Genomic DNA, 121,896 nt, shown 5'->3' with positions numbered 1-121,896 from the left:
GCTGACCTGCCCATCAGGGCTCCAAAACGGGGCGGCCTAGTCAGCTACTGAAGGCTGTCAGCCTCGGTGAACACACTTGCTCTAACAGGCACGGATTACAAAATACACCATTATGTAGGCGGGTTGGAGACACTTCTGTGTGCCTGGTGTTTGTGTGTACTAGACTTGTTTCCTTCCGGGACTCTGTTGGAGCTGTAGCTCTCTCTGATTGTTTTATAGAATTCCTTTTCCCTTCTGAGGATAGGATGGGGGTTACAGCCTCTTTAGTGGTTCATGGAATCAATATCTTCCATAAATGTAGATTTTCCTTGGTGAAGACACATGAAAAAGCCAGTCTCTTAACAAGTTCACAATTCCAGGTTGATACTGGAGTTGTTTTCATGCAAGTAGCCCATCATTATTTCAACCTGGGCTGAGCTGAATTTTGCCTTTGAACTATTTATGGAAAGCAGGCTTGTGAAATATAAATCAAGATTTTTCTTTCCACGTAAGCATGTACAATGCAGTACAGTTTGTAAGAACTGTCACATTGTTTTGTGAACGAAGTGCATAGCAGGTTCAAACCTCTGGGAAAAAACCCAAAACCAACCATATTTAAGAACTTTACCAAGTAAAGCATGTATTATGGATGCCAGCAATCATTAATACATATGACATTAAAAGAGCTGTGTCCATCCGTTTGTGACTTACGTGTTTGAAAATGATAAAAACTGCATTACTTTAAAAAACATTCCATAATTTAAGTATCTTACTCATGGAGACTGGCCTTCCCTGCAATTAATCCAAATTAAGAGGTCTATAGGAAGGGTAATAGGCTGGGGTGGGGTGGGGGGTACCTTGTTACAAGAGAGAAACCGTTGGTAAACTCACCGCCTCCCCTGAGGGGGCCCCTAAGAAAGAAGGATTTGTATATTGTGGCTAATAAATCTCCAAACTCTAGCCAATGACCCATTTATGTTTGGTAATATCAATATAAGTTCCGTAATAATTTAATTTATTTTCATTAAAATAGTTTCCAACATGGGGCGCCTGGGTGGTGCAGTCGGTTAAGCGTCCGACTTCAGCCAGGTCACGATCTCGCGGCCCGTGAGTTCGAGCCCCGCGTCATGCTCTGGGCTGATGGCTCAGAGCCTGGAGCCTGTTTCCGATTCTGTGTCTCCCTGTCTCTCTGCCCCTCCCCCGTTCATGCTCTGTCTCTCTCTGTCCCAAAAATAAATGTTGAAAAAAAAAATTTTTTTTTTAATAGTTTCAAACATAAGCAGAAAAGCCAGGCAGTCCTCTGGCGTGTGTATTAGCCACCTGCTTGTATATCATTCTCAGCATTCGGTGAGCGGGCAATTGAGTGGCCCGATAATGGTTAATATTCATCAAAGAACTAAGTGCATCCGAGGGAGGAGAAAAATCCGTGGTTGTCAATACCTGTGCATGGCTCATTCTTGACAGTTGATGCATTTTGGTAGTGAGGAAACGCTTAGATAATGGAACCTGTAGCAAAACCTCAGGCAAAAGCTGCATTGTTACTGTTGCATCCAAACTTCAGACGTAAGAGCAGTTGGTGGTCTGGTGCCCATCTAATTTCTGATCACCTACTGTCCTACTGTCAGGGAATCCTGAAGATCAGTACCAGACCTGAAAGCCGTGTGACAGAAAGGAGGAGAACAAAGAAAAAACGAAATCCAACTTGGTGTTCTCAAGTAACCGAGATCTGTTTCTTTGTGCCAGGGAGGATGGGTTGGAAGGAAATCCTATCGCCTGAATGTTGACGTACAGTAAAACCTTGGTTCACGAGCATAATTTGTTCCAGAAACATGCTTCTAATCCAAAGCACTTGTATATTGAAGCGAATTTCCCCATAAGAAATAATGAAAACTCAGAGGATTTGTTGCACAACCCAAAAACATTCATATAAAAATGATTATAATAATGCAAAATAGTAAAGAAAATACAGAGAAAAATAACCTGTACTTACCTAGTTCTACCTTTGAAAACCTTCGTGGCTGGTATTGAGGGAGACAGAAGACAGGGGGGTTACTGTGTAGGACAACTTTCACTATCACCAACGGAATCACTGCTCTCTGTCGACTCAAAGGAATCTTTTTCTGCACGGGGCCATTGTATACGCTCACGTGGATGCTGACCACAGTGCAGAATTAATAAACTCTTGTCAAAGACTGTATTTCATGTAACTGGCATAAGGCAGCAGAGGAAAGGGCCTCTATCTGCAGGCAGCCTGACCGAGAATGAAGCAAAGCCTTCCTAACCTTACTCGTCTGGAAAAGCAAAGGACCGTCCACAGGTGCTTTGAAGGGACAGAAAATACACCAGTGCCAGTTGTGGGCACTTTCCAACATCCTGAAAAATCACTGATTTCTGCCAAACACCACAGCCTGAGACCGAGCATCTGAACATGGGAGATGATCACCTACAATCCCAGAGAGAGAGAGAGAGAGAGAGAGAACTGGCTCAGTTGTGATCACGTGATGTTTGGTGTCACAAATGCCTCATACCACAAGACATCGCTCATTTGTAAAGGTAAAATTTATTAGAAATGTTTGCTCGTTGGGGCACCTGCGTGGCTCAGTTGGTTAAGCATAGGACTTCGGCTCAGGTCGTGATCTCCCAGTTCTTGGGTTTGAGCCTCCCATCGGGCTCTGTGCTGACAGCTCAGAGCCCGGAGCCTGCTTCAGATTCTGTGTCTCCCTTTCTCTCTGCCCCTCCACCACTCATGTTCTGCCTCTCTCTCTCTCCCTCTCTCAAAAATAAGTAAACAGAAAAGGAAGGGAAAGAAAAGGAAGGAAAGAGAGAAAGAAAAAAAGACGAAAAAAAGGAAGAAAGAAAAATGTTTGCTCGTCTTGCGGAACACTCAGAACAAGTTACTCGCAATCCAAGGTTTTACTGTATTTGGAAGTTCTGCCATTATCTGACCGAATGACTTACATACGCCTTTCCAGGATTTTTTCCCCCTGCCCTGTACATTCTGGCGTCCTCCCTGGGCACCTCTTGTATCTCCGTGTCCTTAACACATTTCCTGCCCTACTATGTGCTAATTGCCACTAGGAATGAGTGAGCAGGCTCTGGACGGGAAGAGGGAGGGACAAAGAGTGGCAGCCTCCAGCGGCTCTTCCACCAGTGTTTACACCAGCGTTCTACAAAGTGAGGATCCGCAGCCAAATTTGCCCCCAGCCTTTGGGACAGAAAGGAGGCAGACAGGGAGGGGAAAGCCCAAAGTACCAGGTGCTTGGAGCCCCCTGAAAGCAGGGGTGGAAACAGGTGCCCTTTCTCGAGTGGCTCCCGTTGGAAAAGGTGCTGGAGTGGGTGATGTGAATACGAAACAGCAAAGAGACCGCTCCCCACCCTGCTGGTGGGACTGCCTGCGGGCACTTGGAGAAAAGGAAGCAAGTTAGGAAGAAAAGGGTCAGATCCTCCTGCAGTGACATCCTGAGGGGAGTCCCTAAGCTACCAAGTCACCCCTGAACACAGGAGGAGCCATTCACACGTACAGCACGGTTTATTAAGCGACTCGAACAAGGGCAGACAGCCTCCTAATTGCGGTGTGAGGGTTGCTGCTGTCCGTCTCCAATTATGCAAAGTCACACAGCTCTCAGCACTCATGGGGCCAACCCCCACTCAGCGTCACAGGCAGAAAAGACTCCGCTTCCATTCTGAGAAATTTATTAAAAACAAGCATTGCTTGTCCGTGGAAACAGTCATTTGCACTATGGTGGTACTAAGAGCAGAAAAGCAATTTTAAATACATTTTTTGAAATCACAAAATGTATCAGTTAAGGCACTACATCCCTCCCGTCTCATGTTTTCAATAAATACGCTGTTGTTTTAAAAAGGCAGCAATGAGTACCTCTGATTATTAAACCAATACAGGCACTATTCTCGTAAAGGCAGTTACGTTTTGCTGTGGCCACTGTATGTGGTTTATTCTCAAAAGAGCTTTCATTAGCGAAGATTAGCATTTAAAAAAACAACTGAGAATATGAAAAAAAAATCACAGTTTTCTCTTTCCAGTTTTAAGTCTCTCCCAGAGAGACCCAAGTACACAAGGTACCGTTTCTTCATATATTCTTTGGCAACAAGGAATCATGCGTAAAGTACAAAAGATCACCTCCCAAGAAGTAAAGCCATTGGAGGTTAGGTGTCGGCACAGCATAAGTCTTTGGAAAAGTATGTGGGGTTTTTGGGCTTTCTGGCGTTTTGATTTTTTTTTTGCAGCCGTAAACTACAAAACTGGTGAGAAAACTCTGGACCTTCTGGCATTCAAGAAGTCTGCTTCGCGGGTGCCCTGGTGCAAGGAGCTTGGCCAAACCGACGGGCATATGTGCAGTGCGCACAGAGCACCAGACAGGGAGTCAAGTGGCAGCGTGCCCATTCGGGCCCCCCGTCCTCCCAGTCCTTCCTAAATAATACCAGTGGTGATTTTTCTGGCAGCCTCAGCAGCTCACGGAGCATGTGCTATGCATCGCCTAGTGTGGTCCTCTGTGAGACCACAGGGTTGGAGGCCACGTTTTCTGTGGTCTCTTCCCATCCCAGCAGCTCGCTAGTCTAATGGCGTGAACTGGTTTCCGTTGCAGCTGCAGCCGACAAGTGCCGCCTCACCCAGGACACGGTGACCACAGCAAAGAGGAGGGAAATTAACCTGCCACAACAATGCCAGATGGTTGGAGCCCCGGGTGCAAATCTTTCGGTCAAAGCACGCTCCACTCTCCAACTGAAAATCACCCTTTAACTGGACTTCGATTACTCACACAAGGGCGCTAAGACTTCTTTATGAGACAACGTAACTTCCTCGGCAGAACGAGGTTGCATGGATCCGAGATTAAATTCGCATTTTCACACATTTGGTGTCTCCAGGCAGGTGAGCACCTAAAAGATTGGGCAGCGAGGTTGTACGAGGTGTGACACAGGGGCAAGGATCTTATGCGAGCCACACCTCACTTAGGGTGAGCATTGTTTCCCCCGCCTTAGGTCAGTCGCACAGAAGAGGTTGCTCACCTGGTTTATTTTACTACCGTGACATTGGGCGAGTGCAGGTTGGCAAGACTTACGCCGGAAGACACGCTTTTACCTTCTGGTGAGGAAACTAGGCACACGGTCAAAGCATCAAGAAATCCGGGACCTGCCTAATCAGATGCAGAAGAGAATACAACTAATTTCATTCTGAAATCATAACAGCATTGCTGTCCCTGCTAAGATGTGGTCTTCAGTGTGACTTTCTTTTATATATTATTGAAGTTGACTTTAAATTATAGACACAATTTTTAACCTTGTCATAAAACACGAAAAATCAGTCACTGAGAAGCAATCATATGCCAAGCATCTAATCACAAAAATAGAAAAGGGAATCCAAGAGCACTTCAAGAAGAAACTTCTGGAACCGGAGGGCAATTTAGTTGTTCTTCTCCAGGGACCGGTAATAATCCGTCAGGACTTTCCATGCTTTGGGGGCCATGAAGCCATCCGGGGGATTCTCTCCTTCCCGGGCCAGCTTCCTCATCCGGGTCCCTGAGATGAAGTCGAATTCGTTGTGCCTGTCACAGGACAGCAACACAGAACTCAGCGTGGGTGAGGCACATCGACCCTAAAGGTGCCCGCGGTAGGTGACGGGGTGTTTAGACCCTGTTTTTTTCTGTAAAATGCTGCACTTTCTGGAATGGGTGATTCACTAGGTCTTCGGTAAAGGAGTGTGCACAAGAAAGGGCAACTGATAGGGGCGCCTGGGTGGCGCAGTCGGTTAAGCGTCCGACTTCAGCCAGGTCACGATCTCGCGGTCCGTGGGTTCGAGCCCTACGTCAGGCTCTGGGCTGATGGCTCGGAGCCTGGAGCCTGTTTCCGATTCTGTGTCTCCCTCTCTCTCTGCCCCTCCCCCGTTCATGCTCTGTCTCTCTCTGTCCCAAAAATAAAATAAACGTTGAAAAAAAAAAATTAAAAAAAAATAAAAAAAAGGGCGACTGATAGCAGGTATGCATTCGACATTTCCCGTGTACCTGCTCTGTCTTCTGCCCCGCCTGCGTCCGTGAGCTCTGAGCTCAGGAGAGACGTGCTGAAAGCGAGCTATGGACGGACCCTCTACTGACATACCAGGTGGCCATGCTACAACTTTACGGGGACACACCATGTGTAAGACCGGTCTTGGCCTTCAAGGGACTCTCATTCCTGCTAGGAGAAGGTGGAGAAGCACTGGAGAGCTTGCACGGGGCCCAAGCTTTGCCGCCTCTTTCTGGTTGAGCAGATGTTGATGAACGCCTCCTCCTCTGGAAACCTACCTTGCTGGATCGTAGAAGTCCATGGCTTTTTTGGCTTTGTTGTAGGCCGCCACTCGGAATGGAATGATTTCCACAGAGGTCAGGCCGGGGGCCATGCTCAAGACCTTGCCCCCATGAGTGGGTTCATACAGGTCTTTCTTGGTCTCGGGGTGAGGCATTCCGGCGGGGTCCCGGCCCACGATGTAGAAGTTGGCCCCTGCGATCATCCGGGACCTACAGTGCCACTGGACCTAGGAGACATCACGGGAGGGAGATGCTGGTCACCCCTGGCCAACTCTTGGGTCCCTGTTTACAGAGATGCCTTTATTCTGCTGTAAAAATAATTCAGTGACAGGATCACCTAATAGGTGCAGAAGTCTGTGGGGTATCTAAGACCCCAAGCTCTTCTTCATGCTTGTTTACATGAGGTAGGAGCTTTAGACCCGAATCCCACCCCCCCACCTGACCCCCCAGCTTCCTGGAACCTGAGGTTGTATTTCCTAATCGCTCTCTCCAAACAGGCAGGTGAGCCAGGAGCATGGGGACCTTACTGTCCTACAGAACCATGTGAATCTTACTTTCCAGGCCCTCCCTATTCAGAATAAGTCACAGTTTAAAGGAAATTACAAATTCCAACATCTTTGATTATCTGATTGCCAATAATGAGCTGATTATACACAGACATCAATTCTAGTTTGACACAAATATTGGGATTTCAAAATGAACTGCCCTCTCTAAAGCTGAGACAGAAATATGGAGGGTGGAGAAGAGAGCCAGACACCAGGTACTTTGATCTGGTTGAAGAGAATTAACTTACTAAACTCGCTTTGGGGCATTCCAAACAGTTGAGACCCTCGAAGTTCATCATACTTCCTGCAAACGTGTTCAAACCCGCTACAGTGGTGGTCCAGGAGGACAAAGAAAGTCTGTTTCACAGGCTCTCTGTGTTATGATCAAAGGGGACACTGAGCTTTTAGTGGGGCTTTCTAATGGAGCTCACCGGGCCTGTGTGGTGACTCAGTGACTAGACTTTGGAAATTGAATATTAGGTTCAATACAGTTTGCCCAATACCACCTCAGTTAAGCTGCATTATTCTCCTTATCTGCACACCAACCTCCGTGTTCTCAGAGGCAGTGCGTAACAGACTCGACTTGGTGTTTCTAGCATTTTTACAGAAATGAAATGGAAACCTAATGAAGTTGGATAAAGAAGAGAGACCAGGGGGCACCTGAGTGGCTCAGTTGGTTAAGCATCCAACTTCGGCTCAGGTCATGATCTCACGGTTTGGTGAGTTCGGGCCCCGTGTGGGGCTCTGTACTGACAGCTCAGAGCCTGGAGCCTGCTTCGGATTCTGTCTCCCTCTCTCTCTGCCCCTCCCCCGCTTATTCTCTCTCTCTCTCTCTCTCTCTCTCTCTCAAAAATAAAACATTTAAAAAAAATTTTAAAAAGAGACAGCAGGAGACTCCAGAATCTGCTCATGAGGGAAAAGGATCCCAGAGACTCATTCACTCCTCTTAAGTCAAGTCTGAGCCCACATTTCTGAGGCCCACAGCCCAGCCTGGGCACAGCTCACCTCTGTGGGGCCGGCATACAACATCGGAGACGGGAAGATGGCCACGATGGTTGACTTGGGGTCCAGGACGCCTTCCTCGAGCACAGCTGCATGCTGCTTCATCCGCCAGTCCAAGGGCACATCGTCGTCCTTGGTCCAGCCACCCAGAGGGTGCAGCAGGAGCACGGGGTGCTTGTAACCCCTCTCCAGGAGTCGGCGGCGGGTGTCCTGCATCAGCAGAGCGTGGCCGTTGTGGACGGGGTTGCGCAGCTGGAAAGCAAACACCGCATCTGGGAAGGGAGAGGAGGAAGGCGAGGTGAAGGAAGTGCACGCTGTCGCTCGTCCGCAAGAACAAGAGGAAATGCAGGGGAGCTCCCCTCTGCTTGCAAGAATCGTTTAGTAAGGCCAGTTAGAACTTTGATTTTAAAAGAAAGGAAACACAGCTACGTCTAAGGCACAGAGCATTTGCTATGCCCATCAGCTTTCGAAAATCAACAGGAGGGGCGCCTGGGTGGCTCAGTCGGTTGAGTGTCACACTTTGGCTCAAGTCATGATCTCACAGTCCATGAGTCTGAGCTCCACGTCGGGCTCTGCACTGACAGCTCAGAGCCTGGAGCCTGCTTCAGATTCTGTGTCTCCCTCTCTCTCTGCCCCTCCCCAACTCATGCTCTGTCTCTCTCTCAAAACTAAATACAACATTTAAAAAAAACAACAGCATCCAGAGACTCCACCTGGGGCTTCAGGACTCTTACTCCAAAGGTGCCCACAGTGCCAGACCGCATCCACAGGGCGGGGACACACAGGCAGGAAGCCCTAGAGGGAGAGCCTGAGTCGGAAATGAAGACATCTGTGGCCAGGGCCTTTCCAGCCAAGCACGGCTCAGGCCAGAGCTGGTGCTGGTCAGTCCTCAGTTTACCCTTTGCTCCTGTCTCTCACGTCCCCAGCACAAGAACCATGACCAGCAACTTCTGGGGCCTGGGAAAAGTTTCAACAATCTAAAGACGTAAAAAAATATTTCACCTTCAACTGTCAAAAAAAAAAAAAAAATCTCCAAAACTCCTCCACTTAATAATGGGCTCCTGGGGCATCTGGGTGGCTCAGTTGGTTGAACATCTGACTCTTGATTCCAGCTCAGGTCACCATCTCACGGTTTGTGGGTTCGAGCCCTGTGTCAGAGCTCTGTGCTGACAGCTTGGAGCCTCCTTGGGACTCTCTCTCTCTGTCCCTCCCTGGCTCACTCTTTGTCTCAAAATAAATAAATGAAACTTAAAAAAAATAATGGACTCCCGAGAGGCTTAATTTTTCCTTCTAGTTATGAAAGAAATATCCATTATGGAAAATTTGGGAAATACAGAAAAGCCCAAAATAGGATATAGAAACTACCTGAAATCCCATCATGATTTTTTTCTCTCTCTTTTTCAAAATACATAAAATGAAAATCTTCCTGCCCATTGGTCCCTGTCCCCAAGAAGCAGCCGCTGTCACCTGCCATTTGGCACATACTCTACACAGACCTTGGGTTATATACAGTTATTTAACTCAAGAACAGTTATTTTATTTTGTTTTCCAGAACTCTGCTCTGCATGTTATTCTGCAGTTTGCGGTTTTGCTTAGTAAATACAGCCGGGGTGTTTTTCTGTGTCCGTGCATATCGTTAACGGGCTGCAACTATTCCAATATATGGATATACGTCAACCTTATACATTCATTCCAGTCTGTGTCAGTACAAATGCTGATAGAGGCTTCCAGCTTTTTAAAACTATAAAACATGCCGGGGCATCTGGGTGACTCAGTCGGTTAATTAAGCGTCAGACTCTTGGTGTTGGCTCCGCTCCTGATCTCACGGTTTGTGAGTTCGAGCCCTGCATCAGGCTCTGCACCGAGCTTGGAGCCTGCTTGGGATTTTGTCCCGCCCTCCCTCTCTCTGCCCCTCCCCTGTTCGCTCGCTCTCTCTCTCTCTCTCTCTCAAAATAAACTTAAGACCATTAAAAAATTTTTTTTTAGCTATAAACCTGCCGCTTCCTGGTATCTTTAATTCTGTAGCGGGAGGGTGGCGACGAGTGTTGACAGACTCACCCACTCGAGCCAGCCTACTCACCAGCATTCATTTCTTTACATTTCTGCTTGAGCTCCAGAGGTGTCAGGCGGAACTGGTCCAGCCCATCGTTCCACCTGATTCTCTCCAGCACCTGCAGGTCTCCACCAACCAGCCAATCCCCGCTCTCCATCACCATCTAGAACAGACCGTTAGCAAAGTTGTTGGAGATTAGATCAGCTTCTGTTTTACCTGGAAAAAAAAAAATGTTCTCCTTCCGAACCGATCTCGGGTTCCTGTTGAAGAACCACCTTCAGTTCTTAAGCATTTCTAGCGCAGCCTTGCTCAAACTATGTGGTCTCTCAACCCCTTTATGCTTTTCAGAATTACTGAGGACCCCCCAAAGAGCTTTGTTTTTGTGGCTCTTACCTATCGTATTTTCCGTATTAGAAAGTAAAAGTGGGAAATTTCAAAAATATTTATTAATTTGCTTAAGATTAATATAAACCTACTGTATAGTAATATACATAACTTTATTTTTAGTTAAAAATAAATGTTTTCCAAGAAAGAAGAGAGAGAAATGCATTGCTTTACATGTTTGCAAATCTCTTTAATGTCTGAGTTAATAGAAGGCGGTGAAGGGGGCCTGAGGGGCTCAGTTAAGCGTCTGGGTCTTGATTTTGGCTCAGTTCATGATCTCAACAGTTGTGAGTTCAAGCCTCTCATTGAGCTCCAAGCTGACAGTGTGGAGCCTGCTTGAGATTGTCTCTGCCTCTCTCTCTGCCTTTCCCTCCCTCCCTCACTCTCAAAATAAAGTTTATTTTTTTTTTCAACATTTATTTATTTTTGGGACAGAGAGAGACACAGCATGAACAGGGGAGGGGCAGAGAGAGAGGGAGACACAGATACAGAAACAGGCTCCAGGCTCTGAGCCATCAGCCCAGAGCCTGACGCGGGGCTCGAACTCCCGGACCGCGAGATCGTGACCTGGCTGAAGTCGGACGCTTAACCGACTGCGCCACCCAGGCGCCCCTCAAAATAAAGTTTAAAAAAAAAATAAACTCTTGGTTCACTGAGTTTGTCAGTTTCTCAAATGTCGACATATTTCAGTTTAGGATGTAAAAAAATTAATATTTGATATCAATATCAATATTAATATCTATATACTTGATATTAATATCAATATTTGATATTTATTAACATCATCAGACAATTTTGTAAGGGGAAGATGCCAGACCCACTGTGGCAAATAAAAGCTTTCCAGCATTTTTTCGTTTGAAAGCTCAGTTTGAGATCATTGGCAACCAACACCCTCCATTGTTTTCCTTGAAGTGACAGGTTCACTGTTTTGTTTTTGTTTTTAAATATCTGCCAAATAACCAAGTCTGAGTAGCCATAGTTTGTCAGTCATCTAAGCAAAAACCGCATTTCCTGAAAAAGTGGCTGGTTTTGCTCATGGCTCAGGTGCCCGACTGAGTCTCCGACTGAGACAGCCGTTGTGTATCCTTGCGTGTGGCAAAAGCGCTTTTGTGTGCACTGCCCGTCTCGTGACACAAACTTTTTTTTTTTAACGTTTTTTATTTTTGAGAGAGACAGAACGCAAGCAGGGGAGGGAGAGAGAGAGGGAGACACAGAATCCAAAGCAGGCTCCAGGCTCCGAGCTGTCAGCACAAAGCCCAACCCGGGGCTTGAACCATGAACCGTGAGATCATGACCTGAGCCTAAGTTGGATGCCTAGTGATAGACTATTAAAAGGAGATGATCAAGTGTCCACATTCAGTAATTGTTTTTACAGCTTCATCAAGAACATTCTTGGGATGCATGGGTGGCTCAGTCGGTTAAGCGTCGACTTCGGCTCAGGTCATGATGTCCGCATCGGGCTCTGTGCTGACAGCTCGGAGCCTAAGCCTCCTTCGGATTCTGTGTCTCCCTCTCTCTCTGCCCTGCCCCGTCTTGTGCTCTCTCTCTCTCTCTCAAAAATAAACATTAAAAAAAGATAAAAGAACTTTCTCAACTGAGGCTGGCACTGCCTTTCCTGCAAGTGTGTGTGGTGAGGGGCACAACCACCCGAGTGTGGCTGGCTGTCCCTGTCCCGAGTCTGAGGAGCAGGCGGTTTTATTCGCCACTGCTGTTGTACCCTCAGTGCTGACGTCAGCACGGTGAAGATAGCAAATAATGTCTCAGGAGTATGAACAGTTTTGAGACTGGGGTTCTGGGGAAAGGTCTTGGGGACCCCCAGTGTTCTGTGAGCCACTCTCCGAGGACCACTGCCAGTGCATTCCTAATACAACCTCACGTATCTTTAGACTGTTTTCAATAAGGACCCAGAATAGAGAAGCTGGAAAAAAAAAAAAAAATCAGGCAAGTTGTTTTCTACCAATTAATTAATCATTGCTAAGCACACTTTCTAAGTGTCCTTCTTTCCAAAGGAGCATCTTTCTTAGTTATCTCTAATTTGAAAACAAAAGACAATGTCCAAAGAGCAGCAGTATGTAGCCAAATTCACACCCAAGGCTAAGCACAGACTAATTAGCTAAAATCTTGTTTTTCTCAAATAATCTTTGAGAAGGGTGCCAAGGCCACTGGATGGTAAGAGAGCAGTCTCTGGCAAATGGTGTTGAGAAAACTGGATATCCACAGATAAAAGAATAGAGTTAGAGCCTTATTTTATACCCTGCAAAAACAATTCAAAATGGATTAAAGGCCTAAATGTAAGATCTGAAACTCTAAAACTCCTAGAACAGAGGAGAAGCTTCATGACCTTGGACATGGCAACGGTTTCTTGGATAGAACACCAAAAAGCACAGGCAACAAAACAAAAATAGACATGGGACTACTTGAAGCTTTAAAACTTGTGTGCCTCGAAGAACACAATCAACCGAGTGAAAAGGCAACCTAAGAATGGGAGAGAATATTTGCAAGTCATCTAATGGGGGCTAATGTTCCAAATATATTTTTTAAAAGTCCTACAACTCAACAACAAAAGATTAAATAACCTGCTTTTTTAAATGGGTGAAAGACTTGAATGGACATTTCTCCAGAGATGATCTACAGATGGCCAACGGGATAGGAAAAGGCGCTCAGCATCACTCCTCATCAGAAAAACGCAAGCCTGACCCCTGTTAGGATGACTACTGTCAAGAGCAGAAAATGTCAAGTGTTGGCAAGGATGTGGAGAAATCAGAATGTTTGTGCCCTGTGGGTGCGATTGTAAAATGGTGCAGCTGCTGTGGAAAACACTGTGGAATTTCTTCAAAAAATTAGAACATATAACTACCATACGATCCACCGATCCGACTTCTGGGCATATAGCCAAAAGAATGGAAAGCAAGATCTTGAAGAGATTTGCACGCCCGTGTTCATAAAAACACTATTCACAAAAGCCAAGAGGTAGAACCTGTCCAAGGACCCAACAACAGATGAATGGGTAAACTCTGACTGTTGCACATACAGACAACAGTATTATTTAGCCTTAAAAACGAAGAACAGCCTGTCCCAGGCTACAGTGTGGCTGAAGATATTACGCTAAATGAAATAAAAGCACTCACAGAAAAGATTAATACTGTATCATCCCTCCCAGGAGAGGCATCTAAAACGAGTCAAATTCATAGAAACAGCAAATAGGAGGGCTTCTACCTGGGAGGGGGAGGGGAGTCGTTGTTTGATGGGTATAGATTTTCAGATTTGCCAAACAAACGTTCTGGCCCTTCCTTTCACAACAAAGTAAATAGACTTAACACTCCTGAATGGTACGCTCAAAAATGCTACAGATGGTAAATGTTAGGTTATATGCTTTGGGCGTAGATAAATGGATAGATTATGGCCTGTTTTTTTACTCACTGAGGATTTCACTGCGCTTACTAGTAATACCCTCACTTGGCAGTCTCAGTTGAAAAGGTGACTTTGGGAAAGGGTGAGTGAGGGACAGGAAATGGAGACCTTTAGGAAACACCCTGTGCACCGTGTCTCACACTATCAATGACCCCACTCTTCCCCTCTGTGGTTGTGCCCCTTTCTGTCAGGGCAAAGAAGCCTTGGGGGGCAGGCACACTTGGTCTACATCTCCAAGGTCTAGGTCATGAGCTGTGCACCTGGGACTCCAGAATTCCCTGCGCAAGGAGCCTCGAGCTGGCTCCCAGGAGTCCGAGCGCTTCACCCCTCTGCCCCCGCCTGTCTTTCCAGGGTGGACCCTGCCAGGGCAGCACTGGTTCTGGAGACTGGCCAAGTGAAGGGAGTTTTCCAGGGGTGTGGGTGCAGCTTGGACACCCAGCCCAGGGCGCCCTCATGGTGTGGGACAAGGCCAAGCATAGAAGAGGAAGAAGGGTTCCTTGCAGGCCAGGAGTCAACTCTTCACACGGCACCATGTTCTGGTGCAGAACCAAGAAGCATACCTTGGAATCTGACCTTCCGGTTATTCTCAAGGCATAGCTGTCAGAGAAGAAGGATGGGACACATTGTTTCTGACGGTTCGTGAGTTAGATATGTGACCTTCAGATGCAGTATGTTGGCCTTGCCCCGGGCCCCACAAATGTTAGGGGTGAGCCTGGCGTGAGGAGCGGCCATAGGAACAAAAAGGAAGAACAAGCCACTGTGGGATGGAGGGAGGAAAGGCCAGCGCTCCCCTCATGGGAGGGAAGACACCCTCGGGCCTGACAGGACACATGGGTGTCACCCATGTCACCCACTTGGTGACATCCAACTGGGTCATAAGGTGCACCTTAGACTCACACAGTGCTATGTGTCAGTTATATCTCAATAAGGCTGGGGAGAGAAGAAAAACACGACCTTTGTTTTGTCATAAACCTAAATACGCCCCATAGAATGCTGTGATGTGATCAGTTACAACCTACAACCTTGTTAAAGCAAGGGTCTCAGTTGCTGAGATGGACGTTACAGAAAGTCCAACTTCTCCATCAGTTAATGATCTCATAACCCTTCCACTGATCAAATTCCATAACTGCTCTCGTGCTGTCCAAGGACAATATGGCCACCTGTGATGACAGCCGAGGAGAGGGCGCAGGAGTAGCGAGATAAAGCTGATGGAAGATAAAGCGCTGAGCTGGAAGACGCCAAGGCACCAAGGGTGTGCATACCCCTGGTTCACATCCCCTGTTTTGGTGGACGTTGGAGCTTATAATGATTTGCATTCCATCGGGGCTCAGCATCTGGGGAACTGGGATACAGCCGTGGCTCTCAAAAGAGGGCGATTTTGCCCCTCCTGGTGACATCTGACAATATCTGAAGACAATTTTGATTGTCATGATGGGGGCAGGGAAGGGTGCGCTATTGGCATCTAATGCGCTGAGGCCAGAAATGCTACTACATACCCAGCACGGCACGAGACAGTCCCCACAGCAAGGAATTATCCAGTCCCAACGTCAACAGTGCTGGCATTGAGAAACTCTGGGTACAGAGGGTGATTTTCAAGGGTTTGGGCCCGTGGCCCCCTTTGTAAACTCGGTGCCAAGAAAATTCACTTAATAAGATATTGTCAAATACCCTTACCTATTCATTTACTTTCTCTTCATTGCCCCAGTCAGGCTACAGATAAAATTTTGAAAGACGTGAACACCCCAAATCCCTAGGAGTGCAGTAACTCATTCTGGACGCTAGGGGTCCACCCTATATCATTCTGCTGGTGAAGGCAGCATGGAACCAACCTGGTTTACAAACCAGGCCTGTGTCATTCTGAAAAGCCGTGTTGACACTACGCTTTGGGCGTTTTTGAGACGGGGAGGGCGCAAAGGGCATCTCTCTCCCCAGGATGGCCCAACGCGCCCCAGAACTGAGACTCCGCTACCAGGCTGGGAGGTTCAGTGGCTCTGCCCAATCGCCCAGCCCCCACCTGCTTCAAGCCTCCTGCCAAAGGCGGGCAAAGGAACGCAGCTGGAGTTTGCAGACCTGCGCACACGGAGAGCAGGGAGGAACGGGCTCGGGGGGAATCGAACAGGGTAGCGAAAGGGGAGCTGGGCCAGGCAACAGAAATGCAGAGAAGGAGAACAGGGTCCAGAGATCTGCGGCAAGAGGCAGAGACAACCCAGGCGGTGCACGTGGAGAGCATCTATCCATTTCTGTGCTCTTCCGTCCGCATCAGGGAGGCCTGGGGCCGCAAGGAAGTCGGAGGGGATGGAGGGAACGGGGCCTTCATGCCTCATTTGCAGACGGGAGAAGAGGCAGAGCTCAAGTGCACACAGCCGTCTCCCAGATGGCAGGACAGGGCACCCAGGACCCCCAGGACCCCTCCAAACCCGCTGTTCCTGCCACTGCACCTGCTGTCCCGCATAGGCACTGCCTTCGGAGGGACCGACGCTCAGGCTCCGCGCAGTCAGCCCCTTCCAGCGGCCCAGCCCCGGCACTGCTGGGGGCTGACCAAGAGGTGGCAGGAGACTAAGAAGTGGCAAAACAGTGGGGCCGGTGGGGCAGGACAAGGGCAGGGTGAACGGCCCCGCACGCGGTAGAACAGCAGAGAAGTGAGCAAGTTCAAGCGATACATGGAAGGAGCATCGCCAGGACCCGACGGCGGAACGAAGCGGGGAGGAGAAAGAAGCAAGGCGGACATCCAGGATTTGGATGTGGACCGCCGTTGGGGAGCAGGGCTGGGGAGGCGTTGGGCGTGTGGGTGTCGAGTGCTTGCGGGAAACCGCTCCGAAGAATTCTCTTAACGCCATGGTTCCCGACCTTCCCAGACTCACCCTGGCTCCCAGAAGTGACCCGGCCAAGTACACCAGGGTCTGTGAGGGTGGGAGCTTGTGAGGCTCCCCAGGGGATGCCGTGGACCTAACGGACCACACGCTGTATGTTGCAGACCTCGGGATGCAGACCCTCTCTCACTGCTACGCCTCATCGGGAAGCCGCGCCCCAAGCGGTTGGTTTCTACGTCCGTAAATGGGATTAATGATTCCCCGGGGCTTCACGTGAATAATCACTGCGCAAAATAATCAGGGCATGGAAGCATGCTGGGAGCAGGCTGGGAGGCAGCAACACGGCTCCTCTGGGGTTTAGTTCGCAACTTTCACCTGCTCTCGTGACCTCACCTGATGGCGTGTCCCACGGTTCAGTGAGCAACTCGATGAGGGGGGACTAGGGTGGAGGGTCAGGGCGGTGTCCGTGGGGAACTGAGGAAGCAGACCGTTTCTGTGGTGGCCGACCATTCACACAAATATCACTCCCAGGGCCAAGTGCAAATACAAGGCCCACGGTTACTTTTGGAAGGGGTGACTTTTGCAAGTTTGGGGTTAAAAAGAAAAATAACACCTTTTAGCGTTACTGTAAATTTTGAGGTGCTAAAAACAAAGGTGCAACGAGAACAGCCCCTTCCCCCCTAAATCCCACGTGTTGTGTGTCTGGTGAACACCGAGTGTAGAATCCACTGTGAGTGGCTTCCTCTGTCTCGTTCTCCATGGCCCATTTCTCGCCATTAGCTCACTGGGAATGTTTACAGAGTCCCCCCTGAGGCTCTAACAGAAGGGCCACCGACTGTATTACCAAGACCACAGGTCAGGCCTGCTTCTAAGAAATTCTGAGCTCCGGGGTACTTGGGTGGCTCAGTTGATGAAGCATCTGGCTTCGGCTCAGGTCATAATCTCACAGTTCATGAGTTGAGGCCTGCACATCGATTCTCCCCCCCTCTCCCCGTGCCCCTCCCCTGTGCTCACTTGCTCTCTGTCTCTCTCAAAATAAATAAATAAACTTAAAAAAAAGAAAAGAAAGAAATTCTGAACTCCAAGTGCCAACACATGTTGTGAGACAAAATGAAAAGAAATAATTGCTTAAGGGCTTCCTTAGGTTTTGGGGGTGGGGGGGGGTTGTTTGTTTTCTTTTAGCGCTTATCATGTAGCTGTGGATGATAGGCCCAGAGATTTCTGAATCTGGAAATTTCTGAAGTAGGTGGATAAAAGGTCACTATTCTTCATCCTTTAGGTCACTGACCGAAGATAACATCCCAACCCTGTGCAATTACGATCAGGAAATAAATGCACCACAGGCATGATCAAGGCCCAGGACACAATTCCTGAAATCACGCTCAGTCAGCGCCCAGCCATTTCAAGGACTGTCTGCCAGCCTCTTGGACCCTGTTCAGATGACTTTGAATTGGATGTGCGTTAAAATTAAAGATGCTTAATTTGCAGGACGGATCGTGTCCAATAAATGAAAAGCCGCCCATTAACCTCTTGTGTTCAGAGGCCGTCACGTCACCGGGGGCCTTGAAAGAGCCCTTCCCCTACCTTGCAACCTTTCACAACTAAAGGAAACAAAACAAAACAAACATTTGCCCGACCAGTACCGATAGGTTTGTTCAAACAGCCATTTTCTAGGGTCATGGGGTTGAGAGAGATTCTGGAGTTATTTTGAGTCTGGCCCCTCTTTTTATCAATGAAGAAACTGAGGCCCAGACCTTGTCTGATCACAAGGCTTCTTAGTGTCTCCTGGGCTTCAAACTGTTCTCTGTCCCCATGAATTTTCTGGAAGTCTATTACTCCAGCCCCCTGGGGAAGCTGGTAAGTCGAATTACTAGTTTAAGGCTTTTTAAAATTTCAACCCTAATGCTCTGATCTTGGGTGAGGGTTGGCTTTTGCATTCAGTTTCACATACTTGTCTTTATGGGAAATGAACCACACCCAGTGATTCCATGGTATTTTCCATTCCTGCCCCTCCCCGACCCCCACCAAGTAGAGGTTGTGAAGGAATCTGAGGAAGATTAGCCTATTTCGCCTGTAGGCAGGATGGACTCAAGATGATCATAATCAGATGACCACATTTTTCAATCTTAAAATAGCCACCGACAAAAAGGCGCCATTTCCCTCTGGAAACTCTGCCGCTATATGCGCTGAGCTCTGTTTACTGAAAGAATGTCACTGACCCCCCTTCAGCTGGCCACAGAGCATGAACTTGGAGTCTCTTGCCAGGGTTTGCTTGGACCCATTCTGCATGAAGGAACGCGCTTCCCCGGTGAATGTTCAAGATGGAGAGCACCACAAGCCCTAGTTTGGGGCACCGCTGCGGCTCTGACTTTTGCCCTGTGTTCGAGGTGCCAGGCTAAATGATACCCGGCCCGGTCGTTTCCCATTTAGCTGAGGGAGTCACCATCATGCGGGGATTCAGGGGATCGTCCAGAGCAGCCCTCAAACAGGAAGACGTTTTCCGCCCCTTTCTAACAAGATCTCCCAAGGCAAAGCCTGCAAGTCCCACCTCAGGAATGCCTTCCTCCGTCTTCCCCGGTGTCGCTAAGTCCTTCGTGAAGGAATAAAAAGGAACGCTTTTCGTCCAAAATCGAACGAGAACAAGAGAGCCCTTCCAATGGTCTTGCAACTTACTTTGATGTGGGGGTGCTTTGCACACGCCGTCCCCCACACACGGGAACAACGCTCCTCCTTTCTGTGTTCGTAGAATTCGGGGTCTCGTAAGATGGCCACTCTCCGTCCATCGTAGGTCAGGACAAACTCGCTGCGTCCCTCCAGCCGCGTCTTGTCATCCGCAGAGACAGGCAGCACGATGGGGATGCTCATGCTGATCACTCCGTCTGTAGAAAGAGCCACAGGACGCGTGAATACGGGATCCGAGGTGTACCATCCTTGAAGGGGGCTTCGAATATGCACAACGTGGGTTCAAACACTGCCTGAAGTGCACGGGGCACGAAGACCTAAGTCCCCCGTGGCTGTGTTGGCCGCAGCAGTTTCTCCAGGGGGTCTGACAAGAAGGCCTTGAGAGGCTTCTCAAAGCAAGAGACAGACGCATCCGTGAAAAGTGGGCTGCGTTTCAAATCACGGAGGTGGCTTCAGGAAGTGACCTAATTTGGGGACTGAGGAGGGGACGTCTCTCTTCTGAGTTCCCTTTTGCAAGAGTGGTGCTGACCTCAACATACCAGAGAGTTTTAAGGTCTTTAGAAATCCAATTACACAAAATAAAGGTTGGCCAAGCAAACCCAAACGCAAACCTCTGGTCTCTCTTGGAAATGAGTCCTGTAACAACATTGGCCAATCTCTTGTTCTCTGTTTAGGCTCTCATTGTGCTACCAACACACTGTTTTGAAAAGAGAGAGAAAAAAAAGAGTCAGACCATTAACACTAGCGGGTAGGAAGGACCAAGCCATCCACCTGCTCTGTTTACTATGGTCCAGGCTCAGCATCACCTTTAAATGCTATCGAAAAGATTGACCTGAGGACCAACATCCTCACCAGCCCAACTGCTACAAAGAACTACCAGTCGAAAAACAGAAAGAAGGGAAAACCATGCAAAGCTGGTTTCCTAAAACTCATGCATTTCCCATGGACAGCGAGCACCTCTCCCCCTGAGGCTAAGTATCCTACTTTACAAAGAATTTAAGTCAACTGGCATTCTGGTCTCTCCGTATACAACACAACAAACCGGAAGGTGTGGGAGGTGGTGTTCAGAGAATTTACGGCAGGAAAATGACTTAAAAACTGACGTAGAAACTCTATGTGTCCATTCGACTAGCCTGCAGTTCCCAGGTAGTCAGTCGAACATTATTCTAGATGTCTCTCTGAAGGTATTTTTAAGATAGGATGAACATGTAAGTCAGGGGACTTTGGGTAGAGCAGATTACCCTCCGTAAGGTGGTGGGCCTCAGAGAATCACTTGAAGGACCCAACAGAAATAGACGGACTTTCTAGGAAGAATAGGGAATTCTGCCCATAGACTGTGGGGCTGAATTACGTCTCCCCCGGGGTCTCTCGCCTGCCAGTCTACCCTGCAGATCTCGGACTTGCCAGGCTCTGCAACTTCAAGAGCCAGTTCCTTAAAATCAATCTCTCCCTCTCTCTCTGTGACCCCCACCCCCCACCCGTCTCCTGTTTCTCTGGAGAACCCTGACTAATAAAGAAACCAAAAGGAGAGTCACAGGGGTTCCTTCTGTGTGGGGCCAGTAACCCCTCAGGGCACCATTATGTTACCACTCAGGTCAATAGTGGCAGTGAAGTCACTTTTTTTTTTATTTAAAAAAAAATTTTTGGGGGGGCGCCTGGGTGGCGCAGTCGGTTAAGCGTCCGACTTCAGCCAGGTCACGATCTCGCGGCCCGTGAGTTCGAGCCCCGCATCAGGCTCTGGGCTGATGGCTCAGAGCCTGGAGCCTGTTTCCGATTCTGTGTCTCCCTCTCTCTCTGCCCCTCCCCTGTTCATGCTCTGTCTCTCTCTGTCCCAAAAATAAATAAACGTTGAAAAAAAAAATTTCTTTTTAAAAAAAATTTTTTTTAACATTTATTCATTTTTTGAGAGACAGACAGAGTGTGAGCAGGGTTGGGGCAGAGAGAGAGGGAGACACAGAATCCGAAGCGGGCTCCAGGCTCCCAGCTGTCGGCACAGAGCCAGATGTGGGGCTTGAACTCACAAATCGTGAGATCATGACCTGAGCCACCCAGGAGCCCCTGATGAAGTCACTTTTAAAGTTGCCTTACATTTAACACATATTTTAAAGTGAATATGAAATCATTTAGGGTTTTTTAGCAGTACATTTTTAAATATTTCTAGACAAAATGGTTAAAAGATGTAGTCGTTTTTTAGTTTGGGGCTTCAAAGATTATAATCCGGCTTCCCGGAAACATCTCATTTCTTAATGAGGCCAGATAATATAAAAGAAACGACCCAGGGGAACCTGGGTGGCTCAGCCGGTTAAGCATCTGACTTCGGCTCAGGTCATGATCTCACAGTTTGTGGGTTCGAGCCCCACGTCGGGCTCTGTGCTGACAGCTTGGAGCCTGGAACCTGCCTTAGATTCTGTGTCTCCCCCTCTCTCTGTCCCTACCCCGCTTGTGCTCTCTGTCTCTCTCTCCCTCTGTCTCTCAAAAACTAATAAACATTAAAAAAAAAAAAAAGAAACAACCAGCTGTCTCCCCACTTCTATGGTGACGCCAAACATCCACCAACTACGTCTGCTGTACTTACAGGCAAGAAAATGGGGGCACGCCGTTGAGGGTACAACAGTGAAGAATTTTAGGAAGCTTTAGGAGGGCTTCCCAAGTTCAAGACTCAGAAGGGAACAAGAGCACGTGAATAAGGAAAACATTCAACTCCATAGGAAACAAATGCAGTTATTTATGGGCCTGAGGCAATACCCCCTCGATTCATGAAGTCTTTTAAACCTAACCTTCAAAACCCTGTGACCCGCCCTGGGAGCCCTGGTAAACCACAAATTGGACGCCTGCACAGGAAGTCAGGGGTTTTGTCGTTCAAATAACTCCTTTGTTTCAAAGTTCAGGCGTTCTCCCACTGACTGCCTGTGCCCCTCATCTTCCCTGTGCTGTTTCCCCACTTGAGAGATGGGCTAACAAATACTACGTACATCGCTGGGTTGCCGAGAGTGGCCCTGTCGTGTAGCACTTCGCCAGTGGAGGGTGATGATGCAAGATGATTAATCCTACCGCTCAGTCGAGCTGAGAAAAGGGGAGAGAGGCTAACAGGAACCCCCTTCAAGGCTGTCGATGATCTAACTAGATAGCATGTGTTCTGTGGATCACTGACCACACTGCTTACGGCGACTTGACCAAAATGAAGGAAAACCAAATGCAAAGCAAAAGGCGGGCGGGAAGCCCGAGAGAGCCTAGGTCTGCCCACCACACCCTTGCAGTGCTGGCTTCGGGCAGTTATTCTGGGTTGAAATCCAAGGGCTCCAGCACTTTCCTGTGGCAATCACCTCCTTCGGTCCACTAGGTTCCTGCCCAGGGTAGTCTCTCAGCCACGTTCACCTTGGCCTTGACCTGGGGAAACAGCCCTTCCTGGCAGGTGGTCAAGATAAGAGAGCTAATCTTCGGGGAGTTAGGGAAAGAGGCCTGCTGAGAACTGAGGCCGCCCAAACTCATCCGCCTGCAGCAACAATCAGTATAAGCAGATTTACTGTGCTTTCTCTACGGGCGTTACCAACTGTTCTACGGCAGGAAGTTGTCCCACAAGGGCACTCTGCTGAAGCACCCTCCATGGTTTCACACGTTGACTCGGGCTGTCAGCCTTTTCCATCGTGTGCCGCTCGTCTGCCGAGACTGATCTTACAGTGATCTGATTTTAGTGTCTGTGCTGCCGAAGCGAGCACTGATCTTACGGGGATCCATCTCGCTTTGGAAACGACTGCTGGGTTCGGAGTCCATGGCTAGTCCAACACGTAACTCCGTGCTTCGTGAAACAAGGGCTGTTTCTACGCTTTTTATTGCTTAGCTGGGCTTTTTAAATAACAATGAGGAAAACAACGGTGATGAAAACAATGCCCAAGATAAATGGTATCTTCAGAATTTTACCTTTTCATTCTGGTAGAGTGCAGAACTTTACAGCCGTAACAAAGCTGTGTATTCATTCCCAGTTCTACAACTATCAATCATCATAGCTTGAAATTAAATTCATGCATAATCACACATCACAAACAAATGAAGTACAATTATCCACAATCCAACCAGGTGCGTCCATTTAAATTGCATCTAAAATTGATTTATCTTTCATCGATTAAAAATGTTTTACAAATCAGTAGAGAAAGCATTCTGGATTTGCAAAACTAACTGAGGAACAGCACTCAGAAGTAATTAGCAGGAAGGATTATAAATTCTTTAAGTCCCAGGGACAAAATGTGCGACAATAATTTAGCAACAAGTTTACTTTTGTCAGCCAAATACGACATTGTAGACAACAGCTGCATCTGATCCAGAAATTTCCTGTTATTTGGACTCCAATCAACAGAAGAATGCAGCATTACTCTCTTATAACTGGCTGGATCATGAACTGTTAGCAATTCCAACTGGTTCATTTGGATTTTTTTTTTAATTATGTTCTTAACCATTTATAATTAATATAAACATCTAATTATAATAATTGAACTACTTGGAAAGTTAAAGTACATACCAGGAAGGACCATGCCTAGAGAAATACAAACACAATTAAGAAACATGTTTTCAGCTCTCCACCAAGATAATCTTAAAGCAACAATGTCAAAGAACACATTCCTAATACACAACGTCACACATACAACAGATAAACTCACACATACAACAGATAAACGTACTGAGCCTTTTGCTTCTGCTCTAAAGAGTATATGACCGCAAAAAGCTGGCGACAGCAGAATTTGTACTGAAATGTCGTTCAGTGCATAATCCACTTAGATGATTATCTGTTTTAAAATAATTACAGCATATGTCAGAGGCACCTCCTACTTCAGCAAAAAGTTGTCTCTTACAAATATGTGATGTTGTATAACTACTACCAAATGGCTCCAAACCAGGTATTGGTAGGCGTAGTAGCAAACTGTTCTAGAATGTCCTGGAATCCCAGATATTTAAAGCACACACAAGTATGCCTAGTAGAACAAGTACAAAAACTAGAACCAAGAGAACTTGGATTTGAAGCCGGGCTTCGCGTTATTTAATCTTTCCAATACTTATTTCCTCATAGGAGCAAAATACCTTCACAGTGGTGTTACCCGGATTGAATGTGATATCCTGTGTTAAACACCAGGGTCGGAACACATTAGGTGCTAAATAAATGCTGGGGGGATATATGGAAAGCCCTCAAGCCCTGTCTTGGCAAGTCAGGGCTACATAAGACGTCATCAAACGGTCAAGACTCACAAGGCCGCCATGTTGTGACCCTCCTCAAATGCCACCAGTCAAGAACTTGACAAGCTTGAGGTGCCATTTTAAAAAATTCAGATGAGACATTTATGGCCTGAGGATCTGTAACAACCTCAAAACTCTGTATCTAGTGAAAAACAAAGTGGTGTCATCAATGGACATGAAAGTATATCCTTGAGTCATATAAGGAGTAACTCATGTTATGCAATCATCACAAACACTTAAAAAAATTTTTTTTTTTTTGCTTTTGGACTGAGTAGGCTGAGGTTTCTGTTTGTTTTGTTTTGCTTTCTAATTTAAGGAGAAATGTGAACCTTCGAGAAAATTAAAATGAACAAAATAGGGGCACCCGGATGGCTGAGTCAGTTGAACGTTCGACTTCAGCTCAGGTCACGATCTCATGGTTCATGAGTTCAAGCCCCATGTCGGGCTCTGTGCTATCAGCACAGAGCCTGGAGCCTAATTCAGAGTCTGTGTTTCCCTCTCTCTGCCCCTCCCCTGCTCACACTCTGTCTCTCTCTCAAAAATAAAATAAACATTAAAAAAATTTTTTTAAAATACTTTTGGGAGGGGCGCCTGGGTGGCGCAGTCGGTTAAGCATCCGACTTCAGCCAGTCACGATCTCACGGTCCGTGAGTTCGAGCCCCGCGTCGCGCTCTGGGCTGATGGCTCGGAGCCTGGAGCCTGTTTCCGATTCTGTGTCTCCCTCTCTCTCTGCCCCTCCCCCGTTCATGCTCTGTCTCTCTCTGTTCCAAAATAAATTAAAAAAAAAAAAAATACTTTTGGGAGACATGGTCCGAATAAAAAGAAAATACTGCCTGCAGATTGTAAGTGATCAAGAAATGTACAGTTGTTTGATGGCCGAAGTTGGACTACGTGTCTGTGGCCACAGAAATTTCAAATGGTCAGTGGTGGTCACTCAGACTTTCGTGGATTAAAACGATGTCCCTATGAATGATATCGTGTTTGACCTTCTGATACACACATCCATCACTGTTTGGAATTTAACTGTGTCTACACAGTCCAAAAGCCGTCAGAGGCCAACCCCTCCCATGAGACCATCACGGATGTGGCACAGAACAGGGTTGCAAGCCGTTTCCTCCCGATCCCCTCCGGGCTGCCGTCCAACGGGGAGGGAGGCCAAGCCCACCCATTCTGTTGCATAGACTGCCTCAGATTTCACTGAAATTAACACATTATTTGGCTTAAAGAAGAACAGGCTTGGCAACCACTGATATGGGGTGGGGGGGGTGGGGGGAAGAACCCACTGTTCTAGGGTTCGGAAACTGGGCTGTATATCTGTCCTCGCAAGCTCACGTCTGTCTTCACTACCACTCTACCTCCAGCAGCTAGAACAAACCTAAACTTGGCACAGGAGGACACTCCGTAAATATTTACTGGCTAACCGATGAACTCCTTATCTGTGCTGCTTCCAAACTGATGTAACTATGGCCGCAGAGTCTCTTCAAGATTTCGGGGTCTTTTCATTGTATGCAGTGGGGGTCTGTTCATATATGGAACATTTACTCGTGGACCGGTCGTTCCTTAAACTTTCAGCATCCCAACGTGGTAGGTACGGTTATTAGCATCCACACTTGAGGGAGCTGGGGCCAAAGAGGTAACTAATTTGCCCCAGGTTCCTAGCAAATCACTAGCCTATGAACGCAGTGTGGATCCAAAGCTCGCACTCCTCCCACTGTGATGTCCCGCCTCTATTTCCCTGGCGTCTGTTTTTATTAATCAGTTTACATAGGAGTCGAGGAGGCTTCTCGGGTGGGGGGCACTTTTGAATCGTAACTACAATTGGGGTTGCAGACCTGTGTCCAGTGGGACTGTGGTTGACTCTGGGGTAGAGCCAGCAGAAAATCCCCACGGGGGGGCGGGGGGCAGAAGGAGTCTTGCAAAGAGTCCCAGAAACAGGCCCTACAGGTGGGAAGGGGTAAGGGTCAAGAAGCAGCATGGCATGTGATCCGGACTCCTGCTGACTGGCGACCAGAGGACCATAAAGGCATGTGTACTCATCCCAAGAGGTTTCACCCAACTTTTTAACACCCTGGGAGTCAAGCAGTGCACTGGAGAGTCCTGGACTGAGGTCAGCCCGGAGGAAGGGAACATTTTCCTTCCCACTTGAGAGAGTCTGTGCCCTGTGGGCACAGAGGCTTTAGTGGCTGGAGTGAGCTGGTGGGACCCGTACCTCTGTGGGTGCGACAACCACACGGATCCACGTGGCTGTGGCCTGACTCGGGAGCATACGAAACACACCCTGGAGAACTCCCGCAGATGCTTGCTTGTGGGTTTGGGGGAAGAACTGGGGCTTCTGTGGCAGCAGGTAGGAATCGGGAGCTCGTGGGACCCCAGTATCGATGGCAAAGTGACCTCACTCATGTCTCCACACTGGTGGGCTTTGGGGGGAGACACGTGACGGCATGAGTAGGGAGGGCCACGATAAGGGCTTCATCTACCTCATGGTGGTTAGGACCAAATAAGGAGAAAATCAGGGTGTTTCACCAATTGAAGAACACCATAAACTGACATTGAAATGGTGTGTGAAGGAGGGAGCGAGATTTGCCTAAATTCTCCAGATGGATTATTACAGCATTAGCTGTTCATCTTGTTGGACCACGGACTCCTTTAAGAATCTACCAAAAGCTAGGAACTCTCAACCCAGGAAAATGCCCCTTCTGCCCCCCTTAAACCACAAATGATTGGCGCCTATCCTAGGATGGTTTCTGTGCCCCCCACGACGAAGTCCTAGACCCCAGGGTGAAGGACCCTGCATTTCCACCAACGCTGACTTCTGCACCTGCGCCCACTGCCCTTGTATTTTTCTTTCCGGAACAAGTACCTGTCAAAAGGTGACAGCACTGTGTCTGGAATTAAGCCCTCACTTAGACTGCGGTTTGCCAGTCTCCGAGCCACAACTGTGGTCGGGGTGCTTGTGGTCAAACTCTTCTTGTCCGCTGGGCCCCATGACGTTTACTTGACAACGCCTGTGTTCGGCATGTGTCGCAATTAAGACATCGAGGTAAACGTCAGACGTCCTGGCCTTCTAACTTCTATCGGAAAGGATGCCAGGAGAACAGCCTGGTATGAAATCGCTCTGGGCCAGAAGTCGGGAGGTTCTGGTCTCTGGTCCTGGACGAGGGGCATGAACTCGAGCAAAGCACTTTGCCCGAGATCCGCTTCCTCGTCTGCCAAGGGGGTGAGCATCGTTGCCCGTCTTCTAAGACTTTGATGAAGATCAAGTTAAATAAGGCCCGAGAGTATGCCCTGGAGATGGGGAAAGCCTACAGACGCACGTTACTATTGTTGTTGTAAAGGCAGGCTACAAGGAGAGCAATCGTATTTGGGAATGTTATCGTATCTGAGGAATGAAGGTCTCGGGCGATGGGACTTTCTCAGGCCCAACAGGGGAATAAGAGGGAAGGGTCTACTTTGACCAGAGCCTTGTCAGAGTTCTGATTCTGCCTTTCTGCCCCATTCCCTAGGCAGAGCCACACGCTCAGAACGTCAGCATCGTTTGTCAAGAAAGAACATCTGATTTGATGTTTCTTCCCAAAAGGTCTGGGAGCCCTGCTTAGTGTTACAAATCCCGGGGGCTTTCCCAGCCCCTCCCACTTAGCAGCCATTCCTGGTAGGTGGCGGGGGGGGGGGGGGGGGGGCGGAGAGTCTTGAAACAGACAAGTTCCATTTGACAAGTACAGGCAGTTCTGGGAAGGAAATGATCATGGAAGGGGCCGGAAGTTTTCTGAATAACACGTGCTTCCGACCTGGACCAGTCAGTTCTCTAAAGTCATTCAGCCTGTGCCCAGAAGGCAGACTTAATGCTCCCTGTGAGGGTTAGGAGGAAGCCACTGCGTTGATCTCGTGGAAGGGCATGAGCAGTGACACTTTCATCCACTGAGGAATGCAGCTGCTGCGATAACATGTGACCCAGCAGTCTGGGGGCTGAGGGGCACCCTGCACAACAGGACCCTGTGCTAGCTTCTCCCTGGCTGCCCCAGGGGGGTCCCAGCGGCGGGCAACGGTGCTCCCGACTCGATTCTAAACACCAGCACAAGTGCGGTGAAACACTTCACCTTCTCTCGGCTTTGCGTGCAAGTAAAACCTTCCTTTTTCAGTCCCTTAGATTCAAATAATCACTAATCCCTCAAGGATCATGAAAAAAGTCCTAAAAATGGAATTTACGCATGATAGAATTAGACCCACCATACATGATTTAAATATTTCTCCCCGGTTAAGATGTGCGACCCAAGAATTAACACTAAGAATGAACTTTCCTTGATCCTGTGAAGACTTCCGAGAAAGATTTTTTTTCTATAATAACGAAGAGTGAGAAACAAACAGGGAGAGCCCGTACCATCCAGCAGGGTGTCAAAGTGAACAGCCTGTAGGTATTCCTTCTCTCGCATGAACCCTTTGAGGGGAGTGGCCCAGCCTTCGCTCAGAACTTGGACCCACTGCAGATCCAGCTGCAAAACACAAGAAACAGGTGAACATTTCCAGAAGCTCGTTTCTCAGCCATCTGGCCCCGGGGCAAGCCCTTTCTTACTCAGCTGTCAGGAGAAAAAGGCAGAAGTTTTTCTGTTTTCAGTCTTCCCGCTTTTATGCTGACCCATGATCCAGGGGTCAGATTAAGTTTGAGTCTAAAACTTTCCTACCGGAGTGTAGGGAAAAGATTTGAAATGGAGGCGACCTCTTTGACCGCCTCAGGCTGCAGATTTCCCGAGGGTGTGCAACTGTGGGAACATTCACTGATCATTCCCTTTTCCTTTTTTCCTACAGAAAATTCTGGTATGGCCACACGCTTTCACCACATGTCCTAGTTAGTCGACTGAAATTGCCGAATCATTGACTCTAAAAGTCCAAAATTCTTAGCATGATACCGAGAGCCCTGCAAGCCCTGGCCCCTCGGGCTCATGGAGAAATCTTACTCATCCTTTAAAACCCTAATCATGCGTCATTGCTCTGATGCCCTTTCCTGCCGACCCTAGGGCCAAAAAAATTAATTATTAGGTTATTTGAAGCTCTGCTGTACCCTGCGGCCCATGTTGTTACTGAAACTATCATTCCACACCGCAATTATAATTACGTACAGCAATGCATAACAACATTTTTCTGGAGCGCTGGAGGACTCAGAATTTATTTTGTGGGGTCAGGGGGTTCTGCTTATAAATTTTTCACGACTTCATAGAGAACAAGTGAGCTGAAACAGGTTCCCAACTTATGTGCCTCTTTCAAAACTGTCCGGGGTTTTCAAGGATAACAAAAAGGTACCAGTGAAGATGTGATCACCTGCTATGGACCGACTGGTACTGACCCATAGGAAGGCAGATGGGTGTAGTGCAGTTTGCCGAGGTTGTATTTCCCTGTGCCGGGCAGTAAATTCATTGTGACCGAAGCAGTCTACACCCTCCACTGAGGCTGGACTCTGCCTCGTTAGGAAAAAGTAGGATTTGCAGAGTAGAAAAAGCTTCCCGTCACTTTAGATCACGGGGTGACTGGTTTTCTCCAAATTCCTTCTCGACTGCCCCAAAAAACACTGGCATTCTGAAAAAACTATTTTCTCAGCAGTTGCCAACCAATCAATACTGCCCGATGCCTGCACTTTTGCAGAACTGAAGATACAACAACAATCATGTCACGCTGCCCTGTGCATAACAGAAGCTACGTTCCCTGTCTGTGGCATTGACCAGGGCCCTGGGGCAGCTCTTCATGGGAATTTTTTTTTTTTTAATCTCTTGAAGAAGAGGTTTAAAAAAAAAATGAAATGTTTTTCTTTATGGACATTGTACCTCCCTCACCCATACCTTCCTTATTATTTAAAAAAATTTTTAATGTTTATTTTTGAGAGAGAGAGAGAAGAGAGAGAAACAGAGCATGAGTGGGGGAGGGGGAGAAAGCGAGGGAGACACAGAAGCCGAAGCAGGCTCCAGGCTCCCAGCTGTCAGCACTGAGCCCGATGTGGGGCTTGAACCCACAAACCATGAGATCATGACCTGAGTCAAAGTTGGACGCTTAACCAACTGAGCCACCTGGGTGCCCCTATTTTTTTTAAATATTTACTTTCTGAGAGAGAGATAGACAGAGACAGAGCATCAACCAGGGAAGGGCAGAGCGAGAGAGGGAGACACAGAATCCGAAGCGGGCTCCAGGCTCCCAGCTGTCAGCACAGAGACGGACGCGGCACTCGAACTCACGAACCACGAGATCATGACCTGGGCCGAAGTCGGGTGCTTAACCGACTGAGCCACCCGGCGCCCCCATTCCGTCCTCATTATTAAGAGTGATTGTAAATGGACTCTAACGACCGCCATTACGCCTGGTTCTGCTGCGGTCAGTCTGCACTGTCTGTCTTACCTTGGTAATTGCTAACGAAGGGAGAGCTTCAGCCTCAGCTCGGACTTGGTCGAGTTTGTTCTCTGGCACAAAGAGTTCGTGGATGCCTTTCATTATAGTGTGGGGTACGATGTTCTGCAATGAAGCGGAATTGGTAACAATTTGAAATGAAAACGGTAAGAAGGATGCCTTGGTAAATAAGTGATCTTCTGTGATTTGGTTCAACTTCAGAAAAAAAGAGAAAAGAAGAAAAGACGGCCGGGCCACCCACCTGCTCCTGCAGGAGCTCCACCACCTGCTGGACACAGTCACTCACTGGAGACAAGTTGGTTTTGAGCACAAGCTCGGGAGTTTCGGGTTTCTCGTAATCAGAATCGATACCTGTGAACCCTGCCGGGCACAAGGGTGAAGATCACATCAGCACCAACAGTGTTTTTAAACAAGACAGAACACGGGTCGGAATCATGTGTTAAGCTGAGGATTTAGATTATAACAGAAAAGGTCATCAGCCACCCTTGACCTCTAGCCAGAGATAAAATATGTATACACACACACACACACACACACACACACACACAGAGCTGTATTTTCCACATAGAAAGCCCCAAATTATCAACAAAATTTGGGGAGGTCCAAGCCCTCTGGAGCTGAGTAGAATCTAAAAGGAAGACGAGCAGAAGAGAAAAGTCTAAAACCATCCCCTCTAGACACACACTCATGTGCACAAACCCATTTCAGTTCCGTGAACTTTACTACTCACGACCGAGGTGATAGTTCTTGGAAAATACAAGCCCACCTTTTAATTAGCCCGGGGACATCGTGAATATATTGTGCTTTGGGGGCGCCTGGGTGGCTGAGTCGGTTAAGTGTCCGACTTCGGCTCAGGTCACGATCTCATGGGTCATGGGTTCAAGCCCCGCATCGGGCTCTGTGCCGACAGCTCGGGGCCTGGAGCCCGCTTCGGATTCTGTGTCTCCCTCGCTTTCTGCCCCTCCCCCGCTCACGCTCTGTCTCTCCCTCTCTCTCAAAAATAACATTAAAAAAACAATTTTTTAACATACTGTGGTTTGACAAAAAGTTGGGTGCGCTACATGCGATTTTGGAAAACGGGTTTTGAAACCTCAGACGGGTTTGTGGGGACAGACTGCCAAGGCTCAGCGGCAGAAGTAACTTACGCACGGGCCACAGCGCTGGCTCCCCTACCTTTGATCTCCCCGGCTCGGGCCCGCTTGTAGAGACCTTTGACATCTCTACTTTCGCAGATGTTTAGAGGCGCGTCAACAAATATTTCAAAGAACGGCAGTCCTGCCGATTCATGGATCTTGCGGGCGTTCTCACGGTCCTGGGGAAAACACATTGGAGAGGGTAAGCAGAGCTTTGGCCACGGAAAGCTCCCTCCCAAAACGGTGTGGGCTCTGGGACTTGATAGTTGTTGGGGTTTTTTTTAGTTTTGTTTTTTTTTTTTAAGTTTGTTTACTTATTTTGAGAGAGACAGAGGTAGCACGAGGGGAGGAGGGGCAGAGAGAGAGAGGGAGACAGAGGATCCCAAGCAGGCTCCGAGCTGTCAACACAGAGCCCGATGCGGGGCCCCGACCCACAGACCGCAGGATCGTGACCTGAACTGAAGTCGGGTGCTTAACGGACTGAGCCACCCAGGCCCCCACTGAACTGCCCATTTTCTTCAGCAAACCATAAGCATTCGGACTTTTTGGAGAAATGAGATTAGAGAGGCTTTGACTTTTTTTGTTTAACTTTTTCTTCCTTTCAACTGCGGCCAGATGTCCCTCACGGTGCTGAGTGCGGAAGGGTTTTAGGTCAGCCGGTGGCCCGGCATCTGGAAATGAAGGAACTCTCTTTACATAACCAACAGGAAACAGGAAATGGGGGAGCAAAAGAAAGAGTGGGGGAAATTGAAAAGACAACATTCGCTGGCGCCCTCCCCTCCACCTGACTCCTCTCTCTGGAGGTTCAGAAGCACTGGCATGGGGGGGGGGGGGAGTGGGGGAGCTGGGGGGATGGGACGGGGTGGGGGGGGGGGAAGGGCCACATCATCTTACCTTTGTGAACGGAGAAATGAAGCTGGTAATACAGACCAGACCAGCGTCAGCGAACAGCTTGGCCACCTCGGCGATTCGGCGGATGTTCTCCTCTCTGTCCCCGGGAGAGAATCCGAGGTTTTTGTTCAGGCCGTGACGGACATTGTCCCCATCGAGGGAGTAGCACGGGATGCCGTGGGACACAAGGTACTCTTCCAGAGCAAAACTTATTGTCGTTTTTCCAGCACCGGAGAGACCTGTTCATTTCAACCAGTCGATCTCAAATCAATACCACAAAAATCGAGGAAAAAAGCACAATTGACTAGGAGTCAAGTATTTGCACTTGTTGAAATAGCCGGCTGTTCCGTGTTAGAATTACAGCATTTCACAGCAAGTGGGGTTCCTAAGTTGGGGGGCCCGGGGTGGGGGGGATTACACATGGTTCTTGGTGTTTCCTATTTTGCCTGAAGGGTATTTGCAAGATCAGAACACTGTGCGTGCAAATCCAGATCCTGGCTTCTCTTGAGAAAAAAAAAAAAAAAAGAATCAGAATATCTCGCGGCCCCTCCTGACAGGAATCACCTGGGGTGGAGGGGACAGCCAGTCACGGAGAGCGGGAGGCCCACCTCTCCCGCGGAGGCTGATAACCATTTTGGACAACAGACCCCTCTGGCTTCAAGATGTTTTCCAAAACGACTCTCGACACAGGAAGACAGTCCTGAGCCAGGAGACCGATGCACGGTCAGGTGCCTGGAGTCTTCCCGCGAGAACTGAGTTGCCATGTGCCTCTTCCCCCGGTTTCGAGGCACAATGACGCAGACGCCACACTTTATAGTTTCTCTGTGAGGGAAGTCGTGAGGAGAAAGACAAAGTTGACTGCCCCAAATTACTTAAGAGCTCACAACCTCAACTGCCCTGGAAATGTAGCACTCCAAAAATCGACTCTTGATCTCAGGGTCGTGAGTTCAAGCCCCACGTTGGGTATAGAGATTACTAAAAAAAATAAGCTTAAAAAAAAAAAAGACTGGGAAAGAAAGGGGATATACAAAAGTAAACAATCAGTTTCCGAGGTTTAGTTATGTTTTCCAATCGGGCCCTTGGCCTTCACAGAGAATCATGAGTAGAAATGGCATCTTTGTAAGTCACTGTTGAAGGCACTATTATATTAGTGTGTGACTCAGTTTCATTCGAATAGGGACACAGGTGAGAAATTCCTCTTAGAATTGTGTCTGGTGTGGGGTAGAAGCAAGACTCCCGAATCTCTGGAATGTTCTCTCACGTCGGAAAAGGAGAGAAATAATAGAAATGCCCTTCGATTTTGCTTCAGGTCTCAAAGCTAAGAGCTAAATCACAGTGCCTGTAGTAAACCGGGTCGTTGGCATATTTATTTTAATGCACTGAGCTAACGTGAATCACACTTCCCAAGAGCTTTACTACGGGCCAGGCACCGGGCCCAGTGCCTACGTGCCTTATTTCTTTTATTCCTACCCCCGTCCCCGGGAGGCCGGTCCTGTGCTGATTCGCATTTCACAAATAAGAAACCAAGGTTTGGCCGGCGTAGCTGCCTTGTCCCAAGTCACACGGTTCATGTAAGCGGAGCTGGGGCTCCAAACCAAGTCTCTGGCTTCGAAATACTTGGTTTCTCTTGGTCTGCCCGGTCAGTAGCCTATCGTGGCAGCCTAAGAACATGGAATAAATCGGGGAAAGCTGTCTTTTTTTAAGAGCGAGAAAAAGACAGGGGAAGTACATCCTTTAGGGGTGTGGGTTTTTCTTCCCTTTTCTACCTGTTCTCTTTTTGGTTTCAAGGCCGTTCCACGTTCGGTAACGCGGACCCCGCGTGTATGTCCCGGGACAAAAACTGAACACGTGAAGGCAAACACGTAAGAAGAGGGAAGCGTCTGGAACACACAGCCGTGTTTTGTCTACCGCTGCCCAGCGTGGCTCTGAGATGCAGTTGGGGGGCGAGTCCAGGAATCGTGACAGGTGAACAGCGCCGTTCGGATTATAGCGAGCTCCTGCTCCGCGGTCGGTCCCCACCCTGCCAGCTGGCAAAACGTGCTGTGCCACGGAGGGATGAAACCAGGAAGCCAAAGGCAAGTGCCTCCGGCCCCGGGGAAAAAACTTGGGAAAGAATGAGGCTGATAGAGACAGGAACAGGAAAGACTCAACGGCAAGGGAAGGGGTAAGGCGGGTCCTGCCCGCCATATTCTTGAGAGTTCCCTTCGGGTCGGAATGAATCCGCATCTGTGAGCAGAGAGGAACACATTCGTTGATCTCAGAACCTGGGCAAACATCTTTGCGTCTATTTGAAATACCGGGTGCGTGGTACTTCCTTTTGAGTCCGGGCTACGCTGGCCTTCTCCCAGGGATCCACGTCCTGTGCCTTGTACTCAGAGTATGAGGTGACAGCCCAGGACTAATTCCTGTTCTGTCACTAACCCGCAGCTTGGACATTCTGAGACTATAAAAACACAGGAAAAGGGGGCTGCCTGGGTGGCTCAGTCGGTGAAGCGGCCGACTTCGGCTCAGGTCACGATCTCGCGGTCCGTGAGTTCGAGCCCCGCGTCGGGCTCTGTGCCGACAGCTCAGAGCCTGCAGCCTGCTTCGGATTCTGTGTCTCTGCCTCTCCCCAATTCATGCTCTGTGTCTCTCTGTCTCTCAATAATAAATAAAAGTTAAAAAAATGTTTTTCAAAAAACACAGGAAAAGGGAGATTCGTTTGGTCACCTCCGTGGGACGGAGTTATTTCTATTTGCAAGGGGCAATCGTCAGCCTAATGAAGGTTCACTGGTTTTCCTTCTTATGCAGAACCTTACTTGTTTTTTTGAAGCGAAACATTCCCCACAATGTTAAAACATCAGAAAACAATAAAGAACATCTGTAAACATCCAAAACTTCATAGACAGCCAAATGCTTGTTGCCAAATAAGGAATCTGCCAGTAAATGTGTTTGGGCACAAGGATCCTTTAGAGCTAGCTGAAAGCAACGCCATCACCAACCTGTCCCTTTCTTTCCTGCCAGAGAGGACGTGAACCAAGAAGAAGCTCAGTGCCTTAATGGAGGCCTTCTTCCCCCTGATGGCAGAGGGAGGGCTAAGGCCCAGGCTTTTCACACTGTTCCTGGCCGCATTCCCGTGTTAAAACAGACACGTGAGGGGTGCCTGGGTGGCGCAGTCGGTTAAGCGTCCGACTTCAGCCAGGTCACGATCTCGCGGTCCGTGAGTTCGAGCCCCGCGTCGGGCTCTGGGCTGATGGCTCGGAGCCTGGAGCCTGTTTCCGATTCTGTGTCTCCCTCTCTCTCTCTGCCCCTCCCCCGTTCATGCTCTGTCTCTCTCTGTCCCAAAAATAAATTAAAAACGTTGAAAAAAAAAATTAAAAAAAAAAAACAGACACGTGATACGTGTAATATATTACACTAAGTTCCTTAAAATTGTGTGTCACGCACCAGTGTTCAACGAACAAAATGCATACGTATCTACCAACACAACATACCCGTCAGCCACACGGTGCATCCTCGGAATCCGCCCCGTGTCCCAACCACCTGGCCTCTCTTGTTCCGGCTCACGTGGTGGGCCTGATAGACGACGTTGGTGGACTTCTGCTGGCTCTCCTGCAACGTAAGACCAAGCCCAGTAGTGTGTTAGTAAAATAATACGCTACGTATACATAAACTAAAAAATAAAACAACCGATGACGTGAACAGTCATCCCTAACCGAAACTTAGACACTTACTAATTCCACTAATTTAGAGAAAGATGCTGCCTTTAGGATACACCCCATGACCCGCTGAAAGCGTCATTTGAATAAAACAGTTACTGACACACTGTAAAAGTTCTGGTTCCGTGACATTTAAAAGTGCGCACCTTGGGGCGCCCGGGTGGCTCAGTCGGTTGAGCGGCCGACTTCGGCTCAGGTCATGATCTCGAGGTCCGTGAATTCGAGCCCCGCGTCAGGCTCTGGGCTGACAGCTCAGAGCCTGGAGCCTGTTTCCGATTCTGTGTCTCCCTCTCTCTGACCCTCCCCCGTTCATGCTCTGTCTCTCTCTGTCTCAAAAATAAATAAACGTTAAAAAAAAGTTTTTAAAAATAAATAAAAAAAATAAATAAAAATAAAAGTGTGCACCTTTAGGGGCGCCTGGGTGGCTCAGTCAGTTAAGCGCCCGACTGATTTCGGCTCAGATCGTGATCTCACAGTTCGTGAGTTCCAGCCCCTCACTGGGCTCAGTGCTGACACGGCGGAGCCTGCTTGGGATTCTCTCTCTCTCTCTGTCTCTCTCTCTCTCTCTCTGCCCCCCCCCCCCTCAAATGCTCTCTTTCTCTCTCTCTCTCTCTCAAATAAATGTCAAAACATTTTTTTCATGTGCACCTTTAGATGATGGTTAGGGGAACGCTTTTGTCTCTGTAAGTGCGTATTCTCACCAAATGCTATGGATGTCAGTGGAAAACAACCCAGATAACCCAGCCCCCGGGGAAGTGCTGGGAAGGGGCTCACTGAGCCCCTCTCTCTACGGAGCCAGGAAGAAGCCGGTTCACGAGATCACGATCACAGAGTCAAGCGCTGAGACAGCAACACCCAGCTCGCTCCCTGCAGACTCAGACTATAGTCCCAGCGCCCGAGGCTGCTTTTCACAAGCACTACCCCCTGCTTCTGCTTCCCCAAGGGTCAGCGTGTGAACTTTCTAATCTTTCAAAAAGCCCCGCAGAAGCAGAAGTGTGCCAGTCATGAGTCTTGGAGGCAAATTCATATCTCGAGTGTCTTTATTTGGGCCGCAATAAAATCAGCCAGTACAGGGGCGCCTGGGTGGTGCAGTCGGTTAAGCGTCCGACTTCAGCCAGGTCACGATCTTGCGGTCCGTGAGTTCGAGCCCCGCGTCGGGCTCTGGGCTGATGGCTCGGAGCCTGGAGCCCGTTTCCGATTCTGTGTCTCCCTCTCTCTCTGCCCCTCCCCCGTTCATGCTCTGTCTCTCTCTGTCCCAAAAATAAATAAACGTTGTAAAAAAAAAAAAAAAATCAGCCAGTACGGGCACGGATTATCTGATCCTGATCCTACACTCTGATGAATAAAAATGGTAACATGAGCCAGTAAGTACAGTCTGGGGTGGACATTTCCTAAGTAACAAGTGATCCTAGGGCAGTAGGTAGGGGGGATCCCATATGGTGGTTACTGATATTCTTTGAGCAAGTCCCAGAGAAAACTCGGGGCCACATGTGGGCAATTGTATACTCTGGAGCAAATTAAATTACTTTTTTTTTTTTTGTCAACGTTTATTTATTTTTGGGACAGAGAGAGACAGAGCATGAACGGGGGAGGGGCAGAGAGAGAGGGAGACACAGAATCGGAAACAGGCTCCAGGCTCCGAGCCATCAGCCCAGAGCCCGACACGGGGCTCGAACTCACGGACCGCGAGATCGTGACCTGGCTGAAGCCGGACGCTTAACCGACTGCGCCACCCAGGCGCCCCAAATTACTTCTTTATAGCACCTCATTTGGGGGAGAAAAAAAAACCAAAGAGGAATACAGCTAGACCGTTCGGGACCTTGTATGAGATCACGGGTGTGAACATACTGTATACATGGTCAAGTTCTCCGCGACAACGGACGCTGCTGATGATTACCGGGTGTCTACCCCCAGCAGGAGAGGCTGGAGCCAGCTGGGTTAGGACCAGGGAAACGGCTTGGAGACCAAGGGGAAAGAGCCAGCCCCCTGCTGGCCCTTGGGGGCTCAGAAACGCTGCATACATCGGTGGGCGGGGCCCCGCCAGGGAGGCATGGAACCCAGCAAAGGGGCAGTCGGGTAGGAGACAGGCATTTTCAGTGCCAGAGGGAGCCAACAGCTAGGCGCCGAAGGCACAGTGGAATCTGGTTTAAGTCACATAAACCCTCTGAGGCTAGAGGCTCTGATCATCTTTCAAGCAACCCCAGTCAGAACCCAAGAAGCACGAGACGGTTCATAAATGAGGTCAAATGAGATTCATTCGTGAGATATTCCAGCATCTGTTCCCCTCGGGTGAGCAAATCCCCTGAAGGTATCCTGAGACCTTCGTGCCAAGAGTACTTTATAGCTCAAGGAGAACATTAAAATTTCCTTTTCTCTCTGTTTCCTGGTTAATCACTGCCATTCAGTCAAGGAAACTGTGTCTGGATATCAGATCCAAAGTCAGTTCATCTGTTCACTCATTGATTCTTTCAGCAAATGTTTATTTAAATGAGCTCCTATTCTGTGCCAGGGGCCATCCTAGGCACCGGGAATAGGATACTCAACAAAGCAGGATGGCATCATTTTGGGGAGAAATATAGACGGAAGAGATGAAGTAAGTGGGGTCCCACACCCCGGAGAGCTGGAGGGTCTCATACATACATGTGTATGCTCTTTGAAGATCTGAACACTCCGTTCACAAAGACACACAAACGGCCAGAGAGTACTGAAGTGCTCGATGTCACGGGTCACGAGAGAATGCCAACTGCGACCCAAATGAGACGCCATTGCTAACATCGAATGGCACCAAGGACATCGCTCTCATGTTAATAGTGGAGGGTGTCAGGTGGGACGGCCATCCCGGAAACACGCCCGGCAGGTGCCTTGTAAAACTAAACATTAACCTCCAGTACCACTCAGCAACTGCGTTCGTACACTATGACTCCAGAGAAAACGTTTCACAGGCACGGACTCGAGAGAAAACGTATCCACAAAAAGACACGTACAACTTCATTTGGACAAAAACCGCAAAGAGCCGAGTATCCATCAACGGGAAAACAGGACACACACACACACACACACACACACACACACACACACACACCCCAAGTCAGACAGGCAGCTTTCCCCAGGGAAGAGCAGTGTCGGAAGTCTTGGCAAGGGTTTGAAGTACACAGGTGCATCGGCTGGCCCTCCCGGAATATTTACTTAAGATGGACATTTCATTACGTGCAAATTTTACCACACACACAAAAAGAGCCATAAAAAAAAAAAAAAAGGAAGCAAAGAAGAAAATATGTAACCAGACTCCGATGTCAAGACTCAGATGACGAAATTCTATTGTTCCACACTGTTGCCTTTATTAAAAAAGGGCTCTGATCCTAATCACAACACCCTTGACTTAAGGGATGGCCACCCACCTGTACGCACGAACACCCACCAGAGCTGAATTTGTCCACAAAGATGTTCTTTTGCTCTCTTTGGGCTGTTTTTTTTTTTTTTTTCTCGCCACAGGTGGAGATCCAGAATAAACTCTAAACTTTCTTCATCTGTGGAAACTTTGTTACCATCTTGTAAATTGTGTTCCCACCAAGTGCTTGGTTTTCAAAAACAGTTCAGAATCCACTGGGGGAAAAAAGCTCCCACTGTAGTGTTTAATAGTTCACCTCTGACTTTTTGGGGTTTTTTATTAGCTGAATCTTAATCATTGATGTTTGTACAAGTGTTCTATCATTCCAGCAATGTCTCAACAAACAAAATCTTTTCAGATGGCCAGGTACTGGGCTTTTTGGTTCAGGAAAGCATTTTTGCTTCTTATTTATGTCTTCCCTTGATTTTCTCCAAAAGGCAAACAGAATAGAAACAGATGTTTCGAATGATATTTGAACTGCAAAGGGGCGGGGCAGCCAAAAACTTTGCTTTGCTGAAACCTTTACTCTCTTCTAGCGAGCATATGCTGCTGTTCTAAACTTTGGAAAGAAAGGGGCTGTCAGAAAAAGAATGCTCTCTATGGAAAACAAAACACACGGTAAAGAAAAAAAAAAAATGTTTGCTTCCCTGCGTGTATCAACAGAGAGCCTCAGCACCTCACCGAGCACCGCTTCCTAGCAGAAACCATAACGTTGGTGGCATATTTCCGTTCTGGGTCCCTAAGAAAAATTTGGCAAAAAGCCCTCCCTTTTTCCAGTCACTGGCCCAGAAAGGCTCCCTGAAGCATTAACAGGGGTAGGGTGAGTATGGGGTTTGGAGTCCAGCAAACCTGGGTTTGAAACCTGCTTCGTGGCCTTCCTGGCTCTGGGACTCTGGGTACATTAATAACATCACGGAACCTCCTGAAAGGATCGCATAAAGTGATTCTCTATATAAAGTATCAGAGAAAACACAGGACACACAGGAAGACAGTGAATCTTACGTGGCCCGGGTGGCATTTAATCTAGTCTGGAGAAATCATGGTTGTTTGTCTAAATCAGCCAGACTCAGAAGGGACCTAGGGACTTGGGTCCACGCTAAGGCTGCTCTGGGGAGGTGAGGCAGGACAGGACTTCGAATGGGGCAAAGAGTTAAACACATACACCCGTTGTTGTTGTTGTTGCTGTTGTGATTATTATTACCTTTGACCCAAGGTCCAGCCAGTAACACTCCACACCTCGGTGCACGACCCTATGTTGTTGTTGCTGTTGTGATTATTATTACCTTTGACCCAAGGTCCAGCCAGTAACACTCCACACCTCGGTGCACGACCCTATGTTGTTGTTGTTGTTGCTGTTGTGATTATTATTACCTTTGACCCAAGGTCCAGCCATTAAACACTCCACACCTCGGTGCACGACCCTATGTTGTTGTTGTTGTTGTTGCTGTTGTGATTATTATTACCTTTGACCCAAGGTCCAGCCATTAAACACTCCACACCTCGGTGCACGACCCTATGTTGTTGTTGTTGTTGCTGTTGTGATTATTATTACCTTTGACCCAAGGTCCAGCCATTAAACACTCCACACCTCGGTGCACGACCCTATGTTGTTGTTGTTGTTGCTGTTGTGATTATTATTACCTTTGACCCAAGGTCCAGCCAGTAAACACTCCACACCTCGGTGCACGACCCTATGTTGTTGTTGTTGTTGCTGTTGTGATTATTATTACCTTTGACCCAAGGTCCAGCCAGTAAACACTCCACACCTCGGTGCACGACCCTATGTTGTTGTTGTTGTTGCTGTTGTGATTATTATTACCTTTGACCCAAGGTCCAGCCAGTAAACACTCCACACCCCGGTCCACTCATCAGTGACCAGGGTGTCGGCTCCCCACTCAGTCCTCAGTTACCCGCACAGGATGGCCTTTGCCCCAGGGCAGCCTCACCCCTGCTAGTGCAAGGACCTTGTCCCACAGCCCAGGGTCGCAGCCCCAGGTCAGTCGCTCTGACTCTGGCGCCGGGCGGTGCAGAGAGGGGGGGGCCCAGCCTCAGCCTTGACTTTGCGTGACTAGAAGAAAGGGGAAAGGGCCGGGCAGGGCATCCGAATCCAAGCCGGGTGTCGTGAAAGGTTCAGAGCCAGAGGAACCAGGACGCGGGAGCCGGTGGGTCAGACAGGGGTTTCCCTGCGCTCCCAGGCCGTTTGGACTTCTGCGAAACGTCTTCACTAGAAGATGGTCAAGTGGATTTGAATTTCTCCTGCACCCTCCCGCCTCCCACACCGCGCACACACAGCCATCTCCCGTCCTAAGGACAACGCCACGCCGGTCCTGCCTGCCTCTGGGCGTCCCCGTGGTGGAAAGTGCTCCAGGCGCGCCCGCCCTTCCCCACCACGGCCAGGTCCCCCTTCTGCCTATACAGCACCCCACGTTCCCTGTTCCAGCCGGGTGACTTCTGTGTCACAGCTTCATCACTGGGGACTACATGAGATAACTCACATTCGGACTTTTGACGCCACACAAAAGTGTAAATAATCAAAAAGTCTTTCCCTGGGCGCCTGCGTGGCTCGGCCAGTTGAGCATCCGACTCTTGATTTCAGCTCAGGTCATGATCCCGGGGTCGTGGGACTCAGCCGGTCAGCACGGAGCCTGCTTAGGATTCTCTCCCTCTTCCTCTGCCCCTCCCCTGCTTGCTCTCGCTCTCTCTCTCTCTCTCTCAAAGTAAGTAACAAAATAAATAAACATCTCGCTTTGTTGGCATTCTCAATGTGAAGACCTTCAAATGTTTTATAATTATCAATGTGTATTTATATTTCTTCCCTTTCAGGTTATTTCCTTGGGACGTCTAACTCAGAATGAAATGGTTAAGTATTAAAGGTCATGAACTATTTCCTAGGTCTCACTATGGACTGCCAATTCATTCCAGAAAGACAAAACCACCAGACTGCCATATGCTTGTTTCTACATAACCCAACTCATGTGCTGTGTTTGTGGTTTTATTTTATTTTTTCCCTCCTAGATTAGTTACTAGTAAGAATATGCATTTCTACGTAAGTTACAAATGACATTTGCATAGTCATCTCTCTCCGTCGTAATTTACTATACTCTGGACAATGACCTCACTCATTGTTAACATATGTATCTTGTTCTTTTTTCTGTACTTTGTAGAGTAAAATCTTTTAAAATATTTTTTTTTTTTTACATTTATTTATTTTTGAGAGACAGGGAGAGACAGAGCATGAGCAGGGGAGGGAGGGGCAGAGAAAGAGGGAGACACAGAATCTGACGACTCAGGCTCCAGGTTCTGAGCTGTCAGCACAGAGCCCGACACGGGGCTCGAACTCACGAACTGCAAGATCATGACCTGAGCCGAAGTCGGACACTTAACTGACTGAGCCACCCAGGCGCGCTTGGATGTTCTGCACGCAGACCTAATGCTTTACACGCTTAGAGACTTAAGTCTTCTGTTTTAGACTTCACTGTCAACCCTAAGTGTGGGAAGCTATGGCTTATGTGTCTTCTATTCCTGACAAGGACCAGCTAGGAGGAAATGATACGGATTTTAAGGCTGGCCAGTTCAGACTCGGGTCAAATTCTGGCTCCCCTCGCACCTTGAACAAGCTAAGCCTGACCTCTCTAAATCTTGCAAAATTGTGGGGTTACAATTCTTGCTAACTGCTGCAAGGATAAAAAGGAGATAGAAAATGTGCAGTACCTAGGCTTCACCAAGTGCTCAGTAAATATTTGTTGGATGAATAATAGAAGTTTGACAAATATTCCGTTGGCTGATGGACTGAAGCAGATATCCTTAAACAATCTCTCGTGCATTCTTTGAAATCTGCATCAAATCTGCCCCAAATGTGAAACAGTTTGCACTTGGGGTTTCTAGTGAGTCTCCCATATCTCCGGAGTCTCACCGCAGCTGATGGGACTCAGTGCATTCCAGTTAGTGCTGAAATCCACACCATCACCTGAATCCGGTAAAATATTAAACTGGACGTCAACTGAAGGCATTTCTTGAATAAGTTAAACGGGCCACATACTTCCTAAGCACTACCTCTCACGGATTATGCCACTGTTTTTCCACAACTGCAAAACAAGTAACGCAACGATTGCCAAACTAAAACGAGTATCATCGTCAACTAAAAGAGTTCCTCAGCCTGAAATGGCCTGAAATCACCATTCTGAAGAGTTCGTATCAAGATGCTCGCGCGTGCGAAACTCACTCACTCTGTGCTCGAACACAAGTAAATTACAACTTCCCCTGCCACACTGACTGTCCTACGTGCAGGGTGAGGCCGATACCTAAGGGTAAGAAAGGTCACTAAACTCATCATGCTCTGAGATAAACACAATCATCCTGCCCAGCTCAAGTCTTTCTTTTAAATGTATAGTACTGTGATCATTTTTTGATGATTCAATGACGAGAACTCGGGGACCGAAACTGAGATCGGAAGGCCCAGTGTCTCCATCAACCATCACGAGTGCACCCAGAGAGGCACCTACTTCAGTGAGGAGGAGCAAAGCCAAGGGCGTTTGTGAAAGAGCCAGATGAACGCCTTTCTTGTAGCTCACTGGCATTATTATTATTATTAGGATACTAGGACTCTAACCCATTGCCATATGACTTTGATGCCCACCGGGAGATTCAGACAGATTAAAGAAACTGCTGCGTGGGGGCGCCTGGGTGGCTCAGTCGGTCGAGCGTCCGACTTTGGCTCAGCTCATGATCTCACGGTCCGTAAGTTCGAGCCCCGCATGGGGCTCTGTGCTGACAGCTCGGGGCCTGGAGCCTGCTTCGGATTCTGTGGCTCCCTCTCTCTCTGTCCGCCCCCACTTGTGCTCTCTCTCTTTCAGAAATAAACATCAAAAAATTTTTAAATAAATAAACAGCTGCATGCAAAGTGTTTGTAACAGCGGCTTCCAGTGCCAAAGCTGTCCTCATCCCCCCTAGCCAGCCTTCTGCCTTCCCCAGTGCACCCTGAGTGGCTCTCCGCAAGGTAGGGCATTGTCTACCGTCGTTCCGCTGTGGGCTCCAAATCTCCATCTTCAGACACACAAATGCCCAGGACATGCGGTCCCCCAGGGCCTCTGAAACGCAGCAGGATCAAGGCAGAATTCATCTCCTGTCATCACCACCCCCCCCCCCCCCCGGCTCCTTTGCCACATGCAATGACCTCACTTCTCCCCGTTAGTTAAGCTCGGCCACCCTACTGTGCCTTCCCTCTTAAAACAAAACAAACCACAATTTATCAGTAAGTGCTGTCCATCTTAGCTAAGAAATACCCCTCAAGCCACCCCGCTATTGGCAGTTAGCTAATTGCTCATGAGAACATCCCAGACGGCCTTCAGACGGAACCCCCGCCTCTCCCCCCACATCGGGTCACTCCCCTCCTTTACCAAGAGTAAAATTCTCTTGCTTAAAATCATTTGGCTTTGGGGTGTCCGGGTGGCTCTGTTAGTTAAGCGTCTGATCCTGATTTCGGCTTGGGTCATGCTCCCGCAGTTGGAGAGTTCAAGCCCCTCATCAGGCTCTGTGCGGACAGTGTGGAGCCTGCTTGGGATTTTCTCTCTCCCTCTCTCTCCGCCTCTCCCCTGCTCACACTTTCTCTCTCTCTCTCAAAAATAAATAAACATTAAAATAAAGTCTATTGGCTTCTTTGAAGCCCACAGACCTCACACGGGGGTCATGACCACCTTTTTCAGCATTACCTACTGCCTTTCTTGGCCTTTACCCCCGGCACCCATCCAAAACAAACCTTCCTTTTTTTTTTTTTGCTTTGCGCTTTCACCCACATTCTCCCTCCTTGTAACGTCCTGTTCTCTACATACCCGATGCTCCCTCACTCCTGCCGGTGTGGCTTCAACGTTGCTGTGAGCCTCTGGCTCATCTTCCCACCCACAGACGGGTTTAGCTTCTCCCTCGGATCCCACAGTATCCTGCTTCTGCCCGTATCTCGCTTCCCAAACTTAACTGCAGAACTCTGAGGGGTATCTGTTAAAAATACAGATTCCCAAGACCAACCCCAAGAGACTGTGGGGTAAGGCCCGAGAAACTGGCTTGTTTGTTTGTTTGTTTGGGAAGTACAAACGTGATGATTTTAACGCACAGGCAAATGTCAGAACGCTAGCTGATGTAAGAGACTTGATGTTAATTATGGTTATTAACCGACAGCTCTGTCTGCTTCCCCAGATTAGGAGTTCGGTCGAGTCTGCACCCACATTTGTCCTGGAATCCATGTGTCTGGCCTATTGAAGGAGTTTAAGATTTACTGAATGAGGGGCGCCTGGGTGGCTCAGTCGGTTAAACGTCTGACTTCGGCTCAGGTCATGATCTCCTGGTCCTAGTCCCGCGTCGGGCTCTGTGCTGACAGCTCAGAGCCTGGACCTGCTTTGGATTCTGTGTCTCCCTCTCTCTCTGCCCCTCCCCCACACGTGCTCTGTCTCTGTCTTTCAAAAATAAATAAATGTTAAAAGAAATTAAAATTTACTGAAATGAATATTAAGTATTTTCAGTGAAACTAATTCGTCATGCCCGTGACAGTCCATAAGATAAGGTTTGTTATTCTATTTTTTTTAAAGATGATCCATTTTTTTAACTGTTTTTATTATTTTTATTTTTGAGAGAGAGAGAGAGAGAGAGACAGAGTGTGAGTGGGGGAGGGGTAGAGGAAGACACAGAATTCCAAGCAGGCTCCAGGCTCCGAGCTGTCAGCACAGAGCCCGATGTGGGGCTCCAACTCCCAAACCTCGAGATCATGACCTGAGCCGAAGTCGAACACATAACCGACTGAGCCGCCCAAGTGCCCCTAATTCTAATGTGTATTATGGGCACAGGTAGAGGGCCTGATGCTGAACTACTCTTGGAAGAATATGGCAGCCAATGCAGGGGCACTGGTGACAGGAGGGGTAAAAATCTTTTCAAAATCTTGGCAGAGTTACAGATCTGGGGCTAAGCCATACTTATCAGCCCTGGCAGAGGAACTCAACAATATCAATTAAAACCCGACCTACATATGAACAGAAGCGCCGGCCCCCACCTCTCCTCCCCAGACTGGACGCATGTTCCCTTCAAACAGCAGAATGGTCTAAAGCTTAAAACATGGGTGGCACGGGCAGCGACTGGGGTCCCCCCCCACCGGCTCTCCGACCTGCCAGCCGCACGCCTCTTGCAAATTCCTTAACCTCTCCATTCCTATCCCTGGAAAATCGCCTGTGTAACAGTCTGCCTAACTGAGCTGTCACAAGGATTAGATGAGAGAATGGACATAAAACAGTAGGGCCTGACCAATAGCTAAGCCCTCCCTGAATGCTAGCTATGCTTGTTGTTAATGATAATTAAAATAGTTATTATTACTAATAATTACAATACAACAATTAAGTGACCGATCATAGCTAAAATTATCCAGACAGCCCAAGGGATTCTCTCTGCTCAGTCCTCCTCTGCCATGAAACATGTAGTACAGAAAGAAACGTAACCTTATCCCTCAAAATTCAGGGGCATTCTCCCTGATTCTCCAGCTGTAAAAGCTCTTCGTGCCCTGCATTTCTAACTCCGCGCAGAGCACACAGCACAGGGCCCTCCTGACTCAAGCATATACAAAAATATCTCAGGGGGCGCCTGGGTGGCTCAGTCGGTTAAGCGTCCGACTTCCGCGCAGGTCATGATCTCCACCGCTTGGGAGTTCGAGCCCCACATGGGGCTCTGTGCTGACGGCTCAGAGCCTGGAGCCCGCTTCGGATTCTGTGTCTCCCTCTCGCTCTCTGCCCCTCCCCTACTCGCACTCTGTGTGTGTCTCTCTCTCAAATATAAATATTTTAAAAATTTTTAATAAAAATTAAAAAAATATCTCAGTGGTCAGTCCCTTACCGAAACTTAGAGTTTCTAAAGCCTCACAAAACAGCATGCCCCATCAGGTCCATTTCACAGACAGCAAAGCTAAGGTGCCAAGAGGTCAAGTGTTTGACCCACGGTCACACAGAATCTCAAGTCCAAGTCTTCTTATTCCAAACTGAACAATCTTTGAGGGTCTTACACACTCAGTTTAGTCATTAGACACGGGGTGCAAACGAGTCGTTACCACGGCTTCCTTACAAAGACGTGCCTGGGGCTGGTTGACAAAACCCAAGAGTGGAGACAGGCTGCCTACAAGAAGCCATTTTTTCCCCTCCAGAGGATAAGTCCAGGATCTAGAAAACCCGTGTTTTGCGTATTTCATACCTTTATTCCCGACCTCCACTCCCATTGACTTGGATCTGGTTCCTAGAAATGACTGGGGCATTTCTACCCCAGATCCACTCCTGGGCACATGGCCCATTCTCCTGGAGCCTCTGGCCCCAGCTGTTGATTCTAAGACTTCTTAGAAACCACCTTTGCTCACCTGGGTTGACTCTTACCCAGCAGCTCTGACACGGCTCGGTGGGTGGCCCTCTGCTGTGACAGTTCCATCTTTTGACACCTCACCTCACACACCCTCTACCTCCAGCTTCTACGCACCCGTCAGTCTGAACCCTTAGAATTTCCCCCCTAAAGCCCAAGCTGTCTCTTGCTTCCGGGTCCATGCACCACGCCATTCTTCATCTTTAACACTGAACTGTGAATAAGTAATATCCACATGACTCACAAACTTTCTGTTACACGAGAAGGTCTACCCGCCTCCCTTCCCACCTCCGAAGATACGTAACCCCTTCTATTAGTTCCTCGTATGTCCTGTCAGTTCCGTTTTGTTAAAATTTTTTAAAAATATGTATTTATTTTTGAGAGAGAGACAGAGTGTGAGCGGGGGAGGGGCAGAGAGACAGGGAGACCCAGAATCGGAAGCAGGCTCCAGGCTCCGAGCTGTCAGCACAGAGCCTGATGCGGGGCTGGAACTCACAGACCGTGAGATCATGACCTGAGCCGAAGCCGGATGCTTAACCAACGGAGCCATCCAGGTGCCCCATATCCTGTCAGTTTCTTGATGCGAACAGAAACAAAACTTAAAATCTGTATTTAATGTTTAATTGCTTCATCCTCCTTTCCACACTATTACACATCTTTATCAGCTCTATCTTGGTGAATCTTTCCACCTCCATGCAGAGAGTTTTCTTATTCGTTTTACCCACATAGTGTTCCACGGTACGGATATACCATAATGTGGCTAGCTTTTGATAGACATTTACAATGTTTTACTACTGTAAACAATGCAGCAATGGATTACCATGTGCTTAATTTCTCCCATGTGAAACTATGCCGATGGGATGAATTCTCAGAAGTAGGATCACTAGGTGGTCAATCAATACGGGCATATTGATACATATAACTAAGTTGCCTTCCAGAGAAGATTCCGGAAAGTACACCAAGCTACACATTCACCATCGATACACAAGTTCCAGGTTCCCGACAGCACTGACACCAGGGTATGTTATCAAGACTTTCGGGTTTCTTCTAATCTACTGGGTAAAAAATGGTATTTCAATATGATTTTACTTTGAATTTCTATTTTAGAATAGAATGATGCTGCACACCTTGTATTACGTTAGGCTTGTTTGTATTTCCTTTACTCATTTACTTTTTAAGCTTTCCTTCGTACCCCTCCCCCATCTTCTTACTGCATTCTTGGTCTTGTGCTAGTTGATTTATAGGAGCTCTTTCTATTGGCAGTAATCTTCCCATCGGTTCTTTGCTCCCTGACTTTGGGATTGGTATGACTTATGACCTGCTTACAATGTTGCTCGCCACAGAGTTAGTTTTTTCAGTGTAGTGGAATCGATCAATCTTTTCTTTCAGTCGGGACTCCAATTTTTCTGGTTATACTACAGCTTGGACACAACTGGTGTGACGGAACGTGAGTACCACGTCAAGCGAGAAAAGAAAAGTAAGGAAAGAACGTAAATACAGAGTTGTTTTGGTCAGTCTTTAAAACAAAATGAAAGTCTGAATAAAAAAGAGTGGTTGGGCTTTTGTTTCTTAGAAATGTCTATCATTCTTGAGGATTTTCCTCTGAAGAAGAGAGAATATATAAAAGAGAGAATATATAACCTCAATGGTCAATAGTATAAAGTCTTTGCAATCCTGAGGCTTGATGAATTTATGAGAAGTCCCACATGCCTAATTCTTGTACTGGGAAAATATATGTGAATTAGCTTTTTATTTAGTGTCATTGTAAATGAAAGTGCTTATAATGAGTTATAAATTCCTTAGAACAATGTAGATTCAACCATAATAATTTTTTACTTTATACGAAGGCTCCAGGTTATACCTGACTACATAGTACACATTCATCTTCCCCTTGATCAAATTCAACCCTGCTAGAAATAAGGGCTTTAAGGATACACAATTCATTTGATTGGAACTTTAGAACAAACCAGTATATGAAGGAAAGTAGGTGACATTATGCCTACTAGGGCAGTTTTGAATCCGGTCATTTAAAAGATTACATCAAATTCAGAAAAGACTATGTGCAATTTCCTATTCAATCATCACTTCCTTTTGAAGTGGGTGTAAACTTTCGCATATTTACATTCTAGTTCCTTTACCTGAGTGCACTAGTCTAGTAAGTAAATTAAGCAGCGAAAATCTAAAATAAGACGGTCTCAGGGGCACCTGGGTAGCTCAGTAGGTTAAGTGTCTGAGTCCTGATCTCAGTTCAGGTCATGATCTCACAGTTCGTGGGACTGAGCCCTGAATCCGGCTCTGCACTGACGGTATGAAGCCTGCTTGGGATTCTCTCTCCCTCTCTCTCTCTCTGCCCCTCCCCTGCTCACACGCTGTCTCAAAATTTAAAAAAAAAAAAAAAAGTCCTGCTTCCAAACTGTTAGCTGCTAGAAACAACTGGGTTGCAGGAACACAGTATGTGTCATCGCAAGAGACTGAAGTTTTACTGGTTCTGAAATTTCAGACATCACTGGTTTTCAAAGTCTAGATCATTTTTTCCAGCAAGACTTATAGCCTATATTAAGAACATGCAGCTTTCACACATTACCTGGAAACTGGTGGTGAGCAGAGTCGTGGGCTAGGGGAGGGGGTTGGAACAGGACGGGGAGGGGGGAGGCTGTGTAGCAGGGCATGGGGAGACTATATGGAGACATTGTGGGGAAGAGAATTCAACCTCAGGATCCATGACTGAGCAACTCAGACATTCCTAGGTGGCCACACTCTCCCCCTCTGTCAACCAGTGAGTAAAATGGCCTTTTTTCTTCTCTTTCTTTCTTTTTTCTTTCTTTTTCTTTTTTTTTTTTTTTTTTTCTTGGAGAACTGCCACTCTCCTGGCTGACAAGGCTCACAGATTTCCGCAGCGGAAAGAAGTGTCTGGAAGAAAAGGATGAAGTTCTACGGAAAACAGCCTGCATATTTCATTCGAATGAAAGGCCTTTAGAACAAACTTGGTTTTAACCTGTCCCTATACACATACACAACCAACTAACAAACAGAAACTTCCGTCCAGACTTGAAGGCGGCCAAATGTTCCTTCTTATTCTCCAGAGCAGGAAACAAAGTGAGTGATGAGCCTTCCTGGGTGCGGAGTCTCTGGCCATCATGTCACCAAAGATCCAGCAACCTCCTTCCCTGTTCTAAAACGGTCAGGGATGAAGGAGTGGAATATGTCATGTCCTACGGATGAGGGAACTTGGGAACGGGTGGCCCTGTGTGTGCTCCGCGATTTCGCCCCAGGGAGATGCCAAGAACGGACTTGCCATCAGCTTCCTGGTTCTGGACCCAAGGCTGGGAAATTGATCTTTCTTTTCAATGTTAAACCACCTCTGCCTGAACGTCCTGTCACTTGAGAGGCAGGAGGAAGGAAAATACATCCGTGGAAATTCTCTAAAAAACATAAATGTGAGTTGCTATTTCTTTTCCTACAAAGAGCCAGAGGAGGCTACACACAGGAAAAAGAATTCCTCAATACAGGAAAAACGAGAGGGGGGAAAAAAAACCCAAAAAATCCAACCCAAACAGGTCTCTTCACATTCCACCTGTGAAAAGTGGAGCCTTAACAGTTATAAAGCCAAAGGTGTGCTAACAAAACAGACCCGCTCCCCCCTCCTCGGAAGAGTCAATCCTGCTTTTCAATAGGTCTTTGCAAAGAGGAGCCCAGCGCCAGCCTACACGGGATCTCCCGGGGACTCAGAAATGTCAGGTGAACCAGTGGGAGAGCTTTTCATCTAAGTGCAGCAAACTTCTCCTCGGAACAAAGCTTGGTCCCGGAGGCAGAGACGGGTCCACATGGCCGGTGACAGAGATTTTGTCTCCGGGCCCGCTGCCACAGCGTCACAGCTGAACCCTTTCAAGGGGACAGGAGACGATCAGACCCAGGAACTGCTTCCCCACAGGGCTCAGTCGGGCACTGAGGCAGAAAAGTGACCGGGACGGTGAACAGCACGGGCTCTTGGGCTCAAGCGACCTGCACAACTTGTTTTAATAATAATGATGATAAATATAATAATAATAACATCATCATCATCATCATAAATATGAAAGCCGCTCCAAGCCTCAGTTTCCCGGCAGCTGCCAAATGGACCCAGCAACGGCACCTACCTCCCAGGACTGTTATCAATATTCAAAGACACCCAGCTGCCACTCAGCAGTCACCTGGCGAGTAAGCCAATGTCTTCACACTTGGACGAACACCCCACAGCAAGGAGGACGGACACACGCGCGACGACACGCGATAGGGTGGGTCTGGCGAACGCGACGCCGAGACAGGCCAGACACGAAAGGAGTGCGCATGCTGTATGATGGCGTTTACCCAAAGCTCAAACACAGGCAAAGCAACAGGATCGGTAGTGTTCAAACACAGGGCGGCCACCCTGAGCTGGCGGACCACGCATCCGCCCGGTCCCAGGCGGGCCGCTCCCCGAGGACGCCTACAGGGAGCGGCAGGCAGGGAGCCCGAGAGACGTGGCCCTGCTTCTGGAACTGAGACTCCATCCGTGGAGGATCCACACTGAGCACACGCCCCGTGGCCGCGTTCACACAGCAGGTGGAAGGAGCCTTGGGCAGCAATCACCTAGCTTAGGCATGTCAAAACCTGAGGTCCGGTGGGGGTGGGGGAGGGTACACTAGGTTTTTTTTTAACGTTTATTTATGTATTTTGAGAGAGAGATAGGGAGCGAGCAGGGGAGAGGCAGAGAGAGAAAGAGGGTGAGAGAGAATCCCCAGGAAGCTCCACGCCGTCAGCACAGAGCCCAACTCCAGTCTTGAACCCACAAACCGGAAGATCACGACCTGAGCCAAAATCAAGAGGCAGACACTTAATCATGGAGCCACCCAGGCGTTCCAGGATTTTTGTTGGTTCGTTTGTTTGTTTCTTTAAAACAGGGTTAACCTCTGCAATCAGACAACACAAAGAAATAAAAGGCATCCAAATCGGCCAGGAGGAGGACAAACTTTACCTCTTCACAGATGACATGATACTCTATATGGAAGACCCAAAAGATTCCACCCAAAAACTGCTAGAATTGACTCATGAATTCAGCAAAGTCGCAGGATATAAAATCAACGCACAGAAATCGGTTGCAATCCTATACACCAACAATGAAGTGACAGAAAGAGAAATCAAGGAATCAATCCCATTTACAGTTGCACAAAAAAACTATAAAATACCTAGGAATAAATCTAACCATAGAGGTGAAAAATCTATACACTGAAAACTAGAGAAAGCTTATGAAAGAAACTGAAGAAGACACACAAAAAATGGAAAAAGATTCCATGCTCCTGGATAGGAAGAATAAACATTGTTAAAACGTTGATACTACCCAAAGCAATCTACATATTCAATGCAATCCCTATCAAAATAACACCAGCATTCTTCACAGAGCTAGAACAAATAATCCTAAAATTTGTATGGAACCAGAAAAGACCCCGAGTAGCCAAAGCGATCTTGAAAAAGAAAACCAAAGTAGGAGGCATCACAATCCCAGACTTCAAACTATATTACAAAGCTGTCATCATCAAGACAGTATGGTACTGGCACAAGAACAGACACTCAGATCAATGGAACAGAATAGAGAACCCAGAAATGGACCCACAAACGTTTGGCCAACTAATCTTTGACAAAGCAGGAAAGAATATTCAGTGCAATACAGTTTCTTCAGCAAATGGTGCTGGGAAAACTGGACAGCGACATGCAGAAAAATGAACCTGGACCACTTTCTTACACCAGACACAAAAATAAACTCAAAATGGATGAAAGACCTCAATGTAAGACAGGAAGGCATCAAAATCCTCGAGGAGAAAGCAGGCAAAAACCTCTCTGATCTTGGCCGCAGCAACTTCTTACCCAACACGTCTCCAGAGGCAAGGGAAACAAAAGCAAAAATGAACTATGGGGACCTCATCAAAATAAAAGCTTCTTCACAGCAAAGGGCACAATCAGCAAAACTAAAAGGCAACTGACAGAATGGGAGAAGATATTTGCAAATGACAGATCAGATAAAGGGTTAGTATCCAAAATCTATAAAGAACGTATCAAACTCAACACCCAAAAAACAAATAATCCAGTGAAGACATGGGCAAAAGACATGACTAGACACTTCTCCAAAGAAGATATCCAGATGGCCAACCGACACATGAAAAAATGCTCCACGTCCCTCATCATCAGGGAAATGCAAATCAAAACCACAATGAGATTCCACCTCACACTTGTCAGAATGGCTCACATTAACAACTCAGGCAACAAGAGATGTTGGCGAGGATGCGGAGAGAGAGGATCTCTTTTGCATTGTTCGTGGGAACGCGAGCTGGTGCAGCCCCTCTGGAAACCAGTATGGAGGGTCCTCAGAAAACTAAAAATATAACTACCCTATGACCCAGAAATTGTGCTACTAGGCATTTCTCCAAGGGACACAGGTGTGCTGTTTCAAAGGGACACATGCACCCCCATGTTTAAAGAAGCACTATCAACAATAGCCAAAGTATGGAAAGAGCCCAAATATCCATCGATGGATGAATGGATAAAGAAGATGTGGTATATATATACAGTGGAGTATTACTCGGCAATCAAAAAGATTGCAACTACGGGCATGGAACTGGAGGGTATTAGGCCAAGTGAAATTAGTCAGAGAAAGACAAAAATCATATGACTTCACTCCTATGAGGACTTTAAGAGACAAAACAGATGAACATAAGGGGAGGGAAACAAAAATAATATAAAAACAGGGAGGGGGACAAAACAGAAGAGACTCATAAACATGGAGAACAGGGTTACTGGAGGGGGTGTGGGAGGGGGGATGGGCTAAATGGGTCAGGGGCACTAAGGAATCTCCTCCTGAAATCATTGTTGCAGTAGATGCTAACTAATTTGAATGTAAATTTTAAAAAAATAAAAAATAAAATTAAAAAAAGAAGAAAAAGTAAAACAAAACAAAACAAAACAAAACAGGATTAACCTGACGGGCTGGCTTCGTCTCCATGGATCATGCATTCAAATCACCGTGCACCTCTGTTTTGCTGCAGTTCATGGACAACGTGCGTTGAGTGGGACGACGTGACTATCAACGGATCAAATGGCTGTGCAGGCTGCGTGTCCCTTCCCTCCTTGCCTGCTTCTATGGGTTACATGAAGAAGATACTTCAGCTGAGTACGCGGAAGAAGCCTAAAAGAGCTGCTAGTGAGCCTGACCCCCGGCCACGTGTTCAAACCCTCATGGATGGACGCGAGGACACAACGGTGCCACCACAGTCCTGCAGGGTCACCGCGGAGCCACTCCGCGCTCTCGTGTTCTGCGATGGGAACACGGCGAGTGTGAGGCGCGTCCCCTCAGACACACACAAGGCCCCCGTTGTCGCACCGTCGTGCTTCTGGGCAGGCGAGAAGCTACACGATTTGGGATACTCGGCCGTAGCCTCAGAATTACGGGGAAGGCCAACGGCATCTCCGGGCTTTGCAGCCTCCCCGCTCCCTGGGCGAAGAAGAGAGACTTCCAGATGCCTCCCCTCCCTGTCACCACAGCATCAATCTGCCCATGCTTGTCCTCCGTGTTCCTCCTCCTTGTGAGGACAGGCACACCCCCTCCTGTTCCCGGCGCCGAGGAGGTGAGAAGGGGCACGAGGGCCACCCCCACCTTCTGAGCTCGGCACGACCTCTGCCATCAACCCCGTCAGCGCTGCCTCACTTGATAAGATGGCCTGACACGGGGGCGCCTGGGTGGCTCAGTCAGTTAGCATCGGACTCTTGATCTTGGCTCAGGTCACGATCTCAGGGTCGTGAGATCGAGCCCCACGCTGGACTCCACGCGGAGCATGGAGACTGCTTCCGATTCTCTCTCTTCCTCTCCCTGCTTCCCCCTTCTCAAAGTATATATATAAACATTAAAAAAAACAAAACAAAAAAGATGGCCTGATATGGATGATGGAATGAGTCACTCTGCACCATTTCATGCCCACTTCCAGTGACTGCCGTCTTTCTTTTGCAAACGTCTCTTCAGCTGCGTGCTTCCTAACCTTTCTCGAACACAAACATTCTGCACGGTTATCAAACACACGCTTTCCATCTCAAGGACCTAATCTTAAAGCTCCAACTCAAGTACGGACAGCTCCCATTGAGGTAGGTGGTTTCACAGCCCTGGGAAATCCCCTCACGGTACATTATAAAGACGCCTTGTTTGAATGTTGGTTATTAACTCTGCTCCCCCCCCCCCCCGCCCCCAACAAGGGTCTTCTTGGTTCAACTGGAAAAATTAGCCCCAAGGCTGAGCTGACTGGATTCTGTGTGCCTACCTCACAAGCCGTCCCTCTGTTGATTTGTGCGGGCGAGGCTGGGGCACAGGGCAGAACGTTCCGCTTTGCTCTCCTGCAGACGCACAAACGAGCTAACTTAGCAAACCTTAAGCAAACAGATCTTTTATGGAAGATCTTTTACCAAAATGGAAACCTGGATCAGTTGAGCAAAAGTTTTAGTTGTTGTTTCTTTTTCCCTCCCCTCTCCACATCTATCTGCCTTCCTTCCTCTCTCTCTCTCTCTCTCTCTCTCTCATGTTAGGCATTTGTTGAACCTGGATAAAGATGTAAACTTGGATTTCTTTCAATTGACATGACAAAAATGGGATTTAAAAAGCGTGGCATGTTTAATGACTTCTCTTAGTGGAACCAGGCATACGTTTTCCTTCCCTTTAAGGCAGAGTTTTGCTGCCTTGCAATTTGGTTACAAAATGCCTTCAAAGATGCCAGGGCCTATACAGGTAAATGTCAGAGGCCCCTTTTCCCTGTTAGCCTAATGCTCCTTGTATCATTCTCCGGTCTTTTCCCTCCCCTATTCTATTTTTTTTTTTTTTAATTGTGCAAATTACCTTTAAAAAGGATATATAGCATCTGGCCCAGAATCATGTCCCTATTTCAAAGGCCTCCTCGTGTCGGCCGTTTGCCCAGCTCTGCTTCACGTCTGCTTTCCACAATAGCCCACAACTGGAAACTACCCACGTGTCCCTCATTTGGCGATCATCAACCCCTGATATATCCCTGCAGTGGAATACTACTCAGCCATAAAAAGAACGAACGATACGTGCTACAACGTGGATGGACCTTGAGAACATTTCACCAAGCGAGAGAAGCCAGACGGAAAAGACCGCGCATTGTATGATCCCATTTACAGGAAACATCCAGAGCCGGAAAATCTTTGGAGACAGAAAATAGACAGTTGGCTTCTTGGGACTCAGGGTGGGAACAGGAGTGATGCAAATGGGCACATGGAATGTTTTGGGTGTGGTGGACATGTTCTAAAATCAGGCTGTGGGGCGCCTGGGGGCCTCAGATGGTTAGGCGTCCGACTCTCGGTTTTGGCTCGGGTCACGATCTCACAGTTTCTGAGTTCCGGCCCCGTGTCAGACTCTGTGCTGACAGCACGGAGCCTGCTTGGGATTTGGGATTCTCTGTCCCACTGCAACCCCCCTCCGGCCCCTCCCCTGCTTACATGCTCCCTCCCTCTCAAAATAAATAAAATTTTAAAAATAATGGGGTGCCTGGGTGGCGCAGTCGGTTAAGCGTCCGACTTCAGCCAGGTCACGATCTCGCGGTCCGTGAGTTCGAGCCTCGCGTCAGGCTCTGGGTTGATGGCTCAGAGCCTGGAGACTGTTTCCGATTCTGTGTCTCCCTCTCTCTCTGCCCCTCCCCCGTTCATGCTCTGTCTCTCTCTGTCCCAAAAATAAATAAACGTTGAAAAAAAAAATTAAAAAAAAATAAAAATAAAAATAAAATAAGATTGAAATAATGATTGCACAGCTGTAAGCATCCTCAGGTTCTTCACGTATTACGTGACTGCATCATTAAGTTGGGCCAGTTTACAGTATGTAAATTCATAATAGTTTATAGTGTGTAGATTAGACTTCCAGAGAGCCGTGTTTAAGAACATTCTTACACATATTCATTGTTTGATGGAAACCCTGAGTTAGCCCGTTTCATTCCCTCACTCAGAACCTCTTTGGATTCTTGTACCGGTTCCAAAACATGCAACTTTGGTCTACGACTAAGACTGCACATGATAATTCACTTTGACGCTAACCTTCACCTGAAATGACGAGCGTCTCCTGTTTGGAAGTTTCTTTATTTCGAGGAGACTGTGGTAAGCGTGACTTCAAGAATTGCCAAGCTAGGGCTGAGCTGTATGATGCTCCTGGACGCCGAAGCCGAGGCCCTAAGACATGCGTGGCTGAATACATTGTGGTGGGGGGCGGTCCTGTGCATTTCAGGACGGTTAGCACCAACCTTCTCCCTGCTCCCAGTTGTGACAACCAGAAACTGTCTCTGGACATCGCCAATGTCCCCGGAGGGACCCGGTCGGCCCTGGTTGGAGAATCAGGGCCACACGGCAGTGAGAATGAACAAATTCCGGCCACACACACACACACACACACACACAACACGGATGACCTCCTCAATACAACTTGGGCACGAGGAGCCAGACACAGGAGAGTCTGTAACACACAATTCCTTTTACGTAAAGTTCAAAATCTGGCAGGACTAATCAGATGGTGACCTTGGGGGAGGGAGGGAGGGAGGGAGAGAGAGAGAGGGAGACTGGAAGGAGCTTCTGAGACTCCGCTGGCAGCTGTTTCTCAGTCTAGGTGTTGGGTACACAGGTGTGCTTATGAAAATTCACTGGGCACTACAGGTAAGATTTATAGATTTTTCTGTATGTATATTGTATTTAAAGAAAGTTTAAAAATAAGGGCCATTGCTGCTCCAGCAGCAAAGGGGGCGTTCAAGGTAACTCGGGAGGGCGCGGTGCTTCGTAACAGGGGTGCTAACTCATTCCTCCACCGTGACTCCTTCTGGCCCACCCTTACTGCAGGACAGAAATCCAGTGTGCTCCGCTGATGAATGACAGCTTGTTCCCCAGGCCCTTTGTCATCCAGGTGCCAAAACCAAGAAAGCCACAACCACCCACCCGACCCTGCCCATTTTCAACTCATGCTTGCAGAGCACAGGCCTGTTTCAGTGTGAAACAGAGTTAAAGGAGACAAATCAAGGAAGGCTCGCTCCAGTGCTAAAGAAAATAGTCGGGGCGCTCCGGGTGGCTCAGTCAGTTGAGCATCCGACTCCTGATTTTAGCTCAGGTCATGAGCTTACGGTTTGTGAGTTCGAGCCCCACGTCAGGCTCTGTGCTGGCCCGTGTGGAGCCTGCTTGGGATTCTCTCTCTCCGCCCTTCCCAACTTGCTCTTTCTCTCACAATAAAGAAAGAAACTTAAATAAAATAAAATCTTTAAAAAAAAAAAAGAAAGAAAAGCAAAGAAGAAAATAGTGGGTCTAATTCCCAGATCTGAGAGTACCACACGTGCCCAAGATGGCTGCTCGCCACGGTCGTGGAGAATGACTTTTGCAGACTCCATGCTCTCACTGTCCGCTGGGACCCCTCCAGACCAATGACCTGCCTTGCAGAGTGTGGACCAGGGCCAAGGGTGGAGTGGCCATAATGACCTTTGATCTAAGCAGACTTGGGTGACATCAGACCCAGGCTTACTAATACGACCAGCGAGTTCACTATACCATTTCGCTGAAAGCCTCAAAGTATCGGGAGTTCCTCACAGCCTTCCAGTCTCCTACTTGCAAACGCACGTCCAGATTAGCAAATAAACTCTCCATGGGTCTCCCGTGTCTCTGCACATCGTGTGGGTGGGGTGCCAACTGCTTCGGAGACACCAAGCCATTTGGTCTTGGTCATTTTTTTAAGTAGGCTCTATGTCCAACGTGGGGCTCGAACTCATGACCCCAAGATCAAGAGTCCCATACTCTATCGACTAAGCCAGCCAGGTGCCCCTGTTCATTTCTGATCCCAAGGTATATTGACCCGCTACAGGTGAAATTTGTTTTTCCTCCTGATGGTTATATAGGAGATTTATAGTAAAAGGATCATTTTGAATTTCTTCTGAGTTTCGTATAAATGGGCACATGGTGTTCAAAACAGTTGTAACCAAATGCACCTCAAAATAAAACAGAAGGAAAAGTTGCCATCCTAAAGAAACCAAGCGTAAATCAGAAAGCCTGCCATTAACTTAAGAACTGCCATGAGCTTGATTCATCTAATCTTTTTAAGTCTATGTATCTGTATTAAATGAAAGTCTACTTTTTCTTTTATTTGCTGCATTAAGAATGAATAATCTCAGGTTGCCTGGGTGGCTCAGGTGGTTAAGAGTCCGACTCTCGATTTCCGCTCAGGTCACTATCTCACCGTCTTGAGGTCGAGCCCCACGTCGGGCTCAGCGCTGAGCGTGGCTCCTGCTTGGATTCTGTCGCCCTCTTTCTCTGCCCCTCTTGTGCCCCACTTGTGCTCCCTCTCCCTCAAAAAATCAAAATTAAAAAGCAAACAAGAATGAATAATCTCTATGAAGGCTACTGCTATATATAGCAACTTATTAATTTTTAAACCTAATGAGATCAATAAAGTTGATTAAAACCCATATATCAAAACCCTCAGATAAACCGAGACAAGGAGTCTATTAACTTGGGTGGAAAAGGTACAATGGTTATAAATTAATCTGATTCATTCTAAGCAATTTTAGAAGATAGGAACGAAATACATAAATGGACAGCGTATCTGCCCCTGAGGCCCATGAGGTCCTTACGTATTTTTCCCAGAAACGCTCAATTTACACTCACGACTCACGAAGCAAAGGCATTTTTGGAGAGTTCTCCCCCCGTGGCTTCTTACGACGCAACTCCATCAAACGTGACAAAGGGGTTCTTTTAGATTTACTCCCATCAGAACCCACTAGGTTCAACAGGGAGGTCTGGAAACTCCCACGCTCAACAATCACAAGCTGCCCACGAGAATGGGCCAGTCTCTTGAATGCGATGTGAGAATAGGCAACAGGGCAACTTTCCAAGGAATAGACAGTCACCACAAGCCAACAACAGCTGACTAAGACAACGCTCTCCAGGTTTTTCCAGAAAGCCGTCTGCTCATTAGGTAATGGTGAAACAAGACAGGCCTGGCAAGCTTTTAAACATTCCAGCTGCAGTAGTTAATTTTAAATATTCCACGAGCAATGCAGCGATCACAGAAGCCTGCCTTTGCGGGGAAATGGCCTAACATATCTGGAAAAAAAATAAAATCTGAAAAGTAAGTATCATCCTGAAGTGGAGAAACCCGTCTGTTACTAGCTAGTTGGGGGGCCTCAGGCCTGTCACAATGCTCCCCATCTGTACGGCGAAGGAAATAGGCCAGGCCACGTTTCTCCAGCTGGCGGGGGGGGGGGGGGGGGACCACAGAATCTTCTAGCTGGCTTTTAAAGAAACCAACACAGACCCCAATCCAGTCGGATTTTCTGGGAGTGGGGTCCAGGCATCAATATTCTGGGAAGCTTAGCAGGGTTGAAAAACACTGGACAAGACAGATGGTCTCTAATGTTGCAGCCAGGTCTCGTGAATTAAGGGACCACACAAGACACAGGCAAGCGTAAAGAGAATTCTAACCAGGGACTCACAGCACATAGGTATCAGCAGAGAACGATCTTCTCAAGTGAAACTTGGCTTCCCTGTACGTGAACAATAAATATTCTTGATCAATAAAAACAGTAACAGAACCATTTGCAGCCCAGAACCACATGAAAGGTATTATGTCAGTAGCCTCTGGTGGTGTTCGAACTTGTTATCCAATTCCAAACTTATGGCATACATACATATCGAGCTCTGAAAAGTCAGAGACTCAAATCTCTTTAAAAACATTTTTTTAGGGGTGCCTGGGTGGCTCAGTCGGTTGAGCGTCCGACTTCGGCTCAGGTCATGATCTCATGGCCCGTGGTTTGAGCCCCGCGTCGGGCTCTGTGCTGACAGCTCAGAGTCTGGAACCTGCTTCGGATTCTGTGTCTCCCTCTCTCTGTGCTCCTCCCCTGCTCACACTCTCTGTCTCTCAAAAAAAATAAATAAATAAATAAACATTAAAAAAATTTTGTTTAATTTTTTAAATGTTTATTTCTGTGACAGAGAGAGACAGAGTGAGAGCTGGGGGAGGGCAGAGAGACAGAGAGGAAGACACAGAACCCGAAGCAGGCTCCAGGCTCTGAGCGGTCAGCACAGAGCCCGACGCGGGGTTCAAACTCACAAACTGAGAAATCATGACCTGAGCCCAAGTCGGACGCTCAACCGACTGAGCCACCCAGGCGCCCCTCAACTCTCTTTTTAATAGAAACTATAAATCAACGAGCATGAAAGTAGGTTGTTAATCTCTCACTGGAAAATTCCAAGAGTTGATAGGGCAAAAGCCAAGAGGACTGTTTTATAGGGACAGATGCCCTCGTAGTTTTATGGAGGAAGGAGAGGACGTGTAACCATTACAGCCAGAACCAATAACATGACTGGGATGGCATTTGTAGGTCCGTGCCTTTGAGTGATCCACTTGAATGGAGCCTTAAAAAATAAAACAAGATAAAAACCCTCCTTCACCTGGCCTGCCACTGCCTTGAATTCTAGTCAGTAGGGCATGCATTCTCAAACTGCGGACGTTAGACATAGGCCCTGTAGGAGGTCCGTGGACGCTATGAAACAGTGCGAGGCGGTGTGCGTGCATGAATGCACCCGTGCACAGAGGTTTCTTACTCTTTTCTGAGCCAAGAAACCCCTCGGTGGCCAGCTGCGACGGAAGCCAGATCCCTTCTCAGAAAAAAAGAAAAGTTTTCAAGTGCACTCAATAAATTACAAAGGGTTGCAAAGACAAACAATGAACCGTAGCTATGAGAAGTGGGTTTTTTTAATTACAATACAGGGGCGCCTGGGTGGCTCAGTCGGTTGGGCGTCCGACTTCAGCTCAGGTCACGATCTCGTGGTCCGTGGGTTCGGGCCCCGCATCGGGCTCTGGGCTGATGGCTCAGAGCCTGGAACCTGCTTCCGATTCTGTGTCTCCCTCTCTCTCTGCCCCTCCCCCGTTCATGCTCTGTCTCTCTCTGTCTCAAAAATAAATAAACGTTAAAAAAAAATTTAATTACAATACAGTAATAACTATCCTTCCTTATCAACTTATTACGTAACAAGCTCTGGTTCTTCAGACCGCCACAACAGGTGTCTTAATTTTGTAGTAGTAAAAGACACAGATATCTTGGGTGACATCAGCAACGACCTAACGTGACATGAAAACGTCTGTGGTTTCTCTCAGTGACATAATCAGAACTATTGCTAATGCTACCGTGGTTCGTTGGGTGGGTTCCTCATGCAAAGAAGCGATACTTTCTGTTGGAGGTCATAGAAAATATCGTCCTCATCTCTGTTCACAATTGTCCTGAGTTCTCTGGATTCTAGAGGAAGGACCTTTGGTCTATGCCTTTATCCATCCTGAAGTGATTTGTTTATAGGCGTCCAGGAAAGGTGGAACATTAGACCCCAGAGCACCCAGTGAACATTTCAGGGACTGGTGTCGAAGGCCCTGCAGACACAGAGCCCTGAACAGTCACAAAATAATGGGGAGAGAGAGAAGGTGCGGTGCTCTCTGAGATGGGACCGTAAGGACAGCTCCATGATTTTCTGGAACCAGAATTCAAATGCATCTGATTGTTAATTTAATGCGTTCTGCAGAGTTCCTTAAAAAACGTACAGTGACTTGTAAGATACAAGGAGCAGAGCAAAAGCTCACGAATCGGAAACGTAGGAGACAGAGAGATGGGAAAACAACACAGGACATACCGCGAAAGGGCAGCAAACATAAATCTACTACAAAAAAAAAGGAAAGTGAGCCTCGAATTCACTTCTGAGCTTGCTGGCAGGCATCTTGAGGCTGAAAACCCAGACAGTTGCACAAGTTACAGTTTCCAGAGGATGATGCCAAAAACAAAGCAAAGCAAACAAACACGTCAGAAAAATAGAACCTTTCTGGTACTTTGACCAGATAGAAATTTCTCCCATGGGTCTCTGTAAAGAGAATACCATGTGTCACAATAAATGAACAATAACCTCAAGAGTATCATTACGGGAGAAATGACAATGAGTTTCTAGGAACCTTTTTAAAAGTAATTTTTTTTTAAAAAACAAGGCAATGGTAGGGGCGCCTGGGTGGCTCGGTCGGTTAAGCGTCTGACTTCGGCTCAGGTCGTGATCTCACAGCTTGTGAGTTTGAGCCCCGTGTCAGACTCTAAGGTGTCAGCACAGAGCTTGGAGTCTGCTTTAGATTCTGTGTCTCCCTCTCCCCCCTCTCTCTGCCCCTCCCTCACTTGCTCTCTGTCTCAAAAATAACCAAACACAGTTCAGTGGGGGGGGGAGGGGGGGGAGGGGTGCTCGAGAAGGAAGGCTAGGCACTCAGGCCTCTGAATGCAGATATGGGGCTAGGCTGACAGGCCAGGGGCCTGAGTAAGTCAGAACTCAGCACACTGACCCCCCACTGTCAACAGCAGGAAATGGCAAACTTTTCACAAAGGGTCAGACAGTAAATATTTTCAGTTTCACAGGCCACGTGGTCTATTGCACAGACACATCTCTACCACGAAAGCAGCCGCAATGTGTAAATGAACGGGCATTGCTGAGTTACAATAAGCTTGGTTTATAGACACTGGAATTTAAATCTCATATACTTTTTTTTTTACTTTTTTTTTTAACGTTTATTTATTTTTGAGACAGAGAGAGACAGAGCATGAACGGGGGAGGAGCAGAGAGAGAGGGAGACACAGAATCTGAAACAGGCTCCAGGCTCTGAGCAGTCAGCACAGAGCCTGACGCGGGGCTCAAACTCACGGACTGCGAGATCATGACCTGAGCCGAAGTCAGCCGCTTAACCGACTGAGCCACCCAGGCGCCCCAAATCTCATATATTTTTCACACGTCACGAAATAGAATTCCTCCTTTGATTTTGTTTTGTTTTTTGGTTTTTTTACCAAGCCATATAAAGAAATATAAAAACTGTTCTTAGCTTACAGGCTATAGCAAAACAGGGGAGGGGCTGGGTTGGGGGCCAAGGACATAATTTCCTAACTCCTAGCACACAGGGTCACCCACCCCCACCCAGAGATCTCCTGGACACCCATCCATGTCTTTCCTCGAGTTTCTATCTACAGTCACTTTTTGAGATAATTACCATTTCCACATGTTATAGGCACCTGCTCACAAAGCCAACCAGGATGACACCATTAAAAGGGCAGAATTTTTATGCTCCATGGAAATAAGAGCATAATCCAGGAAGAATTAGCAGCAAAGAAATGGTTGAGCTCCCAGCCTCCTCGTTAAAATAAACACACACACACACACACACACACACACACACACACACACACACAGTAGTAAACCTGAATATACAACTTTCCCTGCGTCCTGGAGAGACATATAAACACATGGATAATTATCACAAGCACTTAATCCACCTGTTATGGCTGTTACAGCCCGAGCTCTCTCGATGGAAACGAGACCACGTAATGTCTCATGACACACAGTGAGTTGGTGCAATCCCGGGAAGAATTCAAACATTCAAATTCATTCAAATAATCACTCCGCTGTCCCTGAGCCTCTGTCGGCGGAGACAAAATGAGGTGCGAGGGGCCCTGGGAACCTGGGGTTGCCGCTGGTTCCCAAGAAGGCCCTGTCTCTTAAAGCTTATTTATTTATTTTTGAGAGAGAGACAGAGCATGAGCAGGGGAGGGGCAGAGAGAGAGAGAGAGAGAGAGAGAGAGAGAGAGAAAGAGGGAGACAGAACCCGAAGCAGGCTCCAGGCTCCGAGCTGGCAGCACAGAGCCCGATGCGGGGCTCCAACCCACAAACCGTGAGATCGTGACCTAAGCCGAAGTCGGACGCTGAACAGACTGAGCCACCCGGGCGCCCTGCCCCCGTCCCCCTCTCTTTATTTTAGCGTCCTCGCCTGTGATCTACCCATTCTGGAGAGCTGCTCGGATCAGTGAGAAGAGTGTGATGCAAGAAAGGGAGGCCCCCTACAGATCAGGGACGCGACACTCGCCCCTGTGCCAACACAGCACACATCAAATCGCGTCTCCCCGAGACACGTGACTGCATTCAGCACGTGCCCCAAACTGCGCGGTTCGGGGGCTTGACACAGGTCTCAGTTGCCCTTCCAAACACCGGCCCTGTACACGGTGGGCCTCAGGCTGTGTTGATACCCCTCTGTATCTTTTTTTCACTTTGGCGACTGGTCCCGGTTAGGAGCTGTGCCGAGGATACGGGCCCCTCGCATGGTGAAGGATTAAAATTCTGTGCTGGTCTAGCACGCGCAGAGGCCAGGCACGCAGCCTGGGGGCTCTGGGGACGCGTAGCCCATGAGGGCTTGCCTGTGCGGCGCTCACATAACGAACAAGGCAAAGGCCACGCTTACATGTGAGTCACTGCAATTACTTCTACGGACACTTACTCCTGAGTGTACGCATTCACCCCCTGGAACACTGGAGCTTTGTGTTACTCGAGCGAGATGCTGGGTTGGATTCCAAACATCGCTGTGCCCAACGCTGGCCGCAGAGCCTCATCCAAACTAGAATTTACTGCCTTTTAACGGCGTTTGCCAAAGTCCACGTCTTCTGAGGAGCACACCACATTCCAGAAAGCCCCTGAGGGACCTTCCTTTCGAGGGAAGCGCGGCATCTTGCTGGTTTCGTCGTGGCATTCATCCGCATCCACGGAGACGGGATCTAAACGTGATGTCTAAAGGATCGGAACAATCCTCACTCGGGGAGTCTTAGTATCCCTCACATCCGTTACAGTAAGGCACGAAAGAAAGAGAGTGATTGAAGACACGTCTGGCCCAGCTTGGCCACTTACAGCCGCGTGGCCCGAGGCAAGTTACGTAACCCCAACGAGCCTGAGCGTCCTGGACTATAAACTGGACGAAAACAGCAAGTGCTTCGTAGGTCACTGTGAGAGAAGACTCTGGAAAGTCCCTGAGTTCATGTCCGTCCCTCCCTCTGTTTAGGGAACCCAGATGAATCAGTGAGATACCTTTCTGAACCCTGAGGGAGATGTATAATGTAATCAAGAATTCGTATCACTGCATGACGTTTAAAAGGCTTATTAAACGGTGGACTCACACACACACACACACACACACACACACACACACACACAAAGGAAGAAATCAGGTACTCATGATGACTCCGGTTTTTCCACTCATTAAAGTAGCTACCTGTGCACGGACGACACATCCTTTTGACGGAACTTTCTATCCGGGGTGTCTGGCACGGGGACGACGTGGATTCTCGTGATTTCGAGACTGTCTCCACACTACTCTCCTCATTGAAAATAGCGTGAGTCTGCTCCAGGAAGGGGTTCAGTCTCGCCCCGCCTCTTAGTACACACGGCCAGTGCCGCTCTCCTTCACACCATGAAGGTAGGCTCCAGCCTCCCACATACAGGCCTCCTTGAAATTGGAATCTAGGCCTTCCTGTTGTTTGTCACTGAGGAGGTGGCCCGGGACTTTACTGACCTCCTGATGACAGGATGGGGCAACTCCCAAAATGTTTCTTCCAACCGTGGTGGAAGGTGCCTCTTACAATCTCACAGCTTCTAGGTGCCCCTCATCGGTCCCCAGTGAAGTGCAATCAGTCGCTGTCTGGTCGCCAACATCCTTAAGCCTCAACCTCCATTTGGGCCAAATCCTTATTGTATGAAAAATGCACTGGTGGCCCAGTCTGCTTTTACCATCTAGAAATCAGTTACGACTTGGCTCGAGTATTAGCAGTTCTAGCGGGAACAAAGCATTCTGTTCGTGTTTGCTAAATACCGACACAGTGGGAACAAGGGCACGCAGTCCCTTAAGAGTCTGACTTCGGCTCAGGACGTGATCTCACGGTTTGTGGGTTCGAGCCCCGCGTCGGGCTCTGTGCTGACAGCTCAGAGCCTGGAGCCTGCTTCAGATTCTGTGTGTGTCTCTCTCTCTGCCCCTCTCCTGCTCGCACTCTGTCTCTCTCTAAAAAATAAATAAAAGTTTGGGGCGCCTGGGTGGCACAGTCGGTTAAGCGTCCGACTTCAGCCAGGTCACGATCTCGCGGTTCGTGGGTTCGAGCCCCGCGTCAGGCTCTCGGCTGATGGCTCGGAGCCTGGAGCCTGTTTCCGATTCTGTGTCTCCCTCTCTCTCTGCCCCTCCCCTGTTCATGCTATGTCTCTCTCTGTCCCAAAAATAAATAAAAGTTGAAAAAAAATTAAAAAAAAAAAATAAATAAATAAAAGTTAAAAAAAATTTTTTTAATTGTCTCTCTTTAAAAAAAAAATAAAAAATAAGTGAAAAAAATAAAAACATAAGCAAAAAACTATTGCCCGTGCTTGTGGCGTCTGAAAACAAAGAAAATTCATTTTCCCATTATTCACCTCATGTCACCAAAAGGGAAAAGAGCGTGCGATGGCAAAGGTCACAACATTTGCTAACACCTGCCATTCACTCTTTTCTAAAAAGTGCTGGGGAATATCTCTAAGCAGAATCCATTATTATCTTCGTGAGGTATTAGCACGAGGCAGCTGCCAAAATATTTTACAAATGAAGCAACTAGTTACCCAACCCAGCTGCGCTTTTGCTACTGGGTGTTGAATCTCATTCCCTCTGTGAAATAAACACCTTATTCACCACCGAGGAGCTAATACGATTTTTAGCATCTCCTGTGGGGAACTCTCCAAAGACTTCTTTTCAGTGAAGTGAGTTCCCTTCTGACTATTTGTCCACATACTTGCTTCATGAGCTGTTAAGGCCTACATGAGTTAAAGCACAGGAACCCTCTGAATCGGGTGCCAAACGCAGAAGGGCTCGGCGCTGGAGATAAACAAGTCACAACAGAGAAGGGATTTTCTAAGACAACGTGCTCTCCACATCAAAGCTCCCGGTGCGTATGCAAATCCCTCAGGTGGTATTCTAATGTCTCGGTTTTATCAGCTCTCTCCTTACTCACGATTAAACACAGTGGGATGAATATACAATTTTTTCTTTTACTTTTTAGTAACTACTCACAACGTCATTGTACTACTGACCCAATGGCCCAAGATCTGTAACTTGTACACTTTAGGAACACACTCCCTGCTGGGACTCACCGTCTAGGTAGATTTGCCTGGCAGGACCACACAATCATCATAATTGACTGCATGGTAGGTCATGAACTTGGGAGAAGTACACATGGATGGATTCTGAAGTTAGACTGGAAATTCCGAGAACTATAAGAACTGGGGCTTTCATGCGCAACTGACAAGGTCCAGCTTCGACCGAATACGGTTTTATCTGTATCGCACAGCATATAATCATTGACATCTCTTTTTCTCTTGTCTTGATAAAACGATTAAACCATATGAGAAGGCTTAAGGAAGAGGGAGTGAGGTTGGGGGAGCGGGTTGAATTTTCTAACGAGAAGCAGGCCGGCTAATGAGAAAATATTTCAGAATGGTACCCTCACGTTTTTCGAATGTTGCTCTTTGGTCTGTGTTTTCTGTCTCCAGAATGTCAAAACAAAATGTGAAAGCTAAATCAGGGTGTACTCATGACTCACCGATAATCAGCTTTGGGAGTGGTTTTTTTCTTCATCTATGGAGAATACTTCCTAGTCAATAAAAGAAACCAAGCTGCAGAAAAATGGGCTGGGCTTCCTCCAAAGAGCATATGATTGAGACAAAAGTGCTGGGTATGCAGTGAGTGATCAGAGTTCTACCTTTATGGTGGTGTCACCAACCAGCTGGCCAGGAAGGTGGCCACAAGCCTTGGCAAAGGTTTTAAAAGCTGTGTATCAATCGCAATTATAAAGGGCTTATTAAGATGAGCTCTGAATTTTTCTTCCAGAAGTAAAATGCTAGGGTTCTTTTAAAAATATATTTTTTAGGGGCACCTGGCGGGGGGGCTCAGTCGGTTGAGCTTCCAACTTCAGCTCAGGTCATGATCTCACGGTTTGTGAGTTCAAGCCCCATGTCATGCTCTGTGCTAACAGTTCAGAGCCTGGAGCCTGCTTTGGTTCTGTGTGTCTCTCTTTCTGCCCCTCCCCAACTTGTGTTTTCGCTCTCTCAAAAATTAAAACAAAAAAGATAAAATAAAAATAAAAAAATAAAATAAGATAAAATAAAATAAAATAAAATAAAATAATAAAATAAAATAAAATAAAATAAATTAAATATATTTTTAAGGGGCGCTTGGGTAGCCCTGTCAGTTAAGCATCCCATCCAACTCTTGATTTTGGCTCAGGTCATGATCTCACAGTTTGTGAAGTCGAGCCCTGAGTAGGGTTCTGCACAGGCAGCCCAGACCTGGTTGGGATTCTCTCTCTCTCTCCCTCTCTCTCTCTGTTCCTCCCCGAGCTCTCCCTCAATCTCTAAATAAATAAGTAAACTTAAATATATATATATATATATGTATATATTTTTTTTTTTAAGTAGGAGCAGCCCAAATAAAAAGTAAATAATTTAAAATTTTAGCTTAGTAGAGAAAAGAGTTTTAAAATTATATGAGAAAAAAAAAGAAGAAAAACAATTGTATAAGAAGTTACTTGGGACTTTTGTGGATTTTGGCCTAGAGCGCTTGAGTACTGACTGGGCAGAAGGTTGAAAGAATAGAAAGGCTGTGGGTGGGGTGTTACAATTAGAAAAAGTAAATGCTGTGTTTACAAAAGACTTAATGACAGAGTTTGAATGGAGTAAAAAACTATAATTGGAAAATACAAGGCTTTAGTAGCTATAGTTAATTACGGCAAGACCAGATCCTGGTTAAGTTATTCAGCAAATGATTGGTGAGTAAACCAATGCACAGATACATACGTGAAGACCTGACAGGAAACAAAAAGGGGAAAGATTTTAAGAGACCTTCAGGAAAACAAAATAGTGTACAATGGGACCACATACGGACGACCAAAAAGTGAATTCAGGTTTTTAACAGTAGGAAATACAAGAAAATAAAAATCATCGCCAACATCTTGAGTTGCTGATTTTGCTAGAAATTGGGAAGACATGAATTACCCACAAATAAATGATGATTGGGGAGAGTACGGATGAATGAGGTTATGGGGATAACATCTCAGACTGCACCCTAGGTGATTTATTCAAGTCTCAAAGTCAAGTCTGCAAATGATTTTCAAGGCACAAACCCAGCATACATTAAAAAGGAGAAAGGCACACCTGGGGGCTCAGTCCTACCTCAGCTCAGGTCATTATCTTGCGGTATGCAAGTTCGAGCCCCACGTCGGGCTCTGTGCCGATAGCTCAGAGCCTGGAGCCTGCTTCAGATTCCGTGTCTCCCTCTCTTTCTCTCTCTGCCCCTCCCCCTCCCTCTCTCTCAAAAATACACATTAAAAAAATTTTTTTAGTAAGTAAAAAGAAAAAGGAAAAACGTAATTATTATTAGACTGGCCACAGACACTTGGCAGATAAATATCAATATTTTTCATAACAAAACACATAAAGTAGATGTTCACCAGATATTTAAAGCAAATGATCACCTTTAATGATGTAGCATTTGATGTAACCGATGTATGCAATGTTTAGAAAAGCTATACAGTTTTATTGCCAGAAGTTAATATTTGGTGCTGGATAGATGAAACCTGCCGTGTTTATGTTGCAGTCATGTTAGAGCAAAATGGACTTCCGGAGTAAATCTGAAATGCAGAAAGAGTTGCTGATAAGGCTTCAAAGGAAGTCACACAAGCCAAGTGGTGGAAATCATTGGATACACCATGTGTTATCACAAGAAAGTTTTGGTTCAGGTTTTTAGACAGTGGCCCTCTTGCAGAGAGAAGAAATATTTCCATCTCGTGCACTAATTTGTTCTAAAGTGCAAAAATGTTTTGATGATCGAAAAGGCGGAAAAGAGGAACAAGACCAAATCTGCCCAAATAGAATGTTACTGTTAACTGACCTTCCTGAAAAGCTTTATTTCCTATTTATGGAAAGCAAAGGGTGCTTAGATGCCAGTGCGAGTCTGAGAAGGGGCTTGGTGTCCTGTGCCTGGTACTGGGCTTGAGGAGGGAGGGGCCGAGTAGCTCTGGGGGCTCTGAAAACAGAGGGCATCAGGCCTGCTTCTGATCCCGGACAGACCCCAGGGGGTAGGGGGCACAGACAGACCCCAGCAGCCCCCAGAGCCCCTCACAGTGCCAGCTCAGTCACACAAGGGCAGAAATCCAGTTCCTATGCTCCTGGGAATGGCAGAGAGTGTCAAGGATCTTAGCCAGCCTCGCCACACCTCCCCCAGAACGGTGCTGGGGGCAGCACTGACCTCGGGGTACCCAAGGAGGGTATGGGGAAGCAAGGAGAAGGGGCCTTTCAGACCAGAATGCACTTGAACTGGACCCACACTAAGGATGAGACAGGAGCGTATACATCTCAAAAGATGCCCACACATGCAGAGCCATCAAGACAAGGTAAGCACCCCCCACCCCGACATTAGTACTTTGTAGGGAAAAAGGATTAAATTAAATCTTTCTGACTAGCAAACTGATTTAAGTTTTTAAGGCACTTGTATTTATTTTTATTTTTTAAATGTTTCTTTATTCAGAGAGAGACAAAGCGGGGGGAGAGGGAGAGAGGGAGGGAGGGGGAGAGAGAGAGAGAGAGAGAGAGAGAGAGAGAGAGAGAGAGAGAGAGAGAACAATCCTAAGCAGGTTCCGAGCTGTCAGCCCAGAGCCCGATGGGGCTCGATCCCAGGGACTGTGAGATCATGACCTGAGCCAAAATCAAAAGTCAGACACTTAACTGACTGAGCCACCCAGGTGCCCCTTGTTTTTAAAGTTCTCCCTTTATAAGAACGATACAAATACAGAAGGTAAAGAAATGATATGAAACGTTACTGACACACAGAATCCAGAAGAGGCAGAGATTTCCGTTTGCAGCAATGATGGTCAAGGTCATATACATTTCCTTCCACGGAAACAAGTAGAAAAAAAAAATGCAAGTTACAACATAAAATAATCTCACTGGAAACATCGAAAGCTGACAAGATAATAAGAAACCACCAAGTTAAAATCTGCCGGGAAGAGGCAAGCAAGCAGGGAGCTACGTTTGTCCTGATAGGGGCAGGTGTGAACTGATTCTCACAACTGATTCTGACGGCCTCGCAGGGAGAGAAATCAATCAGAAACTGAAGCCCAGAACATGTCCAAGGGAGAAGAATGAAAAGAGCCCTTGTCAAGGTGAGCGGCGGGGGAGCTCAGAATCCCCCCCAGCAAGTAAGAGTGCATGAGAATACACCCGCCTCCTACCCCACTCGGAGATCCTGACCGATCCTGACCGGGGAGGACACTCCACCTCGGCACTAGAAGAATCCGGAAAAAGGGGCGGGGTGGGCGTCAGCACTTGTAGTCTACAGCTGGCCCTTGTGCGCCAAACTGCACCTCCAAGTCACCTCACCTGGGTGGTCTGAGACTCGTCAAGTGGTAAATTTAGGTTAAAGTGGCCCCAGGCATGGGCAGAAACAAAAGCAAACTCTCCCCGGAGGTGGGAAAAAAAAAAAAAAAAGGCCATTCATCCTAAGCCTCCAAGAATCCCTACAAGTCATTTATCAGTGGTAATGACAAATACCCAGGCAAAAATAAGCAACCGCGCAAGGACATGTAGATAAGACAGGGGGAAGGGGAAATCTCAGAAGAATACAGATCACCCAAGGCGAATTCATCCTGGGATGAATTCTGTAGGCATTTCTGCAACAGCTACGTGTTGAGCATCTAGTCGGTTCCAGGTTGTACGCCAGGCTGCTGGGCATGCGTGCCCTTTCCGCTGTCACATGAACAAGTCACCCAGGGGACGCAAGGGGAGTTGAAACACCATTATATTGATATATCCATTTGCTTTTGGTGTCTGTGTTTTCCTAAGACTTGCAAGCACGAAGACCAAGGAGGGCCCTTGACTCTTTACTGATAGATTTTGAAATAAGCAGTGATCTCCCAGAGAACGGAGATCGACCTCATCCATTCCGGCCCCCATTCCCCATTCAAGTTACGCCGAATTCACCCCTCAGCAAACCACAGAGCCACCTGCATTAACGGAAAAGGGACAAAAGACACAGATAACTAGGTCAGGGTGGAGTGCATTTAACTGTAAAAGTCCACAAAAGACGATTTTGGAATCATGGCACGAATTGGACAACATTCATTGTGAGGCAGGTATGGAAACAGCCGGAGGCACAGGAAGGGTGGAGAGAAGTGAGTCCAATACTGACCGAAGGCCTTTCTCGGTTGGCCAAGGTGGTTGGCAAAACCTTGTTGATAATCTGGACACACTGCTTTACCCCCCCTTGGTCTCCTGTCCAGCTTTTCACAGTCAGGGTGTGTATTATCACTTCTATACGCCCGCAGCTGTGTGCTCTTATGAAATATCCTGGTGGTTCTTCTGTACTCGGCGTTCGGAACAGTAGGACCTGTGCTTTCTGCTCCCCGTTTGCCCCACCAGGACGGTGTAGTGTAGGAACAACAGTTACCGCATCCGGGGTGCTCGCTCCGGGCCTTGAGCTGTGCGAGATACTTTCTTTAGGGATCACTCACCCCTCACCAGAATTGTAAGGGGTAAGTGCTCATTAACTCCATTTTACAGACGGGGTACTATGTGCCAAGGATACGGAGGGAACAAGAGCCTGAATGCGAATCCTGACTTGCTCCTGGGGTTCTCCTCCCTTGGAGATGAGGCTCCGTTTGCTGGGGGGGGGGCGTGCAGGCTGCGTTGCGGGTAAAGTGAGATACAGGGTGGCCTCTGGGGGAGCGCTGGTTCCTCCTTCCTTCCAACGTTTACTCATCTAAAATTCATGTCTTGCCTTGGATCTCCAAATAGGTCTAAAAGTAGCTACTGTTGGGAAAATAATGTCCTATTGTATAGAATCTTGAAAATAATAAAAGGTAGGGGAGCCTGGGGGACCCCGTCAGTTAAGCGTCTGACTTGATTTCGGCTCAGGTCATGAGCTCACGCTTTGGGGGATCGAGCCTCAAGTCAGGGTCTGTGCTGACAGTGTGCAGCCTGCTTGGGATTCTCTCTCTCCCTCTTGCTCTGCACCTCTCCTGCCCATGCTTGCTCTCCCTCCCTCTCATCAAAATAAAATCAACAATCTTGAAAACACTAAACAAAATAATAAAAGGTAGATCATCTCTTACATTTATGAATAACTCTAAGGTTCCGATGCCCCTTCACCCCCTCCCCAACCATTGGTTGGTTGGGGCCTTTGGAAAATATTTTCCTATCTCAGTTGTCTTTTTTAGGTCCATTGTCTGTCTCCTGTCTCCAGGACACAATAATATTGTCTGAACATAATAACATTGCCTTGAAAAATGCTAATCCAGGAAATGATGCAAGAAGCAAGAATCAGGCCTTTGCCTTTCTTTCCAGTCCTCTGGAGCGCTCTGACTCCTTCCTTCTCCTGGGTACGTGTGTGTGTAGGGGGGATGTTGGTGGCCAGGCTAGAGTTAAGTCAAGGGACGGAGGGGAGCATTGTGACACACAGCCATCTTTGGTTTTCATGGTAAGGATGTGGAGCCCAGCAAGAATGTGCTACCTTCCCTTTTTAAAGAACACTACATTTTTTGGTCAAGCTTGTGAGAAAATCATCCTCGAGTCTCTCATCCGGAAAATGTGGCAAAAAAAAAAAAAAATTTGGTGGGGAGAGATGTATTCATCCCAGGATACTGCCTGACACACAGTAGGGGCTCAACAAGTGTCTGAAGTTACTGCAGGCGACTGTATATTGAACATCCTCTTTAACAACGCAGAAAAGAATGTAATGGCTCCCATGAGTCTCTGAAAAAGCCCAGCCTCCCCTCTAGGAGAACTTCCTAGAGCAGCAAGGCTCACTTCTCAAATAATGATTATTTCAGAGGCCACACACGTGGATATCTTTTGCTTTGGACCGCAAGGTTTCAGAACACATCTTGAGTTAGCATTTAAAGCGTGAGAGATTTCCCATGCATTTAAAGCTGGTTTGGCTGACCCAATCGCATCTATCTGGCCCTTTGGGCACGAGTGCTGGTACCTGGATTATAATCGTGTTGGCTAAATAAAAGCTCAGGAACCCTGCAGCTTTTTCAGGTGTTAACTGAATCCTATACAGAACACACACACACACACACACACACACACACACACACATACACACACCCCAAAGAAAAAAGAGAAGGTTCAAAATGTGTAACCAGAGAAAGCGAAGCCTCTGGCGGTCACGTTTCTACACTCTCTCTGACCACACAGTTCCCAGGATCAGTGTGGAAAGCTCCTGGTCTCCAACCCCACTCGCTCCGGCAGCTCTTGCGGAGTGGGGGCATGAAGGGAAAGCCCACCCACCCCTTCCTTACTAAGGCTTGAGGAGGCTCCCTATCAGAACAGGGAAGGAAAGAACTAACCCTCACCCCCATTTGCAAAGCTACCAAGTGCCACAGCAGCTCATCACTTAAAAGATACCATTCAGAATTTTACAGAAATTAACCGGACTAAATGGGACTAAAACACAAGTGATTTTCACTTAACAATATTTTTAAAGCTACCACAATACTGAGAGTCTCCCCACTTTAAAATAGCTCCTATAAAAGGCAGCCGGATCCCATCCCTCCTCCTGGGCCTTCCTGCCGGGATGGGCCGTGTGGTCTGAAACGAGGGGGCCCCCACCCCCTTTCCCTGCAGCCCCTGAATCGCCCCACCAGGCCCCTTCCCCAATTCCTGGCTTTGCACGTCTCCTCCCAGCCCGCCAGGAACAGACCTCAAAGATAGCTCAGTAATAGGCAGTCTATAATCACAGTAATAAGCACGTATCAAGCGCCTACTATGTGCCAAGTTCAAGTCTAACTACGGGAGCGGGGTCAACCCATGCGGTAACCACAATCATCAACCTGAGGCGTGCAGCGTGGTGAGGACGGATGCTCAGCAGTCAGACTGCGGGCTGGGACCTACGGAAGGCTTGCAGACCACCTGGTGTGGCCCAAACGCCTTCCGCAAGGCTCCTCCCAGGTCCGGTCAAGGATCACAGCTGCCATTTTTAGGATGCAAAATTAACAGGAGCCCCTACTGCTGAGTGAGAAGGGAACTTTTCTCTTTGACAAGCCCTCTATCTCCCATAACGGGGCGGGGGGGGGGGGGCGCAGATTAGTTCCGGACAAAACCGAGCCTCTAAAAGCAGCTAACCCGCCGAGCCCAGGAACCCCCGGGCCCGGAACCGATGCCACCAGGGAGCTGACTCCAGCTGGAGGGCTAAGCGCTGCGGGTGTAGACAGCGGCAGCTTCCTCCGTGAGGTCTGTCATTAAAGCGCACTCCGAGGAGGCTGCGTGGACCAAGCCCCGGTGGCTGTCGCCGACGGGCGCCCAGCGACCAGACCTGGCGGCACCGGGCTGGGCTCAGCCCACCGCCCACCCCAGCGGCGCGGAGCTCACACGGAAGAAAAGGCGGGTCCCGGGAGGCCCTTGGGGAAGGGAGGAAGCGTCCTGCCTCGGCCCCTCTCCCGCGCCCCGGACCCGCCGCGCAAGCTCCCGAGGTCGCTCCCGGGCGCGGCGACCCCGAGGGGCGCAGGTTCCCGGAGGCGCTGGCGGAGAGGGCCGCCCGGGGGTCCCCCCGCTTCCCCTCCCCTCCCCCTCCCCCGCGCCCCGCGGCTCGTGCGCTCGGCGGAGTGGGACGCGGGGCCCCGGCAGGCGCGGCGGGGGGTGCAGCCTACCGTCTTCTGCTTCTTGACCCCCGACATGCTGGCGGGCTGGGCGCTGCGCGGCTCCGGGAGCGGAGGCGCGGGGACGCTCCGAGCGCGGCGGCGGCGGCTGGGGCCCGGCTCCCGGGAAGGAGGTATAAAAGGGCTCCGCAGACACGTCGCACTTCCCTTGACCGGCCCCCTCCTCCCACTCCTCCCCCCGCCGCGCTCCTCTCCGCCCCGTCGGCTCCGCCGGCAGCGCCCAGCCCAGGGGACCCGGCGGCCGTCTGGGCGGGGTCCCGGGCCCGGCCCCCCGACTCGCCCAGCCGCTGCGCCCGCGCCAGGCTGGGGTCAAGTTCGCCCTGCCCGGGCCACTCCCGGCGGCGGCCAGGGCGCGCCCCCGCCCCCGCCGGGAAGGATTCCCGCCCCCGGGACCGGCTGCGGGGCGCCCGCGCGTGGGCAGGGTCCTCGGTGGGCACCGACGGCCGGCCCCGCTTCGCCTCCGCTCGCAGCCGCAGCCGGGGGGGGGGGGGGGGGGGGGGGGGGGGCACGCGCCCTCTGCTTCGCGCGCCCCCGCGAGGGCAGCAAGGCCTCCTTTCTCCCCGTTTTACAAAAGAAGCAATCGAAGCTTTCAGACTTTCCCGAAGGTACATTCTGAGGCCGGGGGATTCAGACCCGGGCGGGCGGCCTCCGCAGCCCAGGCTTTCCTACCCCAGCGTCCTCGAGCGTGCTGCTAAAATCCAGAGGCCAAAGTTCGCCTGCGCCTTTGCGCCGGGCACGGTGCTAAGGGCTTTGCATGCACTCACTCCTTTGAGCTCGCGGTGTTTCTCCCCGAGTTCAGATGGGCCCCAGCGGGCCCTCCTCCCCACAAAGTCTAGGAAGCAAGGGCAGCCCCAGACAGTGGCCAGTGGTGGCCCTGCACTGTATTCCGTCCCCCGCCCCTCCCCAAGCATTCCTCTAGTACTTCTGTGTGGATGGGCCCTGTGGGGAAAGAGCAAAAGAAAGGAGGCCCCACTCCAAAAGCGTTATGACCTAGACCCTCGGGCATCCGAGATTTTATCAGATTTTATGGGAAGACAGCATGAGGCCAGCCACCCCTCTTAACCCAACCGTGTGCGTCTGCGAGGAGCAAAGAAGTGGGGAGGGAAGCTGTAATTCGTGACAAGCAGTTGGCAGGCAATCACTGGGTATCTCACCCTTTGCAAATGCCACCGACAGATCAATAAGACCAAGAAAGAACCAAAAAGGAACCCCGAACATGCACAAGGGCCACATGGCTCATTTCCATGACGTGCCTTCTGTAAAACGGCTGGTTCTATCTCCTAGAGAGGTGAAGGGTGGAACTTCATTTCGCACCGAACTGTTCTTCTGGAGGGCTACCAGCTTTCCAGACAGACACCTGAAGACCTGGGCATTCACTCCTTCCCTATGGGAAGGCGGGAAGGAAAAACGTCAGGATCCAAAAACTCCAAAGTCAGCCTACATGCCTGTGCAGTCTTGAAATGTCAGTATATTTATTTTCTTACCCACCGTGAATAAGCACCCACCACCCACTTCAACTGTGAGCAGCCAGAGGGCAAATGCTGGACTCGAGTTTTTGTTCTAGGCGCCAACACTCTGAATTTACGTGGTTTAAACGGTAACATCCACGCTAATGTCATCGGAAAGAGCCTCTTGTATCGGTTCCGACCGTTATCTTGAACCCTGCCAGATCCTGCCCTCTGCAAAAAAAGGTAGACTGTGGATGGAGAAATGGCAATTTGTATCACGGTTGTGGTGTTTCGTGTTGCCTCTCAAACAGCGGTGTTTTTGAAACAGAAGGAAGTTAAGCGCAAGTCCCTAAGGGTTACCTCCTGGAGAAGGAATACAGGATTGTTTAGACCTGGGGGAGGTCTTGACATCCTTTGTGCAATCGCCCTGTATTTCACAGAGGCAGTGTGAACCACAGAGACAGCGTGAAGACGGAGAGCCTGACCCTTGTCACCGGGTGGGGGGAGGGGGAGCAGCAGAGAATTAAAACCCAGGTCAGTGACTCCCTCAATGCCCTGGGAGCTGAATCACCCCATCACTCGGTCAGCAATTTCAAGATGCCATGAAACCGTAAACTGGACTATTTATCTTGTTTTAGATATAATTAATTTTCTAGAACTTTGGAATAGATAGGCTTTACAACTTCTCTGGAAGCAGTTCTTGTGAAAGAGAAGGACCCAAGCTGCTTTAAGACCCTTGAACATCACAGCGTCCGTCTCACCGAAATTCAACATGGTAACTCGCTCGAAAGCAAAATAATCGTTCTTTTTTACTTTCATGGTTGGTGTTGCTGTCGTTGCTTTTTCTTTTAAAGGCAATGTCTTGAATTCTTTTTCATTTCACTACCACCTTGGTTCTAAAAAAGGACATGCCTTCTTATGGGCAGCTGGCAGCTTAATTTTTGGCGTCTATGATTCCAGCCCATTCGAGCTTGAAAGAAGACTCATTCAGGAGAAGGGTTGAAGTCTGTCATTCATATGGACACCAGTCCCATCACTTTCTCGGTAGTGTTCCCTCCAAGACTCCAATGGGAATCACTGTGGGCTGCATTGTGCCAATTTGTAATCCTTACACGAATGTGCACAAAGGTTTTTTTTTTTTTTCTTTTTTTCTTCTTCTTCTTCCTATTTACTTTTCTTCTCTCCAGAACTGGCTGGGCTTAATAATTAACTTAATGAGCTGGTGGTTACTACTTGGTCCTTTTCTTGTTTAGAAAAGATGGAATCAGTCAGCTCCCACAAATAAACAAGGGAAACACATTTGAAAAGAACAACAGTGATGGTGAGATCTTTATGCCATAGGTTCTCCAACACATTTGGGGGGGGGGTTGCGGGGCTCATCACATTTTAGGGGATCTAGCCTGGAGGCATGCTCCCCAGGATGGCCATTCCAAAAGAATGCAGCTACATTGCCCCCTAGTGGCTGCAGTGAATGGAAAAAAAAAAAAAAGACCCAAATGTTGAAAGCCCCTTAACAAAAACTTAGTGGAACAGCTGCCTTGAGTCAAGAGGCCCTTAGAGAAAGTCCTCTAAAGGACCCAAACACTCTTCCCAGGCACATGTAGTCCCAAGTCAAGCAAGATGTGGTCCCTGTCTTCAAGAAACTCACACGCAAGTGCGGGTGACAAGTGCCTCCCACATCTGTCCCAATCATTTCAATACAGTCCCTAACTGGACAGGTCAAAATGGTACATGCCTTAGCCAGGCACATCCCTCGTCTTTGAAGCACAGCTAAAGGGTTCTACTGCAGCATGGTTCTGCTGATAGGAGTTCCAGAAACCGCTCTCAGCAGGCATCTCTAACAAAGTCCAGTTTGGGATTTTATAAACCGCATTAAGTGCCCTGGGACACCTGGGTGGCTCAGTCGGATGAGCATCCACCTGACTCTTGATTTCGGCTCAGGTCATGGTCCCAGGGTCGTGGAACCGAGCCCCACGTCGGGCTCCGTGCTGAGCATGGAGCCTGCTTAAGATTCTCAGTCTCTCTCCCTCTGCCCCTCTCTCCTGCTCGTGCTCTCTCTCTCTTAAAAGAAAAAAAAAAAAAGGGGAGCAGAAGGCTGTAAGACAGGACGTGTGCCAAGTGCAATCCAGCAGCTCATTAGTCATTACCGGATACTTCCTGTGTCCGGGGATGAAAAGTCACTGTCCTGAGAGTCCACGGTCTGGCGAGGGAGATGGATATGTACACAAACAATTCCAAGGGAACGCGGTAAGTGCTGGCATAAAGGCATAGTCAGAGTAACAGGGAAAGAACCCTCCGACATGCCATGACCGCTGGACTATGAAGAGAATCTCATGGGTGGTGATAATTTAACTTGAGTTTCAAGGATACGAGAAAGCCAGGTAGACGGGTGATCTGTCACCAGGCTGATGTCCCCGCCGCACGGAACACCCCGCCGTTCCCTGGCCTCCTTCCAGACGTGCCCCAGCCTTTGCTAAAGACCCAAGCAGAGCAGAGCAAAGCTGCAGCCAGCCAGAGCACACGGCATCACGGACTCACCCACCAAGAACCTGCCCACAGAGGAAAAGCCCCCACCCCCAGGCAAAAGGGACAGTCTTTCCTCCATGTCTCAGGTGGAATCTGGTCCAAAGCGTCTACTCTTTGTATTGGTGGTAAAAGAAATACACTTTATAAGCACACACACACACACACACACACACATTATGCAAAATAGAAACACTTAGGGTATTTAGGGAAATTCACTCCAAAATTCAGCGGAAACAAGTTACACTTGGTAACTGGCCGAGTTTTCAGTCTCCAACCATTTATTTTAAAACGTGTTTAGCAAGGTAGAAGATAATGTAAGCCATGTCACTTAGAGGCTTTAGATTATCAGAAAAATTTTCAACTGAACTTACATTATGTAACTATTGACTATCTCATTAACAAATTACGTACCTTAGACTTTAACTGATTAGAAACACGTCCAACGAAACTTAGCTAAACTTTAAGACATAAAGGAATGAAGGAGAGAAGGAAGAAAGAAAAAAGAAACGACAAAAAGAAAGAAGTGGAGATTGTGATATCTGGCCAAAAATTAAGAAAATATCACACCAGGTGCCTGGGTGGCTCAGTCGGTTAAGCGTCTGACTTCAGCTCAGGTCATGATCTCAGTTCGGAAGTTCGAGCCCCTTGTCGGGCTCTGTGCGGACAGCTCAGAGCCTGCAGCCTGCTTCAGGTTCTGTGTCTCCCTCTCTCTCTGCCCCTCCCCTGCTCGCTCTCTCTCTCTCTCTTTCACAAATGAACATTTAAAAAAGTTTAAAAAAATCACAAAAGATGACATATTCAGAGAAATTAGTTACACTGTTAGAAGTCTGTCTCTAATTATGAAAGGATGGAAGTTTTCCATTTAGAAATCACTTCTATGGAGACACAGTAAGTACTCTTTTCCAACACAACTAAGAAATGTGGTGATATAATAAATATTATAGTGATTAGCGAATAAATGTACAGTTAATCTGCAAATAACTGGAATATAATATGTTGAGCATAATTTAATTTACTAGTGTGTCCTAAACCTTCTGTAAGGACTTTATAAATTTGGACAGCCACATCATGTAAAGCTAAGCAGTAAAAAAAAAAAAAAAAAAAAAAAAAAAAAAAAAAAAAAAAAAATCAACATATTCTCTCACTCTCTATCTTTTATTTTTTTAATTTATTTTTAAGTTTACTTATTTATTTTTTTAGTAATCTCTACACCTACCATGGGGCTCCAACTCAAAAACCAAAGATCAAGAGTCACACGTCTCTCTGACTTAGCCAGCCAGGTGCTCCCATCTCTCTTAGATAAAGATACAAAAATCCTAACTTATAGGCATCAGGCTTCCTTACAGTATTATAAGAGAGTTTTTATGGATACTAAGCATTTTCTGAAAAAGGACTGGTTCTACACATACATTGCTATTTTTCAAATGTCTTTAGATGCTGCAGTAAAGAAGAAAATTCAAGGGGTACCTGGCTGGCTCAGTCGGTTAAGCATCTGACTCTTGATTTCCGCCCAGGTCACGATCTCACAGTTCATTGATAGTGCGGAGCCTGCTTAAGAGTCTCTCTCTCTCCCTCTCTCTCTGCCCCTCCCCTGCTTGCTCTCTCTCTCTCTCAAAATAAATAAGTAAACTTTAAAAAAAGAATAAAATTCAAATTCATTTCAAATGTTATCAAATTCATTTCCTGATCTTTATATAATATTTTCAATCATCATGTTTTCAATACTAAAAATGCAGCTACAATCATAGGAGAAATCAATCTCCAAAGAAAAGTGGGGCAACGGTCCCTTTATAACAAAAATCATAAATACTGGGGGCACCTGGGTGGTTAACAGCCTGACTCTTGATTTCCACTCAGGTCATGATTTCACGGTTTGGGAGTTTGAGCCCCTCATTGGGCTCCACGCTGACAGCTGGGAGCCCGCTTGGGATTCTCCTTCTCTCCCTCTCTTTGCCCCTCCCGTGCTCACCTCTCTCCCTAAAAATGAATAAATAAAAAAATATTAAAAAATCATAAATATTGGCCAAAATTGTTATATGTACCGCTAAAACAAACTTATGCTCGAACCTTGAAATCCCTCTATTTTCTTAATTACACCCCCCTCCCCCACCACACACACACATACTTGTTTTTTTCTTTTCTTCACCTTTTTTTTTTAACGTTTGTTTATTTTTGGGACAGAGAGAGACAGAGCATGAACGGGGGAGGGGCAGAGAGAGAGGGAGACACAGAATCGGAAGCAGGCTCCGGGCTCCGAGCTGTCGGCACAGAGCCCGACGCGGGGCTCGAACTCACAGACCGCGAGTTCATGACCTGAGCTGAAGTCAGACGCTTAACCGACTGAGCCACCCAGGTGCCCCTCTTCACTTTTGATTAAGGAAGAAAAATCTGCTCTGGACAGGGGGATGTACTTTTGAAGCCCTCAAGGTTCTCAGAGCACCTGGATGTCTCAGTCGGTTGGGCATCTGGCTCCTGATTTAGGCTCAGGTCATGATCCCAGGGTCGGGAGTATGGTATTGGGCCCTGCACTGAGCTCTGCACTGAGAGCATAGATCCTGCCTGAGATTCTCTCTCTCTTCCTCTCTCTCTCTGCCCCTCTCCCCACACACGCACTCTCGCTCTCCCTCACTCTCTCTCTAAAATAAAAAGAACATATATATCCGAAGCCCTAAAGGTTCTCACACTTCACTGTAGATTATAACCATCTGAGGAACCACACACTTGACTAATCAAATCAAACTCAGGGTGGGGGGGGGGTCCCCAGCATCCGTAGTTTTTAAAGGTTTCTCTTTAAGAGAATCATTGGTTCTCAAAGGGGCAGGTGCATCAATATCACCTGTGTTAAATTACAGACTGCTGCCTCCCCTCACCCCCCCCCCGCGCCCCCCCCCTGCCCCACACAGAGTTTCTCACTTCGGATGTCAAGGGTAGCACACAGAATTTGCACTTCTGGCGAGTTCGCGCATGATGTTGCTGCTACTGGTCCAGGAACCACAGTTGTGCAGATCCCTGCCTTGGATACAGGCCTTCCACTCACCCACACATTTTACTTTGTTGCAGGAAATTTAGAAAATAAGTGGAAAGAGAAGAAAGAGGTGTGCTGGGGAGACAACCTTGGGTAACACTCTTAAAAACCATCCCACCACTGGGAATAAAATGTCTTACAATGTTAACCGGGAAGGAAACAGATTTTACGAGCTCTATTAAAATCGCACTGAAAGCCTTAAAATTATACATTCAGCTGCCTGGGCTTCCCTCCCTCCTCAATCTACAGATCTCCAGGCTGGGGCTTGCTCCAGAACATGTCACACCCTGGGGCCCATTCTGCTTTGCAGCTGGGGGCGGGAGCCGGGAATCCAGCCCACTGGTCACCAAGACAAAAATCCCCTGGGGTGCTTGTAGAAACACGCATTCCAGAATCCCACCCTTAGAATTCCCCTGGGAGATCACTTAGCAGGTTCTAATTCTCGGTTGAGGGTTTTTAATTAGGCCTTGGTCCTTTTTCCCTCCAGATGCTTTGTTTATTCAGAGTTCTTGTTCTTTCTCTAAGGGCTTTAGGCTTTAAAACAAGGAAAAGAACCTAGTTCTGTTTTCTGCTTTCCATCCTGAGCCCAGAATTGGTTTGGATTGAATGGTAGAGGGCCCGAATGGGGAAATATTAGGTGTGAAATCTATACTTAAAATATTGTCCTGCTGTATCATTTGTTTTTCTAACATTATTAATGAATGATTTATCCATTTGTCCGTTGGTGTGTGGCCCTTTCTCCAGGACGCGGTGTGAGCTGGCTGAGGCCTCCCCTGGCAATTACTGAGCGATACACCCTGTGACGCCCCCCCAACGATATCCTGAGAGAAGCAGCACAATTACAAATGATAACTCGGAACGTTTTTGCTCATTTGCTCTTCCAGACTAATTAATGAATTATTTTATCAAGCCCTCTTTCCTGCCCCGCCCCCCAAATTGTATAGGGTTGCTATTAAATTGTTAATAACAGGGGCGCCGGGGTGGCTCAGTCGGTTGAGCGTCCAACTTCGGCTCAGGTCATGATCTCGCGGTCTGTGAGTTCGAGCCCCCAGTCGGGCTCTGTGCTGACAGCTCGGAGCCTGGAGCCTGCTTTGGATTCTGTGTCTCCCTCGTTCTCTGCCCCTCCCCCGCTCATGCTCTGTCTGTCTCTCTCTCTCTCCCGCCCGTCAAAAATAAACAGTAAAAAATGTAAATTGTTAATAACAAGTTATACCTTCAGTGTGGGAAGAACTGATGGGGTAGTCAAGCTTATTCTCTAGCACATGGTATCTCTGGTCTTTTTTTTTTAAACATTTATTCATTTTGACAGAGACAGAGCACGACTGGGGGAGGGGCAGAGAGAGAGGGAGACACAGAATTCCAAGCAGACTTCAGGCTCTGAGCTGACAGCCCAGAGCCCGACGAGGGGCTCGAACTTATGAGCCGTGAGATCATGACCTGAGCCGAAGTCGGACGCTCAACCGACTGAGAAGCCCAGGCGCCCCTCTGTTCTGGTTTCTTGACTCTCGTGCATACGTACGTACATCCCCATGGATTATGAAAGGGATTTCCCATCCTATCCCCTTGTATCACTGTTGTTTTGGAGGAATGCTATGGATCACTGCATTCAGTAACTTTTAAAAACTTATGTACTTAATAAAACTACACTCCTTCCGCCCGCCCCTTACAAATGTAATTCAGACACACTTTGAGAGCCAGTGGCCCGGAGAATGGAATCAAAGGCCAGTTGAGGAGTCCTTCTGGGAGGGGGCTCAGTTGCGTCCAAGAGTGGTCAGCCTGGACAGGGCTCTTAGCTGCAAAAAAGGGTTGGTATTGTGGATAAGTAAGTACATACTGCATATAGAAACCCTAGTGGCCATTCTACTTCCCCATGGAGGAGTCTTACCTAGAGAAGGACGAAAAGTTGGGGAGAAGACCTCATGGTGTCAAGTTCTCTCTTGGTTTCTGCCTCAAGTCTCCCAGAACTCCCCGGCTTGCCGAGGCTCTTCCTGTGATCCTGTGAGTTACCTGAGTAGCCTTCCAACAAATACACTTGCTTACTTCGAGGTAATCTGAGTCGGGTGGCCTCTCTTGGGACCAAAATAGGCCTCCCTTATTTAAGACCACCTTTTTTGGACCACTGTGAAAACTGCACGACGGGACAAGAGATGCCCAGCATGGCACCAACCAAGGCTCAATAAATCTACCAACTGAATGGAATCGAGCAGGATGATTTAGAATTGCCTTTACATTTGGGGTGCCTGGGTGGCTCAGTTGATGAAGCATCCGACCTCAGCTCGGGTCATGATCTCACGGTTCAAGGGTTTGAGTCCTGCATCGGGGCTCCATGCTGACGGTGTAGAGCCTGCTTGGGATGCTCTCTCCCTCTCTGTCTCGGCCCCTTCCCCACTTGTTTGCACATGCACGCGCTCTCTCTCTCTCAAAGTAGATAAATAAACCTAAAAAAAAAAAGAGAGAGTTGAGGCGCCTGGGTGGCTCAGTCGGTTAAGCGTCCGGCCTCAGCTCAGGTCATGATCTCGTGGCCCGTGGGTTTGGGCCCCGCGTCGGGCTCTGTGCTGACAGCTTGGGGCCTGGAGCCTGTTTCAGATTCTGTCTGTCTCTCTCTCTCTATGACCCTCCCCCAGTCATGCTCTGTCTCTCTCTGTCTCGAAAATAAATAAACGTTAAAAAAAAAAAAAGAGAGAGAATTGCCTCTACATTTGTGACAATTCGGGGTTTCAAGCTTGGTAGAAAATTCTATTATAATCTCCAAGCTTATTTCACAATTTTAAAGGTGTAAAATAGAAATGACTTGAATCCCACCCCAAATCTGAAGATCTTCCGAAATATGAAAAATTGGTGGCATTTTCAGGTCATCGTACAGGTAGCCACAGCCAACGGTAGCCTAAGTTACTGACCGCAGTTTATAGTCAACAATAGTTTATTACAGAACATATCACACCTATGCTTCCTTTGAGGTGTGGTTTTAAAGACAATTCTGTGCGAAATGTTTCTGCCCCTTCTCACTTGGCTTTAATTCTGCTCATTTTATTTTATTACAATATGTTATTACAAATGACACCTGTTTCTTCTGCTCATGCTCCCTCTGACGTCCCAATAATTTGCATCCAGTGATTTAATTAGGTTCCCAACTAGATCATTAGTGATGACGTCTATAGAGTCATGCTATTCTGCAAAAATACTGAGACGTTGTAATCTCTGACGTATGTGAGAGATTTTGCTGCCTAGCTTTCGAAAAGGAGCATCTTTCCTTTGCCAGCCAGGAATGCTGGACACGGGGGTCTTGGTTCTGCGTAATATCCCAAATGTGTTCCTTTAGCACAAGAGTCCACGTGAATGGCTAATGTGATTCTGATTCCTAGTTGTCATGACCAGAAAAGAAAGTGATCTGGCAGACAGGGAAATGGTGTCCCTTTAATCTGTAGCCATGATCTCTAAAGTTAACTTAGGAAGGATTCTGGATCAGTTCTGCTTTGAGAAATACATGCTGTGTCCCCTTTCAGCTTAGAGCTCTGACTCTGTCCCTTGGAACAGTCGAGGAGCTGGGCTGGTGGAAAGTCACAGCTTGGCTCTCCCACCCTGCCACCAGAACGGGATCCATGGTGGAGAAAGGGGCTTAAACTATGACTTCAGCCAATTCTTGGTTTCCATAGGCGAAAGCATGGGGGCTGCTTTGGCACTTTCAAGATAACATCTGGTTTGTATCCTCACCCAAAGACTAACCTCAGAGAGTTCCTGGTTTACTAAGGATTCTATGCCACATTTTACTTATTACTCAGTGGTTTGGAACTTTGAATGGTTTTGAACAGACACAATGTTACATATTGTGTCCAGGTTCCCAGGCCAGGCCTCCGGTTGGGCACCCAAGAGAAAACCTAGTCAGTCAATAATGCACCTGAAATTTGCTACATGTGGAATTTTAAAGCAGAAGATAATATTTTTATACAATGCGTAAACCCCAAAATCACTCTTTTCTTCACTTGAATGCTGGGGCTTGAGGAGGGTCAGATTAGTTCGAGAAGGTGAAAAAGCTGTGAACTGCAATGAGTCGAAGAGACTTTTTGTGCATTTTGAAGGATTTCAAAGTTGGTGGCTCTTTATTTTAATCCCATGCCTTCCTTTTTTTTTTTTTTTTTAAACCAAAAGTCTATTGTGTGGCAAACAGAGACACAAAGAGATGCTCAACATCACCCATCATCAGGGAAAGGCAAATCAAAACCACAATGAGACACCACCTCCCACCTGTCAGAATGGCCAGAATCGAAACACAGGAAAGAGTAAGTGTCAGTGAGGATGTGGAGAAAAAAGGAGCCCTCTTGCACCGTTGTTAGGAATGTAAACTGGCCGCTGGAGAATACAGGATGGAAGTGCTTCGAAAAATTAAAAGCAGAAATACAGAACTACCATATGAGCCAGCAATTCCACTACTGGGTATTTACCCAAAGAAAACAAAAACACTAATTCAAAGAGATACACGTACCCCCGCGTTTACTGCATTATGTACAATAGCCAAAACAGGGTAGTAACTCAAGCACCCATCCATAGATGAATGGATAAAGATGTGGGACACACACACACACACACACACACGAATGAGAAAGACGAACACCATATGCTTTCACTTAGATGTGGAATCTAAAAAACAAAACAAACAGAGAGCAGAAACAGGCTCGTGGATACACAGATCCAACTAATGACCGCCAGAGGGAAGGGGGGTGGAGGTGGTCGGGCAAAACAAGTGAAGGGGTGTGGGAGACACAGGTTTCCAGTTACAGGATGAACCAGTCATGGGAATAAAAGGCACAGCACAGGCAATAGAGTCAAGGCCAGTGTGGTGACAGATGGTAGCTATGCTTACGAGCAGAGCAGAAAGGATAAACTTGGTGAATCGCTATGCTGTACCCCTGAAACTAATGTAACATTGTTTGTGAACTATGCTTCAATTTTGTGAAACAGTGTATCATGGGGGTGGGGTGATGGGTGAAATAGGTGAAGGGAATTAGGAGGTACACACTTCTGGTTATAAAATAAATAAGTCAAGGGATGAGAAGTAGAGCATAGGGAATGTAGCCAATAATGTTGTAATAACTTTGCACGGTGACAGATGGGAACTACACTTACTGCGGTGAGCATTGTGTAATGTACATAATTGTCAAATCACCCGAAACCAATGTAATACTATACGACAACTACACTTCAATTAAAATTTTTTAAATGGAGAAAAAAAAAAAAACTGTGTCACCAAACACAGTAAGATACCACTCCATATTAAGATGACTATAATAAGGGTCACCCGGGTGGCTCAGTCCGTGGAGCATCCGACTTCGGCTTAGGTCACGATCTCACAGGTCGTGAGTTCGAGCCCCTGTTGGGCTCTGGGCTGACGGCTCAGAGCCTGGAGCCTGCTTTGGCTTCTGTGTCTCCCCCTCTCTCTGCCCCTCCCCTGCTCATGCTCTGTCTCTCTCTGTCTTAAAAATAAATAAAACATTAAAAAAATTTTTTTGGGGTGCCTGGGTGGCGTAGTCGGTTAAGCGTCCAACTTCAGCCAGGTCACGATCTCGCGGTCCGTGAGTTCGTGCCCCGCATCGGGCTCTGGGCTGATGGCTCGGAGCCTGGAGCCTGTTTCCGTTTCTGTGTCTCCCTCTCTCTCTGCCCCTCGCCCGTTCATGCTCTGTCTCTCTCTGTCCTAAAAATAAATAAACGTTGAAAAAAAAAATTTTTTTTAAGATGACTATAATAAAAAAGACAATAACAAGTGTTGGCAAGGCAATGGGGTAACTGGAACCCTCACCCATTGCTAGTGTGACCGTAGAGTGGTGTAGTCGCTTTAGAAAACAGTCTGCCATTTCCTCAAATGGTTAGTACATGACTCAGCAATTCCTCTGCTAGTTATATTCCCGAGAGAAGTGAAAACAAATATCCACCCAAAAACTTGTACATAAATATTCACAGCAACATTACTCATAAGAGCCAAAAAAATGGAAATAATCCAAATGTCCATCGGCAGATGATGAGTGGTAAACAAAACGTGGTCCATCCATATAATGGCGTACCATTTGGCCATTCAAAAAAAGAAGTGCTGATATCTGTTATGACATAGATGACACTTGAAAACATAATGCTGAGTGAAAGAAACAAATTATAAGAGGTGACACACTGTATTATTCCATGTGTATGAAACGTCCAGAACGGACAACCCATAGAAGCAGAAGGTACATTACTGCTGGCCAAGAGCTGGGGGGCGTGGGGACTGGAAGTGACTGCGGATGGGAATGTGGGTTCTTTGTGGGCCCATGAAAATGTCCTAAAATTGCATAGTGGTGATGGTTGCCTGACTCTGTGATGGTACTAATAACATTTTTTTTTGGAGGGGGAGGAGACCATATGAGGGGGTGGGGCAGAGAGAGAGGAGAACAGAAGATCTGAAGTGGGCTCTGCGCTGACAGCAGGGAGCCCTGTGTAGGGCTTGCACCCATGAACTGTGAGATCATGACCTAGGCCAAAGTCAGACACCTAGCCAACTTAGCCACCCAGGTGCCCCATAATGACATTAAAAAAAAAAATTTTTTTTTTAACATTTATTTATTTTTGAGACAGGGAGAGACAGAGCATGAACAGGGGAGGGTCAGAGAGAGGGAGACACAGAATCCGAAACAGGCTCCAGGCTCTGAGCTGTTGGCACAGAGCCCGACGCAGGGCTCGAACTCACAGACCGCCAGATCATGACCTGAGCTGAAGTCGGCCGCTTAACCAACTGAGCCACCCAGGCGCCCCCATAATGACATTTTTTAAGCATGTAACTCAATGAGGTGTTGTTAGCTTGTTTTGTTGTTTCATTGAGACATAACTGACAAATAACATTGTATAAGCGTTAGGCGGTCAACGAGATTTAATACACGCATATATTACAAATAGACGTGCTAGTAACTTTTAATCATACATTTGACGCTATGTAAATTATACCTCAACAAGATTGTTATTAAAAAGAAAGCTGGATCTTCACATACTAACCATAGATCCAACAATCTCATTCCTAAAACTTTACCTAAGAAAACATTCAAACTTACATTCACACAAGTTGTACATGCGTGTTTATAGTAAGTTTATTCATAATGACCCCAAACTAAAAACAATTTAGACGCCTTTCTAATGGTGGATGGATAAATGGGCGGGTGGAGACAGACCAAGTCTTACTGGTACACCCATACAATGGGGTAGTACTCAGCAGTAACAAGGGAAGAAATTGTTGACTCACACAACATGTGAGAATCTCAAAAGCGTTTTGCTACCTGAAAAAAGCCAGCTCCAAAAGGCTATATTCTACTTATGAGGCATTTTCTAGGGGTGCCTGGTGGTTGAGTAGGTTGAACGTCTGACTCTTGATTTCGGCTCAGGTCATGATCCTAGGGTCATGGGATCAAGCCCCATGTCCGACTCTGCACTGAGTGTGGGGCCTGCTTGAGATTCTCTCTCTCTCTCTCTCTCTCTCTCTCTCCCTCTGCCCCTCCCCCTACTCTCTCTCTCTCTCTCAAATAAAAAAAAACAATTAAAAAGACATTTTGTAAAAGAGAAAACTACATGGCTAGAACACAGATCAGTGGTTGCCAGAGACTGAGGTTGGGGGAAGGGTTTGATTTCTGAAGAGAAGCAATGGGGATTTGGAAGGTGACGGAACTGTTCTGACTATTCCATACCATGACCGTGGAGGTAGACACCTGATTATGCGCTTGTCAAACCTACAGATCTGTCTACTACAAAGAGTAAATTTTACTGAACGTGAACTTAAAAAAAAAAAAAAAGTGTGTGGAGAATCCAAAATGGAATACAAATGGTAAAAAAAAAAAAACAAGCATAAATACGAATAACATGACTATACCGAGGAAAGTGGTAAAGAAAAGAACTAACCTAAGTTACATTAGAACACAGTATTTTGACTGGCTCCTGTACGCTAAGACAGAAGGAACTGAATACAGGTAACGGTTGTCTACTTAGTAAGTTTGTTTACCACGGGAATATGGGGGAGCAATTCTGAAGCTATTTGATATGTGTATTAGGCTTCGACAAAAAATAAATACATTGCAGGTAACGAGAACCGGCCTTCTCAGCCAGTGAGAAAAAGATGACCGATGGAGGACAGGGCAAAGCTAGAATGAACCTGGTAGTGTTGGGTGGGACACAGAGACACCAGTGTGAGTTCATGGGGTTTTCACGGATATACACATCAGTAGATATGGAAATGTAGATGTGTGTGTACAAATGTGTTAGTATGTATGCTTCTATTTCCTCGCTCTGGCCACTGAGAGAGTCTCAAGGCACCGACGTGTACAGTAGCAATCAGCCCTCCTAGTGCCCCGACCTTGGTTTCTAAATGTCATTCTCCCATGAAAGGAGCCAGCCTTCCGTGGAGAAGAGGTCGGGTCTGGGGCAGGAAGAATACAAAATGAGGCTAGGCACCAGAAAGCAAGGAAGCGCTACCAGACTAAAACAAGAAGAAAGCCACAAAAAGAAAAAGGAAGGGGGACGTGTCAAAGGCCCAGGAGCCCACCTGAGAGAACACTCCCAAAGCTGTGACACCTGCAACCCCCTTCCCTCCTGAGGCGTTACCGCATCATGAGGTGCGAAGACGGCCTTGACAAAGTGAGATCATTTTAAGATCGTTTAAATGAATTCTTAAATGTGCTTTCTGTCCATACTCACTACTCACTTTTTTTTTTTAATGTTTATTTATTTGTCTGTGAGAGAGAAAGAGAGAGCACAAGCAGGGCAGGGGCAGAGAGAGAGGGGGAGACACAGAATCCGAAGCAGGCTCCAGGCTCTGACTTGTCAGCACAGAGCCCGATGCAGGGCTCAAACTCATGAACCGTGAGATCGTGACCTGAGCCAAAGTCGGACACTTAACCGACTGAGCCACCCAGGCGTCCCCTAAGATGCTATTTTAATAGGAAGCAATTATTTTAACTCATGTGTCACATTACATGCCTGTTGACTTAGGAAGTATATTCACATAAGACACAAACATTCCAAAAAATGATGGCCATAAGGGCTCTCAAAATAATTCTGAATGTTCTTATAGGTACCTTCAGAAAAAAAGTCATCTACGGGATTCTGTAGACTTTTCCCTGCCTAAAAAACATATTTTCCCACTTAGTCCTCATTATTCACTCTATTCCTTAATCCGTGCGGCCACAGACCCTTTCCTTCATATTAGAATTCTGCTGAAAAGCGTTAGCTTAACCCACCCGCGGTCTAACGACTGGGCTCTCTCGACAAATACAGATTCCCAGGGTGGTGCAGCAAAGTGAGGTTGAGCTGTTAAGATTAATTTGTTGTTTTAGGCCCAGTGCCTGGTTGGCTAAGTCATGACAATGGAGCCAGTGCACAGAGCACTCGACACGGTTCTAAGTGCTTTAAATATATTAACTTACTTACCTAACCTACACAACAAGAAGCATGTAATATTGCTTCGCGTGTTTTATAGAAGAGGAAATGAGACATAAAGAGGTTAAGTACCTAAGTCAACGGCTGAGCTAGGATTCAAACCCGGAGTGTGGCCCACAGGCCATCCAACAACGATGCATGCAACCCCACCCATGACTGTGCATGAAATCTGTCTTTATTTTTATTTAAAAAAATTTTTTTTAACGTTTATTTATTTTTGAGACAGAGAGAGACAGAGAGAGACAGAGCATGAACACGGGAGGGTCAGAGAGAGGGAGACACAGAATCTGAAACAGGCTCCAGGCTGTGAGCAGTCACCACAGAGTCCGACGCGGGGCTCGAACTCACAGACTGTGAGATCGTGACTTGAGCCGAAGTCGGCCGCTCAACCGACTGAGCCACCCAGGCGCCCCTGAAATCTGTCTTTAAAAACTGATTACAGGGGCGCCTGGGTGGCGCAGTCGGTTAGGCGTCCGACTTCAGCCAGGTCACGATCTCGCGGTCCGTGAGTTGGAGCCCCGCGTCGGGCTCTGGGCTGATGGCTCAGAGCCTGGAGCCTGTTTCCGATTCTGTGTCTCCCTCTCTCTCTGCCCCTCCCCCGTTCATGCTCTGTCTCTCTCTGTCCCAAAAATAAATAAACATTGAAAAAAAAAATTTAAAAACTGATTACACAGAATAGTGCTCATTAACCTTGGAGTTAGCAGGAGAAAAGTCATTCTGCATAAGTGAAAAGAGGAACTTTAATGGTTTTAGAGACTCTAGCTATTTTCTTGTTTGTTGCTTTGAAAGAAATGGTTTTATAATTCTTTTCAAATACCTCCAACAGAGAGCACTAATGCCCAGCTCCTGAGTTATGCTTCCGTGCAGAGACGTGGCTAGGGAAGGGGCCCTCGTACGTACTAGCTTCGTTCACACACGTTCATCTGGCGGACTTCAGGAACAACGGTTTCTCTTACGTAGGGTTAATGAATCCTTGAAGGTGTGCTCCTAATGTCAATTTGCTTCGCAAATTGGAGACAGTGTTTTTGCAGTTCTGTCTCATGTTATTGTCCAGGCTGAATAATCAGAAATTTCTTATCAGTTGAGTCCAAAGGAAGAATTTTGACTTTTTTTTTTTTTTCAAAAACTGGCACCAGAGCATTTTAGGGAGGGATTTCTCTCCATGCTAGCTAGCTTCCAGGGCACAGGGAATAGACTATTAGTTTAAAATCATAAATGAACTCTCCCTCCTATTGGCCAGGATAATTATAGTTCTTTAAATTGATTCCTATAGATTCAACCTCAATTCTGGAAAATGGTCAAAGCCCAACAAACAGGAGTCCTTTCTAGCCCTTTTATTGTCTGTGGTAGGAGGGTGGTGATCTGATCACTTACTTTTACTTATAGTAAAAGAGGCTTAAAATCCCTAGATCTTTCCAGTCGAACGTGGAGGGAGGGGCTGATGACAGAGGAATTTGCTGAGTTTGAGTTAGACTTAACCTCCTTGAAGGTCAGAAGGTTGGCAACGTGGGCTGTGCCTTGAGATAGAAGCAAAGCTTTGAACAACCTCTCATCTTTTCCCTCCTTTTTTTCTTTCCTTCCTTCCTTAGTTTTTTTTTTTCTTTCTTATAGCCTCATTGAAGTATAATTCACATACCATAAAATTCACCAGTTTTAAATATACAACTCAGTGGGTTTTAGTACACTCACAAACTTGTGCTGTATACCAGAACCAGAACCAAATGTAGACCATTTTTACTACCCCCAAAAGAAACTCCACGCTCTTTGGCCATCACCCCACAATTCCCCGATCTTCCAGGCACTGGAAGTCATGAATCTTTCTAGAGTTGCCTATTCTGGACATTTCCTGCACAATATGTGAACTTTTGTGTCTGACTTCTATTTTTTAACATCATATTTCAAGGTTCGTCCATGTTGTAGCATTCATCAGTATTCCACTTCCTTCTATGGCTGATAGTATTCTATCGTATGGAAAAACCACATTTTCTTTTTCCGTTACTGATGGGCATTTGGGTTGTTTCCACCTTTTGGCTAGGCTGTTGTGAATGCTGCTGCTATGAACGTTTTGTGTAGACATATTTCCACTTCTCTTGGGTATGCATCCGGGAGTAGAATCGCTGGGTCACGTGCTAGCTCTATGTCCAAGGACTTGAGGAACCGCCAGACTATTTTCTGAAGGTGGCTGCGCTGTTTTACATTCCCACTGGTGGTGTGGGAGTTCTAATTTCGCCACATCCTCGCTAACCCTTGTTCTCGACCGTCTGTATTACAGCTGTCCCAATGGGTGTGAGGTGGGATCTCATAGTGGTTGGCTTTGCATTTCCCCGAAGGCTAATGATGTTGAACATCTCATCATGAGCTTATTGGCCATTTGTATATCTTCTTTGGAGAGCTTCCTACCCACCACTTGGCTTCTGTTTTCCCTCTCATGGCAAAAGGTATTGCAACATGATGCTACTGGGTTCGTTCATCTTATTGCAATCCACAACTTCTAGAGTATCACAAACACAGATTTATAAAGCACCTGAATCACTCAGTGATTACCTGAACTATCAAAGGATTGATTTTAATACCGTTCAAGACGAAAGAGTCTCACAGACCTGCTTTATCCACAGGCTCTGTTTTAACCTTCAAGGCATTATTCCTGGACCCGTGGCTCAGAATCAGGTCCAGCCGCAGAGTATCAGAGGAAGCATTCAGGATAGAAAGATCAACGAAAGGGTGATCACATCACGGGACTCTGAGCCTTCCGAAATCCAAACAGGGCGGCTGACCACCACAATTTGCCTGGGGCTGTCTTCATTTGAAAAGTGAAAATCCCAGGAAGTCCTTTAGTATCAGGGAAGCCCAGTTGGTGAGTCAGCCCAGAGTCAACCTCACTCTCTTTGTCAGGTGACAGAATTATACATGAGGATTCGGGAAAGGGCAGAGACCACGTACAGCTTTAGGCTTTGCTGGCAGCCTCGGCTTGAATTTTTGTCACTTATTTGTTGGCTTGCGAATTTTGGCTGCTTCGTTACCTCTGTGAGCCTCCCAGAAGCTCAGAGGAGATATGGCGGGGTCACAGTTAGGGTGGTGGAAGTTCAACCACGTTAGGGGGGCGGTTCACATGCAGTCAACAGTAACCTTGAAAATCCTTCAGATACAAAACCACGTACAGTTCCAATGCATGGTTTGGTGTGGTCGGTGGTGAAAATTCTTTTACCAGATTCTCCAACTCTTCATGAATTACGCTTATCGGATTCCTCACTTTCTTCTATTACCACGCTCCTGCCCGCCACCAGGAGAAACGGTTTCCCTTTTTGGATCAAAGCCTTGCAGTCACTCACACGGTCTTCCCCAAGTTCTCAGCCCACAGGTGGTGCTGGCTTCAGACACTGAATAGTACTGTTCCCCCCGGGGGCACACTCCCGGGTAGACTAGCAGGGCCGGTCCCCACATTATTTGAATTCCTTCTCTTTTTGATAGGGACACACGATAGAATTCTTGTAAGTTAAAAGATGTGTGTGATGGGACCCCACTGCTAAATATACACAGGCAGTCCTCGACTTATAATGGCTCAACGTATGAATTCTCAACTCTTCGATGGTGCGAAAGTGACACGCCTCGGTAGAAATCACGGCTTGAATTCTGAGTTTGGATCTGTTCCCCGGGGCTGGCGAGATTCAGCACGATCCTCTCCCGCGATGGGGCTGCAGCCTCCAGGCAGCCCGCCGTCAACAGGGTCCACGACCGACTCACTGACGTCCATTCCACACCCCCACGGCCGTTCTGGTTCTCCCCGCAGCACAGCTCTCCGTCGATCACATGAGGCCGTCAGCACTGTGTTATCAGACAGGCTCTGTGTGGGATCGTTTGCCCAAGTGTGTAGACTAATGTAAGTGTCTGAGCACATTCAAGGTCAGCTGGGCTAAGCCATAGGGTCCTCTGGGTTAGGTATATTCAATACATTTTTGACTTACCATATTTTCAATTTACAATGGGCTTACTAACCCTATAGAAAGTAGAGGAAAATCTATAAATTGGTTAGCAAAGGGCTGAATAAGCCCTCAGGAGAGAGACCCTCAGATGTATCCAAGAAGAGGTCAAAGTCCCCCAAATCTTTATGTGACGGAGGCGGCAGCTCCAAGGCTTCCCCTCCTGAGACAGGAATGTGGCGAGAGATGCCTTGACTTCAGTCCGGTTGAATCTGAGATTTCAGGGTCTACTCTGGGGAGCAGCACGGCTCCAGAACTTGAGGTTGGGAATGACCAAAGGCAGGAATATAATACCCCTCCCTTCATCATCCAACAGGAGCCAGCAGGAATAGAGTGTGAGGACAGAGGTACCATTTCCCAGGAAAACTAAGGCCTTCTGCACTTTACCAGCAGTAGAAAATGCTACTATGCCAATACCGTGGCTTTAGAATTTTTAAAGTTTTTATTTTTATTTATTCTTTGGGGTGTTCTCCAGTGATAGCTTTTAATTTGCCTTTTAATAAAAGGCAAAAACACTGTGTCCGCTGAAGTGGAAAGTCTTTATTGGAAAGTCTTTATCAAAAGACTGTAACAACTTATATGGCCGTCAACAGATTAAGTGTTTAAAAAGTTATGTTATATAGTCCTGGTGGTTCTTTCTGCCCATGGGCCCTATCCCTGTGCTTTAATAAAAACACCTTTTTGGGGAGCCTGGGTGGCTGAGCTGGTTGAGCGTCTGACTCTCCATTTCAGCTCAGGTCATGATCTCACGGTTCATGAGATCGAGCCCCGAGTTGGGTTTGAATCCCTGCTTGGGATTCTCTCTCTCTCTCTCTCTCTCTCTGTCCCTCCCTCACTTGCATGCGTGCAAACAAGCTTGCATGCTCTCTCTCTTAAAATAAAAATAAATAACCTAACTAACTCAATGTTTAGAAACATCTTTTTGCACTGAAAAACAAACAAAAGCTATGGTACAGTGTTAGTATAGAAATCAAGGCAGTCATTAAAAAGAACAAGGTGCAGCTATGTGTTGTAATATAGAACGTTCTCTGAGACATACTGATAAGTTAAAAAAAAAACAACAACACAAGGAGCACAACAGGTGCATTTGCCAACTTTGTAACAAGGAAAAGGGGAGCTATGGAGATGATAAATACATGTAGATATCGCATATCTCTGGACTAACAGAAAGCTATTGCCAGGGGTGGTCTCCGTGAAGGTGAATCCGGGTTAGAAGGAAGAGTTAATTTTCAGGGGACGTCCTTTTGTAGTGTTTGAATTTTTTTTATACGTGCTTGTATTAGATTTTCTAAGGAACGTGGAAGCCCACGGGGTGCCTGGGTGGCTCTGGCGTTTGAGCGTCCGACTCTTGATTTCTGCTCAGGTGGTGACCTCACGGTTGTGGGATCAGGCTCCACGTTGGGCTCCACGCTGGGCGTGGAACCTGCTTAGGATTCTCTCTTTTCCTCTAGCTCTGCCCCTCCCCTGCTCGCTGGTTCTCACTTTCTCTCCCTCTCAAAAAAAAAAAAAAACAAAAAAAACAAAACAAAAAAAAAAAAAAAAACCCAAGAAACAAAACAAAAGGAAGACCAAACCCTAGGAACTGGAAAAATGTGCATCTCACCTGTATTAAAGCAGAGTAGTGAGTGATAGAATTCCTAGTGCTCTTTTTCTTTGCTTGGCCAGCAAAAGAGCTTTGCAATCATTGAGTAAAGTAGTGCGTATTTGAAATGAACCATTTCCCACACCGTCTTTCGAAGATCAAGTGTGAATCAGTTCATTGTAGTGCCTGGAGTGGATGTCAGAGCCCCAACAGCCATGCTCATTTGATATCAATCCAAGGGAAGCTCTCACTGGACCCTGAGAAGATGAAAGTGTAATAAAAGCTGAAGAGGAAAATGTCTTCATAAAAACATCTTCAAATTTCTATTGGTAGCAAAGATGAAGCCAAGTATTCAAAAACCTATTGGAGCCAGAATGTACAGTCACGGAAAACGTGAGTCGGGAGACCACCGGGCCGATCAGAATCAGGTGAGATTTGTGTTTCTCTGTGGGGAAGAAAGCAGCAGCTTACGCTGGTCCTTCATTCATCCCACGAGCTGTACTGAGTCCTTACGCACTTGATGTCAGGCACACGGCAAGCGGCTGGAGGGACAAAAGGGGGTACAGCTGCTATTTTCCTGGCCTAGAATTCGTCTCCTCCTTAACCGGTGATAGCAGCTTGATTTTCCTTTGGGAGACGACTCTGTTCATGCGGTTCCTTCCACAGAGGTCTAGGCTTGGCGCCCCGTCCCACGGCAACCACCACCGACCACAGGTACTGGCTATGTTCTCAGCCCGTGGCCACAGTGATGTGCATGGTCCTCAACGAAAAGCGACCTGGAACGTCTGCGGATGGACTGAGAAGGTGAAGGTCTCCCCTCAGTGGAGGCTGAAGCCGTCAGAACGCGAGCTCGAGGCTGCTGGTAGTGGACAAAGAGGCCGACGGAAGCAAAAGTAGGGCTAAAAGAACAGGGTCTGGGGGGGCGCCTGGGTGGCTCAGTCGGTTGAGCGTCCGACTTCAGCCAGGTCACAATCTCGTGGTCTGTGAGTTCAAGCCCCGCGTCGGGCTCTGGGCTGACGGCTCAGGGCCTGGAGCCTGTTTCGGATTCTGTGTCTCCCTCTCTCTGACCCTCCCCCGTTCATGCTCTGTCTCTCTCTGTCTCAAAAATAAATAAATGTTAAAAAAAATTTATTTTTTAAAAGAACAGAGTCTGGGTACCGTCACCTGGATTTTTTTTTAATTTTACAGTTTTCCTTTTTTAATGTTTTATTTATTTATTTTCAGGGAGAGACAGAGAGTATAAACGGAGGAGGGAACAGAGAGACAGAATCCGAAGCAGGCTCCAGGCTCCGAGCCGTCAGCACAGAGCCCGACGCGCGGCTCGAACCCATGAACCCCGAGATCGTGACTGGAGCCGAAGTTGGATGGTTAACCAACTGAGCTAACCCAGGCACCCCTAATCTTATTTTAGAGAAAGAGAGAGAGAGATCACGTTCACACAAGTGGGGGAGGGGCAGAAGGAGGGGGAGAGAGAGAGAGACAGAGAGAGAGAATCTTAAGCTGGCTCCATGCTCAGTGCAGAGCCTGACACAGGGTTCCATCTCATGACCCTGGGATCATGACCTAAGACCGAGAGTCAGATGCCCAACCGACTGAACCACCCAGGCACCCCAGAGTTTACATATTTTAAAATAAAGCTCACATTTCAATTTTAAGCCAAACTGGTAAATATTATACAGCACACACTTTCCCTTTAGAAGGGGTGAAAAACTCAAGTCAGTTGCATACAAGACACTACTTGTAATTGTAGAGATTGTCTTCCTAATGAGAGGGTGAGGGAATAAGTCGGTCGAGAGAAGCAGACCACCTTCTAAGAAAGGACACACACAGCTGCTACCTGTTAATGTATAATGTGCTATAAAGTCTAAATAGTCAGGTATTAAGAAGACAAGTATAAACCCGAGGAGACCTCTTCGATCTTCTCTTCTTTAAACCCATCCATTGAGCCATCTGCGTCCAGAGTCACTGACCCCGAGCACAAATCAATTCATACCAAGTCCTCGCTTAAGTTCTTCACGGCTCCCTATTGCCTCTTGATTACCATCCTCTAGGGAGCATTCGGGTCCCTGGAGATATCACTCCCAAGCCGTATTTTGAGCCTTTTCTCCCCCGGTCACTTGTCCCAGTGCACCTAATGCTGTGTTGTGGCCACCGCTCACTGAAGGGACTACACACGTAACTGCTGTGTGCCGTGACCCACACTGTTCCCGTATCCTAGGGTGACATTCTTCCCCAGCTCAACCTGTCGAAACCCTACCATCTTCCAAGGCTCCCATGCCCGCTCCCTCTGCCACATTCTCTGGCCTTGTCCCAGCAAATCTCCCCTCCTCTTGGCTTAGGTTACAGTTGACTGTGAGGCACCAGATGCCCCCACGTACCATGGACTCCTTGAAGGCAGGACCCCATCTCAGTAAGCGTCCTTTCATCAACAGCTGTGTGCCTCGCACATGTATGTCACCAATTAAGCGTTTGCAGAATAGTATTTTTCAGGGATTAAATTTACATAAAATGGCCCGATCCAGTAGATGGCATTCAACTGAATTATTCTTCTTCAGGATGTTATTATATTAGCCATTCCATTCTGCACTCCAGCCTTTCTAAGCAATCAAAAAAGGGGCTCATTCGTGGTGGGCGGGGTGGTGTCTGAATGAACTTCAGCTTGAAATACAGCCTTTCAGGGGCGCCTGGGTGGCTCGGTCGGTTAAGTGTCCGACTTCGGCTCAGGTCACGATCTCACGGTCCGTGGGTTCGAGCCCCGCGTCAGACTCTGTGCTGACACCTCAGAGCCTGGAGCCTGCTTCAGATTCTGTGTCTCCCTCTCTCTCTGCCCCTCCCCCGTTCATGCTCTGTCTCTCTCTGTCTCAAAAATAAATAAACGTTAAAAAAAAAAAAAGAAAGAAATACAGCCTTTCAGCATTCACTGGCAGTGAGGGATTCCATGCTACGCTTCGAGAGATTCTGGACACGGATTTGAAATTGAACATGGTCACTGACTTCCAGGAAACATGAATAAGGGTTTCACTAAAAAAAGTGCACTGAATACACACGTTTAGGTTTTCCCCTCGTGCTCCCCCAGCAAACACAGAGACCTGCCTGTGCAAGTGACGAGCCATTTTGCAAAGGGCTTTAGAACAGCTTGCTTTGGGGCTGAGACCTCGGGACAAGATGAACCAAGAGAGCCTTGTCCCACTGCTGAATTGCTTTTTATGCCCCTCGCTCTGCCAGAAGCCGCCAAAGAATGTAGCCCAGTGTGTTTCATTACACACCGTGGGTAGCTGGTAGGAGTGAGGTTGACATCAGATACTCGCCAAGACCTCCATCTCCAGTACGTGTCCCAGCCTGCCTCAAAGTGTGTAAAGTGCGGACACGCAGGTACACTCAGAATGCATGCATCTAAAAAGCCACGGTTGTCATCTGAGGCTGTCCCCAAAAGTCGGTGCATCTGCAAGTCAGTGGGAAGCCAGAGGGGCTCCCTCACTTAGGCTGCGCTCTGGGTGTCCGTCGGGAGAGGGGGCACATCCCGTCCCCATCCTCATGCTGCTGACGAGGCAGGAGGAAGGCAGACCTCTAGATAAATAACTGACTTCTGTGTGTCACGCGGAGGTAACAGAGAGGATGCCGGGGCCGCTCTGGGGCCCCGCAAACAGAACAGGCTTCACAGACTGCACGAGGCGTGTGACACATGAGCCGGATTTGGCAGGATAAGCGAGAATTTGCAAGTGCATGGGGGCAAAGGGCAGCCCGGGCAGACGGAGCAGTGTGTACAGAGGGGCAGAGCACATGAAAAAGCCCGCTTGCCGTAGGGAAGCAGAAGCGCTTCACGGAACTGCCATGGGAACCGAGGGGAGGGTGGGAGAGGGGCGGGGGGAGCCGGTGGGCAGGTGCATCCCGACAGCACCGTGGGTGCGCCTGGCTGTGCACGCTGGCGATGGGCGCCGGCGAAAGGCCTTAGGCATCAGTAGACTGGCCAGATCGGTACTCGGGGCAAGAGGCTGGCCCTGCCTGGTAGTCCCGATTGCCCCTCCAGATCTGTCCCCCCGACTCTGACCTCCGCAGACAACGTCCACCAGCTTGGCTGTATTTCTCGGGCGTGGGCAGGAAAGCGGCGATTCAAATGTTAACTATATCTTCACAGCAGCATGAAGACTGCTGTTTGACCAAAACCTGGGGACCACGGCCTAGCCGAGCTGACACAGGAGATTAACCACCACCGGTACTAAGGGCCCTGCTCCCTTCCTGCCAGGCTGCCCAGGGGTACTGGCTCCCACTGTCCCTGTAGGTGGCCCTGACCTTCCACCACACTTCTCTCTTTGCCCGTCAGACGCAGGCGCGGTGACCGTGTCCTTTCGTGGTGAGCCCTTGGCTCCTCTTAACCCTGCCCACAGCTTCGTAAATAGTTCCTTCCTTAGGGGCGCCCGGGTGGCTCAGTGGGCGAAGCGTCTGACTCTCGGTTTCGGCTCAACCCACTGAGTCACCCGGGCGCCCCAATAAAACTTTTTTTGTAAGTTCATAGAGAAGACAGACAGGAGTCTATGGCTAGAAACCCCCAGAGAGATGCATGTGTTCAACAGGGATGGAAGGGTCTAAAAATGAAAACACTAAAAATAAAACTGCCGCTGAGTACAGTGAGAATAAAAGCAATTTTCTCGATAGTCCTAGAGAGAAGAAGAGTGGCCCTAGAAGCAGCTTTCTGATGAGGGGACATTTTTCAAAGAACAGGCACCGCAGAAACCCAGAAGAGACAAGATGGGTTGCCGAATTAAGGACAAATCCCAGAAATGGACACGGCCTTATCGGAACATTACCAGGGAGGCGGTAAGTCAGGCTGAGCGGGAACAGTGGAGCGGACAGAAGGGTTGCGTCAGCATGACGCAGACACGAGAGAGAGAGAGAGAGAGAGAGCGAGGAAGGCTAAACGGGGGACCGCAGGATCGCTCAAGTCCCTTTTTGCAGTCTTCTTTCCAAAAGGAGTCTTCAGATGGGGTGTGAACAGCACTCACGTAAAGAGGGGACCCGACGCTCCAGGTGCTGAAGAAAAACTGAGGCCACGTGGCCATTTGAAAGGTGCTCATTCAGCCATCTTCAGACAACCCACAGACCAAAGGCCGACAAGATGGCAGCTGGGAGTTCAGAGGTGTTACTGGCCACCTCTTTCCCCTAAGTGGCCTTCGACCACTGCCCCTCCGCCTAGAACAGCAGAAGCAGCCTTGTTTCCTACCCGACTGTCCAGTCCCAGAGATCACATCTGCCTCGGGAAGTCTTTCTGCTCTCCCGGTGTGGTCCTGCTCTTGGAAGAGGCCCACCGATGGGTACAAAGCCATTCATCACTACCCTCCAGAGACTGGGTCTTGTTCACCACAGTGCCATCGTTGGGTAGTAATAACAGTAATTGTATCCAAGACATTATAGTTGTTCCCTAGAGCGGTCCTAACAAAGTACCACAAACTAGGTGGCTTCAAGTAACAAATGGATTGTCTTACAACTCTGGAAGCTACAGTCTGAAGCCAAGGTGTTGGCCGGCCATGTTTCTTGTGAACACTGTAGGGGAGTCCTTCCTTGCCTCTTCGTAGCCTCCCGAGGTGGCTGTCAGGCTCTGGTGTTTCTTGTCTCGCAGCCACACTACTCCAATCCCTGCCTCGTCACCGGGTATCTTCAAAGATACCCAGGGTCGGGACTTCAATATATTTGGGGGGCACGCAATTCGCCCCAGAGCAGATACACCAAGAGCTCCCTGTGCTCAGTGACTCCCAGGCATCAGCTCATCTAACCCTTACAAAGCCCTTGTGAGGTAGGCAGGCGAACCATGCCCATTGGATAGACAAAGAGACGGAGGTGAAAGAGACGTGAGATAATTTGGCCAGCTCCAAACTTCTAATAAATGGAGGGGGCAGAACTTCTCTCTTTTCCCCATTCCATTCCCTCTTCCCTCCTCATCCTTCTCCTTCTTCTTGAGTAAGAGAGCTAACTTATGGGAACGGCTTAGACAGAGTTCCGCATTAGACAGTAATGCTCCCGGTGGGTCACCTGGTGATCCTTCGATGCTGACCCAGCAGGGCCGAGGTCGGAGAGGAGCCGCTGCCTTCCCAACCAGCTCCTCCCAGGTGCTGCCTCTGACCCAGCGGCCACACTTGGCTTAGCAAGAGCACTTGGTCCCCCGGTGCCGGCCATACGAAATGATTTTGGGGTGCTTTTAAAAATGACTCATTGGGGTACCTGGTGGCTCAGTCAGTTGAGTGTCCCACTCTTGATTTCAACTCAGGCTATATGATCGCACCGTTTGTGAGCTCAAGCCCTGCGTCAGGCTCCACGCTGACGATGCGGAACCTGCTTGGGATTCTGTCTCCCCCTCTCTCTCTGCTGTTTCCCCACTCGCTCCCTCTCCCTCTCTCTCTATCAAAATAAATAAATAAACTTAAAAAAATAAAAATGACCAATTCTCAGAACTTAGAACCTAGTGACTTAGAGTCTCTGGGCTGGGGCCAGGAATCTGTATTTCAAAGGACGTGATTCTGAAGGGCATCTTGGTTTGCAAACCACCTCGCTAGACAAACTAAATGCTGATTTGAATTAGCCTCTGACAAAGTCTTTTCTGCTCACATTTGAGCTAAATGATGGCAAGTAGGACATTCAAAACTGGTTGGGTGACTATATCCAAAAAGTATGTCAACCCAGAGGCAATCTCTTAGATGAGTGGTCTGACCTTGCTCTAGGTGAGATGTGTGTGAATGACTTAGATAAAGCCAGACAAGTTAGGCTCGCCAAGTTTTTTAGGTGGTAAAGGTTGGGAAAACCAATGTGATTGCCAAAAGAAAATCAAGATTTAACAGGCTAAGACACTGAGCGGAAAGCAGTAAGGGAAGTCCTACGTTCAGGTTTATAAAATGAATTGTACCAGTGAATGACGAAGAAAGCCTGGCCTGATAAATTCATATATGAAAAGGACTTCGAGAACTTAACTGATCACTAATTTCATATAAACCAACCACAGCATAACGAAACTGACACAATATCTCGAGCAATCTCAACCTATATTTCTGTTAATATAGTAAGGTACCCAGACCAAAGGCAATGACGTGCCAGGGCTCCCTGCCTGGTCCGGGCACAGCACGCTGGGGGGCCAAGTAGTCCGGGTGGTATTAGACTGTGCCCCGTGGAGCAAGATCAGGTTGGCATTGAGTCTGTGTCACGGGCTCTTGAGCATCGATGAAAAGTGTGGATACAACCTTGGAACATGGGAGACGAAAGAATACTTGACCTCCATCTAAAAATGCTTGGAAGCTTGTCTGAAAACAACCTTCTTCTAAGTAGCTCCCAGGAGGCAGAAGCCGGTTCAATGGATCGAAGTTGCAGGAAGGCAATGGTTTAGTGGGCATAGATGGAAGAACATTCTCAGACTTGACCTGATTAATGATGGAAAGAGATCCCTGATGGATGATTCAACTCCCCCATGTTCTTGAGAGTGTTGAAGATGCTGTGTTATAGAAAGGATTCTTTTCAGGGGCACTTGGGTGGCTCAGTCGGTTAAGTGTCTGACTTCAGCTCAGGTCATGATCTCACGGTTTGTGGATTCAAGCCCCACGTCCGGCTCTTCCCCTGCTCATGCTCTGTCTCTCTCTGTCTCAAAAATAAATAAACATTAAAAAAAAATAAAAAAAAATAAAGGATTCTTTTCAGTGTTTAGAAGGCAAGGCCAGGTGGCCTCTTAATGCTTCCACCGGAAAAGGGTTTGTGACTTCCTGAACGTGTATGGAAGAAAGATCCATTCATATATTATCAACGATTTGCCTCATCTCCCAGAAGGCTTTTTTTCCTTTTTCTCCTTCTCAGAAATAGAAATAATTATGCCTACATTTAAAATCCTTCTTTTGGGGTGCCTGGGTGGCTCAGTCAGTTGAACGTCTGACTTCGACTCAGGTCATGATCTCTCGGTCTGTGGGTTCGAGCCCCGCATCAGGCTCTGTGCTGACAGCTCAGAGCCTGGAGCCTGTTTCCGATTCTGTGTCTCCCTCTCTCTCTGCCCCTCCCCCACTCATGCTCTGTCTGTCTCTCTCTCTCTCTCTCTCTCTCTCTCTCGGTCAAAAATAAATAAACATTTAAAAAAATGTTAAATCCTTCTTTTAAGGTGGTTTGATGTTGCTGAAAAATAATATCTTGGCATAAGGAGAATATTCGTTTTTTTATTCTATGTATATTGATTACATACTTAATATTAGCAATAAGTAATAATGATAATCACTGCCACACAGAGTGCTGTGTGTCAGTCTTTGGTCTTAGCACATATTAGCCCATTTAACCTTAGCCACAATCCAATAAACTATTTTACAGATGAGGAAACTGAGTCACAAATATATTAAAACAACTCCCTTGAGGTCACGCGGCTAGGAAGGTCAGAGACAGGACTCAAACCCAGGCAGCCTGGTTCCAGGTACCAAACTACCTCTTTTATGCTACATAATGAGATAAAGCTTCAGGGTTGACTCTCCATTAGGAGTAATTCCTGGAATTACAATACTTTTAGAGGTCAAAAAAATATATATTATATGATATATGATATAATATATATTATTATATGATATATGATATTATGTGATATAGTATATATATTATATATCACCTATGATATATAATATATATATATTTTTGAGAGAGAGCGAGTGAGTGGGGAAGAGGCAGAGGCAGAGAGAGAGAGAGAGAGAGAATATCTTAAGCAGGCTCCATGCTGGGCTTGGGCTTGACATGGGGCTCCAGCTCATGATGGTGAGATCATGACCTGAGCCAAAATCGAGTCAGACACTTAACCGGCTGAGCCACCCGGGTGCCCCCAAACTACTGTAACTACTTTTAAAAGCACAAGAAAAAGATGAATGGAAGACTAAAGAAAATATTCATTGTTTTCCTCATACAGAGCCCCCCCCAAAAAAGAAAGGGAAATTGTGGGGCCACAAAAAGTCGTTAGGATGATAGGAGGCCCGTGGACCCAAAATACACAGGCTCTGAGAGCTCTGCCTGCAGGAATTTACCAAACACACTTCTTGGAAAAGGCAGTACTTTACTTCTTTTTCCTCTTTCCCCCACATCCTTCCGCATAGAAGTTGTGCCTTTTTAACAAAATTACTATTATTTTTAATAGCCGACTACTAAGATCAGCGGCTGGCTGGGTACAAAGCTGTGTTCCTTTCGACTTCAACCTGCCAGCCTGAGGCACTGGCTGAAGCTGGAAATCTTTACTCACATGCGGCTAACTTTGTGCTTCTAGACTCTTCTGAGAGGCAAATGGCCACAATTAGGCTTCAGATAACGTGGTACTTTACCTCGGCTGGGTTAAATGGGGAGGGGGGTGGGGAGCGGAACGCTAGGCGCAGGCAGGAACATGACCAAAGGGAGGGAGGCAGGGAGAGGGGGGAATTGCCCAGCGTGCGTGTGCGGAGATGAGTCTGGCGGGGCCAGAAATGGTTTATTCAACAACACCCTTGCTAGAAGAACTGCAGAATTGCAGCTCTAGAGAGCAGTGAGGGGAGGTGATTTGAATTAGGGCAAAAGAGTGCAAAATCCATTTTGCACTGGAGGAGACAAGCTTGTCTGGAAAGGAAAACGGTTTCCATAGAGACTGATGCACAGAGCCGTGGGGGTTGGAAGGCATCCAGACTGCTTGTCAGGAAAATAACATTTACCCCGGGCTGGTGAGGGAGAAGGCCGCATGGCTGCTGTTTTGCAATGCAGATGTACCTCACTTCCTGGAAATGGAAATAATACACGCGAGGAAGGGTATCTTCCAGGAGACTTTGATCTGTTGAGGGTACCAAAGATTCTAGGAAGAGGGTTTACGAATGTGCAAGACCCCAGAGCATCAAGGTGTGAAAACTCTCTAGAGGTTAACAACCCAAGGGATGGGAGAAGATAAGGACTTTATAGTACAGACTTAAACAATTTCTATTTTTGCTGTCCCCAGCTTTCTAACTTAATTAGAATATATTCACAGAACTCAACACTGAAGGCAAGCATTTTTGAAAGAGACATCACGCTGGTGGTATTACCTTAGAAAAAGGGGGCCTGTATTGGAGCCCCTCCACCTGTACAGCCCCCACACTTTGAAATGCCTTCCTTGAAATTCTCTAAGTCCCTTTTGGTCTGGGACATGGACTGGGACCCAACTTGGCCATGCAAGTTTTCTCCCCTGTGGAGTCCTTCTGCCCCACTGCCTGCTGCCTCATCTGGTCAACCAGATACACCTAGAGCTCTGGGCTCCATACTTACGGATTCCCTCCAGGGGCCTATGGCTTCCTTAGCTCCAGCTCCAGAAGGGTGGCCGGAATTGCTCCCACCTGGATTCTTTCATGGAATGATGCTAAATAGTGCTGGGGGACTAAAAAAAAAAAATTTTTTTTAATGGCTCGATTGAGATAAAATTCACACACCACACAATTTAACCACTTAAAGCATACAACAAAGTGCTCTTGCTTAGAGATCAGCCATACCAAACTGAACGCGTAAATGGAGGCTGAGCCCACAAGGGATGGAGTAGGAAGTCAACCAAACCGCGAAAAGACAGGACAGAATTTGTGTATCTACAGACAAGAATTATGTCGCATTGTGATCAGTTACCTACAAAGTACAGAGTCGTTCAAGCTGTTCCCACAGGTTCCTGATCGGACGAGCCCTTAGCACACTTTGATTCTTCGTCTGCCTTCCCTGACAACGTTGACCGTGACGAGGATGGTTGCAGCTGAATGTCTACGCTGTGCAGGCGCTACGCCAAAATGCTCTCAAACATATTTCATTTGATTCTTACAACAGCTCTGTGAGGTGGTTTATTCTCGTTTTACAAATGATCAAACAGAGTCCAAGAGAGAAAACGACATGAACAAGATTGTGGATCCAGCAAGGAGCATAGGACACAAAGGTCTGAGTCCAAAGTCCTTGCTTTTGGTGCCATCTGTAAAAAAAAACCACTGCCTAATCCAAGCTTGGGAAGCTTTACGTCTATGCTCTACAGTTTTAGCTCTTTTGTGTAGGTCTTTGATCCATTTTGAATTAATTTTTGCACATGGCACGTGGTAGGAGTTCCATTTCATTTCTTGAATGCGAATAGCCAGGGGTCCCAGCACGTTGGTCGAAAATATTATTCTTAGCGGGGGGCGTGGGGGTGGCTCAGTTGGTTGGGCGTCTGACTTTGGCTCAAGTCATGACCTCACAGGTCACAAGTTTGAGCCCTGCGTCGGGCTCTGTGCTGACAGCTCAGAGCCTGGAGCCTGCTTCAGATTCTCTCTCTCCCTCTCTCTCTCTGCCCCTCCACCGCTCACATTCTGTCTCTCTCAAAAATAAAAACATTAAAATTTTTTTTAGAAATAAAAATTAAAAAAAGAAAAAAGAAAAGAAAACACTATTCTTGGCCCTATTGAATTGTTATGGTAACAAAAATCAATTGACCATAAATGTATGGGTTTATTTTTGGACTCTCAATTCTATTCCATTGTGTTTTTTTTTAATATGAATATAATTTATTGTCCCAGTACTTGTTTTTTTTTTAGTATGAATATAATTTATTGTCAAGTTGGTTTACAGACAATATCTAGTGCTCACCCCAATAAGTGCCCTCCTCAATGCCCATCGCCCATTTTCCCTCAAGAACTTGGTTTTTAATGTATGTCACAGCCGAAAAGACAACTCACAAAGGTTCTGACATCAAATGGGGAAAAATGCATCATCGGCTCCTTTTACTAAGTGTTTCCTATCACATCCACCAATTATGCAAATGTTTGGTTAAAGATCTAGCTAGTGAGCTTCTTTCCATCTTCTCTGATGTCTGTGAATTGACCTTGCAAACCAAGAGTACGGTATTGCATTTATTTTTCCTTTTTAACACGTAGATACAAAACTAACTAAAATTCTTCATTTAGAAGATCTATGTTGGTCCATAAGCAATTTACTAGTGTGATTTTAAAATGCCCCACATATGAGAGGGGAAGGGTCTTTATTTTTTGTTTTCATGCAAAACTTCCAGTTGTCTTCTTTGGAAGGGTCAGGACCCTTCTTTGGAAGGGCCAGGGTCCCTGGCATTGATTTGTGACAGTGCGCACAGAGTGTTGCCAAACAGAGGAGGCTCATTCATCTAAGCCTCAGTGTTAAGTTTTCGTTAGGGCCTCAACTGTGCACATGACTGATTGGTTGATTGATTGCCCACATGGTTGAATCCAGTCTCCTATGTTGTGTGACCCAAAGCCCCCCACTCTATACCCCATGATTGGTCTTTCTGGCATGACTAGTCCCTAATCTAAGACCATCTGGTGTGGCCAGCCACATCTACCCTAAACAAAGACACTCCCATGAGGTATGACTTAGATTATCTCCCAGAAGTCAAGGGAAAAAGCCAGACCTGTCTTTGGCAAGGTCAAATTCCTAACGCACAGTGTTGCTGCGCTCAGGAAAAGCATGTATTTCCTCTAGTTGTTGAGTAATGGGTTAATATGTCTAGTACTTCGAGCTTGTTGACTATGTTGGACAATTCTTCCATATCCTTAGGAATTTTCATCTGTTCAATGGGGCACCTGGGTGGCTCAGTTGGTTGAGCATCCAACTTCGGCTCAGGTCACGGTCTCGCGGTCCGTGAGTTCGAGCCCCGCGTCGGGCTCTGTGCTGACGGCTCTGTGGCTCCCTTTCTCTCTGCCCTTCCCCCCTCACACTCTGTCTCTCTCTCTTTCAAAAATAAATAAACATCAAGAAATTAAAAAAAAAAGAAATTTTCATCTGTTGTAGCAATTATTGAGACAAGTATGTGTGAAGGTTTCTCACAATAACGGTCGGTATAGCTATTCTTCCTTTACCTAATATATTTTGAAGCTCTATTTATGCTATTAGGTACAATACATCTAGAATTTTTATGTTGTTCTGGTGAGTAAACCTTTCATCATTCAGTGATGACTTACTGGTTACATTTCAAAATTCTATCCTGGTTTGACTGTGGCCTGTGATTTACACAGCTACACCAGCTTTCTCCTGGTTAGTATTTACCTGGTCATCTTTGTTTTTGTTTTAAGTTTTTATTTAAACTTCAGTTAGTTAACACGCAGTGCAATATTAGTTTCGGGTGTACGATGTAGTGATTCCACCCTCCCCAACATCATCCCGTGTTCATCACAAGTGCCCTCCCTCAGTTACCCACCCCCCACCCACCTCCCTTCATCACTTGCTTATTTTTTATCCCGTCTTTTACTTTCTACCTTTCTCTGTTCTGCTGTTTTTGTTAAGTCTTTTGAAAGCAGCCCATATCTGAGTTTAATTTTTTATGCAGCCTAAGAGTCCATGACATTTAACTGAAAAGTTCATGCCATTGACCTTTTTTATGATTACTCATTTATTTGGATTTGTTTTTGCTCTCTTCTTATTTGCATATATTATATGCTACCTATTTGCCTTGCTTTTTTTTTTTTTTTCATATTTTCCTTTTCTTTTCTTGTCTTCTTTTGGACCGATTAAAGTGTTTTTTCTCATTCCATTTTTTCTGCCCTTCATCTGTCTGGAGCACATACATTCAATTTCTATTATTTGGGTGATTACTCTTAGAATTTTAACATATAAAGTAAATTTAATCAATATATTTCTTTTGAAAAGATCTTAGGGGGCGTGACTGGGTGGCTCAGTTGGTTGGGGGGTCTGACTTTGGCTCAGGGCATGATCTCGTAGTCTGAGAGTTTGTTGAGTCCCGTGTCGGGCTCTGTGCTGACAGTTCAGAGCCTGGATCCTGGTTCAGATTCCAGGCCTCCCTCTTTCTCTGCCCTTCCTTTGCTCATGCTCTCTCTCTCTCTCTCTCAAAAATAATTAAACATGAAAAACTAAAAGATCTTAGGATGCCTGACTCAAAACAGTCACCTTCAGCCATCTGAGGTTTTTATGGACTTGCTTTCATCATTTGTCGTTTCTGCTGCCTCTCATTCATGGTGGCTTATTTTCTTGAATGTTCTTTGATTTTTTTTTTTTTTTTTTTAATATTATGAGCCCAAATTTGTTGTGCTCTCTGTGAGGACTGCCTGATGCCTGACCCTGAGGGCACATTCTCTGGGAAATCATTTGCATTTGCGTTTCTGGGCACCAGGGAACATTCCATCCAAAGTTACTCAAAATAAAATGTTGTGTCTTCTCATCCTATTGATAGTGACGTCCTTGCCTAGAAATACCTGAGCCCCTCGCTAGGGCCGTATTTACTCACAGAGAGCCCCACGGGTGTTTCCCCCTTCCCTACTAGGGCCAATGTTGTGGCTATAGCAGGGGCCCCCGTGGTTCTTAACTGTTGCTTCGGGGCACACCTCAGCAAAACCATCAAAGAATCTGGAAGAACAAGATGTATTACTCCCAAGTCTTGGAAGGTACTTGGCATATATACCCAGAGGCCACACAGCAAGGTCACAGGTGCTTATCTGGGGCTCTTTCTATTAAGATTCAAGGGTGGGGTGTTCAAAATTTTGGGAACTTCATGGGTGGGGCGACAGGGTTCCTTACTCATCTAGCTCTTTTACTGGTAGCTGTGTCCCAGGCTTGCAATGGATTTATTTGAAACGGATGCCTTTCCACTCAAAAGCCTTTCCACTAACAATACAGAAGTCCTTGGGAGCTTTTCTATCCACAGTATGGCACATGTCCCTAACTTTAGAGGACACTGCATGCTAGCAAAATTCTAGGTCACGGTCTTTGTGCAAATTTAAGAGTCGAATATATTAGTAATAATGATACATTCAAATTGAGTATGCAGTCAGACACTATTTAATCAGTACCTTCTAAATTCCTAAACAAGAACTAAAAAAAAACACTACCCTTTAATGTATAGAAGAAGTGATTATAACGTAAGGAAAGGATGTTTTAATAAACATAATAGAACTTAGTGTCCCCTTCTGTAAAACGGAAAGCAAGCTTACGTGAGTCTTTAAATGAGTCTATCCTTTTTTCTAGCTGTAAATGTATGTGTTTAAAAAAAGAGGCGCCCAGGGGCGCCTGGGTGGCGCAGTCGGTTAAGCGGCCGACTTCAGCCAGGTCACGATCTCGCGGTCCGTGAGTTCGAGCCCCGCGTCAGGCTCTGGGCTGATGGCTCGGAGCCTGGAGCCTGTTTCCGATTCTGTGTCTCCCTCTCTCTCTGCCCCTCCCCCGTTCATGCTCTGTCTCTCTCTGTCCCAAAAATAAATAAAAAACGTTGAAAAAAAATTAAAAAAAAAAAAAAAAGAGGCGCCTGGGTGGTTTTGTCAGTTGAGCATCTGACTTCGGCTCAGGTCATGATCTCACAGTTTGTGAGTTCAAGCCCCGCATCAGGCTCTGTCCAGACAGCTCGGAGCCTGGAGCCTGCTTTGGATCCTGTGCCTCCCTCTCTCTCTGTCCCTCCCCTGCTCATGCTCTGTCTCTCTCTGTCTCAAAAATAAATATAAACATTGAAAAAAAGAGGCATAGATTGTAGAAATTATGAGTTGAGTCTCAAGAATTTGCACAATATATTTCTGTAAACTGTGACACATTTAAAAATAATCTCCCTTTAAAAACTAAAAAATAAAATGAAATATGCTACCTGTGTTATCTTTAAGCCTAACTTTTTAAAAATTATTTTTTAATTTCTTTTTTTTAAGTTTATTTATTTATTTTGAGAAAGAGAGGGGTGGGGGGAGAGAGAGAGAAACCCAAGCAGGCTCTGCACTGGCAACACAGAGCCCAATGTAGGGCTCGATCTCACGAACTGAACTCACAAACCGTGAGATCATGACCTGAGATGAAATGAAGAGTCAGACAGTTAACCGACTGAGCCACCCAGGAGCCCCAAATTTCTTTTTTTTTTTCAAAAATTATTTTAGTGTTTGTTTATTTTTAAGAGAGAGACAGAGCATGAGCAGGGGAGAGGCAGAGAGAGGGAGACACAGAATCAGAAGCAGGCTCCAGGCTCCAAGCTGTCAGCACAGAGCCTGTCGTGGGGCTCGAACCCACAAACTGTGAGATCATGGCCTGAGTTATAGTCAGACGTTTAACTGACCAAGCTGCCCAGGTGCCCCCTTTTTGATTTTTTATTTTATTTTTTTATTTTATTTTTAAGTACATCTACTGTGGGGCTTGAACTCACAGCCCCAAGATCAAGAGTCACATCCTCTATGGACTAAATTCTTATAGAAACACCAGTGACTGTGTCTTTTTCTTACTCCTGCCAGTCTTCTGTGCTTCAAAGCTCCAGTCCATGTAATACAGTAATTATTACTCTGCACTGGGCTGTACGAGAGATACAAAGATGAATAAGGCAGAAGCTCACAGTCAAGCGAAGAGTAAATAAACAATCAAGAAGAAAAAGAGACTCTGATAAGTTCTCTAACCCCGCAGCAAAGTTTTATGATGCAGACAGGGAGGAGGGAGTCATTCAAACTGAGGGTCAGGGAAAGGGCCGCAGGGGACAGCAAACAGAAGAATTTGGCAAGGACTGGCTTTCCTGACAAAGATCCAGTTTCCTTATTGATCAGGCCTACAAAAGAGGGTTCTGCCCTCAACGTGAAAGTAGTTAAGAATTCAAGAGACTTTTCGCCCACTGGGGAAAACGGGACTTGAGCCAGGAAAGCTTTGGCTGGATTCGGATGGCTAAACAGAGGTTTTGAAAAATGAGAAAATGGTAAGACTTAACTCTTCAGCTTTACTTGTATCGTTTCACAGAACCGGAAGAATCAGGGTTTGGGGGTCACACGGTCTGGGTCCACCTGAATACTGGCTTCGACAATGTGGGCAGTCATCAGCCAATCAATCATGGTCACATAAAGGAGCCCCCATGAGTCCACTTAGTATCAAGCTGTAGAATCTGTCTCAGTGAAGTTCAAGAATCAGTAGCATGCCGATCACTTTTTCTGACAATGATGCAACTGACTTAAAAATCGCTAAAAAATGAGGTGCCTGGGTGACTCAGTCGGTTGAGCGTCCAACTCTTGATTTCGGCTCGGGTCGTGATCTCTGAAAGTATCAGCATAACTCAACAGGGACAAGAATAATATTTCCGATAAATATGCTGGAATAACTGACTATCCATATTCAAAGAATGAAGCTTGAACTCCTACAACAGGCCATGTATAAAAACTAATGCCAAATGGATCAAAGACCCAAATGTAACAACTAAAACTATGAAATCTTTGAAGAAAACACAGGTGTAAAGCTTCATGACCTTGGATTAGGCAATGGTTTTTAGATATGACCCGGAAAGTACAAGCAACCTCCAAATAATAATAATAATGATAATAATAATAATAATAATAAAAAGTACAAGCAACCTTCAAAAAATAACAGATAAATTGACTTCCTCAAAATAATACCTTTTGTGCTTCAAAGGCCACTATTGGAAAGTGAAAAAGATAACCCACAGGATGAAAAAGGAATTTTGTAAATCATAGATCTGATAAGGGTCTAGTGTTCAGAATATATAAAGAACTCTTATTATTATTCAACAATAAAAAGATAAATAACTCACTGTAAAAATGGAAAAATGATTTGGATAGATATTTCTCCAAAGAAGATATACAGAATGCCAACAGGAACATGAAGAGGTGCTCAACAACATTAGTAATTAGGGAAACCAAGACAACCTACAATGAGATACCATTCACACCCCACTAAGATGACTCCAATAAAAGATGGACAGAAACAACTGTTGGTGGGGCTGTGGAGAAACTGGAACCCCCATCACACTGCTGGCAGGATTGTAAAGTGGTGCAGCCACTTTGGAAAGTAATCTTCAAATGATTAAACATAGAGTTAGCATATGACCCAGCAATTCCAAGCTTAGGTATATACATAAGAGGAATGAAAACAAATGTCCACACCAAAGATCGTGCACAAATGTTCGAAGCAACATTATTCACAACAGCCAAAAAGTGGAAATGACTCAAATGGCCACCAACTGATGAAGAGATAACAAGAAGGTGGGATGTGGGGAAATAAGCTCAAGAAGTCCTTATACTTACATGCGTTAAAAAAGGCTTAGGGCATGGGGCACCTGGGTGGCTCAGTCGGTTGAGCATCTGACTTTGGCTCAGGTCATGATCTTGCAGTTCGTGAGTTCAAGCCCTGCGTCGGGCTCTGTGCTGACGGCTCAGAGCCTGGAGCCTGCTTCGGATTCTGTGTCTCCCTCTCTCTGCCCCTTCCCCGCTCATGCTCTGCCTCTCTCTGTCTCTCAAAGATGAGTAAATATTAAAAAGATAATAATAAAAAAATAAATAAAATTAAAAAAAAAAAAAGAGCTTAGGGCAGAAAGCCATTGCCACGGGGCAAAAGCACCCAAGGTCAGTTAGTGAGATATTATAATAGGATCATGAATAATTTGTTATATCACTTGCAGGAAATCACTTTCCATCTGGTGCCAATATACTTTGATCACAAAGTCCACCTGCCTCCCAGACCCTTTGCTTCTTACACACACAAGTTAATGATCACTATCTGATTGTTTTCTTAACATTCACCACGTGTGTAAGATCTTGAGGGCTCAGTAAACACGGAGACAAAACCCCTGTTCAGGGCTCTTGTCTCTTCCTGGACATTAGCCTCTCTCGTATTCGATTCTGCATCTGCTCTCTTGCTGGACAAGAGAGAACTCCAGACTCATAGTCTGCGACAGTGGGATACACAGACAATAGAATAGGAATGTAATACTGGTATATGATTCAACATGGAGGAACCTTGAAAACATTATGCCAAGAGAAAGAAGCAAGGCACAAAAAGCCATATAGAGCATGATTTCATTCGCATGAAAGGTCCAGAATAGGCAAATCCATTGGGATGGAAAATAGATTAGGGAAGTGAGAGTGTGGATAGTGACTGCTAATAAGTGTGAGGTTTTTTTGGAGGTGATGAAAATCTCCTTAAATTAGATGGTGGTAATGCTCACATCACGTTGTGAACATCTTAAAAATAACTAAATTTTATATTTCAAATGGGGTGGATTTTACAGTATGTGAATTATATCTCAATGAAAAGAAAGATTAAAAGGAGACAAGTATTGTAATAAACTGAAGTAGCCCCAAATTTTGTACTGCAGTAGATAATCACAAATGTTTTCTTAAAAAGAAAGAAGTATATTCAAACAATCATATTGTTCTCCTTAGCAAAAGCAGTGGGTTCTGTACTGTTACTAAATAAAACACAATTTGAAAGTACTTTTAAAATATTTTCTTTTTAGGGGCGCCTGGGTGGCGCAGTCGGTTAAGCGTCCGACTTCAGCCAGGTCACGATCTCGCGGTCCGGGAGTTCGAGCCCCGCGTCGGGCTCTGGGCTGATGGCCCAGAGCCTGGAGCCAGTTTCCTATTCTGTGTCTCCCTCTCTCTCTGCCCCTCCCCCCGTTCATGCTCTGTCTCTCTCTGTCCCAAAAATAAATAAACGTTGAAAAAAAAAATTTTTTTTAAAAATTTTCTTTTAAAAAATGTTTATATATTTATTTTGAGAGACAGAGAGTGAGCAGGGGAGGAGTAGAGAGAGGAGAGAGAGAATCCCAAGCAGGCTCTGTGCTGTCAGCACAGAACCTGATACAGGGCTCGATCTCACAAACCAAGAGATCACGACCTGAGCCAAAACCAAGAGTCTGAGGCTTAACCGATGGCGCCCCTAAAATAATTTAATCTGGAAGCTCCTTTCTACTTGCTAGATGATGTGCTGTCTGATTCATGAGTCACTGAATAAAGCCAATTACAACGTCAAATTTACTTGGTTGAATTTTGTTTTTTAACAGATTTGGTGGCAGTGGTGGGAACCAAAGTGAAGTTCTGATGGCATTTAGGGGACAATGAAAAACACAGGCCTGGTACCTGTGAGCCCTTTTGTGGGTTCTCTGTTTTTCTAGATGTTTCTGAGGCCCATGGGTAAGTTCCTCTTGGTTCTGAGCTCTGTTCTCTTTGCACTGAGCTCCCGATAGGGTTGGCTTTCCAATGAAGGGCCAGTCAGGTAAAGCTGGCAGCCGATCTGTCTGGAGCCCAGATGAGCTGGCAGATGGCTTAGCCCAGAGCCATGCACCTAACCTTTCAGACCACAGTCTCCAGGTTCTTGAGCAGGAAACCCCCCAGCCCTTAATTCTGTGTGAAGATCCACTGAGAACTGTTTATGGCAGTGCACAGCTCCCCATCAGCGTGGAGCCTTCAGTCTGCATTCCCAATTATTGACGTCTGCTGTGTCAATCCTTCCCCTAGTCCAACGGGAACTTTGCGTCGAGGATCTATTAAAAAGGGGGGTTGGGGGTGGGGCAGGACACAAGGCAAGGATAACCAGAATAAAACTTCCTGTGTGGTCTACAGACTCCTAAAATTTTACCGGCCTCCATGGCTATCACTCTCCCAGTCTTGAGCCACAGATTCAAATGGGAATTACCAAAAGGCATTCATGATTTATGATTCACTTCCTTTGGCAGGGCCCTACTTCCCTGGTTGAGACTAAGTGTAAAATAATCAGGGACTTCTCCTTGACCTCTGTTAAAATTATTACAGAATTAGGGGTTCCTGGGTGGCTCAGTCGGTTGGACGTCTGATTTTGGCTCAGGTCATGATCGCGTGGTCTGTGAGTTCAAGCCCTGCATCGGGCTCCGTGCTGACAGCTCGGAACCTGGAGCCTGCTTTGGATTCTGTGTCTCCCTCTCTCTCTCTGCCCCTCCCCTGCTCACACTCTCTCTCTTTCTCAAAAAAAATAAATAAATAAATAAATAAAACATTAAAAAAATATTACAGAACTGGGGAGCCTGTTTGGCTCAGTCGGTTGAGTGTCTGACTCTTGATTTTGGCTCAAGTCATGATCCCAGGGTCATGGGATAGAGCCCCAAGTTGGGCTCTGCACTGAGCCTGTAGCCTGCTTTGGATTCTCTTTCTCCTTCTGCCCCTCCCCTACTCACACACATGTGCTCTCTCTCTCTCTCTCTCTCTCAAAAAAGTACTGCAGAATCTGTTGCTAAAGCAATCATTGCTGAACAAAAATCCTTAGCCTCTCTGGCCAAAGTTGTTCTTAATAATAGGATAGCTGTTGAGCAAACTGCCAGTGCTATGGTCAGTACCACCTGCTATGCCTGGATCAATACTTCTGGGGAAATTGGCTTAATAGGGTGATTCCTTCAATGGGGTCTTCAACTTATTTGATTTTGACTGGTTTAGGTCTCAGGGATGATGGCTCCGAAGTACATTGTAGATGTTGGGAATTATCCTGTTTAAAACAGTTATAAGTAAACTCCCTGGTGTGTTGTTTTCTTCTCAAAAACTTTAAATACATGTTTGTAGCCACTAACCACAAAGAAAATGATCTTCCTAAGACCAGTATTTCAGAAAAGGAATGAAGAGAATGACTGGCTTAAAAACTATGAATGCGGGACGCCTGGGTGGCTCAGTCGGTTAAGTGTCCAGCTCTTGGTTTCGGCTCAGGTCATGATCTCACAGTCCGTGGATTCGAGCCCCGCGTTGGGCTCCATGCTGACAGCACAGAGCCTGCTTGGGATTCTCTCTTGGGATTCTCTCTCTCCCTCTCCCTCTGTCTCTGCCCCTCCCCTGCTTGTGCTTGGGTGCTCTCTCTCTCTCTCAAAATAAATAAATAAATTAAAAAAAAAATGTGAATCTGAAGTCATGACCCGCGAATATCCTAGGGACCGAGCAAAAAATGTCCTAACCTGTAAATACTACACAAAGGATCACCAGAAGCTGAGAGGATAAGAACAGCAGCGGAGAGTGGTGTTGATGACAACAGGCCCAAAATGGAGTCAGTTGTGCTCAGCCCCACATCAGCAAACCAAGACTTACTCTCTGACGGAATTGTGGTTTCACCAAGATCCCAGGAATGTGACTTTTAACCAGTCAGTCTGGAATCCTCTGATCCGTATTAGTGATGGAGTCTGCATGGATAGGCCCCACCTTCCCCCAAAGGAAGATCTTGCCTGAAATAATCCCTCCTTTGTTAAGAAACTTCCTTTTCCTGCCCCACGTGCCTACACGTGCCTACAAAACTCTCCGTACAGCTCCCCGGAGCTCTTTCTACTTGCTAGATGGGGTGCTTGCTGCCTGATTCACAAATTCTGAATAAGGCCAATTAGATCTTCAAAAAAAAAAAAAGT

General features: G+C 47.1%; 1 protein-coding gene across 3 annotated transcripts; it reads right to left on the bottom strand.

Moving 5' to 3' along the window:
• Positions 1 to 3,655: 3,655 nt before the first annotated feature.
• On the bottom strand, positions 3,656 to 78,083 carry PAPSS2 (3'-phosphoadenosine 5'-phosphosulfate synthase 2). 3 transcript variants are annotated; one of them, XM_043597991.1, is made up of 13 exons: positions 77,829 to 77,964; positions 36,270 to 36,387; positions 32,800 to 33,035; positions 31,946 to 32,084; positions 31,014 to 31,132; positions 30,764 to 30,877; positions 28,764 to 28,875; positions 23,679 to 23,693; positions 19,157 to 19,362; positions 9,906 to 10,041; positions 7,829 to 8,097; positions 6,276 to 6,505; positions 3,656 to 5,540 (listed from the first exon to the last, which is right to left on the bottom strand). In XM_043597991.1, the coding sequence occupies exons 1-13, from the start codon at positions 77,853 to 77,855 to the stop codon at positions 5,399 to 5,401; spliced, it is 1,863 nt and encodes a 620-aa protein (XP_043453926.1). In that variant the 5' UTR covers positions 77,856 to 77,964; the 3' UTR covers positions 3,656 to 5,398. The 3 variants fall into 3 exon arrangements, with proteins under 3 accessions (XP_043453926.1, XP_043453927.1, XP_043453929.1); XM_043597992.1 differs by lacking the exon at positions 77,829 to 77,964 and adding an exon at positions 55,247 to 55,411; XM_043597994.1 differs by lacking the exon at positions 23,679 to 23,693 and having other exon boundaries at positions 77,829 to 78,083.
• Positions 78,084 to 121,896: the final 43,813 nt, after the last annotated feature.

This window comes from Prionailurus bengalensis, chromosome D2 (genome assembly GCF_016509475.1).
Source record: "Prionailurus bengalensis isolate Pbe53 chromosome D2, Fcat_Pben_1.1_paternal_pri, whole genome shotgun sequence".
In the NCBI taxonomy this organism is placed as follows: domain Eukaryota; kingdom Metazoa; phylum Chordata; class Mammalia; order Carnivora; family Felidae; genus Prionailurus; species Prionailurus bengalensis.
This window is presented reverse-complemented; position numbering and strand designations above follow the sequence as displayed.

Bases quoted from the DNA above. Each gene is read 5' to 3' on its own strand.
- PAPSS2 (XM_043597991.1), bottom strand. From the start codon at position 77,855: ATGTCGGGGGTCAAGAAGCAGAAGACG. The intron at 32,085-32,799 runs GTAAGATGATGT...TGTTTTCCCCAG, and splicing joins TCATTTCTCCGTTCACAAAG to GACCGTGAGAACGCCCGCAA. The intron at 5,541-6,275 runs GTAGGTTTCCAG...GTCCTGTGACAG, and splicing joins GACTTCTACGATCCAGCAAG to GCACAACGAATTCGACTTCA.